Source organism: Myxocyprinus asiaticus, chromosome 26 (genome assembly GCF_019703515.2).
Source record: "Myxocyprinus asiaticus isolate MX2 ecotype Aquarium Trade chromosome 26, UBuf_Myxa_2, whole genome shotgun sequence".
Classification (NCBI taxonomy): Eukaryota; Metazoa; Chordata; class Actinopteri; order Cypriniformes; family Catostomidae; genus Myxocyprinus; species Myxocyprinus asiaticus.
Genome location: NC_059369.1, coordinates 19,073,107 through 19,190,330, shown reverse-complemented (window position 1 = coordinate 19,190,330; position 117,224 = coordinate 19,073,107). Strand labels below are relative to the sequence as shown.

The following is a 117,224-nucleotide window of genomic DNA, read 5'->3' as shown; positions in this document are numbered from 1 at the left end:
CTCATCATCTCCGCAGTACTATCCCAAGGGTGAAGCAAGGTGGTGGTAGCATCATGCTGTGGAGGTGTTTTTCAGTGGCAGGGACTTGAGGACTGGTTAGGGTTGATGGAAAGCTGAACGCAGCAAAATACAGAGATATCTTTAATGAAAACCTGGTCCAGAGCGCTCAGGACCTCAGACTGGGCTGAAGGTTCACTTTCCAACAGGACAATGACCCTAAGTACCCAGCCAAGACAACGCAAGAGTGGCTTAGGGACAACTCTTTGAATGTCCTTGAGTGGTCCAGCCAGAGCCCGAACTTGAACCCAATCGAACATCTCTGGAGAGATCTGAATCCCCAAATCCAGGTGTGCAAAGATTGTCGCATCATACCCAAAAAGACTTGAGGCTGTAATCGCTGCCAAAGGTGCTTCAACTAAGTACTGAGTTAATACTTATGTCGATGTGATATTTCAGTTCTTTATTTTTAATACATTTGCAAAGTTATCAAAAATCTGGTTTTTGTTTTGTCATTATGGGGTATGGAATGTAGATTGATGTGAAAAAAATATTTAATGCATTTTAGCATAAGGCTGTAACATAAAATGTGAAAAAAGAAGAGGTCTGAATACTTTCTGAATGCACTGTATGGATTAAACAACTGGAGTCCTATTGATTATTTTATGCTACCTTTATGTGCTTTTTGGAGCTTCAAAATTGTGGTAACCATTCACTTGGATTGTATGGACTTGCAGAGCTGAGATACCCTTAAAATCTTTGTTTGTGTTCTGCAGAAGAAAGAAAGTCATACACATCTGGGATTGCATGTGGGTGAGTAAATGAGGAGAGTGAACTATCCCTTTAAGCCATTCTTAAAGTGTATGAATGCCATTGCTTTAGAAACTAAATATGAAAGCAAATGACACAAAGGATGTAGACCTTTTTTCAGAACTAAAATCTTTTTTTTTTTTTTTTTTTTTCACCATTTATGCAATGACTTTTAACCAACTGGTCCTAAGATGATTTTTAGTAGATGTATGAAGTCAGTTCCTCTTAAGTTCACTCTGGTGTCCTTACAGAGTAGCCTCAGGTGTAGTTCATCACATAAATTATGGTCATGTTCCACTAACGTTTGTCAACCAGAAAGTATCTACATTTGTTTTGTCTTCATTTTAAACTTTATACAGTATTTAAAAATGAACTGACTTCTTTTTGTAAAATGTTTTGCTTGGAAAGTGTCCTTATGCTTTCTTTCAAATAAATGCCATTTGGTTTGATATTTTGTTATCTATTGCAAAGACATTTATACATTAAGTGTGGCTTAAGTGTCTAAATACTTTCTGTGTCCACTGAAGATAGTCTAAATCCCAAATGAAAATAAATAGTGCATTAATGTAGTCTGGAGGCCATCATTGCATCTCTACGTCTGCACAGTCTATAGGTGGAGGAGAGTCTTCCACCGCCATCAAAAAAGTGGGGAGCAGTTCTACCATAATCCCCCTTTCTCCTGCTCACTCTCCCTCTTTCCCCCGTGGTTCCATTCATATTCTAATCACAGCTTTCCCTTCTGCAGTTTGTAGGCACTCCATCAGAGCCCTCCCTGCCTCAGGCTCTACACTTTTACTTCCCCTTTTGTGGCTACGCTCTCCTCCCGGCACACTAAAATAAGATTGCTTCAAGGAGAGGGAAGGGAGGGGGTTCACTCTGGTTCTCTTTGAGTCGACCAAACTTTCCCTTTCCAGTTTAGTTTTGGTGATGTCGGATCAAGTTTTTTGACATTTGGTGTCAAAAACGGGATGAGGTCAGATAGTATCCGAGATGGCAATGAACATGCTGGCAGGGTTCGGTGCTATTTATGTCTTTGGTTTTATTTTATTTACTCAGATATTAATTAACGAAATGTTCACACTTTCTTTTCCAGACTTATTGGGGACGAAACAGACATCAAAAAAGTCCCGTAGTGGGCCAAAAAGTGGCACTTGGATGGAGAACTTTAAAACTAAAACAGTGGGGGCAGAGTGTGTATCTGTGTGAGGAGGGGGTATGAAAACGTATTAAATGCTATAATAGGAGACGGGGAGGCCACAGTACTGGGATTGCGTAGATCTAAGCCTCTTTTTTTTCTGGGAAGGGAGCTTTTCTTATTCAAAACAGCCCCACAAAAGACTTCCAGTGAGCCTTGCCACATCCCCATCTGACTCGAAGCCATTCATCAGCCTGCCGAGCCTATCAATGACATGTCCCCCATCAGGGCTCCTATAAAATCAGCCCCTTTCCCATGAAACATCAGCAAACATTTTGACGGCTCTGGCTTTTCCCCCACTGGATCTCTGGAGTCTTTGACCCCCCCCCCCCCCCCCAACCCCATCCATCCATCCACCCACCCACTCCAAAACCTGCACCCCACCACCACCACCCTCTCCACGGACCTAACATCTTATGCATCTCTGCAGCGGGCAGTTCTCTCGGAGAGACGGAGGGAGCTAAGGAGGGGGAGTCCTGCACGGAGCCATTTTCTCAGAGGAGCCCCTGGAACGTGCATGGGAAGAGGATGCATTGTGAGCTGCTGGAAGAGCCTGACATGGATTCCACAGGTTGGTTCCTGCTGCACCGCCGTGACATTGGGATGCTTGGGAACCGGGCTCTTTTGGAACGCAAAACCTGGGCCTTGGGAGTCTGTGACCTGAGATTGGCATCAGAAAAAGTTATTTCACTTTTGAAGTATTTTTTTTCCCCATCAGGATAACTCTGTGCCTTGAATCTAGTACATGGAGAGATAGGTTGGCATGTTTTGTTTTTGTTTTTTTTTTTGTTTTTTTATTGCCTCATTTTTATTGCTAAGGATGGGTGTTCTTCTGCACAGCATATATCTATATAAAGTGGGCGTTTTATTTTTTATGGAGTTGCAACCTGGCCTTATATTTAGACTAAATTCAAGTCAGGTCACAGTTCTAAGTTTGTCATCCAGTTTGAAAGTATTTCTGTTCAATTAAAAAGTTATGTCGTTTAGGGAGTTTGCGCGCGAGTAAGTGATGCACCTGCTGAAGCCAATTTTTTACTGAAGATATACGCTCAGTACGACTGGTAAATAAATAGTCTACTGTTGATGCGTTATTTTATAAATAAAATAAAGTAAAATTAGAATCCGTCCAAAAATAGTTATGTCACAGAGGATGTCTTGCCCTGATGTTTTAAACGAAAAAATACAAATACAAATACAAATAGAATCTAGCCTAAATTTTACGTTTACCTTACTAAAGATTTCGTTTCGAAAGCAAGACATTCCGCATGGCTATTAATGAACGCATAATTATATATATATATATATATATATATATATATATATATATATATATATATATATATATATATATAATTATGCGTTCATTAATAGCCATGCGGAATGTCTTGCTTTAACAGCCTAACATTAGTTAGGCTGTTATTATTTGCCATATTTGGGTGTCACTTTTCTCTCTGTCCGATATCTGTGCACGACGATAAATGATCTCAGATCCGTCTCGCCTTTAGATGGGACTTAATCCAATTATTTAGAGCACTACTTAAACTGTTCATGGAGCAAATGATTCAATTACAGACCTTGACTCTGATCTGAGCAGACTATAAGTCAACATTGATGGAGAAAACGTGGATTATGTAAATTTTGAAAAGGAATTCGATTTGTTGTGCGTCAAAATGACATAAAATTTTCAAGCAACAACAACAAAAAATTACAAAAAAAAAAAAAAAAAAAACAAAAAAAAAACAACCACCACAACTCTAATAGTAGGCCTTTCTTTTAGTTTATAATATTAAATTAAATTGCTAAAAATCAATCATTAAACTTCAAAACCACAGAAATAGCTAAGACAGTATGTTATCATTTTTATTTATTTATTTTTTTATCATTGAAGGGTTTATTTAAAAAAATAACCTTTATAAAATAAATCTTGTAATGCAAGAGAGATTATTTAGACATCTGTAAACATGACACGTGTTTCTAATTCGTCATATTTGCAATCGTCAGCGATTATATTTAGTAGATTAGTACTGAATGTAGATTTAAGCCTATTAACTATTCTTACCAAATGAAAATTTGCATTCATAAAAGAACGTTTCCATTCATTTGAATCCACTTCTCTACACTTGCTAAAATGAAAACGCATGGCTGTTTGATTGGTTAAATATCAGAATATAGGCCAACAACTTTTCATCCAGTAAAAGTTCATAACTTTCCCGATAACTTCAACCCCCATCTAATGCATCAGAACTGACTCGCAGCCTTGGCAACCGCTGCTAGGGTGATCGTTGTCATGGCCCGTACGGGGAAACAGGATAGACATTTCTTTGAATCGAATCATATTATTATAAGTGTTTCTGTCTTGTGATGTAAGGACACCAGTCGGGTTACTTACATAGCAGAAATGAGAACTGCGCTAAAAAGGTTCTATTATGACGACGCTGGGATGGAAGAGTGCGCGCGTAATCAACTGAGCGTGCGCGCGCCTGTAATTCGCCTGGGGAACAATGCGGGATTCCTGCAGTTCTGCTGAAAACATTTCAAATAGAATCCCAGCAGCCCAAAGATCCACACAATCGATTGTAATTGAATTGCCCGGTCATCATTACGTCCCTCAACTCTTTAGTCAGGGGTTGCAGCGACATGCAGCGGTTTTTTTTTTTTTTTGGTTTTTTTTAATGTTTATTGCACACAACCACAAAGTGGATGTTGACAGTTCATGTGAACCAGAATATATGTAAGCATAAACTAATTTACAGTTATTTTCAACACTTTGGCAAAATGTTTCAAGCTTTGAGAAAGTCAAAAAAGAATAGAAGAATAGTTATGTTTACAAACCACAGCGCAGTTCATGCACCTGTTGCGTTTGCTGAGGGCATACACACGTTCATTCATATAATGTTGTAATGCATGTTAAAATAGACTAAATAACGTTTAAGATGTGTACAACGTGACATGATGATTGGGAACATATTTTTCTACAATATAACAGCACACGACTGAAGTGGCTATAGATGACAAAAGTGTGTATAAAAGTGAGTTCTAAAAGAAATTACAATTTTTTATTTATTTTTTTTTTTCTCGTTTTTAAACTTTTGTGGAAATAGTTCAGAGAAAATAGCCCTACAAAATAATGTATTTTTCACTTTTGCAGAGAGCTGGATTGAGAGATGTCTGAACGAAAGCGAGAGCAAGCGCTTCTCCAGTCACACGTCTATTGGAAATATGTCCAACGACGAAAGTAAGTCTAATTCATCGAAATAAATTCCTTAAAATATAATTCAATTAATACAAAAATGTGTTATTTTCATCAAAGGAAATCTTATGTGACAATTATCAGTGTCTGAACATTCCTGAAAAAAAAAAAAAAAAATAAAAAAATATATATATATATATATATTATTATTATTATTATTATTATTTAATATACATTGCATTATATATCATCATTACTGAATCTTTACTGAACCTATTTATGTTTTTCTTACTAAATAAAGACGAGGAGAAGGAAAATAACCGAGCATCTAAACCACATTCAACTCCTGCCACATTGCAATGGTAAACCAAATTGTAGATATTTACACATCACTCGTTTTCATTCTCTTAACCTGAAATTGTTTTACAGGACTGTTTTTGATCCATAGTAAATTTATCAAAATAGTTTTGATGTTTATGTTGATATTTCAGTGACAATTTGGAGTGCTTTTTGAGTTTGAAAAATCTCTATGTATATCATTTCAGTGCTCATTTTTGTGAAAATATCATAAATGCTTTTTACTTGCACCATGCTTTTATAATAAATCATGCATTTTTCTATTCCAAACAGATGATAAACATGTATCATTTATCTAGGTCGTATAAGAAATTTATTCAGATGTGTTTGCACTATCAAATGCCAGGTTTCCTCATGGAAAAAAGATCTGCTACCTCACAGAGAGAAAATGTAATTTTCAAATCTCTTTTTAAAGTATCAGTGATTAATACTAAAACTGTATACATGTTACCAGACAACATAACTTGACGAGATAACTTGTCTTGGATAGCCTACTTCTTGTATACCAGCAAACAAAACTAAAAACTTGACTTAGTCCAGTTTTTCTCAGACATCGGATTTAGATTGTTATGAATTTCTATATATATATATTTTTCAAGACATTAGATGCTCTCATTTGGAATATCAACATTTTTGATTGGTACCGGAAGCCATCCGCACTTAACAACTCATATTGTATTGGCAGAAACTATGTAAAATTATTCCTAGAGAGAACAAGTATGTTGGGGTAGATATAGCACCCCCACCAAAAAACAAAAACAAATTCTGACTGATCTCCAAAAAATAAACAGTAAGTAGTACACACAGTAATACTGCACAATATAAGAAACTGAGCTGCAAAATTTGTTTTAGAACTCCAGTTATGCCTCCCTCCATGTTTGACACTGACATTTTTATGTCTAATACTGACACGATATGTATTGGAAAGTGTCTTTCTCAGGTCTAAATCCACTGACTGAATTGTTTTATCATCAGGTTGGAGGAGAACTATGAGATTGCAGAGGGTGTTTGCATTCCTCGAAGTGCACTGTACATGCACTACTTGGACTTTTGCGAGAAGCATGATTCTCAACCTGTCAACGCCGCTAGCTTCGGGAAGGTACTCGCATGCATTCAGTATTATGCCTCCGGTTTAAACCACTTGATAAACCATTGATATAATGAAATCATACACTCTTCATTTGGCTTACTTACAGTTTGATTGTTTTGATGTAATGATGTAATTAAGTGAAAATGACTTGATATCCTATCAAAAACCATATAAACATACATATCCAAGTAAAAGAGAACGGTGAGCATCTGTTGAATAAAAAGCATGACATAAAATCTTGGTTTTATGAAGAGCCTCCACCAGTGATCTTTTCTGACACATATTTTGCAAACTCATAGCTGGACAATATAAAAAATGAACATGTTCACCCTTGTTCCCACAACCCCTCAACCCACCTACTCACATAGCCACCCCCCGACACCCTTATCCCGCTCCACCAGCTCCTGTCGGAGGATATTGAAAAAGAGAGGGGGCCTGGATTAATGTGTAATTAAAGGAAATTTGGAAGGGTGAGATGTTGCGGAATGTTAGATCAGTGGCTGGAGCAGCGTGGGGTGTCCTTTAGGAAGGCTTCATTGATTCAGGACAAAACAGAGAGAGAGAGCTGGACCTGCCTCTCTGTCTGCTCATTTATCAAGCCAAGCCTGACAGAAACTTCACAGCTTGGCCTCTTTTTTTCATTCCTCACAATAGAGAGCTTCACTGTTTGCAAAGTTTTCTGCACCAGGAGCTGGACCAAGGAGCTTGTGGACAAAAAACAGAGAGAAAGAGAGAGAGCGAGAAAGATTGGCGAGAAAATAAATTGTCATTGGACATGTTATGAATCTGACTAGATGATTGGGAAGATATTGTTCCAGAATATAACAACACAGCTGAAGTGGCGAGGTGACAAAAGATGTGAACAAAGAGTTCTAACAGAAATGACAACTCTTTTTGTTTTTACCTGACCCAATCAGATAATACGACAACAGTTCCCTCAATTAACCACGCGAAGACTGGGAACCAGAGGCCAGTCAAAGTAAGTCATGATCCTTCTTTAGTATCCAAAAACCTTTCAATAGTTAAAAGTTATATTCCAGACTATTTTTTTTTTTCATGCTTTAAACGTTTTAAACACACATCTAGTCAAAACTTTAGACATACCTCCTCATTCTTTATTATTCCTACTTTGTACATTTTAAAATAATAGTAAAGTGCAAATGTGGGCATTATGAAGTGACTAAAATGATAATCAAATCACAACTATCCTGTATTTTAGCTTCTTCAAAGTATCTACACTTTGCTTATATTACAGCACTGAGCATTCTCTCAGCCAACTTCATCAGGTGCACATTTTTCTAGTTTCCATGAAAGCTGGGCACTTTTGGATGCTTTTCAGCTCATCCATTTCAGTGAAAAAAATAAATAAAATAAAAAAATAAATAAATAAATATATATATATATATATATATATATATATATATATATATATATATATATATATATATAATTTTATAAAGAAATTCATATTGCCACAATTAAGAGTATTAAACACAAGCGTTTAAATTTTTTTTTTTTAAAGAAATTGTTCACCCAAAAATCTCATCAACTCTCCCTCATGCCATCCCAGATGTGTATGACTTTCTTTCTTCTGCAAAAATCAAATGAAGATTTTAGAAGAATATCACAGATCTGTAGGTCTGTAAGTGAAGGATGGGCAGAATTTTTAAGATCCAAAAAGCACTTTAAAGCAGCATAAAAGCAATCCAAGCAACTACTGGTTAAATCCATGTCTTCAGAAGTGATATGATAGATGTGGGTGAGAAACAGATCAAAATAGTCCTTTTTTACCATAAATCTACACCTTTGACCAGCCACGACCAGTAGGTGTCAATACGCATGAAAAATGTGAATCGGCAAAAAACAAAAGAAGAAGAATGTGAAAGTGGAGATTTGTAGTAAAAAAAAGGACTTAAATGTTGATCTGTTTCTCACCCACATTTATCATATCACTTTTGAAGACATGGATTAAACCACTGGAGTCTTTATGGATTAATTTTATGCTGCCTTTGTGCGCTTTTTGGAGCACATAAAGGTTCTGGCCACCATTCACTTGCATTGTGAGGACAGTCAGAGCTGAGATATTCTTCTAAAAATCTTTGTTTGTGTTCTGCAGAAGAAAGAAAGTCATACACATCTGGGATGGCATGAGGGTGAGTAAATGATGAGAGCATTTTCCCTGTTGGGCAAACTATCCCTTTAAGATCATGAGAAGCATAAATTAGGTCTACAGTAAGATGTGCAAACTTTTAATTGGTTGTGCATTTTGTAAATTTTATGATCAATCATGATGGTATTTGAAAACAATAGAGATCCACATCACCAAATACTGCACACTGAACAGATGCGAATACAAACTTTTTATATACAAAAAGTGGCAGCGTAAATCTACCTGAAAGTACAAACACTTCCTAATACTCAGGTTTGGGAGGGTTACTTTTGAAATGTATTCCACTACAGATTACAGAAGAATACATGCTGTAAAATGTAATTTGTAATGTATTCCGTTAGATTACTCAAGGTCAGTAACGTATTCTAAATACTTTGGATTACTTCTTCAGCACTGGTAGATTTTTTCACTTGTTTTGATTATAAAAACTCTGCCAGTACAGTAAGACAAAATACACATGTTAAAAATACATTCTCTGAAAAACCTAAATATCTTATGCAGTGTTGTTTCTAAAGGATTTTTAGATATTTTTACAGGAAAACAATACAAAAATTATTATCAAGAATATGATTTTTGCCCTAATATCAAAGGTCTTACTAGAAAAAAAGAAATCATGATCCAACGTGAATTTTCTTGATAAAAACATATGATCGTGCCTGGTAACTTGTGCATGTAAAATGGCTAGAAATAGCATTTTAGCTTAGCGTAAAGCTGACAATTTACACAAGGTATATTTCTATTTCTTCTGCTCCAAACTTACTTCAAACTTACTTCTCTGTCTGCTCGTATGAATGTAACACATCATAAGACAGTGTTTCACTGCTGTTCAAATGCACTTTGGATCGCATCAATTAAAAGTTTAAATGTTTTCCATCTGAAAGGACTAAATATTAAATGAAACAAATGACAATACAATGTAAAGTAATCTCTTCAGTAATCAAAATACATTTTGAATGTAACTGTATTCTAATTACCAATGATTTAAATTGTAACTGTAGTTACAATTGTAGGTACAGTTACTTATATTTTGTATTTTAAATACATATTCCCGTTACTTGTATTTCGTTACTCCCCAACCCTGCTAATACTGACTATGCCATTTACATTTCCCTCTTAGGTATCACTACTATGGAATTGCTGTGAAGGAGAGCTCCCAGTACTACGATGTGATGTACTCCAAAAAGGGTGCTGCATGGGTGAACGAGACGGGCAAAAAAGAGGTCACCAAGCAGACAGTGGCGTATTCACCGCGCTCCAAGCTGGGCACTCTCCTGCCAGACTTTCCAAATGTCAAAGACTTAAATCTGCCCACCAGTCTGCCAGAGGAGAAGGTGAATAGATCACTAAAACCTTTAACTCTCCTTCATCCAACCCCATTATCCAACCCCAGTATTTGTATCTTCTTTCATAGTGTTAAAGTCTCTCAGCTTTTTTTCAATGCATAACCATGAGTGAGAAATGAATTTGGTATGATGTCATTATACTGTATGTAGAAGCACTATGTTTGGGAGTTTTTTGTGAATTATTCTCTGTTGGAAAGTGTTATAAATGTTTTCATGAGTTCTTTTCTCTACCAGGTCTCAACTTTTATCATGATGTACAGAACTCACTGCCAGAGGATACTGGATACAGTCATACGTGCCAACTTCGATGAGGTAATGCAATTTATTTTCCCATAAATTTTTTTTTTTTTAATGATTTCTTCTAGTATGTGTAATCAGAACAGTTATTTTGTTTGCATGAACAGGTCCAGAGTTTCCTGTTGCACTTTTGGCAGGGCATGCCACCCCACATGCTGCCTGTCTTGGGCTCTTCAACAGTGGTGAACATAGTGGGGGTGTGTGACTCCATATTGTACAAGGCCATCTCAGGAGTGCTCATGCCCACAGTCCTACAGGCTCTACCAGACAGGTGAGTCGCCACCATTTTTACCTATCACTCTAAAAGACTTGTCAAACTTGCTTGCATGATGATGTTAAAAAGAAGAATAGAATTGTGATGCTTGAACATTTTTCATTAGGTTTTCTGTCTAAAACAACGGTTGTTGTCATGCATCTCTCTCTGGAACATTTAGGAACCTGTTAAATCAACATGAACAAGTGTTGGCAACCTATTTATCTTCCATGATGTGATTTAATTCTGAGTGAAACAGGATACTCAGCAAGGACAAAAAATGTAGGGAGGGAATTGATTGGATAGTGAATTTGTTTGACATCAGAATACTGTGGGGCTGTGAAGACAAGCCTACTTTGTTCTTTGAAATAACATGAACATGTATTAAGAAAGTAAATGGAGTGAATTTTAATCTGATGTTGACTTATCACCTAACACCTATATCAGACACCTGTTGCCTGAGTGCAGAACTCCTAACCATTCAACTCAACAGCAATTTTCCCCTTTATTCAAATAGACATGCCAATCAAGAGTTAATTAACCACGGATATGTAATAATACCACACCATTAGAGAAATCAACCTTTTGTGTAAGTGTAATCAGCCTGCCAGAAGCTTTCTTGTCAATGATGCATGAATCAAATTTTAATTACACCAGACAAATAGTAACAAATTGTGTATCTTAGACATTTAGGTCAGAGTGTCCATTCAAACAATACTATAGTACTTCTGGAATGTTTCAAATGTTATATTTTTGTGTATTACAATAATGTAGCCTCACTCAGGTAATCAGGAAGTTTGCCAAGCAGCTGGATGAGTGGCTGAAGGTGGCACTACATGACCTACCCGAGAACTTGCGCAACATAAAGTTTGAATGTAGGTGCCAATATATTCAGGACTCAACAAACATTGAGAATTTGACTTTTTATGGTATTGCAAAGCTGTTAAAAAAAAAAAAAAAAAACACTGGTTGCACTTTATAATAAGGTTACATTTGTTAACATTAGTAAATGCATTAGGTATCATGAACTAACAATGTACAATATTTATTCATCTTTGTTAATGTTAGTTAATAAAAATACATTTGTTCATTGTTAGTTCATATTAGTTCATAGTGCATTAACTAATGTTAACCAGTACAACTTTTGATTTAAAAAATTGATTCAAAAAATGTATTTGTGTCAGTGGCGTAGCCAAAGGTGGGACGGGGTGGGGCTGGGCCCACCCAAATTAGACCCAGGCCCACCCAGAATATTAGAAATTATTCTTTGACTTCAATTATATATACTTATAAAATAGTATAAAAAACTGCATAAATTCTGATTTCTGAAAGTGTGAAAGAACTGTTTGAATGCACCGCTTCTCTGTTGTTAAGGAAAATTTTGGGGGGGGGGTGGGGGGGGGGGGGAATTTGGGCAAAAACTTGTCCCATCCATTTTTGTTGAGGCCCACCCAAGAGGAATTTCCTGGCTACGTCCTTGATTAGTATATGTTTAAATTAACAGTAACTTAATAAATGCTGTAAAAGTATTGTTCATTGTTAGTTCATGTTAACTAATGTTGTTAACTAATATTAATTAATGTAACCTTATTTTAAAGTGTTACCAAAATACTTTGTGTTTTCCCTAGTGTCAAGAAGATTTTCCCAGATACTGAAACGACAAACATCATTAAACCATCTCTGCCAGGTAAACAACACTTTTAATGTTTAATACTCTTTCACCTACTCTCCTGTTTGCACACAATGAAGGGTCCTCTTTATTTTCACAAATTTACATGATCAGGCATAGTGCAGGTCAGGATGCCCATTTAATTTAACACACTTGCTTTTGCAGGCTTCTCGAACAGTGATTCACAGTGCAGACATCACCTTTCAGATGTTGGAGGACTGGAGGAACGTAGACCTCAACAGCATCACTAAACAGACACTTTATACAATGGAAGACACCAGAGAAGACCAGAGAAGACTTATCATCCAATGTAAGGAGCGGACTGATATTCAGTATGGTCTTCCACTGATGCCTTTTGATTTCATTTTAAAAAGTATCAGATAAAACTTACTTGGAAGGCTTTTCTGGACATTTTACTAATCTAATGCCCATGCATTTAGCAGGAATTTGTGTAGTGTGTTTTTGGTTTGTTTATTGCTGCGACTTCACATGCAGCGATGTGGCAAAGGACCCGCTGGTTGATGTTTTGCACCAGTTAGATATCACACAGTAGCTGTCAACCAGCACTGAACTATTCCCACGATCGTGAGGGATGAGCTTTAACCACAGACACTGAGAGGTTAACCCTCACAGTCTGACACCCTAAGGAGCATTTCAAATTCATTTCAGCGTCAACCCCTCACATGACTGATCAGGTCAAAGTTCAAAGATTCAGTCATGTCATCCTCAAAAGAGATTTCGGAGTTCCTCTCTCTGCATTTCTTTTGTGTGGCATCTCTGATATGTGGTACAAGTTATGTTGTCAACAAACTTTTAACACTTTTGTTCTTTTGTGTTTTTTATTGTGTGTTGGCAACTTTTTTGAAAGCACTTTTTAAACTGCTGGTTTTGAGGAATAAATGCAGTAGCTAAATTGGCTTAAAAGCCTCACTAGCTATTTGTATTATAATCCTCTGTCTACCATTATTTTCACTTCTTGTCATTCCCTCCCCTAACTCAGAGAATATATTGCTGATCTGTCCATTTTCCTCTGTATTTCTCTTTAAGTGTATCAAGAATTTGACAGGCTGCTGGAGGATCAGTCGCCCATAGAAGCCTACATTGAGTGGCTGGACTCTATGGTGGATAGATGTGTCATAAGGGTCAGTGCACAATCCATAAAATGCATTTTCTGCTTAGTTTACTGTCTATGTTAAGAGGAATATCATAATAAGAGAACTAGATATCTCTAGAATATTTGAATATCACTAGATGTCTCATTGTCTAGAAAAGATGGTTAGATAAAACAACTCTTTGAAATGGCTGAAGATAAACTCATTTTAATTCTTTTTTTCCCATTCTTATAATTATTTGTTACTCAATCCGACCTGAGATAATGAATCTCATGAATTGACATACATTTCTACTCTAGCCCTTGTCAAGCACCGCTTGTGTGTCCTTCCAAACCAAACTAAGTCTGCAGGTGTCCAACCCTGTAAATCTAAAGGCCATCACAACATACTTAAGACTGTTCGTGATACAATACCCCAACTTAATGATGTCTTCATGGCCCCCTTTTGCGCCCATTAGAGTCCAGATATGGGCTTGTAAATCTAGTTGCCATGGGAACTTCTACTGCCTACCAGACAATTGTTTAATGGGTGGGTGTTTCCCTGGGGGCAAATCAAACAGATGACTTGTTGACATGTTTTTCGTTCTTGGGGGTTAGTCCCCAGTATGGACCCAAAGGTTAAGGCCCCTGTGCCTTCCCCCAGGCTTTTCTCATGGTAATATTCCTGTTAGGTGGCAGGGAAGAGACCCGGATGCCTGAAGAGGGTAGCTCAGCAGTTCCTGCTCATGTGGTCGTGTTTCGGGACCAGGGTTATCCGGGATATGACGCTGCATAGTGCACCCAGCTTTGGTGAGTCAGGCGAAGCGGCAACATTCTGTTTTACAATCATCCAGTCATGGAAAGTACATATTCATTAGATAGACCAAGTGATTGTCCAAGTATGGAATCTATTACTTAGTTTTACATACAGGTTGAATATTCTATTCTTATTTTTTTTTTCGATTTATTTGTTTGATATGATTTGAGTTTCTCAAGTTAAAGGGATAGCTCACCCAAAAAAAAAAAAAATAATAAATTCTGTTATTATTTAATAACCCTCATTTTTGTGATTGAAAACCACAAAGGTGTCAGAACTTTAATTTTTGGGTGAACTATTACTTAACTATCCCCTAATAGAAGTTACTCAATCCACAACATTCAACTCTGCTAAGATGACAGCTTGGCTAGCTCTTGGCTTACACTACCTAGCTGTCCATGGCAAAGTAACTGAAAGAAGGGCCATAAAAGAGGTAAAGGCCCCCTCCCTGTCAGCTCTGTCTGTGAATATCAAAGGCACAGCTGGTTGCAGTGTTTTGATAATGCAGCTCTCAGTAAAAAACAGCTAATTAACAAAGGCTAACCCCCACCAAGTCTTTCCCTTCTTCCCATTTTATGACCAGGCAGTTTTGCGCCCAGTCCACTGAATAGCCGCAATGTTTATTATGCACATAGTGGCTGGGTTACTAACACAATGCGTGGATTGTGCCATGCTCCTTATGAATTCTTTCCCCCTCTCATTCATAACATGGACTCAAAGCATCATATGCTCCAGTAACTCTATAGAGTTTATGGTTGGACTCAGTTGACTATAGTTCTGACTTGGTGCTGAGCTTTTTAATGTGCATCATCAAATCAGTTTGTTCACTTGAAGCTTTCAGAGGTTTGAATTCAAATTGCATTTAATGTCTCCATAATGCTTTACTGGACTAGTTTGTTGAAAACTCCATAAAAGTTAGACTTTTGAATTGGAAGGATATATTGTTACTTTTTTATGGTAAATGAGATTCTTTGCATTTATAGGCTCATTCCATCTGATCCATCTCATGTTTGATGACTATGTGCTGTATCTGCTTGAGTCTCTGCACTGCCAAGAGAGAGCCAATGAACTGATGAGGGCTATGAAAGGAGAGGGCACACCAGGTAAGATTTGAATAGATTTGATACTCTGCTGAAAGACTTAGACCTTCATTGATTTTTATGCTGGTCTATGCTGGTTTATGCTAATTAGGAATTGTCTGTCTGGTGCCAGTCGAGTAGCTGGAAGAGTCAACCAGCAAGATCTTTCAATAATTCTGTATTGTTTTTTCAAGTGAAAATATCAAAAAAATTATTAAAACAAGATCGAATTACTTGAGAAGCAAATTGACAGATATTTTGTCTTGTTTCAAGAGAAATCTAACAAAATATTGTATCATTTATGCTTATAAAAAAAATACAAAAAAAATTGCCAATGAGGAAAAAAAAAAAATCTTGATTCAAAGGGAAAGCAACTTTCAATTATTTTTTGCAGTGTGGAGAAGCTGGCTTGTCTGCCTTTTAAAAAAAATAGCCATTAGGTTTTAGTAACATCACAGCACTGATCCCTGGTCTGCTGTTGCTAGTCCGTTTCTGGTAGTGTTAGGGAGAAGGACATTTTAAAGAGCATTTGACTGAACAAATATTTGTGTAGTGCAGGCTGAGTCATACATTTTTTTCAGTCTGGACTCATAAACATTATGTGACCATGGCAAAATTTTGGAAAAAGCGAAATTAGGTGCTTCATTACACGTTTGGCTGCAATTTTCCAGTGAAATGTCCAGCAGGGGGTCCTAAAAGTGAGTGAAATGGTATCATAATCAGACAAGGTTTTTAAGGTGAATATTAGATGGAGGTTGTTAACATAAAAACATACTTCCCTAACCTAAAACTTTAACCTAAACCTAATCAATAGTGTCCTAAAATGAAATGAGAGGTAGACACAAAACAGACATCCTTACGCCTAGCCAACGGCTAAACCTAACCGATAGTGTCCAAAAACAAAATGAGAAATGAAAAACTCATTTGCTGAAGCAAACACATCATTTTGTGTCGCTTCTATGACACTATAGTCTCACGTGTCAGCTAGGTGCTTGACTGGTCTCAGCGTCCAAAGTCCAACACATTAACAGCTGAGCTACCACAGAAGCTAAACACATTGGAATACATGTGTAAATGTAGGTGGGTCTGTAATACAAACCTTATAGTTAAACTGTTTCGATATCATAACAGCAGTATGTGAGTAATAGTGCAAAAATATGAGTTTATAAAGTCATAATCAGCCATTGTTGCCCTAATTTGTGTGAAAGTGAATAAAACGCAGTTTTTGTAGTGCCTCTAGTGTTAATATCTCCAGGAAAATGCGACAAATCATAGAATTTGGCACGTATAAGTCAGTTTGCCAAAAATTTTTCGTAGTAACCTTCCCTGTATGAGACAAGGTTGATTTTTTTGGTTCTTTTTCTCAGAAGATACATTTTAAGTGCGTGTATCTGGTAAATGTTAATTTTGTCGCCGTTTAAGAGTACCTCATAGCTGACTTCATAGCTAACTCTTATGGACTTAAAGCCACAAAACCCTAGTTTTGATTTTAATGGGGTCTTTTAGAAGTCTGGTGGGGAAACTAGTGAACCAACATCCAAAACACAAAATATTCTAGTGACCAATCATGCTGGTCGTTTCAAGAGGGAAGATCTGAAACACTGACACAGAGGTTTGAAAACAAAATGATTGGTTGTGTGTTTTTTTGGTCTACTACAGCAGATACTGGGGAAGAGCTGATGCTAATGGGCTCCACCCCCACATCCGCGTCACCCGGACCATACTCGCCTGCCAAGTCAGTTCACTCAGTGGGAGTACCAGCAACATGTTCCCCCAGTTCAGCCCAGTCTCCAGAGAACACCGGCACATCTGCTACTACAGGTAAATGGAGCTGAGCTGTAAAATCTAAGGAATAGTTCACCCAAAAATGGAAATTCTGTCATCATTAACTCAAGCTTATGTTGTTACAAACCCAAATTACTTTCTTTCTTTCGTGGAACACTGAAGGAGATGTTAGAGAGTATGTTAGCCTCAGTCACCATTCACTTTCATTGAATCTTTTTCCCTGCAATAAAAGTAAATAGTGAGTGAGGCTAACATTTGGCTTATATTTCCTTTTTTATTTCACAGATGAAAAAAATCATTTAGGTTTGGAATATGTTGGTAAATGATAATATACATTTTCATGTTTGAGTGAACTCTTTTTGATCTCTTTTCTGTAACTTACTGTACAATAAAACTCAAATCACATTGCCATCACTGAAATATACTCAGTAGGAAGGCTCACATTCTGCACTAAAATTAACACTGCCCCAGCCCCATTCCATGCATCACTTAAACTTGAATCCCACAGAAAGATCATATAATTAACACGGCAAACACGTTTCTTTGTATATTTATGTCTGTGTATGTGCCAGGAGCTGTTCAGTCATATACCTGGTCCCTTACATACACAGTGACAACATCAGGTGGCAGTCCACCCGAGAGCGGACCCCAGCTTTCCTGCATGCGAGGCGGACCCCCTGTACATACCCCCTCCTCTGCACACAGGATGCCAGTTTACCCCCATCGAGATGAGCATGGGTGAGCTCTCGAAACAACCACGTCATGACAAGAAATGTATTTATCTATTGAAAACAACATGTGTGGACTCGTTGTTAGTTAGTAAATGTTTCTAAAGGTTTGTATTCTGACTGTACCTTTTCTCCAGGTATACTGGTAGCTATAATTACAGCAGCTACGCAAACCAGCACCATCATGCTATTCAGAGTCAGTACTCCAGTTTGACCCATGAACCAGGGCTGCACACCCCACTGCACTATTCTTCATACCACCGTACCTCTGCACAGGTCAGGCTTCTTTCACCCAACATACTAATAACATATCATTTTAATATTTTACTGTTTATTGTTTTTGATCAATATGGGTTTTACCTATGACCATTTCTTAAACCTTTACATTTGGTCTGCACCCAATCTTGAATATTTTTTATATCCTTGTTTATTCACATGAGCACATGAGTTTTATCATAAATTTAGCTCCCACCTTTAATGGGCAACATCTTAAATTTCATTCTTCTGGGTATGGAAAGAAGTTTGAGGAAGTCAAATGCTCTCATGAGTTTTTGTATGGAGAACAATGCTCGTATATCTTTTAAACTGCTTGTTTCACAATACACATTTTATTAAAAACTATACCGACCCAATAACAGATACAAAAAGGTGTGTATTCCCCAGCATTTAGGGTGAAAGTGTATTCCGTTCCTGTCTTTTTCAGGGTTTGTAACTGAAAGAAGAATACAAGTATGAATGTGAATGGTGGTTGATGCATTACAGTCATTAGCATCTGAAATGTTCTGGTAACTGTTATCCACAGAGGTCTATGGATAGTAAATTCCTCTTTACCTTAGGATACACTGGGTTAATAGGCTCAACTCCCCCTGACCAGAATTACTGGTAATTTAGCATATGGATTTAAAGTGTATTCAACTCTGAAGATATAAAAAGATGAAGGAAAGCTCAGTTAATTTTGTTAAACCTCTAGGCAACTCTTGGGTTAAACTTTAAACTCTGTTTAAAAGCTGAATCTCAAAATGCCAAAGCAGTCACCATCTTTTGAAAGAATTGGCCAAAACAAACTTTTCCATGCTGGTATCTTACTGTAGAATGAAACTAGAAAAGGAAAGTTTGTCAAAAAAGAAACATGTTTAAAAGTACAAAAAATGGGGGCCTGGGTAGCTCAGCGAGTAAAGACACTGACTACCACCCCTGGAGTCGCGAGTTCGAATCCAGGGCGTGCTGAGTGACTCCAGTCAAGTCTCCTAAGCAAACAAATTGGCCCGGTTACTAGGGAGGGTAGAGTCACATGGGGTAACCTCCTCGTCGTCACAATTAGTGGTTCTCGCTCTCAATGGGGCGCGTAGTAAGTTGTGCGTGGAACGCGGAGAATAACATGAACCTCCACATGCAGAGTCTCCGCGGTGTCATGCACAACAAGCCACGTGATAAGATGCGCGGATTGACGGTCTCAGAAGTGGAGGCAGCTGAGACTTGTCCTCCGCCACCCGGATTGAGGTGAGTAACCGTGCCACCACGAGGACCTAGTAAGTAGTGGGAATTGGGCATTCCAAATTGGGAGAAAAGGGGATTAAAAAAAATGCCCTTTCCCATTAGGTAGTTTGAATGCTTGGACAGATTAAATAGTTTTGAAGTTGAAAGCCTTAGTAGTTTGAAGATAGATTCAAATTTGTAAGATTATGCATCTTGTAGAGTTTAAAAAACTTGGGCAGTTTGAAGAGAGTTTTGAAATTTGAAAGCTGTCATTTTCAATAGAGATCTAGGGGATTTTTGATCATTTACGTGAAAACCTTATGTCTGATCACTTATAAAAGATAAAGTACACTAAGTTCAGTGCTGAGTTTGGTGGAAATATCTTGAAAGTTGTTTCAGGAGTTAGTTGAAAATGGTGTTGGTTTGTAACCCAAGTTTGTACAAAAACAGCATGTTGATTTTATCAAGCCAACTGAGGTATTTGCAAGCTATACCTGGCAGAAATTGCAGCTGAAACTTACTAAATGAATTGCAGGCTTCTGTGCTGAAATATGGACAAACATGTTTGTTTCATCCACATGAGAAATATGCATATTTGTACAACCCCAATTCCAAAAAAGTTGGGACAGTATGGAAAATGCTAATAAAAACAATTAATTTGTAAATTGATTTGTGAATTCTATTCACCCTGTGCTATATTGAAAGCACTACACACACATTGTTTGATGTTTTTTATCTTGTGAATAATATATATATATTTTTTAATACACTCATTTCAAATCAGATGGTTGCACGCTCCAAAAAAGTTGGGGCATTTGAGTGTTTACCACTGTTTAACAACACAATTTCTTCTAATAACACTTATTAAAGGAATAGTTCACCCAAAAATGAAAAAACAAATAAATAAATAAATAAAAATATTTTCACAAACATCTGTCTCTCATTATTCACTTACCCTGATGTCATCCCAGGTGTGTATGACTGTCTTTCTTCAGCAGAACACAAATTAACATTTTTAGAAGATCTGTCAGGTCCTAATAATGAAAGTACACGATTGCCAGCATTTGACAGTCCAAAAGTCACAATTAGGCAGCATAAAAGTAATCCACACGACTCCAGTTGATCAATGAATGTCTTCTGAAGCGAATCGATAGGTTTATGTAATAAACAGGTCGATAATTAAAATGTTTTTATACTTGGATTATAAGGACCTGACAGAGCTCTATCTTCTTCTAAAAATCTTTATTTGTGTTCTGCTGAAGAAAGACAGTCATACACATCTGGGAAGGCATCAGAGTAAGTGAATAATGAGAAAATTTTCATTTTTGGGTGAACTATTCTCTTAAGCATTTTTAAGTTTAGCAAGCAAAATTATCCCCCATTCATCCATTATGCAGGTCTTCAGCTGCGCAATTGTACGGGGCCTTCGTTGCCATATTTTGCGCTTCATAATGCACCACACATTCTCAATTGAAGACAGGTCAGGACTGCAGGCAGGCCAGTCTAGCACCCGCATCTCTGCTTACGCAGCCATGCACTTGTAATCTGGGCAGTATGTGGTTTTGCATTGTCCTGCTGAAAAACCCCTTCTGAATGTGCATGATTTTCAATCCCTTCGATGTCACTGTCTTAAAAACCGGCATTCGTGTATAATGGATATCATGACCTTCCACAGTCACCACCACTCGCCGCTGCATCCACAGATGCAAGTTAAGACTTTACTATGCAAAGCAGAAGCCCTACATCAACACTGTCCTGAAGCGCTGCTGACTTCTCTGGGCTCGGCCTCATCTGAGATGGAAAGTAGAACAGTGGAATCGTGTTTTGTGGTCTGATGAGTCCACATTTCATATAGTTTTTATTAAAAACAGCCGTCGTGTTCTCCAGGCCAAAAAAAAAAAAAAGGACCATCCAAGCTGTTCTCAATGTGAGGTCCAAAAGCCAGTGTCTGTCATGGTATGGGTGTGTGTCATTGCCCAGGGCATGGGTAATTGCGCAGCTGAACACCTGCATAATGGATGAATGGGGTAAAATTCTGCTGGCTAAACTTAACAAACTTGTGTCTTCAGTGACCAAACGCTTAATAAATGTTATTAGAAGAAATTGTGATGTTACACAGTGGTAAACACTCAACTGTCCCAACTTTTTTGGACCTTGCAATCATCTGATTTGAAATTTGAGTGTATATTTAAAAAAAAATCTATTAAATTCACAAAGTAAAACATCAATGTGTTGTTGTAGTGCTTTCAGTATAGCACAGGGTTAATAGAATTTACAGATCACTCCTTTTTTATTTATCAGTGTTTTCCAAACTGTCCCAACATTTTCCGAATTGGGGTTAGATACACATTTAGTTAATGTGTAATTTTGTATTTTATTTTATATATTTATTTATTTTTGTAGCCTGTTGCTGATTAAGAAACCAAGAAAACCTTTTTTATCTTTATATTGATGGTGACAGAGGGCGTATGGTTGAATTAAACTGTTTGACTGAGGTTGTGGATGGTGAGGAGGGAGTCTGCATCACATATATTGAAAGCCAAAGCGGGTGTGATAGTAATTTCCTGTCAAGACCTCTCTGGCCCAGCCTGCCTTTGTAACAGAAGGTCAGTGTTGCTGAATTCCCCTCTTCACAGCGGATACAGACCCTGAAAGGTGGATTGGCTTAAGCCCAGAGACCCTTCCTCCCCCAACTTGTTCTCCCCACTCAATGCCTCTCTACCCAGCACTCAATAACCGCCTCAGACTGTGCAACTTATGGCTGGAGATCCAGATGGAAAACGTGTTTATTAAAATATTGTTATTCAATGGTCTCTTTTCTCTGCATGAACAAGAGGTCACTAAGCAACACATCTCGGTCTGTGACCCCGCCTGACTTGCTTTTTCCCTGCTGAAACTCTTCATAAAAGCTCTGACTGTGAACCGTTTCTATTTTAAGAGCGGTTATAGATTTTTACTTCCACTAATTTTCTGTCAACTTAAAACGAATACAAAGTCTGTGCTTTGTTTGAGAGGGCTACTCCCTAGAAGGCAATAGAAAAGGGAAAAATGAAGCTTATGTTGACTTCCCCATTCATAGAGAACAGAACATTTTATATAGACACAGTTCTTGATCTGACATTTTGACACGCTCAATTTTGGTTTTGGCCTGTGACTAATTAATTATGAGATTGATGATTTATTAGGTCTTACATATCATAACCATTTTAACTAACAAAAAAAAAAAAAAAAAAAAAATTTGATTTCACAACACATTTGTAAAATGTATACTGTTTAGTAGAGGTCAGCCAATAGTGGATTTTGCCGATACCGATAATTAAGGTAGTGGAAAAGGCAGATAATCGATTACTCTGCCGATAGTTTTTAAAATTTCTTTATGGAATGTTCACAAATTTTCTTCGTCTTTTCTTACTATAACAGGCACAGAAACCGAGGCTACACAAATGAATATAATCCCAGATACAGTTTAAAAAAATACCAATAACAACAACAAAAAAGATTTGGTGCAGAATGTGAGACTTTTAACTGTAAACAAGCCCAAAACACAAAAGGACTCTTATTTTGAAAAGACAGAGACTTGGCTCCGTTACAATGCTCCATAAAAACAACAAAATATGCATTGAAGTAAGGATATACAGTAAATATGTATGAATATTGTCAATGATAAAAGATTTAGGTACAGAAAATCCCCACGTGATTGTTAATCACGAAATAAAATCAAAACTTTCACAACTATCTGCACAGATTTTTGCTGACAACTAATAGTTTCAAAAAGCAGCTATCGGCATTGATTAATCAGTAAAACTGATATATTGGTCTGCCTCTACTGTTTAGCCAGTTTCCATACATTGTACCAGAAAAATTTAAAGTGGAATGGCATTCATGACTATTCCGTATATATATACTTCCATAATGTGGCCTATTTTTGCATGGAACAGGATATTCAACTAAAAAAATGTATGAACAGATTTGTGACAGGTGCAGTGTTGGGGAGTAGCTTACTAAAAGTTGCGACACAACTAACTTAAAATTTTTCAGTTGCGTGACTTTAGCTCAGCCATTTCCACATTAGTGTAGCTTTTCCAGTAACAGGCTACATTTTCCAATGAGTAGCACTGTAGTGTCACAAAACACTACGTTTGTCATATTGTGTTACAAATGCAGCAATCGAGTCGAGAGAGTAAAAAAATTTGCTCACCTCAACCGTATTTCCCTCGCGCATATGTAGCGCTGGGAAAACCAAGTCATTTAAGAGAATCGATTCTTTCGAACAGTGGTTGGAGGGGAGGGCTTGAAAAATAAGAGGGCTTGGTGATGTCGTACGAAAAGGAAAATAGTTTCAAAGGCGGGGCAAGTTATTACATTTTCATGAAAGATTACAAAGACAAACGTTTCTCTTTAAAAAATAAAATGCAACAATGAATCATTCACAATAAGGCCAGGAATGTGTATTAATAAAGTAGATTTGGTCAGTTTTGATTTCATGTTGACTTTAACATAAAGAAAGAAGATTCAGTGAATCCTGATTTGCTATGAGATGGTCTTCATGTGTGTCTCTCTCTGATTTGCAGTACCCACTCAACAGCCAGATGTCACGAATGGAGTCTTGTTTGATGAGTGGCTCTCCACTATTACACTCATCCCCGGTGACCCCTCGCTGGCCGGATGTGCCCTCAGCCAACAGCTGTTACTCCAGCCCCCCTGTGCACACGGCCCGCTACGGCTCTACCGGAGACATGTACTCCCCTCTTGCCCCACGCAGGAACTCTGAATATGAGCATGCGCAACATTTTCCTGGATTTGCCTATATTAACGGGGAAGCCACGACAGGCTGGGCAAAATGATTTTACCCATCACAAGCTGGACCCAGCAGTTGGAACCCTTATTTAAAGGGAAAGTTCATCCAAAAATGAAACTTCTGTCATCATTTACTTACCCTCATTTTGTTACAAACCCATGTACCATCTTCTTTTGAGTTCCATGGAAAAGAGAAAATCATATGGGGTTTGGAACAACGTGAAGTGGTGGAGTAAATGATTACCTCATTTTCATTTTTGGGTGAAATATCCCTATGTATTTACATAATTACACAGAATGTATCTGAGTGGGAATGAGATTGTGTCAGAAATGTTTTTATTGGGAGTGTTTAGTGGACAGTGTTTACAGTGAAACCTGCCAATTCAACTTTCAATTGCAATCATTGTGAGAGTGCAAAAAAGACAGTGTCCCAGTTGTGCCTTTCCCCTCCTATTTCTCATTTATTTCCCTTACAAGCATTTATACCCACTCTCTCATTTTCTGTGCAAACATTTTGACCACTGACCTTGTTTTTCATAGTAAACTTATGCATCTCACCAGGTTCTTTCACCACAGACTGAGTGTTTGACATCAGAGTGATCTATTCATGACGCCACAGATTTTACTTTTACACCAACACCACTTCAAAGTGTGCTACTTCTCTGGCATAAACATAATACATTCTCAGTAGAGGAACATAGAAGAAATGTTTTTGTTTCACACCAGGACACTGTTTGGCCAGCTGCCAGAATACAGACGTCATCATAGCAGTTCAAACAAATAAGGGCCACTAATGTCAGTACAGTTGCGTACGTACACTACCGGTCAAACATTTTGAAACACTTGACCGAAATGTTTCTCATGATCTTAAAAATCTTTTGATCTGAAGGTGTATGCTTAAATGTTTGAAATTAGTTTTGTAGACAAAAATATAATTGTGCCACCATATTAATTTATTTCATTATAAATCTAAAGTGTAATAAAAAATAAAGTTTTTTAAATTGATGACTTGGACCAAATAATAAAGAAAACCAGCCAATAAGTGCCCAGCATAATAAAGAATGAGTAAGTGTTTCAAAACTTTTGACCGGTAGTGTATGTGAAATTGAGAATTCATTTTACACACTTGCAGAACTAGCCCAGTGCTGTACAACCCAGCAGGTTTGGCTTGCGCTCTTTGTTACAGGCTATATTAATTGTGGGAGAATTTTAGAGATCTTTTCTGTAGCTTTGTAACACTGTGTCCCTCTGCATTGTTTATCTGTGTATGAACTGTATATCCTGTTTTGTATGATTTAGAAACATGAAAAAAAAGTGTTAACCTAGGTTTGTGTGTTTTTTAAAGCACTCAAAGGTACTGTGGACCTATTACCCTATGGGTAGGAATAAAAAAAGGAAAGAATATGATTATGTAACATTTATTATCTTTAGTCACTTTTTCTTGTACAGTATATAAAAGCACCCAGTAACTTCTCTGGTGACTTATGTTACCATGTTGATATATGTGGAATTATTTGTTGCCACATAAAGATGTTTTAAAACCTAGTATGAAATATGTCTCTTTATTCTGTGTTTGATACACACTGTGTGGCTTTTAATACATTTGAAATATTTTCTCAACACTCAAAAATTCCTTTGTACATATCTTTTGTGCATACATGGTAATAAAGTTCTGACAGGATGTACATGGAAACATTTATTCACCTCAGGTATTATTGCATTTTTTTTTAAGTTCAAAATTGTTCCTAAAAAGCAGAGGCTGGGTAGATAAATCATTTAAATGATCATTACACTTTGATACAGTGACTCAACAGTTACATTTATTTGTGCATGTATGTGTCACTGTAAATCTTAGCATGCATGTGTGCATTTTTGTACATTGACCCTTTCCTTGTCTGCACTTTAAAAAGTAAATAAAAAATAATAAAAAAAAGTTTGATTCTGTATCTGGTAATGCATAATAAAAATAGTCTTGTACTTAGCACTAAGCACTAAATATGTCCCATTCTATGTTACTGAAAATATTGGTGAAGGTTCCTTTGAAATTTAAAGGAATAGCTCACCAAAAATGAAAATTCCTTAATTATTTACTCACCCTCATGCCATCCCATATGTGTATGACTTTCTTTCTTCTGCAGAAAGTAAACAAAGATTTTTAGAATATTTCAACTCTGTAGGTCCATATAATGCAAGTGAATGGTGACCAAAACATTTAATCTAAAAAAGAACATAAAAGCAGCATAAAAGTAATCCATAAAACAGTGTTTTAATATGTCTTCTAATGTGATCTAATTAGTTTTGGATGAGAACAGACCAAAATATAACTCTTATTTCACTGTACATCTTAAAATCAGCAGTCTCCTTGGCAATCATGATTTGAAGCTCGATTACACTTCCTAGTGCTATCTAGAACTCTTCGCATACTCAGAGACTATTTAGCAGAGACGGGCCACTTCTGTTAAAATGAATGGGGGAAATTGGAATGCCCAACCAAAAGGCTCTAGTGCCCAATGATCAACAGATGTAGAAAGGTAGTCCCACCTTACAGGTAAAAGAGCCAATCACCTTGTAGATACAGACATTGCATGTCAATCATTTCGAGAACGTGCATGCGCATTAGCTATACAAGCCAGGAAAATTTTGTTTTTTTAGCATAATCTGAGGTAAAGAAGCATAATTTATGATACCAGTGTTGTCAGGTTTTACTGCTGATTTGAAATATGTCCTCTGATCATAATCTTGACCGACCGTTTTTGAGATTTCGGTGTTCCCCCATTCAAGTAGATAGGAGCTGCACTAGTATGACTGGAAATAGCCTCCCGGGAGCGTTCCAAAAATGGCTGACAGTGGACTGACATGCTAGAAAGACTTTGGTATACTTCAAGCACTAGGATGTGTAATCGAGCTTGAAATCATGATCGTGCTTTGAGACTGCAATGGCAAGATGTACAGTGAAAATGAGTTATATTTTGGTCTGCTCTCACCCATAACCGATTGGATCACTTCAGAAGACATTGATTAAACTAGTGGAATCTCATGGATTATTTTTATGCTACCTTTAAGTCCTTTATGGAGCTTCAAATTTCTGGCCACCATTCACTTGCATTGTGTGGACCAACAGAGCTGAGATATTCTGCAACATATCTTTGTATTCTTTGTGTTCAGCAGAAGAAAGTAAATCAAACACATCTGGGATGGCATGAGGGTGAGTAAATGATGAGAGAATTTTCATTTTTGGGTGAACTATCTCTTTAAAGGTAAAGTAAGCAATAAACATCGTGCTATTCTTTATTTCTAATTACTGTATTAGTTTGTTTGAAACAGCAAATTGATTTGAATTAGGAGTCCACTTTGGTCTTGGGTGCATAATATTATGAGACAAATCTTGAATGCTGCCTCTGCCAATATAAAAGTTTCATCACATAGCCTAATAATAATTATTTTGAGCCCCAGTGCATTTGAACGCCATGCAGGTATCCTTGAAGAAATCCTTATATTTGCATTAAAGTGAAGCTTATGAAGTCTTTACGTATTTCTGCTGTTATATTTAAGGTGACATGTTGCTTACATGCACTCTTGTAAAAACGTGTGGTTATGAAACGTGACGTTTGACGGGTGAAAGTTGAACAGACGAGAGAAAGAGAAACAGAGGAGGTGTCTCATCCTGACTGTTGTGAAAAGAAGGGTTGCCCGTTTTTCTAAGCGAACGGCGGCAAAAGCAACTTTAGAGATGAGTTTGAGTGATATTCTATTAGAGATCGACGGTGGAGACGATGAGAGAGTTGAAAAGCTTTTGCAGAAGTATAACAAAGAGGTAAAGGCCATTTCCTGCTGTTAGCTTACTAGCTATCCAATGTTGTTTTCAATGCTGTGATGTTGCAACGAGTGGCTCCATTATAATCAATAAAGCCGTCTAGTACGCGCGAGCAGTAGCGAATTTGCGGCCTGGTAACATGAACAAAACCTGTTTTTGTTTCTTAAAAGGATTAATGGCATCCGAGAAAATGTGTTTTGTTTCTGAGCTCTTTAAACGAGTGTCAGAGTATGAGGCATTCCTCTATTTGTCCTGTGGCAACAAACTAGCATTATCCTCCAGCTGTTAGCTATTTTCCAACAACACATCCAACGTGATTATTTTAATGAAATATGACTTGTTTCCCATCATGAATGAACAGTATGTGAACTAAAAGCCGGCTTTTATTGCAGCTAAATATAGTGGAGATGAACTGCTGTTTGGAATGTTAATAGTTACAAACGGTGTTAGCTGAAGAAGCTAAGCTCGTCACAGTTGTCAGAACAGGGTGCCAGAGCAGTCACTACTACAGACATTATTGTGTTGCCAGTTTATCAGTAAAATGCATTTTAGCTGTGTGTTCACTCAATTTAAATTTTTTATTTGTATTCTTAATTTTATGTTGGAGAAACAGCTTTTAGTCAAGTTAAATGGGACTTTTGAGAAGTCTTGGTTATACTGTTAAAGTGCATCTAAATGTTTGGTGGTAAAATATGAGGTAGCCTAATGAGATCAAATGTATGACAGTGCATTTAGTGCACAGTTGTACTCAGGTTTGGCTACTGGTGGTTTGAGACAGATCAAAGGATTAGAATCTGTTTCTTCTTAGACTGACATTGTCTGAACAGCTTTCGTTTACATTTCATTGCAGAACTGCCGCACATTTGCCTTCGACCACAAAGAAGAGGATGGGAGAATTGTGAGTATCAGAACTGAATTATTACATACAGTGTTGGGTAAATTGCCTCTGAAATGTAATCTGGTATGGATTACAATTACACAAAAATTGTAATCAGTAATGTAATCTTTTAGATGATACTGTTTAGGTAATCTAAGCTGATTCTTTTTGGATTACTTATAGCTTGTTTTAATGAAAATCTCATTTTAAGCATACTAAGTAACAGTTTACACTCCCTTACTTGTGCACATTAAACATTAATAAACATGAAATCAAATAACAATTTATTTTATGTTTTAGCAATTTTTACTAGTCCATTAATACCCAACACTGATGACATATTTTTGTGCTGTGGTATGTTTCTTGTTTTTACTCCACATTTAATTATATTTTTTAACCTCAGTGCTTTGTGTTCCCTTCCGCAGAAGTTGTGTCAGGGCTTGCTCACAGTACTTAGACGGCCTGTTCGGCCCCTTTGCCAAAGCACCTGCCTGGAGACCCTGCGCATCCTGTCCAGAGACAAGCGTGTTCTGGGACCTGTAGACACTCGAGAGGGCATCCTCACCCTGGCAGGGCTGGCCCGGATCCGTGCAACAGGGGGTGTCAGAGAGCCATTAGAGGAGGTGCAGTCAGCCGAAGAGGAGAAAGTTGTAGTGGAGGCCCTCAAGTGCCTGTGTAATGTTGTGTTCAACAGTGTGGCAGCACAGCAGGTGTGCGCAGATGTGCAACTTGCAGAGGGCCTGTGCGCCCGCTTATATTCGGTCAGCTCCGCCCATCATGAGGTGGGCTTGTTCTCCCTCCGGCTGATCTTTCTGCTCTCCGCCCTGCGGACAGATGTACGTGGCACACTGCGGAAGGAGGCAGGTGCGGTGAGGCTGCTTACAGGTTTGCTAGAACGCACCCTGGACGTGCGCTGGGTGGGGCCATATGAAGCCGCGCCTCCTGACCCACAGACCCCGCCCCTATCTCCAGAGAACAATGAGCATGCCATTGAAGCGCTTAAAGCTCTGTTCAACATCACTTTGTCTGATTCCAGTGAAGAGGTGAGAGTAATCAACAGTGTTCGTAGAACTGCAAAAAACATGTGTATGTTAGGATGTAAATCACAACATTTTCACAGTCCACTTAGTACATACTGAGCATAGGTACAGTAATTCACCAAATGAAAGCTTCACTATTATTATTTATTAAGAAGATGTAATTTTAGCAGCCCTTTTTCTTGGCTTTGGAAAGAATCGTGTTCTTGTATCTGCATAATTTCGAGGTCCATCGAAATGTTGTCTGTCTGTGGGCCCTTGTTGTAATTTGTTGTTTGAAATGTCTTTAAAATGTACTGTAAATTTGATGAAATGAGCAAAAAAAATCTTACACTTAAACTTGCACTGAAGGGACCCAAACCACATCTAGTGACCAGAATATCATAGAGCCTTTAGAGTGAGCTCTTATGGCTTGGGCCACTAAGCATCACCAGAACACCCTGGCAACCACCCGTAAAGCCCTACTTCAGCATGTGGTGGTGACTTTTGTAAGGGATAGCACCACTCACATGTTCCTGAAAAAATTTAAAAATCTAGTTAAAAATGCTAAAAGATTCTCCTCCCTCCCTTTCACTAAGTGGGCACCAAGTAGTCTTGGTAACGATGTTGTTGTGCATTCCAGTATTCTCTGCCATTTGAATGGTCATTGAAGTAAGCTTAAAGGGTTGGGTCACCCAAAAATGTAAATTCTCTCATCATTTACTCACCATCATGCCATCCCAGAGGTGTATGACTTTCTTTCTTCTGCTGAACACAAACAAAGATTTTTAGTAGAATATCTCAGCTCTGTAGGTCCATACAATGCAAGTGTAAAATTGTAGTGGTGACAAAATTTTGAAGCTCCAAAATCTCTAGACAACTCTGGTGGTTAAATCCATATCTTCTGAAGCGATATGATAGGTGGGGGTGAGAAACAGTTCAATATTTAAGTCCTTTTTTCTTCACTTTCACTTTCTCCTTCTGTTTTTGGTGATTCACATTCATTGTGCATATCACCCCCTACTGGGCAGGGAGAAGAATTTATGATAAATAATGACTTAAATATTGAATTGTTTCTCATCCACACCAATCATATCATGTCTGAACATGTAGGTTTAACCTCTGGAGTCATATTGATTACTTTTATGTTGCCTTTATGTGGATTTTAGAGCTTCAAAATGTTGACACCCATGCACTTGCATTGTGAAGCCCAACAGAGCTGAAATATTCTTCTAAAAATCTTAATTTGTGTTCTGCAGAAGAAAGAAAGTCATACACATCTGGGATGCCAGGACGGTGAGTAAATCATGAGAATTTTCATTTTTGGTTGAACTTCAAATCAAATCAAATCACTTTATTGTCACACAGCCATATACACAAGTGCAATGGTGTGTGAAATTCTTGGGTGCAGTTCCGATCAACATAGCAGTCGTGACAGTGATGAGACATATACCAATTTACAATAACATCAAATTAACACAACACAATTTAAACATCTGTTATACACATAATTACACTCAACTTAAAACATCAAATTAACACAACACAATTTAAGCATCTGTTATACACATAATTACACTCAACTTAAAACATCAAATTAACACAACACAATTTAAACATCTGTTATACATAATTACACTCAACTTAAAACATCAAATTAACACAACACAATTTAAACATCTGTTATACATAATTACACTCAACTTAAAACATCAAATTAACACAACACAATTTAAACATCTGTTATACACATAATTACACTCAACAATATACAAATAATAACATACACTGTACAGTATACAATATGCTGTTTTTTTATTTTAATTTTTTTTTTTTTTTTTTTTAACTATATAGATACACATTATTCAATAAAAATTAAAATATATATAAAAAGTATATATATATATATATATATATATATATATATATATATATATATATATATATATATATATATATATAGAATGTACAGTATTGTACTGTATTGACATTCAGGCTGTCGGTTGATAGTCAGTTGTTAAGAGAGACATAATATAATAACAGTAATATAATTTATGACAGTCCGGTGTGAGATAAAAGAGTAATAAAGTGCAGGGCTGATGTATTTTGATCGTGGGAGATCAAGAGTTCAGAAGTCTGATTGCTTGGGGGAAGAAGCTATCATGGAGTCGGCTGGTGTGGGTCCTGATGCTGCGATACCGCCTACCTGATGGTAGCAGTGAGAACAGCCCATGGCTCGGGTGGCTGGAGTCTCTGATGATCCTCCGAGCTTTTTTCACACACCGCCTTGTATATATTTCCTGGAGGGAGGGAAGCTCACCTCCGATGATGTGTTTGGCAGTTCGCACCACCCTTTGCAGTGCTTTGCGGTTGTGGGCGGTGCTATTGCCGTACCAGGCGGAGATACAGCCAGTCAGGATGCTCTCCACAGTGCAGGTGTAGAACCGTGTGAGGATGTGGCGGTTCATTCCAAACTTCCTCAGCCGTCTCAGGAAGAAGAGGCGCTGATGAGCCTTCTTCACAACGACTTCAGTGTGGACGGACCATGTGAGTTCCTCAGTGATGTGGACACCCAGGAACTTGAAGCTGCTGACTCTCTCCACTGGTGCTCCATTGATGGTGATGGGACTGTGTTCTCTGTCTTTTCTTCTGAAGTCCACCACAAGCTCCTTTGTCTTACTGACGTTGAGGGAGAGGTTGTGCTCCTGACACCAGTGTGTCAGAGTGTGCACCTCCTCTCTGTAGGCTGTTTCATCATTGTCAGTGATCAGACCTACCACCGTCGTGTCATCAGCAAACTTAATGATGGCATTGGAGCAATGTGTTGCCACACAGTCATGTGTGTACAGGGAATACAGTAGTGGGCTGAGAACACAGCCCTGCGGGGCTCCAGTGTTGAGGGTCAGTGATGAGGAGATGTTGCTGCCTATTCTAACCACCTGGCATCTGCTTGACAGGAAGTCCAGTATCCAGCTGCACAGCGAGCTGTTTAAGCCCAGAGCCCGGAGTTTCTCATCTAGCTTGGAGGGCACTATGGTGTTGAATGCTGAGCTGTAGTCTACAAACAACATTCTCACATAAGTGTTCCTTTTTTCCAGGTGGGAGAGAGCAGTGTGTATTGTAGATGCAATAGCATCATCAGTGGAGCGGTTGTTGCGGTAAGCAAACTGCAGCGGGTCAAGATTGAGTGGCAAGACAGAGCAGATGTAATCTCTGATTAGTCTCTCAAAGCATTTGCTGATGATGGGGGTCAGAGCAACAGGACGCCAGTCATTTAAACAAGTTATATTTGATTGTTTTGGAACAGGCACAATGGTGGATGTTTTAAAGCATGTGGGGACTACAGACAAAGAGAGGGAAAGGTTGAAAATGTCTGTAAAAACACCAGCCAGCTGGTTCGCGCACGCTCTGATGACGCGGCCCGGAATGCCGTCTGGACCCGCGGCTTTGCGGATATTCACCCGTCGGAAGGATCGGGTTACATCCGCTACAGAGACGGAGAGTGAACTAACCTCTGTAGCTTCGGCCGTGAGAGCTCTCTCCGCGAGGGCGGTGTTATTTCCCTCGAAACGAGCATAAAAAGTATTTAGCTCATCCGGTAGAGAGGCAGCGGTGTTCATGGCGGAGTTTTTATTCCCTTTAAAGTCCGTGATGATGTTAATTCCCTGCCACATGCTTCTAGAGTTGGTGGTGTTAAACTGTCCTTCAGTCTTGCTCCTGTACTGGCGTTTTGCTGTTTTGATAGTTTTTCGGAGGGCATAACTGGCTTGTTTATGCTCCTCCGCGTTCCCGGAATTAAAAGCGGAGGTCCGCACATTAAGTGCCGTGCGAACATTGCTATTGATCCACGGCTTCTGATTCGGATAGATTCGTACAGTTCTGGTTGGAATCACTTCCTCTACGCACGTTCTGATGAAACACATTACGCTATCAGCGTAAAGCTCGATGTCGTCATCAGAGGCGGACCGGAACATCTCTCAGTCCGTGTGATCAAAACAGTCCTGTAGCGTAGAGTCTGATTGGTCCGACCAGCACTGGATCGTTCTGAGGGTGGGTGCTTCCTGTTTCAATTTCTGCCTGTAAGCGGGCAGAAGCAGAATGGAAGAGTGGTCCGATTTGCCAAATGGTGGGCGGGGGAGGGATTTGTAGCCATCCCGGAACGGAGAGTAGCAATGGTCCAAAACCCGGTCCCCTCGTGTGTTGAAACTAATGTGCTGGTGATATTTTGGTGCGACTGATTTTAAACTGGCTTTATTAAAGTCCCCGGTCACAATGAACGCGGCCTCAGGGTGCGCGGTTTCCTGCTCACTTATACTCCCATACAGTTCCTTGAGTGCCCGGTCTGTGTCGGCTTGTGGCGGGATGTACACATCAGTGATAATGACCGCTGTGAACTCCCTCGGTAGCCAGAATGGTCGACACAGAAGCATAAGAAATTCCAGATCAGGAGAACAGAAAGACTTGATGGAATGTACGTTCCTCTGATCACACCAGGATTTGTTGATCATAAAACATACACCACCACCTCTAGTTTTACCTGAGAGGTCTTTCGCTCTGTCCGCTCGGAGCATGGAGAACCCCGCGGGTTCAATGGCTGAGTCTGGAATCTCCGCAGACATCCAAGTTTCTGTTAGGCAGATAATGCAGCAGTCCCTCGTCTCTCGTTGGAAAGAGATCCGCGCTTTCAGCTCGCAGAGCTTGTTATCCAGAGACTGAACATTTGCCAGTAGAATAGTGAGTAGCGGGGGTCGATTTGCGCGGCGTCTTACTCTGATGAGAACGCCGGCTCTGTTTCCCCTTTTCCTCCTGCGTTTCCGCGGCCGTGCTGCCCAGACAAAGGGCTCCGCTTGCGTGTTTGTAAACAGCGGGTCGGCATTGAGGAATGTGAAGTCCGGTTTTCGGTGTGAGATCGCTGAACCAATGTCCAAAAGTGTTTGTCTGTCGTAGACAATAAGGCAGACAACATCCAAGACAAAAAACATAAGAATTGTAAACAAAACAAACAAACCATTGCTATGTTGTGTCGGAGCTCGCAACGCAGCAGCCATACTCGGCGCCATCTCGAGTCCAACTTTCCATTTAAGTGGTCTTGGTTCCCTGGCCTTTCTTGGTTTCAGGATGGTCAGGATCACCTTGACTATAGATGCACTTTCATGTCTCAAGCTAGTAGTTCTCTCTGCCCATAAGTCACTCCATTGGTTCCAAGGGTTCAGGATGTTTGGACACTCCTACTATTGTTGTGATTAAGCATAAGTCTTTAATACTCATCTGATGTTTCCTTTATTTTGATAGGACAATGACCACCAGCTTCGACTCATTGTAGGCATAATGCGACATCTCCTGATGCTGAAGACACAGAGTGAAGATAAAACGGAGGAAGCTCACAGGTACTGCTACACTATAAAGCACAGAGTATACTTAGGTTTCGACGCAAATGCTTAGCATCTGCATACAGTCGAACAGTCAGCCTTTCAAAGTATTTCATTTGACTGTGCACTCATACACAGGCGGTTGTCGCATGCGTGCTATGAGATACTGGACTATTTCTCTTCAGGAGATTAAACTTATAAATTGGTCTTTACATTCCTTCAGACTTAAATTATACAAATGCGAGCATATCCTGGACCTCCTCACACACGTTCTTGACGTACACTGTTGTTGTTTATACCTTTGTCTCCTGTTGATCTTTCTGAAAGCAACTGTGAGTGTTCCCACCTTGTGGACTCGCTAATTAGTGCAGATAATTCCAGGCATATGCACTACCTGTTCAGAGTACGTGCAGATAGATAAATCGGACTGCATGCATTCAGTGCTCGAGCACTTGATCTAACCGAAGTATAATTTGGGCTTTAGGCTTTATAGAGGCAGCCGAATTTAGTTTGGAATATGTTTGTAGCAATTTATTTAGTCAATGTTCTGTAATGTTTAAAGCTAAGGTATGTATTTTCTGCCCCACAAGCATCACCAAAGAGAATTGTGAAAAATAATGAATAAATAATGTTTTCAAACAAGTTTCTCCAACACTCCCCAATCTTCCATTGGTCGGGCAAAAAATAGCAACCCCCCATTGTTTACTCTTTTTAAAAAAAAATGTTAAAATATATTTATTTACCTATGTCAAATGCAAGTTGGTTTTGAACCACACAATTGACATAGGTAAATAAATATATTAAATTTTTTTTTTAAATATATTTATTTACCTATGTCAATTGTATGGTTCAAAACCAACTTGCATATGCTTTAAGAAAGTGTATACTTTACTATGTGGTGTATATAGTGCAGCTCCTAAAGCATATTTAGACTCAATGAAAGAGTCAGAAAGCAACAGAAATGCAAGTGTGGTGAATGGCAGTGATGAGATGTCCCCTACAGGTGATTAATGACACCCCTTTGCCCTGTTGAGACTGCTCAACACATTCTGAAACTCCCTCCTGTTTATGTGGGCTTGACTCATTGTGTCCACAGTAGCGCATTCACCGGCCCTTTCACACTTCTGGAATGCTATCCTCACTCAATGCATTCTACAGCGCTCCGAAATGACTATATGCTCCCCCGGTCTTGCTTGAAATCCATTGATCACAGAGCTTCAATTTGTAGGGCTTTACTGGTTGTTTAGATCAGTGTTACTATCAGAAATAATTAATAATTATTTCTGCAGTTATTAATTAATATTTAAATTAATCAATTGAATCTAACTCATTAAAACCTCATATGGGGCTCCAGTAAATGTAGTGTGCTATGTTTAGGAGCAAGTTTGGTTATTAGCAATAATTAATAATTATCAAAGATAATTATTAATTATTAAAATCAATAGAACATTGATGAGAATCAATGTTAGCTTTTTAAAATCCTTTAAATCAACAATTATCAAAGATAATCGTTAATTGTTAACATCGATGAAACATTAATTAAAATTAACACTAGCTTATTGATCATTCAAATTCAATCATCAAAGATAATTATCAATTATCAAAAATCAATAGAATATTGATAAGGATTAACATTGACGGGGCACCACCCTGGAATTAGGGACTAATAACCAAATAGTAAAACAGTCTCAATATTAGATTGTTTTCTTAGGAAAATCGACATCCGAAGAATATCGATTTTCGGGAAAAAAACAATGAATGAAGGTTTGAATCCAAGCACTGACATCCCGTCAGCACGACACAGGCGTATGCAAAACAAACCAAAACACTTCTCTTTGTAATATAAACAAAGTTTATTTATGCAGTAATATCAATTAATAATTAATACAATGCAGTCAATAAACTTCTGACTTATAACTACAAACTAAACAGTGATATGATTAGATATGGAATAAAATAATTCTATAACACATAAGGTGTGTGTGTGTCAGTGTGGTTAGTGAGAGAGAGAGAGAGAGAGAGAAGTGACAGCCCTAAAGCTGATTTCGCGATCGTGGGAGAGAAAGCAGCTGTTTAGTTCATCGCTCAGAGACGCGGTGGATGGCTTGTAAACAGTCCCGCGTTATTTGACTCTTTAATGGATGAACTCAGTTGCTGTCTCACCCGCGATGGCGAAATTGCACAACAATCCAATTTGGTTGGACCACAATACAGCAAAACAAAATCGTGATAATTAATACCCTGAGTATTAATAATGAGCGGACATGGCGATCTGTAAACTGTACAAGCAAAAACCTTGAAACACAAGAATAACACACTATAATATTCTATCTCTGCCCAGATGTAAACCTCTTACTTGAATCGCATGAGGACACAGGTAGAATGTGTTTTCCTCCATCCTTTAACTCTGACCCGGTTCCTTGAGGCTCGGGTGATGATGGAAGGTCGTTTCCTCGCTCTGTCAGGGGGCGGTATGGCTGTTGATTATTGGCGGGTTGGCGGAGAACTCAGAAATGTCGACTTGATTGAAGATGGAAGAGAAATCTTTAATCTCTTCACTTCTGTAGGCAAACGGATGAAGATGCGAATTGCTCGGCGGTCTCCTTCGGATCTGTTAGAGTGTTTGGTTGAACACAGAGTAATCTCAACTCGTCCAGCGAGATGGAGATTATATGGCTACAGTTTCAAGTCGGACATTACTTCCTTGTGCCACGAGGTTGCACCTGAGAGCAGCAAAAAAGAGCTACGTCTGTATTCGGTGAACAAAGTCGCTGGAAGTAAATTCTGGAAGCATTTCAGAGGTATTTCAACTCCTGATGATGTCATGTTTGAGGGACGTTCTGTTGTGTGCCTCATCCAATAGGAGTTGAGAGTTCGATCCTTTAGTGAGCAAGGCTTCATGGATTTGTAGTCTGTTTTGGACTCCCTTTGTTTGATTTTGGCGCGATTTTTATCAGGAAGATTTACGACTGGTGTGTGGGGGCTGAGTTAGGTTTTACGACTGTTAGGCCTGCCTTTGTCTTCTATCTGAATACATGAGGCCCAACAAATTTACACACTGAAGGCATCACATTTTTGCCAAAATGGCCTGATACCTGAAAGAATCCATGGCGTCAGTCACATAGTTGGATAGCCATTTCCTGCAGCCGCAAAACAACCCCATAATAGGACTGACCCACCTCCATGCTTGACTGTGGGGATGGTGTCGTTCTTGTCATCACCTTGTCTTTCTTACTTCAGACATACTGCTGACCCATGGGTCTAAAACTCATTTTCAGTTTAGTGTCATATGTCCATAAAACCTTCTTCCAGGACTCCACAGGTCTTTCCAAATTCCTTCTTGAATATTCAAGTCAACATTTCCCTTGGTGAAGTTTTGCTTTCTTCCACACCCCAAGAATGTTGCTGTTGTACAATATTTACAAAATGTATGAATGGTGCTGCCAACTTTGTCTATTGGAAATTGAAGTGCCTTGGAAATATACTTTTAGCCATGACCTTTCTTGTGTAATGAAATAATCTCCTCTATTAGTTTTTGAGACGGCTTATTTTTAATTGCATTTTTTGCATAGAAATACATTTTTGCTTATGACACTAAACTCAAATTGTAAAACTTAAGTGCCATTGTATAGTGATGGCTTAATTTTGTTTGAAAACATTTACTTGTGTAGCCTTAAATATTTAAGGAACAGCTACATGTAGTAAGGGTTGAATAATTATGACATGGCTATATAAAAAAAAAAATCCTGCTATTTAGAAATATTAGGTTATATATTCACACTATGACTTTGAATGTGTCACTCAACTGATATTGATGTAATGTTTAAAAATTCTGGGTCATTAGAAAAGCTTACCTTTGTAAATCCTTACTGTCTTTGGGGTGTTGAATAATTGTGATTGCAAATGTATGTGTGTGTGTGTATGTATATATATATATATATATATTGGCGCCCAAACGTTTGGAATAACGTACAGATTTGACTGTTTCGGAAGGAAATTGGTACTTGAATTCACCAAAGTGGCATTCAACTGATCACAAAGTATAGTCGGGACATTACTGATGTAAAAAACAGCACCATCACTATTTGAAAAAGTTATTTTTGATCAAATCTAGACAGACCCCATTTCCAGCAGCCATCACTCCAACATCTTATCCTTGAGTAATCATGCTAAATTGCCAATTTGGTACTAGAAAATCACTTGTCATTATATCAAACACAGTCGAAAGCTATTTGGTTTGTTAAATGAAGCTTAACATTGTCTTTGTGTTTGTTTTTGAGTCACCACAGTATGCAATAGACTGGCATGTCTTAAGGTCAATATTAGGTCAAAAATGTCAAAAAAGAAACATCTTTCTCTAGAAACTCATCAGTCAATCATTGTTTTGTGGAAAGAAGGCTACACAATGCTTGAAATTGCCAAAAAACTGAAGATTTCATACAAAGGTGTACACTACAGTCTTCAAAGACAAAGGACAACTGGATCTAACAAGGACAGAAAGAGATGTGGAAGGCCAGATGTACAACTAAACAAGAGGATAAGTACATCAGAGACTCTAGTTTGAGAAATAGACGCCTCACATGTCCTCAGCTGACAGCTTCATTGAATTCTACCCACTCAACACCAGTTTCATGTACAACAGTAAAGAGAAGACTCAGGGGTGCAGGCCTTATGGGAAGAATTGCAAAGAAAAAGCCACTTTAGAAACAGAAAAACAAAAAGAAAAGGTTAGAGTGGGCAAAGAAACAGAGACATTGGACAACAGATAATTGGAAGAGAGTGTTACAGATCTTAACTCCACTGAGCTTTTGTGGGATCAGCTAGACTGTAAGGTGCATGAGAAGTGCCCGACAAGACAGCCACATCTGTGACAAGTGCTACAGGAAGTGTGGGGTGAAATGTCACCTGAGTATCTGGACAAACTGACAGCTGGAATGCCAAGGATCTGCGAAGCTGTCATTGCTGCACATGGAGGATTTTTTTGATGAGAACTCTTTGAAGTAGTTTAAGTAAAAAAAAAAAAAAAAAAAAAATTCTAATTGTAATAGTACATTTTCACGTTATTAATGTCCTGACTATACATTGTGATCAGTTGAATGCCACTTTGATGAATAAAAGTACCAATTTCTTTCCATAAGAGCAAAATCTGTACAATATTCCAAACTTTTGGGCTGTGTGTGTGTGTGTGTGTGTGTGTGTGTGTGTGTAATTATATATGTGTGTGTGTGTGTGTGTGTGTGTGTATATATATATATATATATATATATATATATATATATATATATATATATATATATATATACACACACACACACACACACACATATATACACACAGGTATATCCCAAAGCCTTGTCTGCTTACTTGACCAATCACACCTATTGAAGCTCCGCTATAGGCTGCATGTTTTGTCATTTTTGTGCTAAAGATTTATCATTTCTCATCTCTTCCAGTCATGCCATAAACCTCCTGAGTATCCTCCCAGTACAGTGCCTGGATGTTCTGATAGATGTCCCTGTTCAAGGTGGGCTGGAAAAGTATGGTGGGAAAAACATGGACGTGGTGCAGTTGCTGCTAGATTTTATGGAGAAGAGGATAGACAAGGTATTACAGTTCAGATGAACGCTTACGAACTTCCTCAACGTTTTCCCTGTTGCATCCACTCATGCGTTTTTATTCACACAGGGTTCCAACTACAAAGAAGGGTTGACACCAGTGCTGAGCCTGATGACGGAGAGCTCTAGATACCACCGGGAAATCCGCAGATACCTCAAGGCCCAGGTGCAGGGTTGAGTCCATGCTTGGTGTAATTCACTGCTCTCTAAACTAAGATCAGGGTTCCCACAGTCATAGAAAAATATTTTATTGGCTAGATATTGTTCTTTTTGAGTGCAATCACTATTAAATTATTTAAAAAAATACTTGTCTAGTAATTACGAGCGACTGGAAAGGTCATGCAAAATCATGGAAATTCATTGATCAAAAGGTATGGGAAACCTGTAAAATCTAATGCAGGGATTTAGATTCTTTGTAAATGTTTTATTTATTCAACTGAGGCACACCTTTTAGTGCTGATTGAATGTGTATTCTTTGTTTGCTAATACGCAGGTGTTGCCTCCCCTGAAGGATGTAAAGGAGAGGCCAGAAATCGGTTGTACGGTTCGTAACAAACTGGTGCGAATCATGACTCATATAGATTTGGGAGTGAAACAGGGAGCTGCAGAATTTCTTTTTGTCCTCTGCAAAGAGAGCGGTGGGTGTTCTTCTCTTAATCTTAGTATTTCTGCAGTATATATTATGTATACTGTGTACAGTCTACACATTTTTGGTATGCTTAGAGTACCCAGATGACCCACTACATTTGCCAAAATGAGCAGTATGTAGCAGAGCACACTGCACAGAACACTGTATTCCTCAATGCAATACACCTGACCTGCCAATTCCAGTGTGATGATTTAACCAAAAGTAATTAACGCCACAACTTTTAAGCCTTTTAGCGTGGAATAATGCCCACTGTTTTACTACTACTTTTAAACAAAACTCCATACAGTGAGTGTATACTGTGTAGTGTTCAGTAAGTAGTGAGCTAGAATGGAAAGGGATAGCTTTGAAGAGAGTTGTGACTTTACACGGTTTAGAGTTAACAAAATGCAGGAATTAATCTTGAATGAGCTATGATATTGAGCCTGAATATGCTATATGATTAAATTAGAATGTTTTTTTTTTTTTTTTACATGTCTAATTTTGATGCGCATAATTTTGTTCTTTTTTATGTGGTGCAGTGGACAATCTGTTGAAATACACTGGCTATGGAAATGCCGCGGGGCTGTTGATGGCGCGAGGTTTACTGGCCGGAGGCAGAGGTGAGACACAGTACTCTTCTGATGAAGACTCTGACACTGAGGAGTATAAGTCAGTCAAACCATTGTAAGTGTATAACTGCTGTTATTATTTTCTTATTATTAATAAAGAAAATACTTTTTTTTTTTTTTTATATCTTGTATTATTCATCTTTTCTTTATGTATTCATAGATGACAAGTCATAGTCTTAAGTGTTTTTGCTCTTGTGTTTTGCAGCATTAACCCCATCACAGGTCACATAGAGCACCCAATGCCAAACCCCATGGAGGAGATGACAGAGGAGCAGAAGGAATATGAAGCCCAGAAACTTGTCAATATGATTGATGAATTATCTAGGTGGGTGTTTATTCAGTCCCTCCCAAGATTTTGTGCTCTTGCGATCGCAAGAATAAATGCAAATTCAACCACTCTCCATGTTATTTTCAGTAGCTTGCTATTTTATATGATTTTCGAACTGCACAGCCACTGTTCTATCATCTCAACATAGGGTTGCCAACTGTCCCATATTAGCCAGGACGTCCCGTATTTTGGCTGAAATGACGATGTCTCATTACGGGCTGCCTAGTGTCCCATATTGTAGAGCCTAGACACTCGAGGGGAATCCTATCAAAATATTTGTCTAAGCATTCACAGGTCTACAGATGGTGCAAATACATCACAGCTAGCATGTAATCTTCACAAGCTCTTCAAGAGCTGCTCTGAGTGCGGTGTGCAGTGCAGGTCAATGACGGTCAGAGTTGAAGTGCTCGTAATGCACCGTTGCTCCGAAAATTAGACACACAAACGTGTTGTGCTAATTTATGGCAATGTCTTATATATTTGCTTAAAATTAGTAAAATGTTATTACAATTTAAAGTGCTCAATAATTGCAGTTATCTCAAATAATCACAGTTGGATCACATGATCGCTATCAGGCGATGTAATCACAACAGGCCTAATTATTAATATATCTGTGTTTTTAGTTTACAGTTTTAGGTTGGTCTACTTTTTAAACCATACCAAAGTTTACATGCATTGTCTGAGGCAGAAAATGTTAATATATAAAAAAATGAAGAATTCAATGAATTTCATTGAATTCATATTAGCCATATCATGGGTTTCCCCTTTTAAATGTCTGGTGTTTTTATGTGCATTTATAATTTTTATACTTTTTTCTATTATGCACTAAAATATTTATAGTTAATTGCACTTACAGTTGAAGTCAGAAGTTTACATACACCTTAGCCAAATACATTTAAGGTCAGTTTTTCACAATTCATGACATTTAATCGTAGAAAGCATTCCCTGTCTTAGGTCAGTTAGGATCACTGCTTTATTTTAAGAATGTGAAATGTCAGAATAATAGAGAGAATGATTTATTCCAGCTTTTATTTCTTTCATCACATTCCTAGCGGGCCAAAAGTTTACATACACTTTGTTAGTATTTGGTTGCATCGGCTTTAAATTGTTTAAATTGGGTCAAATATTTTGGGTAGCCTTCCACAAGCTTCTCACAATAAGTTGCTGTAATTTTGACCCATTTGCGACCGAGCTTTAATTTGCTGGCTGATGTCTTGAGATGTTGCTTCAATATAAGCCACATTATTTTCCTTCCTTATGATGCCATCTATTTTTTTTTTTTAAGTGCACCTGTCCCTTCTGCAACAAAGCACCCCCACAACATGATGCTGCCACCCCCATGGTTCACGGTTGGGATGGTGTTCTTCGGCTTGCAAGCCTCACCCTTTTTCCTCCAGACATAACGGTGGTCATTATGACCAAACAGTTCAATTTTTGTTTCATCAGACCAGAGGATATTTCTTCAAAAAGTAAGATCTTTGTCCCCATATGCACTTGCAAGCTATAGTCTGGCTTTTTTATGGGGGATTTGGAGCAGTGGCTTCCTTGCTGAGCAAGGATATATATAGGACTCGTTTTACTGTGGATATAGATACTTGTCTACCTGTTTCCTCCAGCATCTTCACAAGGCCATTTGCTGTTGTTCTGGGAATGATTTGCACTTTTCACACCAAACTACGTTCATCTCTAGGAGACAGAATGTGTCTCCTTCCTGAGCGGTATGATGGTTGCGTGGTCCCATGGTGTTAACACTTGCGTACTATTGTTTGTACAGATGAATGTGGTACCTTCAGGCATTTGGAAATTGCTCCCAAGGATGAACCAGACTTGTGGAGGTCCACAATTCTTTTTCTGAGGTCTTGGCTGATTTCTTTTGATTTTCCCATGATGTGAGGCACTGAGTTTGAAGGTAGGCCTTAAAATACATCCACAGTTATACCTCCAATTCAGTACACCTCCTATCAGAAGCTAATTGTCTAAAGGCTTGACATCATTTTCTGGAATTTTCCAAGTTGCTTAAAGGTACAGTTAACTTAGTGTATGTAAACTTCTGACCCGCTGGAATTGTGATTATAGTTAATTAAAAGTGAAACAATCTGTCTGTAAACAATTGTTGAAAAATTACTTGTGTCATGCACAAAGTAGATGTCTTAAACGACTTGCCAAAATTATAGTTTGCTAATATGAAATCTGTGGAGTGGTTAAAAAATTAGTTTTAATGACTTCAAGTATACTATGATGTTTTGTGACTTTTCTCTGCAAAACAACACAAAAACGCAACAAATGGCCACAGCAAATTCAGTCATTTTGGCCTGCAATAATCAAGAAAAAGTGCCACGAAATCCTGGTGGGACTGTTTATGTCTTGTTTTATCAATTAAGCAATACAAATGTGTTCATTTTAAATGCTGAGAAAATGTGGAAATAGGATCATTTATTTTTTCACATTTGGTACCAAATTGTATTATTCTTCAGACAATCCAGTTGTATTTGGAAAATTTTGTACCTTTTGGTTACTGTTACTCACTCATGTAGTTGTACATAAAATAGATCTCGGGATGTGTTTCAGCTCAACTGTATAAACAGCACTGCTTTGGTCTCATCAACACAAACTTAATGGCAGGTTGAGAACCCTGTATTTGCTAAAGGCAGGACTTATACATGCACCACGAGGGAGATGTATTTCTGGGGTTAAAGTTGGTGTGCAGGCAGGATAGGATGTTGGATTTAGTGTCATGACTACATCATAACTGATTAACATTTAACATAAAATCCAAATAGGAAATTGAAAGAAATCTAAATGTTCAAGCTTAAGGTTTTTTTGTGTGTTTTTGCTGGTGCAGCTGCATTGCGCATTTAATACCATACTGTGTTACAGATGACAAGGATATGGCCAATGGAATTCCCTTGTTTTTCCTTATACAACCATAGTAAAATATTTATTTTTACATATTCGCAATTGCATGTCTAAATAGTTTTTATTCATCCTCTTATACATCCAAATTAGTATTTCTCACTAATTTCTCACAAATATCACTATCAATTGCTTTTTCTGTTTTTCATCATCTTGTATGAACCTGCGCACAATGCCATCACAGACAGTATCTGCTGCAGGCATTGCGGGGTTTTTTTCTCGTCACACTCCTTGGAGGTTCAACTTGTGCAGGGCTGCGTTCATGTTGACCTTTTCCCTAAACATCTGCCAGCGAGACACCGGTGAGAGGTGTTGCTCTGATCACGCACCTTACCAACCGCTTCATTAAAGCAAGAATCTTCAAACGTCATTGTCTGCCTCATTTACAGCTGGCCTTCCGCATTCAACAGGAGTCAATACACAACGACCAGCCACCACAGGCCCGCTGCTTTAATTACCAGCTAATTGCGGCACATGGTGGGATCGTGGGCTCGGGCTCTTTTGTACGGAGGTTTTTTAAAACATATACTCTTTCATACACTGCTTATTTTTTCAGCCAGACATCATCCTCCAACATGAAGTGATTTGAGACACAGGCTCAATTAGGGCTGTGTGTGTGTGTGTGTGTGTCTTGTGTATGTATGTTAACTGGTGTGATGTTAAATAAGTTTGCAAACACAAGAGGACTGACCATTGTCCATCCATAGGGAGACATAATGAGCAGCGTGTGCCCGAGAGAGGCAGATTCCTGTCTTTAGAATGGATCCTCGTTCCCTGTCTCTTCCCTCTATTCTTTTTACCAGGATGAAGGAGGTGTTGTGAGGAAAGGGAGGAGGGCAGAGGGACTGTCACTGCTGCTTCCTTCTATGGCTGCTAGGGAAACGCAACATGTCCACGGAGGAATGTCCCTTGACTTGCTGTCCAATTAGTACTGACTCTCCCACCCCACCAATATCCACACACAGACCCCTAAATAAAAACACACACATTACTTGTTGTGTTGCTTACACTGTGTAACTTTTTTTTATTTTTTGGTTTCTGGGTAGTAAGTGTTATTTCCTAATTGCTTATGCCTCAAAAGTATAGAAAATGGCTATTATTCCCCACAAACTTTGCTTTTGTGACCAGGAGAGTGATATATTGAAATGTACCTATTTCCAATGAGAAAACGGCGAATCTGTGTCTTTTCGTTCACATAAAGTCAGAAAAACAACAACATATGAACCCTAATTAACATGTATTTATAGTAAAGTAATACAAAAATGACTACAAAAGATTTAGAAGGGAGTAGTTTTTCGAGATTTACGATTATACTGTAAATCACTTTCACGAATCAGCCCCCAAATGTAGTCTCCCATCATGTTCTCGTTATACTGTCCTTTGTAGCGGCATTCAAAGTCCAGTATATCCTGATGGAAGTGCTCACCTTGCTTCTCCGAGTATGCTTCCATGTTCTCCTTGAATTTATCAAGATGAGCATCAAGGATATGGACTTCAGAGGTGGAGCTGAGGAGAGAAACCCATAATACCCCAACCAAAAAGACCTCAACGACTTGATTAGAGATCTTGGTCTCACCAAGTCCAGTGCCGAGCTTTTGACGTCTAAGCTCAAGCAGTGGAACTTGTTGGATGAAAGTGTGCAAGTCACAGATCAGAGGAAGCGTCACCAACCTTTTTCCAGGTTCTTCAACCGTCAAGATGGGCTCTGCTTCTGCCACAATGTGACCAGTCTGTTCGAGGCAATCGGAATCGCCTGTAACCAGAATGAGTGGCGCCTCTTCATTGACAGCTCATCCAGGAGCCTCAAAGCTGTGCTGCTCCATAATGGTAACAAGTACCCGTCTCTTCCCCTGGCTCACTCAGTGCACCTCAAAGAGGATTACAACAGCATCAAGACCTTGCTGGATGCCTTGAAGTATGATGAATACGGCTGGGAGGTCATGGGAGACTTCAAAATGGTGGCATTCCTGATGGGTCTCCAAGGCGGTTTTACCAAGTTTCCCTGCTATCTTTGCCTTTGGGACAGCAGGGACACCAAGGTGCACTACCACAGGCGGGACTGGCCACAGCAGACCGAGTTCTCTGTGGGGACGAACAGCGTCAAGTGGGAGCCACTGGTGGACCCCCAGAAGGTGCTGATGCCACCACTGCACATCAAATTGGGCCTTATGAAACAATTTGTCAGAGCTCTAGATAAGAAGTCGGCAGCCTTCCAAGTACCTTCAAGACTTTTTTTCTAAGCTGTCTGAGGCAAAGATCAAAGCCGGTGTCTTCGTCGGACCAGAGATAAAGATGATCCTGGAGTGCAGTGAATTCCCCAAGAAGCTCGCTAGTAAGGAGAAAGCAGCTTGGAACAGCTTTGTTGCAATGGTTCAGGGCTTCCTGGGCAATCACAAGGCCGAAAACTATGTGGAGCTGTTTCAGACTTTGGTGAAGAACTACGGCACAATGGGCTGTAGGATGTCCCTCAGAGTCCTTATCCTTAATGCTCATCTTGACAAATTCAAGGAGAACATGGGAGCATACTTGGAGGAGCAAAGCGAGCGCTTCCATCAGGATATACTGGACTTTGAACGCCGCTACCAAGGACAGTATAACGAGAACATAATGGGAGACTACATTAGGGGGCTGATTCGTGAAAGTGATTTACAGTATAATTGTAAATCTCGAAAAACTACTCCCTTCTAAATCTTTTGTAGTCATTTTTGTATTACTTTAGTATAAATACATTTTCATTTGGATTCATATGTTGTTGTTTTTTTTCTGAATTTCAAAGTATCACTGTCCTGGTTACAAAAGCAAAGTTTGTGGGGAATAATAGCCATTTTCTATACTTTTGAGGCATAAGCAATTAGGAAATAACACTTACTACCCAGGAACAAAAATTGTGTTACATAGTGTTATCTATGCAGCTGATGTAGTTGATTAGTTGAGGATTGTTGTTGAACTTAATTGTTTGTGTGTGTGTCTTTGAGGGGTGTGGAGGAAATGTCTGTTTCCATTTGTCAAGCAACTTAATATCTTGTTTACTCTGATATGCGTCATTATAACGTGCTTCTGACATCAAGAAGTTCTTCTGCAGCCAACAGTGAGGTACAGCCTTACAAATCAGGGTTATTAAAATTTGAAAAGTACAGCCCAAAAGTCCCCTTTTTATTCTGTGGTTTTTGCGTATTCTGTTAAATCTCCCAAGAGACTTTCCTCCCATTGTTCGCATCGAGATGTGAAAAAAAAAAAAAAAAAAAAAAAAACTTTTGATACACGTTTTTGTACCATTTACTGCAAAGTTTTGACTAACCTGGAATTACAAGTTTATCTGTGTCTGAATGACATAAATGAATGCAAGTTAGCTTTCCACCAGCTTTGATTGGATAATGCTCTTATAAATCATCTTTGACCGTGCTTTGATTGGATAATATGAATCATCTCAGGGCGCGCTGGTGACACACAGTGCAGATATAATTGGATTAGTGTGGATGAGCTGCAGAGGCTTTGAAGAGATTAGAATGAGCACTGATCCTGTAATTAAACTGGGGGGATTGGGGGTGGGGGGACTCTCTGGGATTGGGGAGCGTGTTTGAAGGGGTGTCTTTAGGGTTGTGATTCCAAGGGCTTTTATGTGGCCAGATGTAAAGGCAAAGAAAGATGTTCTACACATCAACAGGCCTCTTTAGAGGACAGAACTGCATGTAGATACAATGGTTTGTACAAAGGTTTTTTTTTCCTTTCAAAGAGCAGTTGGATTTTGGTGACAAATTAGTGGCCTGAAAAACTAAGTTGACAAGACGTGCGCACATTAAATCTGCAGGATAAATGACAGCCTCTGAAATCTGGAGTTCATTATTATTTTCAAATATTCTCTTTGTAGACCAAGTTTAAGCCTCCACAGTCTTGATTGTTTAATCAACAACCTCAGAATTCTGTTACAGTTAATACAGTCAAACTCTGCAATCTAATTACTGAAATAGAAACACTTAGGGGCCGTTTACACTGAACACACTTTTGGGTTTTCAGTTGTTGTTCAATGTAAACATGCTAGGCAGACCTCTTTGACCATTGCGTCGTATCTTATTATTATTATTTTTTTTTTTTTCCAGAGCCTTGTACAGGAGTGGCATGTTTTTAAGACGTCATTTTTAATGAATTACAACTTTTAAAAGCACACCTTGAGACACCTGCATTCTGTTCCAATTGTTGTGCTGCATCTAGCTGCTGCTGCTTTTTGTTTCCTTTTTTTTTTATTAACTCACATGTTTAGTCTGAACAGCCCCTTAAACTGCAGAATCAGCATTGTTGTTTTAAACGTAATAGTTAAGTCTCCTTAGAAGTGTACAAGTGTTCTATACTACAGCCTGCCAGTTGCAGGAATCACAATTTGATCTACTTTCATGTGTACTTTCCATTATTTAGGCACAAAGAAATTCTATACATTGAGAAATTATGAAATAGAAGACTCTAGAATAGTTTTTCAAAGTTGGTGGCTATTCCTCCCTGTCCTCTTTGCATGTGACATGTACATTCAAAGTACTTGTATGTGCACAAAGTGCTGCAGCATTGGTCACAGAAGGAAATGACTTGCACTAAAACTAATTTTGACTGGTCTCAACTAGCAAATGTCTGAGTTCTGTTCTACTATCTCAACAGGAAAGAACTGATCAGGCCAATGGGAGTGAGGAGGGATGGCACACTAGCGCCCCTTGGGGAGACTATCCATGGGTGCAGTCCACCACCCAGCAGCGACTCGGACTCAGACTAGCAGGAGCTCTACACTGAAACCCTTCTGGCCAAGCTGATGGAAGGCAACACGAACTGTCGCAGTCTTACATGCAGACTATCCCATGCATTGGGGATGGATTATATTTAACTGCATTTATTCCTTTGTTGCACAAGTATATGTTTTTCTAATCGGGACTTTAGAGAAAAAGGAATTTTGTTCCTGATTTAATATTAAAGAAAGCTGATTGTAAAGAGATCTTGATGTTATAAGACATCCAGATGAGCAAATGTATCGGTTTAGCTAGATTAACTTTTATTCAACAAAATGTGGCTCAGAGGACGCACATGTGTAACTGTTGCTGCTTCACAGGTATACCTAAGAAACCTGTTTCCAAATACATGTATTTAGAAATGTTGTATACCAAGACAAGCCATAAAATCATTCAAATTGAAACATTTAGTCTTTATAAACATTTTGCATACAGTAATGTCCAGAAAAACCTGTCAGCACTTTTACTCAACGGGTGATGCCTGGAGTTAAATATATATATATATATATTCCTCTGGCCTTTGTTTTATATTATTTTAGCTACCTAAATTTCTATAACCTTTTGTTTCAAGCTGTTTTGGGTGTAATTAGTATGCAGTATGAATAGTTTTTTCCCTTTTTTTTCTAAGGAATCTTCACAATTTTCTACACAAGACAGCATGTATAATAATGAATATAATTCTGTTTTTCTAAAAAATTGTTAGCTGTGCTTGATTTTATAGGCTTTGCAGATGCAAATAATGGAATACCTTTTTTGAAGAGCTCAAAACACGACTCATGTAATCACTGTAATGTCAACAGAATAAGGGGGCTTTATAAATCTTTGCTTATAGTCTTTACTTTACACTGAGTTTAGGTTCTCTTGATTTCTTTTGTCCTGCAGACAATCATTTGCAATAAAACAAAAAACTACATGAACTGTAAATTTGTATTTTTGTGTGCGAAAGTTTTAAAGTAATATTCTGGGTTCAATACAAGTTAAGCTCAATTGACATCATTTGTGGTAAAATATTGATTACTACAAAAATAATTTTGACTTCCCCCTCCTTTATAAAAAGCAAAAATCTGGATTACAGTGAGGCATGGAAGTGAATGGGGGCCAATTTTTGAATGTTAAAATAATATTTTTTTCCCCCCAAAAGGGTAGCCTCAAGACACGATATGTGTGTAAACATGATTTTAGTGTGATAAAATCACTTAATCTTTTCTATGTAAAGTTATAGCCAATTTTACAACTTCGTTGCCATGACGATGTAACATCAACAAACCCTAAAATGACAACTTTACAGCTCAAATAATACATGAGTTTTAACAGAAGAATTAATGTAAGTGCTTTTATGAAATTATAAGCTTCACATTTCTGCCTTTAAACCCTCCAAAAATTGGCCACATTCACTTCCATTGTTAGTGCCTCACTGTAACCTTGATTGTTGCTTTTTTTTAAAGGAGGGATGAGTCGAATACATTTTCGTGGTAATCAACAAAATGTCGACTGAACTTGTATTGAACCCAAAGAACAAATCACAAATGTAAATAGGATTGAAACTTGAATATTTTTTATTAAATACTATGTCACAATTGCTAAAAACAGCATGTGATAAGTAAAAGAACATGCAGTATAAAGCATTTTTCAATATTCAAAGAACAAAAGGTTAACAGTTAACAACACAAGCTTTAACTATAATCAAACATACATTGAGGCGCACTTGGTCCCATTTTAAAAAAAAAAAAGCTTAATAGGTCTATGATCTAAAACACATTCAGAAGACAACTGGTAAACACTCATTTCAGCTGACCAATACAAACTGCATACAGAATATAAATAAAACATGCTGATGGATTCAAATGTTTCAACAGGCATTCTGGATTTGTCAATATTTCACAAAACAATGTATACATCACACTCCTATCAAAATCCCTGATAGACAAACTTATCCGATCAGTGTTGTAATTACCAGCTACTTCACTGATGCAGTGCAAAATGAAATCATGTTCACAACTGTTCTAATACACACTATCTTAAACACACCAGCAGGATATTGGAGTTCTTTGTCGCTGAGCAAAGACATTTATCAGAGCTTTGGGGGGCTGGGAGCTTCCACTTGGAGGTGGCAGTGCCTGTGAAAACACACAGTGGGGGCACTGGACACTTGGGAGCTCATGCTTCCCATGCTAATTTAACACTGTCCACTCACTGGGGCCAAGCCAAGATTCACTGGCTCCCCAATGACCCAACTAACGAACACACGCATACATACCCAAACTACATAACTTGCCCCTAATCCAAACTATAGCACTTGCACTTTGCTTCCTTTCTTAAAGTATATACAATATCTTTCCAAATAACACATTAAAATTTAGAGTACAGTTTTTAGATTGGTAAATAAGCCATAACAGATAATTGAAGACACATTAAAGTAAATAGTGCTGACAGAGGTTTTTCTATACAGGATAAATATATTATTAGCTGTGATTAAAACAACAAAAGTGCCATGTCTCTAGTTTTTTTTTTTTTTTTACCTCGCTCAAGTCCTGATAAAATGTGACAAAACTTTAAATGATCTGCTAGTGTTTTGCCCCCCATTCCAAATAGGTCCAAGGTTCTAACCATCCAATCAGCATGAGCAGATAATCTTTAAGATCTCCATTCTCCAGATAAGTGGGTATTCAGTCAAAATGAGAAGCAGCCACAATGCACTTAATATAAACTATTGTTAACTGTATTGGAAATAAAGAGTCGCCAAAAATGAGTGCAAGTGTCTTGACCCCCAGACACCTAGCCATGCCTGTCGAAATCACTGTTAGATATGACTAACTATCTGGTCTGGAAAAGACACTGCAACCAATACAATCAAACTGACTATTAATAACACACACACATGCACAAACTGACATAGGACACACATTCACATGTAATGAGTTAATGAAAATCACTGTGAGACAGCCAGGTCCCCAAATGCCATGTGCATTTTAAACATATAGAAGGTCTTTGTGTTAGAATAGTTGATATTAGTGACTTGGTTCAGATGACTCTGAGCTCTTGCTGTCGGCCTCTGAGGAGTCACTGTTCTCACCACTGCTGCTGGGGTCTGTGTAAGAACTCATGAACCCATTCTCCTGACTGAACATCAGGTCTTGGATCTCTGTGTGCCACCCGAGGATCTCAGCAAGTTTTTGGACAGAATCAGTGAGATCCCCCAGTTCCATATAGTCCCCCCTCTTCAGGGGCCTCCGTTCAAAGGGCCCAACTGGGTCACGGTTCAGCAACAGACGAGGTACTGTGGACTTCACTGTGTTTATCAGGCTTGCAAAGGGCTCAATCTGCCACAAAACAGAAAAACTGGAAGATTAACTCTTATGACATAATTAATTTCCCTTGATAGTAGCACAGGTTTAAACACAAAATACCCCTTTAAATAGATCAGTTAATTTTTACAAAAGCAAGCAACACTATGTCTACAATTTCACACTGACTGGTAACAAAACAAACTAGCATAAAATTTGTCAACTGACTGATACAAAATGTTCCAGTATTGTTTCTATCACAGACAGTGTATTGCAAGATGTTGTAGCATGATAGGGAACAGGTGTTCAAATCAATTTAAATTCAGAAAGAAAATTAAGATCAGCTTTTATTTTAAAACGGTGATGCAGAGCAAATAAAATATAAAATATTAAGTTAATATTAAATAAATGTATATTAAATAAACATACATACTTTATATATTCACATGTACTGTACATACATATATACACAGTATATACACACACAGTGTATATATAGTGTATATATATATATATATATATATATACACACACACACACACACACATACACATACATACATATGTATACAGACATATACAGTATATATACTGTATTTTTTTGTTTTAAATTGTGATACATTTGTTCCATTGCAATATTAACATGTTCACAAATCAAAGTTTGTGATAGGCCTAACTTTACTTTGGACATGGTTTTAAGACCTTTTTTTCAACACTTTTTAAAACTGAAAACATCACAATAGAAATGTTTGCTTGTATCACCCATCCCTACTACCACATTCAACTACTACTGACAAAGACATTTTATAGCATTTCACCCCTCACCTTTAAAGAGGTTCCCATGATCATGAGAAGGTCTGCTTTTGGGAAATCCTCAGCATGCTGAAAGTACTTTTCAGGTAGATCTTCTCCAAAGAAGACAACGCTAGGTTTGACCGCCCCAGCACAAAATGTACAGATGGGTACATTGCCATTCATAATAGTTTGCTATTAGTAAAAGAGAAAGGAAGCTATGAAGTGTATAAATAATGCTAATTCAATACTGCAATTTGGATTACTCATTACCTTGGCCTCCTCTGCAGGATATGGTGTATAACAGAGGTGACAGGCAGCAGTGGCGAAACTTCCATGAGCCTCCACAAGCTTGTCATCTGGGATACCACACACTAAGACAGACAGGGGACAGCATTACTTAAAATACAAATCCCATAAATATGCAATATACAAATTCCAATATGCAAATTTCACTTTTAGTAATTAAACTGAGGTCCTCTCCAATTTTAATTCTGAATTTCTGTTACTTTTATAATTCTGAACTTAGTGGTTGCGTGCCCTTATCTAAAATGCTACTGATCTCACCCTTTTCAAGTCCATCAATGTTCTGAGTGTACATGCGGAGCAGCAGACCCTTCTGATGCAGCATACGGATGAAATAGTGGACATAGTTAGGACGGTGGCAACCGGGGTACAGCTCCTTGGCCAATGAGAAGAAAGGATGAGGGTTGTCGGAGAAGTAGTCAATGTTGAAGATGGCCTCTGGGTAAGGGATGTCATATTTCACAAGGTTGGCATAAAGACCTGTATCTGGTGTCCTGATACAAAGAGAATTAGTAAGAGTGAAATAGTTATTCAGATGTAAAAAGAACAGGGAAGTTAAAGGTTTGAGTGCAGTATCCACCTGAAGTCTGGTATACCACTAGCTGTGCTGATACCCGCTCCGGCCACTACCACAATGTTTCGCACCCGCCCAAGCTTCATCAGCCTGCCTATGGTTACTAAAGGCCCGGTGCTGGTTGGTGAACTTTGGTGGGCATTAGAGACCTTGGGTGACTTCCCTTTCCTGGACAGAGAAAATAATTAGGGTTCTGTAGAAACGGTTTCTAATTCAGAACTGGTTCCATTTTCAAAAAGACACTAGAACTGTATGCTTTTCATAACTTTTTGTTCTGTTAATGACTTTTGGACATGCATTGTTCCACCAGTGTGGACTGAACATCGTACTTAAATACTCTGCGCTTCTAGCGGTACTATTTAGCACCAGCACTGAATAGCGTTCAGTACCTGAACAAATTACTCTTACGAGCCGGTTCTTTTTAGTAAATTAAAAACACTTACACATCAGTCAAAGCTGAATTAAAGGAATAGTTACTGAATTAAAGGGATAGTTCACCCAAAAATGAAAATTCTCTCATCATTTACTCACCCTCATGCCATCCCAGATGAGTATGACTTACTTTCTTCATTAGAACACAAATAAAGATTTGTAGATGAATTTCTCAGCTCTTTGGGTCTAGAAAATGCAAGTGAATGTGTACCAAAATCTTTAAGCTCCAAAAGCACATAAAAGGTAGTATGAAAGTAATTCACACGACTCCAGTGGTTTAATCCAGGTCTTCTGAAGCAATATGTGCAGGTGAGAAACAGATCAATATTTAAGTCCCTACAATATTTTACTCTCAATCTCCAGTACTTTTGTTTTTTGCAATTTGCATTCTTCATTTACTAATTTTCTAGTAAAAAAAGGACTTAAACATTGATCTGTTTCTCACCCACATCTATCATATTGCTTCAGAAGACATGGATTTAACCACTGGAGTCTTATTGATTACTTTTATGCTGCCTTTAAGTGCTTTTGGAGCTTCAAAATTCTGTCCACAATTCACTTGCATCATGAGGACCTACAGAGCTGAAATATTCTTCTAAAAATCTTTGTGTATGTGTTTGGTATGGGACGTGGGTGAGTAAATAATTCGAGAATTTTAATTTTTGGGCGAGCTATGCCTTTAGTCTCACCTGGAATATGACTTTCCATTGTAATACAGTGTAGATGATTGTAAGAGTGCATGTTTTGTTTCCCTTATGTGTTTGTGTGAGCTGGGAGCACGGACATTTCAAAATAAGAGTCCCCAGTGTATTGCAGACTTGTTTATAGCTAAGGTCACATCACTAAATCAGATTTCTTTTTTTTCCTTCTTTTTTTGTAATATTGGGATTTTGGTTCCAAGAAAAACAGCATCTGGGATTTTATTAATTCTGGACACTTACTGCATTTATGTCTTATTGACTTTAAGATATAAACCATTTATTCATTGAATTTCCAGCAAAAATAACTGATACATACTGTAAATCATTATATATACTGTTACAGAAAATTCCTCAAACTATGCAAAGATTTGGGTCATACTGGCCACCCCTATAATATAGCATACTGTAGCATAGTATAGTATAATATAGTATGCGTTGGTGTGTAACATCTTACCGTGTTAATGAAGCCTTCTGTTCACTCACTCTCATGAGGCTGAGGTCATTGACCAACCCTGAATCAGATGCTTTACTGCGCTGGGAATCCTGGGGGCCAATGATGGAGCTGCGGGTAACTCTGGTAACACTGGTCTGAGTGGCCCTTCTGTCCCTACTCGACTTTGCCTTGCTCATGTTCCCACCTACAAAGAGATATTTCATTTCTAAATTTGAATGTTTATGTTGTAAATCCTTGATTAATAATAATGGGTGTAAAGGTAAAGTAGTGCCTACAAATTAAACTATATCTGCATTTTCAGAAGGAAAGAAATGCAAGAAAAAAAAAAATTCAGTATGTAAATATTACAATTATTGTCAAAGTCAGTCATTGGGGAGATTTTCAAACTCTTCTAAGTTTACAATGATGAAAAATGGCACACTTAAGACTGAAATTATTTACAATTGCAGAAAATAATTGAGAAACATAAATACTAAGAATAATTACTAGGGATGCACCGATCTGATACCTGGATCGGTATCGGCTCCGATACTGACATTTTTAAATGGATTGGGTATCGGTTCGACGAGCCCGATCCGAATCCGATACTGTGTGTTAGTCATGTTCGTTACTGTCAAGCTCAAAAAATGACATAAAGAACCATAAAAACACCATTAAAGTAGAAACACCATATGACTTGTGCAATTTATTCAAAGCCACTTGAAGATGTGCAATAGCTCTGTGAATCAAAAAAGGCTGTGTTTTATAAGTAAATATATAAAATGCATGCGCAGCTCCGGCGTGTTAGTAATTTTACAAACACTCGCGGCTATTTTTAGCCTTCACAGCAGTGCGCAATATTTGAGTGCTACTCACGAACAACATCTCAGATGCAGATGCTCAAAAGTTCAGTACATTTATAATATGCATTTAGAATGGCTCTGGAGGAATTTGAATAAGAAGTTAATTAAACTACTATTTACTTTCCTACAAACAGACACAAACAGGACTTCCTGGAGAGTTCAGAACGTCAAAATAAAAGCGTGAGGGTTTAAAAAGTTAAAGGTGTCACGGAGAGACTCACGGAGGCAGAGAAATGAACTCAGTAGCAGGGTTTATTGAACAGATGATTGAAACGGTGATGTAAACCCAGTTGAACAGAGTGGCAAACAGCAGGTGAGTAATATCCAGACAGGGTATAGACACGATGAACAGATAACTCATAACAGTCTTATGATAGTTGCAGGCAATAATGAAGACACAGGTATGTTTGACATATTAGAAAGGTCTGGAGTCTCAGAGATGCTATTGATGAGAACAGACAAAGAGTGTGTGTGAAAGCGGGGTATATATGCAGTCCTTGATTAGCCACTAATGATATGCAGGTGCGTGTAATCAGAACTCAGTAGAGAGAGTGAGCGCTGTGACTGCAGTGAAGAAGAGAGAGAGAGAGAGAACGGTGGATCCGTGACAAAAGGTGCACGATTGAGATATATTACTATTATAATATATTATTGTTATTATCATTTGTTTACAATTTATAATAAATAAGTTGAATGGGTTCCAAGAAATAACTGTGAATGAAAAGTGAACTGATAACTAAATTGAACAAAAGAGAGATCTGAATCCTTTGAAGTCCAGATACAAGATTAAAAAAAAAAAAAAAAAAAAAAAGGGCTTCTTTTCTACTGATGACTTACACTGGAATTACTGTTCATTTTGCTGCTACATTACCCAGTACACTAGTTAACAATAAAGTTTTTCTTAAAAAGCTATACATTTATATTGAAATAATGTGTAGTTAGAGGTTTGCGTTTCTTTACATATTAAAGAGCACACCCAATTAGTTCCACACAATAATGTAAAGATATTCTAAACTGATTATGCAAAAAAACAACACTGGTATCGGATTGGCCGATACTGAGATTTCCAATATCGGAATCTGAAGAGAAAAAGTGGTATCAGTGCATCCCTAATAATTTCAATATAGTACGTGCAAACATTGCAGTAGCCTCTCTCTCATTTGGTTAAATCTAGGGCTGAAATGATTAGTCGCCGTTATCGACAAGTCGACAATCGAAATTGGTCAACAAAACTTTCCACTGTCGAATAGTCGTTTGATCTCATTTAATGTAACATGAGATCACATTAAACTCTAATGATGGCACGAGAGCAGCACTGCAGCTCGCGCCTGACTGAGAGGAAGAAAACACAGCTCCCGGTCCAGATGCACTCTAAACTTTCACAGCTTCAGGTGATGTAGATCACAACATATGAGGGAATAATGCAAAAACACAAAATAAGTAAATACAGAAGCACTCTCATTGTGGAATAAGCAGAGCCGGAGCTCTTTAAAGGAAACACCCCGGCGTTACATCTTAAATGCAGTTATATTTAATGCATTAAAGCTTTATTAAAGTTCAAATAATACAGAAGCAGATCACGTAAATAACTACAAACTCCGAAACTTCTATGAGTCGCGTCACACTCTGTCACGGGGACACTCGTCCCTCGAGCGCATGCTTGCTTCAGCTAGATTATAATGTAATGGCTTGCGACTTATTGAATCATAATATATGACATTGTGCGTTTCTTATCGTGAAGAAAATTGTCAATACGCAGCTTTATTAATAAGAGAAAGTTGATGTATTGAAGTGAACAGAAAGGTGAGGAAGGGTAGTCTTCGCCCCATTATATATACACTGCAACAAAATACGTTTATTTGTTTTTGTTTTGGCTTGTTTTCCAATATATGTACGTACATTTACTTTAGCAGCTATACTGCAGAAGAAAATTGTTATCTGAGAATGTTGAATATAACATTAAAAATAGAAATATTTTAAAATCTAAAAATCCTTTAAAAAAAGATTGAGAAGCAGCATATAAGATATTTAGACTTGCTTTTAGAGAACAGATCTTGAATATAAGTATATTTTGTCTTTACTGCACTCATAGAAGTATAACCAAGTGAAAAAATACACATATACAAAATACCCTTATATTTAAGATACATTATCTTAAAACAAGTCTAAATATCTTATACGTTGCTTCTCAAGTAAAATGTATCTTGTTTTAAGGATTTTTAGACAAATTTTACATGGAAAACAAGACAAAAACTCTTGATAACAATAGGATTTTCTTGCAGTGGATTTCTTTACTGAATTAAATGTTATAAAAATTATTATTTCCCCCTTTAATAGAGTGAATGTCATTTAGAGGCATTTTTAAAACATGATTTTGTCCTCTTTATTGTTAGCAAGCACATTAAGTTAGCCGACTTTTTAAGTCAGGGCACAAGCTGAATAATCGGTTAAGAGCTAATGATTAATTGTTGCAATAATCGCTGAATAGTCGAATTATCAGTCTAATAATTGTTAGATTAATCGATTAACAAAATAATCGTTAGTTGCAGCCCTAGTTAAATCTATTCTATATAAAATATAAACTGGGAGAATACAATACCACAGTTCAGTTTTTTTTCATTTTAACAAAAACTTTCAATTTCATAACAAAACTCCAAATTGAATTAAGGAATCTTTAATAATTTTTCTGACTAATTTAACAAATGTTAAACATTACACAATTCAATTTGATTATGAATTTAATATGCGTAAATCTTACAAATAGCCTAAACTATTTTTGGAGTGTATATGATTCTATATTAAGAGGTCCATTGGTGCTTATTGCTACATTTAAAATGTAATTAAATAGTCAAGCCCATTTGTGTCCTCCCTTTGGTTGGTGTAAAGCGTCAATGTATTAAAACTGTCAGGCTCCAATAAAGCTAATGGTTGTAATATATTTAATGTCCCCCCTCAACTTTGGCTCAACAGCCCACAGCTGAGGCAGCTTTATGGCTCAGGGAACTAGTACGAGAGGGGCAGTTAAAATGTCCAGGATTGGCTGTGTATCAACAAACCCAGCTAGAAGAGAATGGAGGAGGCCATTTAGACCAAAAAGGGAGAGTGAACAGAGATGTATGATGCAGAGGTAGAATCCAATAAAGAGATTGGAGGAAGCAAGAGATGCATGAAGCCATAAGAGCATATTTCTCAACACACTGACATCTTCTAAGGATGAATGACAGAGAGAAAGATAAAAAGACACAGGGAGAGAGAACAGAGAGAAAGAGGAGTGGATACAAAGAGGTACATCCAATAAAATAAGGCCTGCATCGCGGAATACAAATGTGATAAGACGGCCCTTTCAACGATGCACCTTATCACCCACAGGAATAGGCACCATTATTGCATTCACAACAACAAAAGGACTGTGTTTACCAGAGTGAAAAACACATCTACCAGGGGCCGCAGGACACAGCTGAATGTGAGCAAAATCTGGCAACCTGCAAAGAGATTTAATCCTTTACACTGATAATAGATTGACACCCAGTATCACGGTAGCTGACACATAAAATGTCCATGAACATGTGTTTTAATCAACATCAAGATTTAAGGTTTTTTCATGATTTATTTTTACCATTTTTAATCACCTTTTTGCCTTCACTAACTCACTGCAATGTGACAAATGAATTTTTAAAAGTACAAATATATTCCATGTTTCCTCTCTGTGGTCATCATAACTGCATGCGTATAATTATAAAAATAGAAAAATTATGTTTAAAGTTTTAAATGGAGTATGGCAGGGGAGTATATAACAGATGCCAGCATGTCAACTCCCTAACTCATCAATGTATAGCTGCAGATAAAACGGAATTAGTCAACATTCATTTTTCGGCCATTTAATCTTTTAAGCACATCAAGAACAATCCTTATGAGATTCCCCTTTCCCACCTTCACTGGTGTAATGGCTATTCCAGTGGAACTATTAAAAACTACAGGGGGTGGGAGGTCACTGCCTTTGTCTCCACACTAACCACAGAGACACTGCTGCGCAGGTCCAATATTTCACAACCGAGCTTAATAAGACTCCACACAGATGGCACAGAGAAATCTACAATGCATTCTCTGTTTTCTCACAATCAGGGACTCAAACAGCAGGAAAAACTTGTCTTGAAGTTGGAATACGGAAAACAGGAGTGTAATGACAACATTGGAAATTGTAAATATTCTCTGTTCCACAGACAAATAGCCAAGTCCAGGCAGTGGTAAATTCTGAGAGGTACTAAAATAAATAATGAATTTCACAGGTATGACTTGATTAAAGGACATAAGTTACACAGGAACACTGTCTTATCCAATGTGAAAGTAAATTATCAGTTGGTTTTAAAGGAATATTCCGGGTTCAATCGACAGCATATATGGCATAATATTGATTACCACAAAAATCCATTTCAACTTGCCCCTTGCTTTATAAAAAGCAAAAATGTGGGTTACAATGAGGCACTTTACAATGGAAGTAAAATAAAGGAATATTCCTTTAATATTTTAGTTTTGTTTTATGTCTCAGGCAATAACAGTCACAATGGCTGATATAACTAGATAAAAAAAAAAGTCTATCAAGACAAACTTTGTTGGCTTGACAAAGCCTGGCCAGAATGTTTGAAGTATTTTTAAAAGCTTGAAGTTTGAAGGTTTTAAAGGCAATGCAGTCTGTCTTATAGACAGATAGCTAGCATGTTTTAGTACTTAACTAGTCTTTGCTAACATGTACCTAGCATGTTGCTAGCATATTTTGTTAGGGTAACCGCATCTGTTTGCTCGGCAGTTACCACGATGATACTCATAAGGCTCCTTGCTTGCTTGAGTCAAATGAATCAACCCGGAAGTCTCTACGATGTTCTGGTGCAGAGATATGCGTTTTGCTACTTGGTTGCTAGGGTGAGTTCATTTGGCTGCCAGGCAATTACCAGAGTGTTACTAACAGGCTCTTTGCCATTCTGAGTCAAATGAGCCAACCCGGAAATCTTTACGATGTTTTGTTGCAGAGATGTGTTTTGCTACTTGGTTGCTACGGTAACCCCATCTGGTTGCTAGGCAGTTATCAGGTTGATATTCAAAAGGCTCATTGCTGGGGGCCTGGGTAGCCAGTGGTAAAATACGTTGGCTACCACCCCTGGAGTTCACTAGCTCGCTAGTTCGAATCCCAGGGCGTGCTGAGTGACTCCAGCCAGGTCTCCTAAGCAACCAAATTGGCCCGGTTGCTAGGGAGGGTAGAGTCACATGTTTTGATACTTGGTTGCTATGGTGAGCTCATTTTGTTGCTAGGCAGTTGCCAGGGTGATACTAACAAGACTGCTTGCTATCCTGAATGAAACCAGCCAACACTGAAATCTGTATGACTCGAAGCCATTTTGAAATGGAAGTCAATGGGGTTTAGTTTCTAGAGTGCTCTAAATGGTTGCTAGGGCATGGGTAAATAGTTTCCAGGGTGATACTTGAAGACTGATTGCTCACCCAAGTAAAACAAGCCAACTCTCATGTCTCTAGGGCATTCTGATCCAAGATAACCCTCTCAGCCATTTTTAATGGAAGTCAATAGGGCTGGTTGCTAGGGTGCTCTAATAATTGTTTTCACGGTGAGACCCTTGCCATAGTATGCCTATGGGGCATTTTTGGGCCGGTTTTACCCCCCAGGGATACATCTTACCCCTAGTCTCATGTAATGCTCCAAAACGGCTTTCTAGGCCTAATGAAAGGAGTCCACCCACGTCTCTATGAAATACTAATCCGGAGATATGATCCGACAAAGTTCGGCACAATGCCAAATGATGTTGACTTGAACAAGCATTGTCTGAAAGTTAGCTTAAAAAGAAAAAGAAAACGTTTGAAGGTAGAGAGAGAGAGAGAGAGAGAGAGAGAGAGAGAGAGAGAGAGAGAGAGAGAGAGAGAGAGAGGTAAAACAGATTAAAAGACCATGTGTATGTTTATTTACGTTTGAATGTTTTCTGACAGTTGGACTTTGAATTCAAAAACATTCCGTTTCAGACACTTGGCTCATTTAAATATTCCTTCAATGAAAGTCTATGGGAAATTTAAAGTCAATAGAACACAGTAAGAAGTGTGTTGAAGGACAGTTTTGTCTTCATACTGTGCATCCGGAAAGTATTCACAGCGCTTCACTTTTTCCACATTTTGTTATGTTACAGCCTTATTCCAAAATGGATTAAAATTCATTATTTTCCTCAAAATTCTACAAACAATACCCCATAATGACAACGTGAATGAAGTTTGTTTGAAATCTTTGCAAATGTATTAAAAATAAAAAATAAAAAAAATCACATGTACATAAGTATTCACAGCCTTTGCCATGACACTCAAAATTGAGCTCAGGTGCATCCTGTTTCCACTGATCATCCTTGAGATGTTTCTACAACTTGGAGTCCACCTGTGATAAAGTCAGTTAATTGGACATGATTTGGAAAGGCACACACCTGTCTATATGAGGTCCCACAGTTAACAGTGCATGTCAGAGCACAAACCAAGTCATGATGTCCAAGGAATTGCCTGTAGACCTCCGAGACAGGATTGTATTGAGGCACAAATCTGGGGAAGGGTACAGAAAAATTTCTGCAGCATTGAAGGTCCCAATGAGCACAGTGGCCTCCATCATCCGTAAATGGAAGAAGTTTGGAACCACCAGGACTCTTCCTAGAGCTGGCCGCCTGGCCAAACTGAGCGACCGGGGAAGAAGGGCCTTAGTCAGGGAGGTGACCAAGAACCCAATGGTCACTCTGTCAGAGCTCCAGCATTTCTCTGTGGAGAGAGGAGAACCTTCCAGAAGAACAACCATCTCTGCAGCACTCCACCAATCAGGCCTGTATGGTAGAGTGGCCAGACGGAAGCCACTCCTCAGTAAAAGGCACATGACAGCCCGCCTGGAGTTTGCCAAAAGGCACCTGAAGGACTCTCAGACCATGAGAAACAAAGATTGAACTCTTTGGCCTGAATGGCAAGCGTCATGTCTGGAGGAAACCAGGCACCGTTCATCACCTTGCCAATACCATCCCTACAGTGAAGCATGGTGGTGGCAGCATCATGCTGTGGGGATGTTTTTCAGCGGCAGGAACTGGGAGACTAGTCAGGATCGAGGGAAAGATGAATCCAGCAATGTACAGAGACATCCTTGATGAAAACCTGCTCCAGAGTGCTCTGGACCTCAGACTGGGATGAAGGTTCATCTTCCAAATGGACAGCGACCCTAAGCACACAGCCAAGATAACAAAGGAGTGCCTCTGGGACAACTCTGTGAATGTCCTTGAGTGGCCCCGCCAGAGCCCAGACTTGAACCCGATTGAACATCTCTGGAGAGATCTGAAAATGGCTGTGAAACTGACGCTCCCCATCCAACCTGATGGAGCTTGAGAGGTCCTGCAAAGAATGATGGGAGAAACTGCCCAAAAATAGGTGTGCCAAGCTTGTAGCATCATACTCAAAAAGACTTGAGGCTGTAATTGGTGTCAAAGGTGCTTCGACAAAGTATTGAGCAAAGGCTGTGAATACTTATGTACAAGTGATTTTTTTTCATATTTTTTTTTTTATAAATTTGCAAAGATTTCAAATAAACTTCTTTCACGTTGTCATTATGGGGTATTGTTTGTAGAATTGAGGAAAACAATGAATTTAATCCATTTTGGAATAAGGCTGTAACATAACAAAATGTGGAAAAAGTGAAGCGCTGTGAATACTTTCCGGATGCACTGTACCTGTAAAATTGAGACGTAGAAATATCAAATTGCTATGTTATATTTTCAAATGATCTCAAAGCTCCGTTTTCATAAAGGTCACCAAGTGTAGCAACACCCCTCTCCAACCATTCTTTCCAGCAAGAGGGGTCTTGTTAATACACAATTTGGGGTTCAGCCATATGCTTAAGGAAACATTTGGTAAGTATTAAAATGTAACAAATGGGAAACCTTTGTCCATACTGAATGTTAATGTGAAATAATGGGATGCATTTTCACATCACTAGTCAATTTGATAGAGCAATGGTGAGATTGGGGCAAGGTCCACTTGTTCTGTGTTGTACCAGGGAGGGGCTCTCTCAGGTGGAAGAGACAAATGGGCCAGGTTTTTAAGACTAAAAGCATAGTAATGAAACAATTCTGGGGAGGCCTAAACCTCCTTTGTCAATTGGTCTATGTGACTTACTGAAATGCAACTGAGGTAGTTTACCATTCCAAATAAAAGACTTCAATATTCTATCAAATTGTTTAAAATAAAAGAGGAACCTCTAGAAGGAGAGACTGTAGCAGATAATTGAAATTGGGGATACAATTAATTTTTATAACATTGACCTTCCCCTGCCATAGACAAATTTAGTGAAGCCCACCTATCCACATCACATGAGAACCTTTTTATTAATGGGTCAAAGTTAACTAACTAAATCTCTCAATTTGCTGGAAATAAAATGCCTAAATACCTAATGCCTTTCTTGGGCCATTGAAAAGTGCCAGGTTGGAAAGCTGTGGCAGGGCAATATGCTGCAGAGCAAGAGCTGCCGATTTAGACCAATTCACCCTGTATCCTGAAAATTTGGAGAAGGAATTAATAATTTTATGAAGGCTAGGCATAGATCTACTAGGGTCAGAGACAAATGATAATATATCATCTGCGTAAAGAAGTTTATGCACCACACCTCCTGCAATACACAGAAAATCATCTTTTCTTATTGCTGCTGCAAATGGTTCCAGGGCAAGACAGAACAGCAAAGGGGAGAGAGGACAACCTTGCCAGTTTCCCCTACCAAGAGAAAAAATAAATAAATCTGAAATGAATCCTTTAGGTTGCACTGCTGCTCACAGTTGTTTATAAAGTAACTTAATCCACTCAATAAAAGTGTTCCCAAACCTGTAAATTTCCAAAATCTTAAAAAGATAGGGTAGAATGGGACTATCAAATGCCATCTTGGTGTCAAGTGAGATAGCAGCGATCGGGGTCTGATCATTCCCTACCGACCACATAATATTTATAAAATGTCTAATATTATCAGAAGAACTATGACCACAAATTAACCTTACTTGATCTATATGTATAACGGATGTAAATACTCTGCTTAATCGATTAACCAGAATTTGACAAATTTTTTTTTTTACATCTAACTGGATCAGGAAAATTGGACTACAATTTTAACATTAATTTGGGTTCTTTCTTTTTTTTTTTAAGAATGAGACTGATCAGGGCTTGCATCATGGTTGGTGGTAGTTCACCTTTCTTTATTGCCTCTGTGTAAACTTCTAACATAAGTGGAGCCAGTTCTGTGACATAAGATTGAAAAAAATTCTGCGGCAAAACCATCTGGCCACGGTGCCTTACCTGTTGGCAAGGCTTTAATTACCTCAACAAGCTCCTCCAAAGTAATATCCAAAAAAGTATTTTTGATCAATCGTCAATTTAGGAAGTTCTAATGGCTCTACGAAGCTGCTAATATCCTTATCAGTAGACAAAGACATAGAGCTATAAAGATCGAAATAGAATTATTTAAAAGGCCTTATTATTATCTGTGGCAGAAGTAAATATATTGCCTCCAGAAGACTTCACTGAAGGAATGGAGGAAAAAAAAAAAATTTTTTTTTTGTATCTGGCAAGTTGTTTCCCTGCTTTTTCCCCCGACTCAATATGTCTGTATTGCCCTCAATAACCAAAACTCTACCTTCTGTGACAAAATAGTATTGTACCTATACTTTAGCTGAGTCAACTCTCTAAGACCACTGGATGACATTCAGCGCTTCAGCTCTGTTTCAGCACTTTTAATATTCTTTTCCAATTCAATGAATTCCTGTGCTTTGATCTTTTTAATGAATGTGGCATATAGTCCGATCCACCCCCCTAAGAACTGCCTCAAGCGCCTCCCATGCCATGCCCACAGAGGTCCAATTGGTTTCTACATAAACATTAACTTCTGTCTTTAACATTTCTTGAAATGTTGAGTCCTGTAGAAGGGATGTATTAAAGCACCATCTATATGATTTTCTTATCTCTATATGCGGTAACATCTCTAAACACACCATAGCATGATCTGAAACTAAACGTTCCCAATTGAGCAGTCAGTGGCAGATGGAATAAGTGACACACACACACACACACACACATATATGTATATACGAGTAAATCTTATGAACTGAAGAAAAAAAAAAAAAAGGTGAAGTCCCTCCCAGATGGATTCAAAAGTCTCCAAATGTCTGTCAGACCAAGATTTTTACACATCCTCTGTAGAGTCAACATTACTCTAAAGGGTCTTCACAACTTTGCATCACTATCAAGGTTCCCACTGTTAATATAAGCCACAATTTTCCAGGACATTTTATGCGCCCAACAAGTGTAATATTTAAGCAAAACACGTATCCATTTAAATCAAGCTTTTCTTGTTTTTGACAGAAGTTTCTCACCTCCTGTTAAGCAGTATGCTCCATGGCATAGTGTGATTATTAATCGCCGTAAAACAGTAATTTAATTAAATAAATACATAATCTGTATGTGCTGTGCACTTCGGAGTGCTCCGTCTCTGTCATCTCACACACATAAGCGTACACATGATCATGAGGTGTTTTCAGTGTATGAGCAGCCGGCTCTACACATTCATTTTGAAGCGTGCATCACTTGCAGATTATTTATTCAATTAAATCAGACACTTTTTTAGTTTAATTATCACACTTTTAAATGTACATTCAAACATTCATTTTTGTCCAAATACAGTATGTCATATTCCATGACATTCTGCGGTTTATTGCTAATGCCATTTTTATGACTATATTCCATGTTTTCTGCATACTACATGTTGTAACCGCGGAATAAGCTGACTCTGATCGTTGAATTACTGAAAATTAATTCACATTCTGAGATGTTAAGGCCGAATCATCACGCTACGAACAGAGTGCGAATTAATTTTTTTAAATCAGTGGTCTGACTGTCATCATTGTCTAAAGTTTATAACTATGCAAACTCATGAGGGTCCAAAAAGTTGAGACAATCACTAATCCACGGACATGTTTTCCGGGGTTATTTTTTTTAAAGAATAAGCTAAAAGCACCAACTTAAGCTATTCTAATGATTCAAGTATAGAAAATTATTGGCACAATTGTGTAGAATTAGCTGCAAATATAAAGGGTATTTAGGTGTGGCTTGCTTCTGTTTCACAAATATGTTCAGATTCAATAATTGATTAGTTTAATGACCCCTTCTGGAGATGCCACTAGGTGACAACAAATGAAAATCTAATGTGCTATGAGCAAGTCATGAAATGTTCACCACTGAAATCTGCCAAGAGACTTTATAGTATTTAAGCACTATAAGAACAAAGATCTACAATTTCCACTCAGTTTGTGAACTGCTGAGCATGACTTTTCATCCAAAGACAACAATAAGTCCAATAATAATAATAATAATAATAATAATAATATCAATAATGTCCTTACCTTCTACATTATTAAAATTTGCATGTCAAACAGATGTCAAATCTACTGACTTCAGTAGAATATTTAAGCTTTATAAGAACAAAGCAGATGTACTGTATCATTTTCCTACAGTATTTAAACTGCTGAACATGATATTTATCAGAAAAAAAGACAACAATAATAGCATAATAACAATAATTTTGAGTTTCAATGTTGTCCCTTCGTCATTGTAAAGTGCATTTCACATGAGTTGAGTCGAAGCGTCAAAGCTCCGCTAAACACCAGCGTCAAGTGGTGCTTTGTCCTCCAACGTGAAGCATTTACATTTTTCCATTGATCATGGTATAAATATTGAGGGGGCTGTACTTGCTTGTTTTGATTATTGGGGGGTTACCTCCCCCCCATCCCCCCTGGAATCTACATCCCTGACCATGACGTTTGTGTCGTTTGTCAGGAGATTTTAGCTAATGACAGCATGCTGAGGTAGAGAGGACAACTTTTTCCAAAGAAAACTTTAAGCCTTTCAAGGTCAGAAAAAAGTTGTTGGAGAATTTGTCAAATTAAATGTAAAGGCCACTGATGCTTCATATCATGTTGCGCTGCGTTTTGCCAAGGCAGACAAAGCACATAACATCGGAGAGACATTGATTCTACCGGCAGCCAAAGATATGTGTTCCTTGATGGTAGGAGAGGCAGCGGCTTCTAAGCTTGATTCTGTTCCACTCTCTGACAACACAGTGGGTCGGTGCATCTCTGACATGGCACAGGATGTGAAGGAGCAAGTGTTAGACAGCATCAGGCAAAGCCCATTTTTTGCACTCCAGATCGACAAATCCACTGACGTGGCCAACCGCACACAGCTGTTAACATATGTGAGGTATGTGAAAAACATGGACATTCAAGAAGAGTTTCTATTCAGTAGGCAGTGCACACACACACACACACACACACGTTGGTGTGGCTATACTTTTGAGGACTCTCCATAGACATAATTATTTTTATACGGTACGAACTATATATTCTATCACCTAACTCTACCTCTAAACCTAACCCTCACAAAAAACATTCTGCATTGGGGCACCATCGTGTACGATGTGTCACAAGGAAGGCCCACTGTCCCCTGTCCTAGTAAGCATCTTTAAGGCCAATTTATACTTCTGCATCGAATTTACGGCGTAGGCTACGCGTAGCTACGGTGGTTACAGTGTAGCCTACGCCATAGCTGTGCACCTGCTCAAAAAATGTACTGTGCGTTGCATCGATTGCTGTGATTGGTCCACTTTAACCAGAGACCACCCCTAGGATGATAAGGATATCTGAGGTAGCGTCTCATTTTATCCAAGATTATTTCCAAATACATATCACATTGTATTTGGACTCAGGACCATTAAAGAAATTGTCTCAATCGGGAGTATCTACTGTTTTTTTTTGTTTTTTTTATTCCGTTTGTTTCATAACAATAATACGTTTATTTTATATAGCACCTTTCTTGAACCCAAGGTCACTTTACATGAGTAAATACATGAAATACAGCAAATGGATAACACATACCCTCCAAAAAAAAAAAAAAAAATCCCAAACAAGCAGCCAAGAGATAACACTGAGTGAAGAGATGAGTTTTAGATGTGATTTAAGAGGAGGAGAAAGTAGTGAGTTCCCAAATGGGGTTGTGGGAGAGCATTCCAATGTCGAGGAGCAACAGTCATAAATGACCTGCCTCCCATTGGAGACAACCTGAACTTCGGGTTAACTGGAAATTTTCACCAGTAGACCGTAGAGTGCGAGTGGGAATATAAGGGCAAAGCAACTCAGTGATGTACTGAGGAGCAAGTGTGTGAAGTGCCTTGACAGTTATCAACAATATCTTGTATTAAATGTGATAGGTAATTGGTAGCCAATGGAGCTGTTGCAGAATGGGGGTGATGTGTGCAGACTTTTTACTGGAAGTAAGAACTGTAGCTGCAGAATTTTGGATGTACTGTAGGTGAAGATGTATTTCATGAAGTTAGTAAAGTTTAGAAAAGTTAATGAAGAGATAAGTTTACTCCACTTTGTAGTAAGTGTTATGAAGGGGCGAATTTATGAGCTTGCCACGCAAGAAAACAGGAAGTGTGCACAATAAACATTGAAAAATGTAATTACTGTAGTTTAAGGACTGGGGTCTCTGGATACTCGGAAATTCTAAAGGTAAAAATGTATTAAAATAAATGAGACGTTCAACATCTCTTCATAAATTGAAATCATTTTAAAATATTTAATGTAGCTTTGTACTCTCAAAGACATTATTTGTGAGGCAAAACGTGTGTGAAAAACACTTTGGTGTGAAGTTGGAGCCGAGGTTGTGCTGACGCGTCACTTCATAGACTTCAATGTATTCGGCAGCACTGAGACAAGTCATGTGAAATCCCCTCAACGTGTAGAAACATCAGTTTTACACAGGAATAGCTCTTCCGCCCTTTTCTCTCCATGATGAGCAAGGTAGACTCACATACTGATGCTGAAGTAAACAAACAACATGCCCCTCTCATTCAGTCTGTTGGTACAAGTACCAGGTCATTCAGTTTGTTTATGAATGAGAAGTTTCACGAATGCCACTTCTTACTTTGCATTTGCCGCTGAAGCAAAGCGATTGGTCGTAGCTGTAACCAATCAAGAGATCTGCCTCGATTGGACCACGATTGCCAAACACACGATTGGCTGCTGCTGTAATCAATCATGAGGGTGTAACGCCCTTAACCGCTGATGTTGTTTAACAATGCGCAGCTGCCAGCAGTGAAAAAAACTATACAAATTTGTGTATTTGACTCCTATTCCGAGTCAGATCGTTACCATGTTTTTGTGCTTGTAACGGAAACCTTGCAAGAAACACAGTCAAATGGTTATATTAATATTTTCCAGGACAAATCATTATTTTTCCAGGACATTTAGGTATTTTTCTAATTTTCCATGACTTTTCCATGACTGGAAAACTGCATTGCAAAATTCCAGGTTTTCCAGGATGCGTGGGAACCCTGACTATGATCATGGACCGGATCCATAAACAGATTGAAGTCTTCACCCAAAACCATATCATGAAGGACCCCAGCTGCTTATAACTTTACCTCAAGATCTATACAAAAGTTCTGATCATCAGCGTTGGGTGCATGAATATAAGCCAAAATAAGAGTTTGCCCCTGTATTTCAGCAAAGACAATAATAACTCTTCCTAAATTATCTTTAATCTGCTTGAGATATTTAAATTGTAAATGCTTGCTTATCAATTTGTTGACTCCCCTGCTCTTACTCAAACCAGCACTGCAAAACACATGCCCACCCCATGCCCTACCAAGCTTTTTAGCTTCTGTGGAGAAAGGTGCGTTTCTTGAAGGAACACTATATCGTATATTTTACGCTTAAGGAAAGATACAATCTTCCTTCTTTTACTAGGTTGCCCCAGACCATTAACATTCCACGTAGAGAGAAATATTTTACCTAGATTAAAGTGACATATTGACACGTAAAGATACATTTTGTACCCAAGGCAATATTATATAGACCACTTTCCAACACTGATGTAACCATCAAATTCTGAACAACCCACAGAACAGAAAAAAATAAAATAAATAAAAATAATGTGCTTCAACCCTGCACACAACAGTCCCAACTGGCATTCATCTCATGGAAATCTGACGGTCCATGCACACTCACGATATTTTCCGCAACACTATTGCTACCGGATTGCTCAGTGATATATGGCGACAGTTTAACCCCACAAGAGATTACTCCTTTTACTAAAGTCTCCATAGCTCCCATACAAGAACTGACTATTTTCTGATGTCCCAACAATTAATACACAGAGTGCTGGACACAGAAATCCCATCAAGAACCATTTCAGACCACTCTCCCCTTATTTTATGTGTTAATGCCAGAGGGTGTAAAGAGTGCATATAGGTGGCGACTAAGGCTGTCAAATTAAAATTCAAATATTCGAATGCTATTGGATGTGTGCCAAGAACTGACGAAGACTTCAGATCAAATCGCATTCTTGTGCTAAAAAAGGCTAGACACAGTGCAACAAATACAGTTTAATAGAAAGCAGATGTCTCAAGATGCTTTTTAAAGTTTTTTTTTAAAATAGAAACAGCATCTAAAAAACAGCACCCCTGCACCAGACGCTGAATAAACAAAGTGAATCAAACACATTTGTCTAGCGCATGTTTACATAGAAAAAACATATGAATGGTTGCAAAAGCGTTTGGTGTGAACAACCCCTTACAGTAAGTGGAGGTACTTGGCCGTTGCGTCTTACTCTCTCATAAGCATTTCTCTGATTATGCAATTCATTTTTTAAAATGCTTTGTCAGGAAAAGTGTTCAACTTGGAAATGTGTCTCTCGAGATTATCATGTTCTACTCCATTCTGTTGTGTTCCATCTGATTGAACAGCCCCTGGCCTGTGCTCATAGTCTGTGCTCATGGCCGCTACATCACGAGTTCAGCCGAATACCACTGCTATCTGGGAATATTGCTACCCTACATGCAACTTTAATGAATAAAAACAATGTGCTATTTTGCTGTTATTATAGCTCCAGTCTGGGGTAGTATACTGTGGCATCAGTGCAAGTGTAACACCATGTGGACTGCCTATTGAAACATTTCCCCCACTCATTTTAATTTTGACATAACATTTGAGAATATGGACCAACTGAAACTTATTTTATGCACATTAGTTGAAAATGAAATGCTCTTTTTTAACAGCCAGGAATGTTCTTTGCAATAATATTATGGTGCTGTATGGTTTATGTATCTATTGCGCCCTCTTGTGGACTAAGGAAACAACGTCAATTTAAAAGCTGACTTTAAAATTCAAATATTATTTGAATTTTGAAAATATTTAAGGTAACAATTCGAATTTGGTTTCTCTGTTCAATTGGCGACTTAATCCCATGCTTCTTAAGAGGCCTGAATTCTGCCAATTCATTAGGAATCACATTGAGATATTTTATGAGACAAACTATGGCTCGTCTAATAGTTTTATAGTGTGGGACACATTAAGAGCATATACATGAGGAGATGGGTAGAAAGACACAGCTGAAATAAATGAACTGGAAAAAGAAATTGTACAACTAGAGACAGAACATCAGTGTTCAGGATCCAATGAAACGTATCACACATTAGTGAACAAAAAACTCAAATATAATAATTTGAACATTCAGAGCAGCAAAGAATATCCTTAGAACGTAGCAAAGATTCTAAGAATTGGGAGAAAAAGCAGATGAGGTTTTGGCTTGAGAGCTTAAGAAAAATAAGAGGAGGAGAACTAAAGAATTATACATTTTAAAGAAATGTATGATGGAAAGAGATTGTTTATGGATCTGCTTATCCCTCTATTAATGTATGTTTTGAACCTAGCAAGATGCAAAAACTACCCGATTCCTTTTCTATGGCCCTGACAACAGTTAGAGGTGCAGTATGTAACAATTTTCATATAACATTTGCTTTTTTTTTTTTGACAATGTGTGAACAGCTTGACTTAATCAACATAAAAAATGAGCCCTTCCCTGACTTCCTAGGTTGCCTATTAAAGCCTGTAGAAATAGTCCTTCATGCGAAGGGAGCGGGTCGGTTTTGCCAGGAAAACCCAAAGGATGTGATGTTTATGCGCGCTCCCGAGAGCCTTCTTCTGAATCCCGTTTGGCTAAGTGGAATTGGTGTTCTTCTTATTGGACAGGTAAGCTTACATAACTGCAATGCATGTGAAATATAGTGCCATAAGGATTGATGTGTGTAATTTTAGCTAACTTGATCTTGCCTGCTAATGCTGACGAATTGCAAGCTACCTTGCTTCGTAACTTTCAAATAATTTCAACGATCTTCTCTTTATACTAAAAGTCAGGTATACAGGATAAATTTAAGCAAATATGCTGGTTTCTTGATCATTGAACAACATATGATTTACAAAACATACAACAGTGCAACATAACAGTGCAGTGCAACAGTAAACTGTCTGGTATAGTTCGGTAGTATGTAGCTGTATGTGTGTATCAATATGCTATGTTAGCTGATAAGGATTATAACCAATGGCATACTGGCCAGTGCATTATATATAAATATATAGCAGCAGCAGACTGGGATGCCCACTATCCCCTGGGCTTTTTGCTTTGAAAATAGAACCTCTAGCACAAGCTGTGAGACAAGACCCTGAAATAAGAGGGTTTCAAATTGGACAGTTCAAACACAAAATTAGTCTATTTGCTTATGATATTATATTATTTTTAAAAGATCCAATTCGGTCCCTCTCTAAATAAAAAAAAAAAAACTGCTAGATATTTACGGCACAATCTCTGGATACAAGGTGAATTATGAAAAAAGCAAGCTTTTACCATTAGCTGACACTTATTATGAAGATTTAGTAGGAGTAAAGCCCTTTAAATTGTTATCTCAGTGATTTCAGTATCTAGGAATTATGGTTGATAAAGATTTGAAAAATTTGTTTAAACTCAATTATTTGCCTTTTATGGAAAAAAAAATAAGAGAGACCTAAACAGATGGTCAGATCTCCCATTAAGCTTACTCAGTAGAATTACAGTTGGAAGTCGGAAGTTTACATACACCTTAGCCAAATACATTTAAACTCAGTTTTTCACAATTCCTGACATTTAATCATAGAAAACATTACCTGTCTTAGGTCAGTTAGGATCACTATTTTATTTTAAGAATGTGAAATGTCAGAATAATAGTAGAGAGAATGATTTAGTTCAGCTTTTATTTCTTTCATTACATTCCCAGTGGGTCAGAAGTTTACATACACTTTGTTAGTATTTGGTAGCATTGCCTTTAAATTGCTTGTACTTGGGTCAAACATTTTGGGTAGCCTTCCACAAGCTTCTCACAATAAGTTGCTGGACTTTTGGCCCATTCCTCCAGACAGAACTGGTGTAACTGAGTCAGGTTTGTAGGCCTCCTTGCTCACACACGCTTTTTCAGGCTTTGTGATGGCCACTCCAATACCTTGACTTTGTTTTCCTTAAGCCATTTTGCCACAAATTTTAAGGTATGCTTGTGGCCATTGTCCAATTGGAAGACCCATTTGCGACCAAGCTTTAACTTCCTGGCTGATATCTTGAGATGTTGCTTCAATATATCCGCATAAATTCCCTTCCTCATAATGCCATCTATTTTGTGAAGTGCACCAGTACCTCCTGCAGCAAATCACCCCCACAACAAGATGCTGCCACCCCCATGCTTCACAGTTGGGATGGTGTTCTTCAGCTTGCAAGCCTCACCCTTTTTCCTCCAAACATAACAATGGTCATTATGGCCAAACAGTTCCATTTTGTTTCATCAGACCAGAGGACATTTCTCCAAAAAGTAAGATCTGTGTCCCCATGTGCACTTGCAAACTGTAGTCTGGCTTTTTTATGGCAGTTTTGGAGCAGTGGCTTCTTCCTTGCTGAGCAGCCTTTCAGGTTATTCTGATATAGGACTCGTTTTACTGTGGATATAGATACTTGTCTACCCGTTTCCTGCAGCATCTTCACAAGGTCCTTTGCTGTTGTTCTGGGATTGATTTGCATTTTTCTCACCAAACTAAGTTCTTCTCTAGGAGACAGAATGTGTCTCATGGTGTTCCCATGGTGTTTATACTTCTATACTATTGTTTGTACAGATGAATGTGGTACTTTCAGGCATTTGGAAATTGCTCCCAAGGTTGAACCAGACTTGTGGAGGTCCACAGTTTTTTTTTCTGAGGTCTTGGCTGATTTCTTTTGAATTTTCCATGATGTCAAGCAAAGAGGCACTGAGTTTGAAGGTAGGCCTTAAAATACATCCACAGGTACACCCCCAACTGGCTCCAATTAGCCTATCAGTAGCTAATAGCTTAAAGGCTTGACATCATTTTCTGGAATATTCCAAGTTGCTTAGAGGCACAGTTAGCTTAGTGTATATAAACTTCAGACCCACTGGAATTGTGATAGTCAATTAAAAGTGAAACAATCTGTCTGTAAACAATTGTTGGAAAAATTACTTGTGTCATGCACAAAGTAGATGTCCTCAAAGACTTGTCAAAACAATAGTTTGCTAATTTGAAATTTGTGGAGTGGTTAAAATGAGTTATGACTTCAACCTAAGTGCATGTAAACTTCTGACATCAACTGTAACTGCATCAAAATCAATGTGCTTCCCCGAATTATGTACTTATTTCAGTGTTTGCCAATTTTGTTAACAAATAAATTTGTTAAAACTCGAAATAAAAAGGTCCAGGAATTCATCTGGAAACAAAGTACCAAGAATTAGCCTCACAAAGTTGACACGGGACTGCAGACTTGGTGGCCTTCATTCGCCAAATTTCAAATTATACTATTGGGCAGCAAAAATTAGATAAGTCTCATTTGTTTAAGAACATCCCTTCAGAGACATCCCAGCCAGAGACATGATTTATAAACTGAACCCTAAAAATGTTTCAAACAATAACAAACCTGGTTACAATACACCTAATTAAAACATGGTCAGAGGCTCATAAAATTCTAGATATTAAAAATACCTTCTCACCAAAAACACCCCTCTGGAAAAATAAGCTTTTATCAATGGTAGAAGATAAAAAATTGTTTTAAAGTTTGGCATTAAAGTTTGGTATTAAGTATCTTGAGGATTTTTACAATGATTGAATATTTATGAAATTTGAACAGAATAATGAGAATTATAATTTTAAGTGAATTATGGTGTATCTAACAAAAAAAATTCTGTGACTTGCAACTGAGGAATTTGAGGTCATTCTTGAAAAAATATTCTGGGTGACCAACTGCCTTAGCAGTTATAGAAGAGGCCCTGTATGATAACCATGTCTCTGAGAAATGTATAAGTTAAATGTACTCCATATACTAATAGGACATTATCCAAAAAAAGAATGTTCAAAGATCAAAAGAAAGATGGGAATCTGACTTGAATATTGCCATGGATAACACTCTCTGTGCTGATCTATGTGAAGATGGTTTTCTAGCAACAATTAACTCCAGGCTGAAATTAGTCAACTACAATTTTCTTACAATTTACAAAACTACACCAGGATGGCCGATAGGTCGATATATCACACAATTTAATATAGTAAATAACAAAAACAAAATTGCTGGGGCCTGTGTAGCTTAGTGGTAAGAAGACGCTGGCTGCCACCTGGAGTTCGCTAGTTCGAATCCCAGGGCATGCTGAGTGACTCCAGCCAGGTCTCCTAAACAACCAAATTGGCCCGGTTGCTAGGGAGGGTAGAGTCACATGGGGTAACCTCCTCATGGTCGCTATAATGTGGTTCGTTCTCGGCGGGGCGCGTGGTGAGTTGAGCGCGGACACCGCGGTGGATGGCGTGAAGCCTCCACACGCGCTATGTCTCCGCGACAACGCGCTCAACAAGCCACGTGATAAGATGCACGGGTTGATGGTCTCAGACGCGGAGGCAACTGGGATTCATCCTCCGCCACCCGGATTGAGGCGAATCACTACGCCACCACGAGGACTTAAAAAGCGCACTGGGAATTGGGCATTCCAAATTGGGTAAAAAAAAAAATAATTTGCTAAAACTGTTATTTAGCACTATATTTACTCAAATTCACACAAAACTTTAACTTTGTAAAAAAGAATCTAAAAAAAATGATATTGTATTTTAAATAGTAGATAGCAATTTCTTCTGATTTCTGTTTAGGCATAAAATTTTAATCATTAATTTGCCCATGAAGAAACTGTTAATATATTAGGAAGAAGGAAATAACAATACACACTGTAGTCCAGCAACCATGGATGGCATGTGCGCATTAATCGCATTTTCTCAACAAATACAATCAAATCAATTGTACATAAAGTGCATAGTGAATAAGACATTCTTATAGCACACGTGAAGTGCTTTTACTTTGAAGTTGCACTCACGTGCTTGTGTGGATCCAGCGTGAGCAGCAATCTCCTGACAGTTTAAACGGCCTGGATCGCCTGCTTGGATTGTTACAGACTGACCGTCATGATTTGTGAATCAGAGGAACTTTTGATCCTGAAGTTTTGATTCTGTCTAATAGAATACGCGCTTCAGAGGAAGATATTAGATAAGTGCTCGATGGGAAGAAAATGCCATTTGCAGATGGTATATAACAGAAGTTTTATTGATATTTGCCTTTTATCATTGGAAAAGTTACAGAGATCTGTTGAGGAGAGACTGAATATGTGCTTCAGAAGAAGATTTGAGCGCTCTACAGTACGCTGGATCTGCTCAAGTTGCGTGAGGTTGGTTTATTACATCTGTTTACATGAGATATGCACATATTTGCAGAAGGTATTGATATTAGTTTTATTGATATTTGCCTTTTTATCATTAGACAAGACAGTTAAAAGTTACAGGGAACTGTTGAGGAGAGAGAGGGAGAATGAAACAGGTGAGCACTTAAACATTGAGCTCAAACGCATCTGCCGCAATTCTGATATGCAGACCGTTTAAACGAGACTGTTGCACACCAGTCTGTTATTGTATTAACATGATGGCATGTAACAACAAAACGAAACGTGACTGGCTGTTTACATGTCTCAGTCGCTTCACATGCAAGCAGGCGATTCTCAGCGCCCTCAAGTAGCAAATCAGCCAAAAGGGAAAATTTATCGACCACTATTATATATACACACACACCAGTACATATACACCGATCAGCCACAACATTAAAACCTGGCCATTCTCTGTTGACCTCTCTCATCAACAAGGCGTTTCCATCCGCAGAACTGCCCATCACTGGATGCTTTTTGTTTTTGGCACCATTCAGAGTAAATTCTAGAGACTTTTGTGTGTAAAAAACCCAAGAGATCAGCAGTTACAGAAATACTCAAACCAGCCCGTCAGGCACCGACAATCATGCCACAGTACAAATCATTGAGATCACATTTTTCCCCATTCTGATGGTTGATGTGAACATTAACTGAAGATCCTGACCCATATCTGCATGATTTTATGCATTGCCGCCACATGATTGGCTGACTAAATAATCATATGGATGACTGTTGGTGCCACATGGGCTGGTTTGAGTATTTCTGTAACTGCTGATCTCTTGGGTTTTTTTACACACCAAAGTCTCTAGAATTTACTCTGAATGGTGCCAAAAACAATAAACATCCAGTGAGCAGCCGTTCTGCAGATGGAAAGGTAACTCCTCAGATAACCGCTCTGTACAACTGTGGTGAGAATAGCATCTCAGAATGCTATTCTGAGATGAGAGTTGGCGCTATTTTGGCAGCACGAGGGGGACCTACACAATATTAGGCAGGTGGTTTTAATGTTGTGGCTGATCGGTGTATATAATGTATATTATATATACAGGTATCAGAAGGTACTTTTAAATATACAGTGGTAATGAAATATTTACATGTACCATAGCAATTATCTGGTTCCTAAAAGTACTTCAGAGAATACATGGTCCATAAACCATGGTATTACTATGTTTTTTGGTTGGTGTGATATGGTCAAGAATATGTTGCCATTGCCTAATACCTAACTTTGATTAGCACAAATTGTCAAGTTTTGAGGAACACAACATTCCATCCTAGATTAATTTTACAATTTATTATGTTGTAGCTGCTTCATAACTAACTACACTCAATTTGTCAGCAGTGAGTTATGCGAGATGTGTGCTAATAACAGCACAATGACTCAGTGCTGTCTTACTAACTTCGAGTCTGACAGCCAGCTCATTCCTGCCCTTACTGCCCGTTGCTAGCCTCTTCTCCATGGTTTCAGTCGCACCACTGGTCATGTTGGTTTTTGCTTCTTCTTTGGAGAGAAGCCCCTGTGCCCATGATTTGTAAAGTCTCTGTTAGGCAGCAGACAGCTCTTGTCTGCTGTTTGGCCTTGCCTATTTAGACCACCACAAATGATTGCTAGCATTTTGTTAAGTGGTTTATTAGTGTGTCACATTAACAAAAATACAAACCAACAGAAAAATCTGTTATGTTTCCATTTATCTTTAAAATTGGCAGAGAAGTCAATTTATGCACTTGTTCTATAAGGACACATTTTTGAGACATACTGACCAGATACAATGGCCATGTTCGCACAGCAGCAGAATACAGTTGTCAGACCTGTTTTGAGACACAAAAGCAGCGCTTTGCACGTGGTTAAAAAGCTTTCAAAGCCACTGTCGGTTAATTATGATCTGATGGATGAACTTGTACCTTGATTGGACTAATTTATTTAATAACGTGTCGGCATCTTTTAGTCACTGTCACTATGGCTACAGCTGTTAGAATACAGTTGTGACTTTGATCGTTCGTTCATACAGACAGCATTCGAACTGCTACTGTACACTGTTGTGTGAACGAGACATTTCAAGACTCACACCTGTAAATAAATACGGTTGTCAATCCCAAACACTGACTGTGTGAATGTAGCCACAATGTATGAACGGACCTTAATTCCATCTCTTGCCATCAAAGATGTTTTGACTCCTGTCAAAAGTGTACTTTAATTGGACAGGAAAAAAAAAATACTTCAAAGCATGTTATTCTGTCTAAATGATGTAGAAAAGACTTGTTTCTAGATCTCTTAGTATTGTCAGATATACTCTAAATGCCAAAAGCTGAATATACAAACAAAAATACAAATAAATAAAAGACAACATCTTAATTTAACATCTAATACTTCTTTTGAATAATGCAATTTAGTACCAACCATTTAAATCTACAATGTGTAATTTTTTTGCCTGAAAAGTGTAAACACTGTGGAGCTATCTAAACATTGTTCTGTTTGAGCATCCCAAACTGCCCAACACAGCAACACTGGCTCAACCAATGGTGTGTATTTGGGGTCTAACCATAGGACGAGGGGGGGAGAGTTCAGGAAATCCATCTGAAAACCTGCAATCTTTTTTTTTTTTTTTTTTTAACAAGTACCAATCTTTCACCTAAACAGTGGCAGTAATCTCACCACCAACTGGAATTTGCAACAGCACAAATACACAAGGAAGCGTAGATTTTCTTAATTGATGATTAATGGTGTGTTTCTATTTGGAAAAACTTCAGCTGCTACTGTGAACAAGGTCCATTGTTATTATGTTTAATGTATACATCTAAGCAGGTTGCTTTTGGTGTCTGCTGCCCCCTATGCATGTTTACACTCTCCATGGGACCATGTTACCTCATCAAGAGAAGCAGCAAGTCTCTTCTGTTTCACTTCCCCATGGATAATGGCCGGTCACTTGGTGCCCCCTTTTGATTCTTATATGACAATGCGACTAATTCAGATTGAAAGTGAATGTGTATGTGTGTGAGAAAGGGAGTAAAACAGTGCATTCCCCCCCAACATTGCTCTCTAAAATAATAGGCTAAATAAATCACCATACCAAAACTGGCAGTGAGTTCCCAAAAGGCCAACATGCGGTTACATGCTGCCACACAGTGGTCAAATTAAACAGAACAGCCAATGAGGGAACAGCTGAAATGTTGGGGGAAAAGTGTGGAAAAACCCATGTCATTAGAAGATATTTGTGATTTTAAACATTTGACAAACAGTTAAAGGGAAAGAAAGAATTCTAAGGGCTAATCAGAAATCACCAAAATAATCACTTATTGTTAATGTACAGCATGCGATAATCAACTGGTCCTTTAAATATAAAATAATATAGGGCAAACACATTCAAATGCGCATTAAATGATCTCATAACAATCCCCAATGTCACATTGTTACGCAATAATCTGTAACTTAGTTACACTGTGCGATGAAATAAGTAACAAGTGAATAATATTCTTTTGATACCCTCCCTGCGTTGAAAACACGGTTTTAAACATGTTGCATAACTCTTAATCAGAATTGACATCTCATGCTTCAAACAGACGGTTTATTTCGGCTACAAGTCGTGAGTAGGCGGATTTTGAAATGTGCACAAAATGAACCCATTTTTGAATATGATAATAACCTGCAATACACCTTTCGAAGGTTAAATGCATTTTATATGTGAAGTGTACAACTAATCAGTTATTATATTACTTGCCTGAATCAACTGCTTGAGGGAGAGAGAAAAACAGCCCAAAAAAGAAGAGACGAGAACCGATGATGTCCTTCGCGATAAAATAACAATTGGTGATTTGACGCCTGTTACATATCTAACTTATCACTACTGCATAGTTCATTTCATGTTTGAAACTTTGCAAGTCCAGAGTTCCCGCAAAAAACTGCAAGCGGCGTGACAAGGCAGGAAATACGTCACTTTCTGAGTAAGTGCGGGAAACCACTCAGCTCAGACCAACAGCCAGTGGAATTGCCAGTTTACTTTTAACGATAACAACACCTGTTTACATGCTAACATGTAATCCACAGATGTTCTTTTCATTCTGACTTGGGTCATCATTACAATTTGGTGCCTTTTTGGCTTTGAAACTTTTGAAAAATAAAATATACTTTTAAAAGTGTATTTAAATATGTTATAATTATGTTCCATCATTAAAGTGATATGTTAAAGACTTTATAAGTCATACAGGTAATGCAAAATTATTTTTTTATTTTTATTTTTTTTAAATCAGATAAATGGGCAGGCTCAGAGTGGACATTCAGGGGGTAAAATTAGCCACTACATGGTCTGTGAATAATATTTAGCTAACACATTTTTAAACTTATAGTGAATATTATATTTGTGATAACATAAATATATTGACATTTTACTTTAATTCTCCTTAATGTTATGCTTGATCACTATGACTAACATCACAAAATGAAGGAAGGATATGTATGCGTGTGTCCACATACATATTACATGCTGTTTTTTCCTCAACATGGTGATGATGTTTCAGTGAATGGCTTGATTTACATTTGAAATTGCTATTTGATGAAGAAACAACATGGAAGTAAACTATAGCAAGTACAACACATGAACAGTTTGAAAGGGGTGTTGACATTTGGGTGTATTACTGAAATTATGTAAGTTTCAACAATTGCCTGGGAAAATACATATGTGTAGCTTATGTACGTTGTGTGTAGCTCAATATGTTGACAGCCAGTTGCGTCTCATGAATATCAGCGTGAAAGTAATTAATCCTGTATGGTACTGAATTGTTACACCATCTCCTTGTGATATGAAAAATAAAACATCAAAATATACTAGAATATATTATATTCTGTTATTTTCTAATTGTCCTGAAAATGCTTTGAGATTTTACTCTATCTGGGCATTTTGTAGATCCATTTGTGATAGATATACATGGCAGGTCACTAAAGACCGGAGTATGTAATAATGTTTGGTAAAATACCCATGCATTTAAGGGTTAAAAGTGTTATGACTTAAATTTTTACTGCATGTTTTGCTTTCCATCCTCAGAGTTTTTGTCTCTAAGGTTAAGGTTATTGATCCACATCCATTATCATGTGTCAGTCAGTCAAAGAAAGACCAAAATCATTAAGAAAGACCAAAATCATTGACAAAGAGTCAGAATACTCAGGTAGACAGACAGAGTACAGATGCACCATTCATTTTAATCGTTCTCCTCACATATGAGCAGAGTATCCTGAAGTCATTTCACACTCCAAGAGGGGTAAGAACTATAAAACGTCACTTCCTCTCCAATGTGTCCACAGTGGTACGTGGTTAAAACCAGCAAACTCGGACGCCACGTATACATTATTCATTTTCTTTTTAAGAAAAGTCTCGTCAGATCGTGAATTCTTACGTGTGTCTTAGTTATTCAAGTTGACTAAGGAAACTGCATATTTAGCTTTGAAACAAACAAGGGGTGTGGACAGAAGTTTCCAATTTCATCTGCAGAAGTTGAGCGCAAAGTGAACTTCAACAGTAAGTATATATAATACAAAAAGCTGTTTTCCTGTTATGTTATTCGGAGGTTTCTTAATATTTTATATTAGTCGTATTGCGTGATGCATTAGAGCACACTCGACATGATTGTTGTCATAATGGTTGGCTTGTCCAATAATGCATCTCTTACCTAACGTAATGTTACTGTCGAATGATAAGAGCTGCCTCCCTGTTTTGAATTTTTTTCAAAACCAATCTGTTTAAAAAAAAAAAAAAAAAAAAAAAAAAATTATATAATTTTTTTTTTTCTTTTTCCGCAAGGTGAACATTTTCTTCGTATAGAGATTATTTGTTGTTTCTCTGTATTTCCTGCAAAGTGTCTATAGCCTATTGTTTTGTTTTCACCTAAAGCTTAATGTTAATGTTAATCAACTAAACAAACAACGTCCGTTTATTCACAGATTATTATTCACTCCAATGGGAATGGAAAGACTTTTAGCACCTCAAACGCCACGTCAGATTCTGCAAAGGCTTTTCAGTTGCTTTAGGCCAAACTTAATGTTAGAATGATACACTTTTGCGATTGTTACGTCATAAAGCTGTCTCAAGAACTTGAAGCTGGAACACTCATTTCCACGCGTTCAAAGATTGCGTACTGTACACGTATTAGGCCTATGCTGCTTCATCAGCAATATTTTATCTTTACTGTCCTCAGGTAATGTCCCTTTATATGTGACATCAGGACAGTAAACGAAGAATATTGCGCCACCCCAGTTGTAAATGTAATTTAATGTTAATAGTTTATATATATATATATATATATATATATATATATATATATATATATATATAATGGCACCAATGTTAAGATTGTGTACTAATTAATATTAGTCCTATTCTTATTTAAGCATGGTAATGATTTCAGACTAATAGTCATATTATTGCTTCAAATCATGTAGGAACCTGGTTTGGATGATTCCAAATGATATTTGTTTTATTATAGTCCAGTCTGCCTGTGTGTGTTTTCTGCAATGTTGACAGGGTGTTGCAGGTTATATTCTGTTTAAAGTGTTTAAACTGGTTTAAACTGGTCAGCCTTGTTCTGTGTAGACGCTGGTTGGTTTGAAGCCCACAGTTTTTAGTCCCAACCTCTCACCTTGTTCTCTGTGGCTGGTTCCACCCAGTCTCTTAATTCTTGGAATGAAATAAACATTTGCTTTGTGGAAAAAATTGAAGGTATACTAAATTATTATTATTATTATTATTATTTACAATAGAGTAAACATGAGTGAACCGGACCAGCAACAGGATGAGATGCCTGCATACCTGAAGGATGAGCCTCCAGCAGGTAGTGCAAACTATGGTGACATTTTAGTAACTGTGGCAAGAATGACTTGCCACAGTTATTCGTTCTTGCTACAGCCAAGCATATTAAGAACTTTCTAATCTTGAACTCAGTCATGCAAAACACATTTTATACAGCTGTCCTTTGTACATCTTCATGCTAGAGAATGATAACACTCTGTGCCACATTGTGGTGCTCTTGCCCAATCCAAGACAGTCACTTGGCCACTTCCCTACTGTTTTCCTGATGTATTTGTCATACTTCATAGATTGGGTTAATATAATTGTGTATTACAATGTATAGTGTAAAATTATTTGGACACTTAAGCCACACTTAAAATGTTTGAATGCCATTGCATTAGATGACAAAATATCAAACCAAGTGGCATTTATTTTAAAGAAAGATAGCACAAGCACACTTTCCAAGCAAAACATTTCACAAAACGTTTTTGAGGGTGTTTAAAATTAAGATAAAGAATTTAGACAGTTTCTGGTGGTAAAATTTAGCAGGACATGTCTATAGTTAACGTACCCTTGTGAATAACTGACTTGATTACTTTTGGTTAAAAGTTATTTTGAGAAGTGAAGGTAGTTCTGAGAAAATGTCACATTTTTTTTGTATGCAGATGCCACTTGATTTGATATTTGTTTTTATATTGAAATTAGTGATAGACTAATAAATCAGCCTGGGCGAATAATTGGCTGATTTTCAGCCTTTTCAAGATTAATGCTATCAGGCATTTAGCAGATTTGCCAAAATCTACAGACATTGGATTGTGCATATTTTCTATTTTCAAATATTTTAGAGAATTATGAGTGATAAATTGTAATATTGGTATTTATTTAATTTTAGGAATTTTGTTTATCTTGTTTTCTTAGTTGACACCATTCAATTGTGTTCCAGCTATTGGTCACCTTTTTCTATAGATATTGATATTGGCATTGTCAAGACCCATATCAGTTTACCACTAATTCAAATGCAGTGACCTTCAGACATTTTTAAGTGTGGCTTAAGTGTCAAAATAGTTTTTTGGGCTACTGTATTGTGTACATTGTACCCATAAATATAAAATACAGTGCATTCATAAAGTATTCAGACCCCCTCATTTTCTTCACTTTTTGTTATGTTGCTGCCTTATGCTAAAATGCTTTAAAAAAATTTTTTTCCACATCAATCTACACTCCATACCCCATAATGACAAAGCAAAAAACTTAAGTTTATTAAAAAGAAAAAACTGAAACATCACACTGACATTTATTCAAACCCTTAACTCAGTACTTAGTTGAAGCACCTTTGGCAGCGATTACAGCCTCAAGTCTTTTTGGGTATATTGGTTTTGTGACAAGCTTTGCACACCTGGATTTGGGGATTTTCTGCCATTCTTCTCTGCAGATCCTCTTAAGCTCTGTCAGGTTGGATGGGAATTTTCAGGTCTCTCTAGAAATGTTCGATTGTGTTCAAGTTCGGGCTCTGGCTGGACCACTCAAGGACATTCAAAGAGTTGTCCTTAAACCACTCTTGCATTGTCTTGGCTGTGTGCTTGGGGTCATTGTCCTGTTGGAAGGTGAACTTTCAGCCCAATCTGAGGTCCTGAGCGCTCTGGACCAGGTTTTCATGAAGGATATTGCTGTATTTTGCTGCGTTCAGCTGTCCTTCAACCCTGACCAGTCCCCCAGTATCTGCCACTGAAGAACACACAGACAGCATGATGCCACCACCACCATGCTTCACCGTTGGGATTGTATTGCGCAGGTGATGAGCGGTGGATTCCTCCAGACATGACGCTTGTAATTGAGGCCAAACAGTTCAATCTTCATTTCATCAGACCAGAGAATTGTGTTTCTTATAGTCTCAGAGTCCTTTAAGTGCTTTTTTGCAAATTCCAAGCAGACTATCATGTGTCTTGCACTGAGGAGAGGCTTCCGTCTGGCCACTCTGCCATAAAGCCCAGATCAGTGGAGTGTTGCACTGATTGTTTTTCCCATCTCCACACATGATCTCTGGAGCTCAGTCAGAGTGACCATTGGGTTCTTGGTCACCTCTCTTACCAAGGCCCTTCTCCCCCGATTGCTCAGTTTGGCCTGTCAACCAGCTCTAGGAAGAGTCCTGGTTGTTCCAACCTTTTTCCATTTCAGAATTATGGAGGCCACTGTGCTCTTGGGAACCTTCAATGCAGCCGAAATGTTTTTGTAGCCTTCCCCAGGTCTGTGCCTCGACACAATCCTGTCTCTGAGCTCTGCAGGCTGTTCCTTTGACCTCATGGCTTGGTTTTTGCTCTGATATGCATTTTCAGCTGTGAGACCTTATATAGACAGGTGTGTGCCTTTCCAAATCATGTCCAATAAATTGAATTTGCCACAAGTGGACTCCAATCAAAGTGTAGAAACATCTCAAAGATGATCCAGAGAAATGGGATGCACCTGAGATATATTTCAAGAGTCATAGCAAAGGGTCTGAATACTCATGTCAATATGATATTTCTTTTTTTTTCTTTTTAATAAATTTGCAAAGTTATAAAAAATCAGTTTTTTTTTTGGTTTGTCATTATGGGATATGGAGTGTAGATTGATGTAAAAATAAAAATAATTTAAAACATTTTAGCATAAGACTGTAACGTAACAAAATGTGAAAAGAATGAAGGGGTCTGAATACTTTATAAATACACTGTAATTAAAAAAATCATATATTTTTCGTCAGGCTTCTGTTACCACTCTTATTTTAGCTCCGCACTGGAACTGCTCAATTTAATTGAAGTATTTTACTGTAAATTATTAATAATTACTTCAATTACAATATGGCAAGTATTATTAAATGTTTGGATGTGTTAATGATTGCAACTTCTTAACAGTCACCCCATTTAATTATTATTATTATTTTTGGAGAGCTTTCAGAAAGCTGTGTCTTTATCTTATCTGATGATAATATCTCTTTCTTTTTCCTGTAGATACCAGTAAAGACCATCCCCAGCCCCAGCCTGGCATGTTCTCCAGAGTGGCTGGCGGTCTGTTCAGTGTCACAAAGGGGGCTGTTGGGGCCACGGTGGGTGGAGTTGCCTGGGTTGGAGGAAAGAGCTTCAATCTCACGAAAACCGCTGTTACTTCGGTTGTCTCTGTGCCAGCGATGGGGGTGGGGCTTGTGAAGGGCAGTGTGTCAGCTGTGGCGGGTGGCGTGACTGCCGTCGGCTCTGCCGTTGCCAGTAAAGTTCCCATTGGCAGAGGCAAGAAGAAGGACAAGTCAGATTGAATCATGTGGCTCGGAGGTACTTTCGTCAGAGGCTTCTGCATTGTGTCTTCTTCTTTGACTCCTAAGTGAGTCATATTGGAGTTCATGTTCCATGTTATGAGCATATTTGGACCATATCCATCTGTCTGACCAGACCAATGAGATGACATTCATGAGGTGGGGGTTCTTGCTCAACACAAGAACCTCTGTGTGTTCTTGTAGGAATAGGACATTAAGTGGGCATTGTATTCAGAGTTATGCCCAAACTGTTTATGTCTGAATTATTACATTTCTGACCAGATATGGGTGTGTGCACGAATTCTAGAGTAAATGTTCCGTTTCTTTTTTACTGAGCACACAAAGGCACACCATTTCAGGCTTTGTATCTATAACTGTAGACACAAATAATTCACATACAGTTTACACACACCTTACAGTTGAATTGCTGCAAGCCAATTGGTGGATTAAGATGATCAATCAAGTGTCCCTCAAGGTGCTGTGGGGGAAAATCACAGACTATGGGGTGCTGTTGGAGTGCTCTATCTATCTGATTGAAAGTTTGTGAGATTACTTACTTTGCCTCTGGGGTCCACACTGATCCACACTGCCCTCTCTCATCCAGTGAAAGCGCTGTGTCAACTGCAAAACACAGAGAACCCACAGGTCCATACCTGCATATTCTGGGTTTTTGTATCTGGGATTTTTTCTACTTTGATATAGAACAACCCTGCTGGAAAAGACACTTTGAACCTACCTAAGATGGTTTGCTGGTCTTAGCTGGTTTATGGTCTCCCAGCTTGGCTTGTTCAGCTGGGCTGTAAAGTTCCTAAAGCCCATCTAAGACCAGCAAACCAGTTTAGGCTGGTTTAAGATGTTTTTGTTGGCTGGTTTAGGATGTGCTCCACTATTAGAATTGTGGGCCATAAATCTGAATGCTGTTAGTACTAAGGCGTTTTAGGGAAAGGTGTGTGTGAATGTGATTGACAATCTTCATCAAAAAGTCTGTTTTGATGACTACAACTACAGCTGTATTCAATTATCCCATGACATTAACTGTAGTTTTCTCTCTTCTGTGTTATTCCATTGTGTTTTTTCACTTTCCTTCTTGTTTCTTGGTTTTGCTGTTTTATTTCTATAATGTGAATATTTTAAGGGCCAACAAGGAACCACATAAAGTGGCAAAGCACAACAGTGTTTGCTTCAAGTATTTGTCTTTTTCCATTACCAAAGAATACAGATTGAAAAAAAAAGTTCAGTGTATTTGATTTTTTTTTTTGTTGTTGTGTGTGTGTGTGTGTGGTTAATGGTATAATGTTGTGTTGATACACAATATACTTTATAGTATTCAGTGTACTCTCTCTTTTTAGTGTCAATTTATAGTTGTTTGTTTCTAGATTAATTTGAGGCAATTCATTTCAATGTATAATGTGAATTCAAGGGACTTATTAAATAAATAAATAAATAACATCAGAGGCAACAGTGATATTGATCTCTTTTAGAAGATGGAAACATTTTTATGAAATACAGTGGTCCCGAAAGGTATTTGAACATTTAAGCCACTTAAATATGTATGAACGTCATTGCATTATATAACAAAGCATTAAAGCAAGTGGCATCAGCAAAACAATGAATGATGCTAAATTTGGTTTGGTTGATATTTTGTTATCTATTGCAGTTACATTCATATTTAGCGTGGATTAATGTCTATATACTTTTTGGGTGCATTGCATCTCCATGAACAATGCACACAATGTATCCCTTGTCTAGAAATGCCCTGCATCTGAGTGCTTTTTCTATTATCTGTTGAGACTAAGTAAAACTTGAGCAATGCATCACATTAAGCACTTAATTAAGGAATATTGGTCAAAAGCACCATGTCCCTTTTTTGTTGGAAATTTCCCTTATTTGTTTTGTTGTTTTCCCTTATATGGGTGTCTGTACCTTCTAGAAAGAGACCGTAGTACAGCCTGTTAACGGTAAACACACACTTGCTGTCAAGTTCCAGTGCCAAGGTCATAACTTCTAATGCTTGGGGAATGAGGTGGCAGGGGTCTTTCCCACTCTGTCACCTCCTGGCACAAATTCATTCTTCACACTCCTGGAGCTTCTCTTTCAGTAAACACTTTCAATCAAAAGTAGACAGTGAGACTCGCACTGATGGGGCCAAAATCATTGACTACGGCCTTTCGATATTGGGGCTGTTCAGTTGAGCTATGAGTACCTCATGAAGGGCTGTAAAGTCTATGTTTTCAATTTCTTACAAAAGAAATATTATCTTTGTCTAAACAGATAGGGCCATTGCTAGTTGTTACATTTTTTACAGTGATTATTTCTCAGGATAGGTTTAGTCTTGAAAGTACATTTCTGTATCGGCACACACCTTAAAGTCTTGGCAACAAAGAAAGCTATTAATCATTTCCACTGATATTGTCCTGGAAAAAAAGATGCACACAGCAACCTTTTGTGAACTTTTGGGGAGTTTTGTAAAAGTATATTAGATAAGTTGTCATAATGAATCAGAAAAAAAAAAAAAAGGCTGGTAACATTCAAACATTTATTTGACCAATAAATACTGTACCATTATAAACAACTTACCCCAAGCTGACATTTATGAAAAATACCCTTATCCTGGGAACCAGAGTTAAACATTTTGGTTAAAATCTAACTTCATTATATACACTGAAAACCCTAATAAGTTGGCTCTGCTCAATTGATTGATTAAACTCATTCCCTCAATTGAAGTGAGTTATGGAGTCTCCAAAACTTGTATAATTAAGTTCACTTCACTTATATAATGAACTTAACTACAGAAATTAAGGTAACTAGATGCAAGTAGACTTGAATTAGATTTGCTATTTAAAAATTGTTGTTTCTACTTAATAATTTTAGTTGAATTGACTCAAATTTAGATCATACAATAACACAGCTCACCTGCCTATGCCTTGCCTTGCCTTTCCATAAATACTTAACAACTGTTTAACTATTTGACCCCATAAATTCCCTTTGACCAAAGAAACATCATAAAATAATTCAAGCATAAGGGATTATGGATATTCCCCATAGCCTTAATTTTGTAAAAATCTTCTATAGATTTTTAAGATAAATATGTGCAAGGAACATAAATATTTGAGTTATGAGCCCAAAACTTGATATTTGAAGTAATGTTTAATTAAGACAATTAGTTCCCCCCGCACCCCCCCCCCCCCCCCCAGTAATGACAACACTAGGGTTGACAGTGTAGTTGACCTTTACCAGAAGTTTTCAATTGTTTACACTGTAAATTATTTTTGTTGTTTTGACAGTATTATTACTGTATTTTCAACTGCAACTTACTGTAGATACTGTTTACAGTATGTTACTGTCAAACTGAGCTGTATTCTTTAGGAAGAAATTAGTGGGAAAATAATTACAGTCATTTACTGTTAAATTGCATGAGAACTGGCCCAATCTCAAACCTGTACATACACAATTTAGAGTGGAGATGTCTTCTCTGCATTGGATTTACAATCACATAAAAAGTAAAACTGTATGTGAATGCACCTGGCAACCTGAATGAGTTGCAGAAGCAAAGGGATCTCTTTTCAACTGAACCAGGTGAGTGGCAAAATCGCACAAAACATCTTTTAGCAGTTTATAATAATTTTTTCAAACATTCATCATTTGAAAATGAAGATCTGCATGTAATTTTTGACAATTGGCTTTATAATGATAAAGTTTACGTTCTCAAAAAGATACTAGCATTAGTTAATATGGCCATTCTGTTTAGTATTGAAGTAAGCACTTATAGGTTTTGAAGTACTATAAGTAACCAAATTACCTTGTCTGTGAACAAATGTTTTTACACTTGTCAAACGTACGCAACTTGTTGGACACCCCGTTTTGTATTTTTTATTTTGATGTGCTGCAGAGTTATACTGGCCACTTTATTTGACCCTTCCATCTAAAATAAAGTTATGTTATGTACAAATATAACATGTGTTAATGTTTTACTCTGAATTTTATTCGATATGTATACAAGTAACTTCTATCTCAGTCCTTTCTGAATGATGCACAACATGGTTGCTGAGATTGTATTCTCTTCGGTGTAGCTTAAATGTAATGTTGATCTAAAAACAAGACTGAAGTACATGATATGATTTGATTTTTGTATTTTCTTTTCTCTAGGTCTGGACAGGCAAAGAGTGAGAGCGTTCTTTCAGTCATTTGGACATCTAGTGAACTTAATATTGAAGTTTTTGAATGGACTTTTATGTGTGTAGTCATAATTTACCTTTATGAGCAACATTTGTGTAATATTTGAGCTGTCATTGTGTAATAAATGTTCTGTTTGCAAAAAGGCCTCATTTGTTTAATTTTTTTAATTTTTTCTTTTTACTTGTAATAGATAAGTTAGTTACTCTAACTTTGTAAGCTAAAACTGTGTTTACTGTGGTTAGTTCTACAGTATGGACACTGAAATGTAATATACAACATACAATCAATTACAGTAATTCATTTTACTATTCAGCTTATATACTGTATTTTAAAATACATCATACAAACAACTACCATAATTTTACAGTACAGCACATACTGTAAATCACTATGCAGTATGCTGTAAACTACTGTAGATAGTTTTACAGTAATTTTACTGAGGTATGGAATACTGCAGCTTGCTGGCTATTCATTGCCAGTAAGTTACTGCAGATTTTACATCAAATTTCTACAGTGTACGCAACAGCTATAGCAAAATATGGTGATATTGGAATTTTAGTTTGGAGGATAAAATTTGTGAAAATGATTTGTATTCAAGAGGGTTTTGAACTAGCTAACATACCAAGCAACTGCTAGAGAAAGCTTGTTTGTTTGACTCAAAACCTTGTAGTTACTGAAATATAGCCCTTTTGACAACTTCCCCTTTAGCCTTGTTCTCTATGCTTTTTACCATGTAAAGATTTTAGTGTTCATCTTACTGGGGCATTGATGGTTAAAAGGAAGCCCAGCATTGATGTGTTTATGAACATTTAATATGCAGCCTTTGGATCAGCTTACACCTTCGATTCCACAAAGACCTTGTGGCTATTTTCCGCCATACTCTTAAAAAATGACAGGCCATGTCCAAACCAAAAGAGCTGCAAGCTTGAGCCGCCAAGCATAAATCAGTGGTGACAGTGTGCAGAGGGAGGGAATTAAACATTCACCTCCCTATTATTCTCTTTCACTTTCCCCCACATATCCACTTACAAACGCCATGATTCAGGCAGCCTTTCAGCAATCAATAATGAGTCCTGTATGTAATTCACCATGGGCTGAGGGGGCTTTACACTTCACTACATACCAAATATATGTGGCTAAGTTGTTATAACAGATGATGTAAGTGCTTTCCTGGCCTGAAAATAAATAAATATATAAAACACTTGTGCTTTGGTTAAAAGAAAATGCACAATTCACACAGGTGTTTGCTATGAATGTGGTCACACACTCCATTTCTCAATATATGGTTAAAAATGTATGTGAGATGAGCCTGGATGCTGTATTTTCTTGTATCGGATCCATTAGACAAATGCATACTGTAACCCTTCTGTGGATGAATGATAATTGTTTTGTATATGCCTGTGAACTGGTGGCACCATCTGTGTAGGTGAGATGTTGTGAAAAATAAATTAGCACAGTGGAAAAATGGCTTTCCCTTTTTGTAATTAAAATGTTTTATTAAATCTTATAATAACAAGAAACACACACACACACACACACACACACACACACACACACACACACATATATGTATATATATATATATATATATATATATATATATATATATATATATATATATATATATATATATATATACACACACACTACCAGTCAAAAGTTTTGAAACACTTGACTGAAATGTTTCTCGTGATCTTAAAAATCTTTTGATCTGAAGGCGTATACTTAAATGTTTGAAATTAGTTTTGTAGACAAAAATATAATTGTGCCAACATATTAATTTATTTCATTATAAATCTAAAATTTAATTAAAAAAAAAAAGTTTTTGAAATTGATGACTTGGAACAAATAATAAAGAAAAGCAGCCAATAAGTGCCCAACATAGATGGGAACTCCTTCAATACTGTTTAAAAAGCATCCCAGGGTGATATCTCAAGAAGTTGGTTGAGAAAATGTCAAGAGTACATGTCTGCAAATTCTAGGCAAAGGGTGACTACTTTGAAGATGCTAAAATATAACACAGTTTTGATTTATTTTGGATTTTGTTTAGTCACAACATAATTCCCATAGTTCCATTTATGTTATTCCATAGTTTTGATGACTTTACTATTATTCTAAAATGTGAAGAAAAAAAAAGTATAATAAAGAATGAGTAAGTGTTTCACAACATTTACCCCCCCCCCCCCCCCAAAAAAAAACAATCCTGTGGTCACACATAAGTAAATATATACATACACATACACACACATACATATATATACACATACATACATATACATATACATATACATACATACATACACATACATATACATATACACACATAATAATCATACTCACTTAAAAACAATACTACAATACTCTCTCCACACCCCACCCGAGAGCCCCCCAAAAATTCCAAATACCTGTCCCATTTCTGGACAAACAAATCTAAATCACCCCATCTTCCCAATGACACCTCCTCATAAGCCACTACCCTTGCATCTCTAGATGCAGACTTAACGTTTTTAAGAATCTTAGCCCACACTCCTTCCTCCAATGCCAAGTTGAAATCTTTCTCCTATACTCTCTTGAGAGAAGTTAAGGCTCCGTCCCCCAGACTCTGAATTAACAGGGAGTAGTACACTGATGCCTCATGACCTTTTCCAAAAGCCACAATCACCTATCCCAAAGCATCTGCCTCCTTAGGGGGTTGTGTGCTACTCCCAAAAATAGTACAAAGCAGGTGGCGCAGTTGTAAATACCTATAAAACTGAGGTCTGGGGATCCCAAAATGTTGGACCAAGTTTTCAAACGATCTCAACACTCCACTTTCATATAGGTCACCGAGTGTAGCAACCCCCCTCACAATCCACTCTGGCCAGCAGAAAGGAGACTTATTAATACATAATTTTTGGTACTGCCATATGCTCAAGGCAACATTTAAATAAGTGTCCAATTTAAACAATCTGGACACTTTAGTCCATACCGAGTGTAAATGCGAAATAACGGGGTGTAGCTTAACTTTTCCTATTAATTTGATAGAGATGCTTTGTAATGGCGAAATAGGGGCAAGAACTGCCTGTTCAATAACAAACCAGGGAGGGGCTCTCACAGGTGGAAGTGACCAATGAGCCAAATGTCTGAAACTGAACGCATAGTAATTAAACAAAATCTTGGGTAGGCCTAGCCCACCATTGTCTATCAGCCTATGTAACTTATTAAAATGCAATCTGGGACGTTTACCATTCCAAATGAAGGACTTCGCTATACTATCAAATTGCTTGAAATAAGAGAGGGAGACATCTACATGGAGAGATTGTAGCAGGTAGATACATTTTGGAATACAATTCATTTTAATAACATTAACCTTCCCAATCATCGATAAATGTAATGAAGCCCACCTGCCCACATCGCTCGAAAACCTTTTTATTAAAGGGTCAAATTAACACTTACTAAATCAGACAAATTTGCTGGGAATAAAATCCCCAAATACTTAATGCCCTGTTTGGGCCACTGGAAGGTGCCCGGCTGGAAAGCCGTTACTGGACAGTATGCTGTCAGAGCCAAAGCTTCGGATTTAGACCAATTGACTTTGTATCCTGTGAACTTGGAAAAGGAATTAATAATTCTGTGGAGGCAAGGCATAGATCTAGTATGTTCAGAGACAAATAATAAAATATAATCTGAGTAAAGCAGAAGCTTATGCACCACACCTCCCGCAACCACCCCTGGAAAATCATCCTCCTTTCTTATCGCGTCTGCTAATGGTTCCAGGGCAAGATAGAACAATGATGGGGAAAGAGGGCAACCCTGCCGAGTGCCCTTATCCAGAGTAAAATAATCTGAAATTAATCCATTTGTTTGTACCGCTGCTACAGGGTGTTTATAAAGTAACTTAATCCAACCAATAAATGTACTCCCGAACCCATACATTTCCAAAATCTTAAAAAGATAATCCCATTCTACCATATCAAATGCCTTTACGGCGTCAAGTGAGATGGCAGCGACCGGAGACTGATCATTCGCTACTGAGACTGATCATTCGCTACTGACCACATGATATTGATGAGACGCCTGATGTTATCAGAAGAGCTGAGGCCCTGAATAAACCCCACCTGATCTATATGTATAAAAGATGTCATAACCTTATGTGGAACTATAAAGATCAAGATAGAACTCTTTAAAGGCATTATTAATGTCAATGGCTGAGGTAAAAATTTCACCACCAGCAGATTTCACTGAGGGAATGATAGAAAGAGACCCTCTCTTCTTTATATATCTAGCCAAAAGCTTCCCTGCTTTGTCCCCCAACTCAAAGTGTGACTGTCTTGCCCTGAATAACCAAAACACCACTTACTGTGACAAAATAGTATTATATCTGTATTTCAATCGTGTCAATTCTCTGAGGCCATCAGATGACATACGGCGCTTCAGCTCTGCCTCTGCACTTTTAATATTTCCTTCCAACTTCATGAGTTCTCGTGCTTTGGATTTTTTTGGTGAATGAGGCATACTGTATGATCCGACCCCTAAGAACCACCTTAAGTGCCTCCCAAGCCACACCCACAGAGGATACCGAGGACCAGTTGGTCTCCATATAAACACTGATTTCAGTCTTTAACATTTGTTGGAAATCAGGATTTTGCAAAAGGGACACATTAAGGCACCAACTATATGATTTATTTTTCTCTATATGTGGGATCACCTCTAAACTTACCAGGGCATGATCCGAGACTAAAATGTTTCCAATTGAGCAATCAACAACAGATGAAATTGGATTTGGATATAAAAAAAAATAAAAAAAAATCTATTCTAGAATAAATCTTATGGACTGATGAAAAAATTTATAGTCTCTACCAGATGGGTTCAAAAGTCTCCAAATATCTGTAAGACCAAGATTTTTACACATCCTGTGAAGCGTCAATGTTGCTCTAGGGGGCTTACACACTTTTGCTTCACTATGATCAGGACTGAGTCCATCAAAAGATTAAAGTCTCCTCCCAATATTATATCATGAGGGGTGCCAGCGGCTTGCAACATCCCTTCAAGATCTATAAAAAAAGCCCTGATCATCAGCGTTAGGTGCGTAAATATTAGCCAAAATCAGACTTTGCCCCTGAATTTCTGCTTAAACAATAATTAATAACTTATTGATGATAAATCTTCCTAATTTATCATTAAACTGTTTGAGACATTTGAACTGTAAATGTTTATTTACCAATATAATGACTCTCTTGCTTTTACTTAAGCAAACACTAAAGAAAACATGTCCACCCCATATCTTCCCAAATTTTTCAGCTTCCTGCGGGGAGAGATGTGTTTCTTGAAGAAACACTATATCATATTTCTTACATTTAAGAAAAGAAATAAGCTTCCTTCTTTTTATGGGGTGCCCCAACCCATTCACATTCCATGTGGAGAGAGATAGTACACTCATATTAACATTTGACATTTTGATATAATAGAAAAAATAAATTGTGTGCCAAAAACAAAATTATGAAGACCACATTTCAATATTAATGCAACAATAAAACCCTGAACTTCCCCCCGAACAAAACAAACAAAAATAAGAAAAACGCACGACAGCGCCAACCGTCGTCAATCTCTTTAAACTCAAAGAGTCCATGTATGAAGAATGTGTAGACTCATTCACAGAACTGTCTCGAAGGTGTGTTCCTTCACAAAACAAATTCCAGCCGATATGAAGCCGTTCATTTTCCTCGGACAGACAAACAAATCTTCAGTGAGCTAGCTGATGAGTGCAGCAGATGATGTAATCATTCCAGTGTCCCACGAAAATACTCCACAAATCATACTCCAGCCAACAGGAGGCATACAGTAAGCACAAGGAACTGACAGATTCATCCATAACTGTCCCAAAGAAGTGTTATTTAACAAAACAAGCTCCAAGCGCTGGGCTGAACCAGCACAAAAGGAAACGAAACACGCATCCCAGTTCCTCGGATGGTCAAGAGTCAATTCACTCGGAGGCCACATAAAAGTATATCCCATGATTTACACAGTCCACCAACTTTATAAAAGCCATCCTTTGTGTGGGCATGTAGATATTTTGCGGTCATCTGTAGAGTCTATTCTCAGTCTGCCCAGGAACTTCATTGTAAAAGTGATCTTCCGTCAATGCAAAAGTTTCTTTAAGGAAAAGTGTTAATCCACAAAACAAAACAAACTCCAGCCGCTCGGCGGAGCCAACACAAAAAGAAACAAAAATGGTGCCCAGCTTCCTCCGAAAGCCAGAACATGTAGTGAGTCAATCCACTCACAAGAAAAACACCCAATGGTTACTCACCCATTGTTTCAATAAAAGACATTGCCTGATTGGGACATGTAAATACTTTGCTGCCGTCCTTGGTGTTTATTCTCAGTCTGGCCGGAAACATCAGAGCAAAAGTGATCTTCCGCTGATGTAAGAGTTTCTTGCATTCCTTAAACCGATCGCGTTTCCCTCTTGTTGAGTTCTCAAAGTCCGGGAACAAGAATATATTTTAATTCTTCCAAGAAAGCTTTCCTTTGCTCCTCGCCTGGCGCAACACAAGATCTTTATCGGATGATATCAGAAATTTGGCCAGAATCGATTGGAGCCTTTCTCCCTCAGCAGATCTGTGAGCTGAGAATCTGTGAGCTCGCTCGATTTCCAACTTGTGGCCCGTTATGTCGAACAGACTCGGGAAAAGCTCGTCTAGGAATTTCACCATATCTCTGCCCTCCACATGCTCAGGAATTCCAACAATTGGAATGTTATTCCTGCGGCTTCTATTCTCAGGATCTTCAAGCTTTTCAAGAACATGTTCCAAATCAACTTTGGTCATGGGTGGATGAGCAGCTAATTCCCTCTCTGATGACTCCAAATAATCGATTCGTCTCTCAACATCAGTCACTCTTGAGACTAACTCAGATAATTTTTTTTCCATTGCCATAATCGATCGACGTATTACAGCGAGATCCTCCAAGTCCGCAAGTACCTTCGTCAACATCACCAACATGTTGGACAGTTGACGCTGGATTCCTTGGATTCCTTCTCCCGCCACGCCATCCAAATCGATTCCCCGGTCCACAGGCCTGTCTGGGCTTTCATCTTGAACGCGTAAGTGTCTTTTAATGTCTCCAGAGCCCGAGGATTTTGGCTTCTTTGCCATGTTTACCTCAAACAGTAAATGTGTAACTGGGTGTATCGAATTTCACTGGATTATATCATGAAAATAATTTAAAAAATTTGCAAAGTCCACAGAACTGTCTCTCACACGTCTGCCCTTCGCATGGCGTCACGTGGCTCCTCTTCCCTTTTTTCTTTATCTTACAGTACAAAATGTGACAATTGTTCCACACAGAGGGTGTTTGTGTTTTGAATTAGAATAGAACAGAAAAAAACATATTTTTACACCTTGAGGTAAAAATAAATCCTCAGTGAAATTTCAATGCACTTTGAAATTTAAACTCAGGAGTAATGTTCAAATATGTCAAGCTGGGAGGAAAAACAACAAATGTGAACACACAAGAGCTTGAATATTTATTAGGTGGAAAGTTTGAGGATACGCAACCCTTAAGGGGATAAAGAAGCATTACGAAAACGGCATGTACCTACTCATGTAGGTTACACTTGTTCTTTAGAACACAATCCCAAAAATTTTCTAAATGAATGCTTCATGTTGCTTGTGAAAAAAATAAAAATAAAAAAAAAACTTAAACATTTTTCATCTCTGCAGGTTAACTTTGTTTGTTTGCAGGTATAATACCTTAAAGCTAGGGTGTGCAATCTTTTCCAGAAACATTTTTGTTATACTGGTTGAAAGTCTCTTCACATCCTGATAGCAATCAATAATTTAATGTAAAAAAAAAATAAAAAATAAAAAATAAAATATATATATATATATATATATATATATAAAACTGATCTTCTGTGGAAGGGACAGGACTAAAAAATTATCGACCAATCACTGCATTCAGTCCGAATGTAATGATAGGATGTCCATACCGCCGCACAACTTGTTCGCGCAGACAATCACACGTCATCAGCGCGGGTTCCTTGACGCTGTGCATAGCGAGCGCGAGAATGGAAGCCGAACCGCAGCTACCTACTGTTCCTCCTAGATCACCAGTAAAAAGAAACAAGAAAAGAAAGACCTGTTAGAAACTTCTAAACGAAAAAAATTCTGGATCAAAAGCATGCTAAAAGCAGAATTAATTCTGCTCTGTGTGTGTGAGTTCATGTGTGATAGAGAAGGCGTGGCTTTGGAGAAACCTCTGAAGCGAGGGCGGGCTCTATGCTTTCAAAGCTAGCTTGCTAACTGCTAGCCTCTCTGGAATACACACCCTAGCTTTAATCTTAATGAAAACAATAGCCCTTTTTTCATCCCTTTAAATCCTTCTAGCTTATTTCTTGGTATTTCAAATCTTTTAAGATAAAAACTTTTTGATGGAAGATAATCCGTTTTGAGAAGTATAGGCAAAGCTACCCAGAATTTTACAATCCAAACTGTTTAAAAATGGTAACTGATCAAATGCATCAGAAGATACCTTATTTTCAATAATAAAATTACAAATAGATTCTTGATGCACCTTTCAGAAAATGACAATATTTCGATAAATTTAATAGAGAGTTGTCAGAATTCAGGATGATCATTTAAGCCTACTACACTCCAAAACTTGATTTAAAATGATACATGATATATATATATATATATATATATATATATATATATATATATATATATATATATATATATATATATATGTTCAAGTACATCAGATGAGCATATTATAAATTACAGCAAATGTAATCAATATCCACATTATATATGCATTAAATATATACACTTGTAAAGAATATATAACAAAATAGATTAAAAAAGTATGATGAAAGAGATGTTAAAATCTGCCATTATAATTTGAAAATCAGCATACAGCTGCCATCTGAGGTGAAATACTCTAACTTGTGAGACAAGTGATCTATTGGCAGCAATTCATGTCCAGTTCATAACATCCCATATTCCCATTTCATCAGACTCTGTTGGTATATGGACTATGGGACTAGGACTTCTTTGGTGCAATATACTGTACTTGGTCATGCAGTTCACTTTCTTTGCCAGCCAAAAAATCCATTCAGTAAGGCAGACAATGAATGTGAAACAGTTGCAACAGGATTAATCACATTGTGTGTCAACTCTCATATATTTCATGACTGAAAGCTATGTTTAGGATCAAATTCATAAGACATAAGTACTGTAAGCTCTGAGACTCTTTCCACAGAGATACATGACAGTCTTCAGGCTCAGCACAAGGAGTTCTGAAAGATAAATTACAGCAGTATAGAGCAAGACACTACACAGGAAATTGAAAAAAGGATAATTTATATACATGCCTGCTCTTTGATTAAAGGAGCCTAAAACAACAGGCAATAGGGAATTGATTTTTTTGTATGTTTTTAATCATTACTGTTTTCGACCCACAGAGCAAGAAACAATCAGAGTTTGCTTGGTTTTGATCTAAAAAAAATTATATTGTGTTTTTGTTTTTGTTTTTTTGTTTTTTAGCAGAGCATGACTGTTGTAGATTTATGTTTAATTGCTCTAAATAATAAGATTACACATTTTAAGTTGCAGCTCTGCTTTTCATGACTTCCATAGATTTAGAACTATGTTTAATGAGATGGCAGCTTTATTGTGTGGGTTCTATGCAAGCAAACAAATTACAGTTTAATCTGAGATGCCAAACTGCTGCACGTTATATATTTCTTATTCTCCTTCAGTAAAAAGTGTCACTGTGTGTCCTCAGCAGTGATTATATATGGGCACTGACCCTCAGGATGTCCTGTAAGACAAAACTCTGTTCGTCAATTTACTTACAGTGCATCCGGAAAGTATTCACAGCGCTTCACTTTTTCCACATTTTGTTATGTTACAGCCTTATTCCAAAATGGATTAAATTCATAATTTTCCTCAACATTCTAAAAACAATACCCCATAATGACAACATGAATGAAGTTTGTTTGAAATCTTTGCAAATTTATTAAAAATAAAAAACAAAAACAAAAAAATCACATGTACATAAGTATTCACAGCCTTTGCCATGACACTCAAAACTGAGCTCAGGTGCATCCTATTCCCACTGATCATCCTTGAGATGTTTCTACAACTGGAGTCCACCTGTGGTAAATTCAGTTGATTGGACATGATTTGGAAAAGCACACACCTGTCTATATATGGTCCCACAGTTAACAGTGCATGTCAGAGCACAAACCAAGCCATGAAGTCCGAGGAATTGTCTGTAGACCTCCGAGACAGGACTGTATCAAAGCACAGATCTGGGGAAGGGCACAGGAAAATTTCTGCAGCATTGAAGGTCCCAATGAGCACAGTGGCCTCCATTATCCATAAATGGAAGAAATTTGGAACCACCAGGACTCTTCCTAGAGCTGGCCGCCTGGCCAAACTGAGCGATCGGGGGAGAAGGGCCTTCGTCAGGGAGGTGACCAAGAACCCGATGGTCACTCTGACAGAGCTCCAGCATTTCTCTGTGGAGAGAGGAGAACCTTCCAGAAGAACAATCATCTCTGCAGCACTCCACCAATCAGGCCTGTATGATAGAGTGGCCAGACGGAAGCCACTCAGTAAAAGGCACATGACAGCCTGCCTGGAGTTTGCCAAAAGGCACCTGAAGGACTCTCAGACCATGAGAAACAAAATTTTCTGGTCTGATGAAACAAAGATTGAACTCTTTGGCCTGAATGGCAAGCGTCATGTCTGGAGGAAACCAGGCACCGCTCATCACCTGGCCAATACCATCCCTAAAGTGAAGCATGTTGGTAGCAGCATCATGCTGTGGGGATGTTTTTCAGCGCAGGAACTGGGAGACCAGTCAGGATCGAGGGAAAGATGAATCCAGCAATGTACAGAGACATCCTTGATGAAAACCTGCTCCAGAGCCCTCTGGACCTCAGACTGGGGCGAAGGTTCATCTTCCAACAGGACAATGACCCTAAGCACACAGCCAAGATAACAAAGGAGTGGCTACGGGACAACTCTGTGAATGTCCTTGAGTGGCCCAGCCAGAGCCCAGACTTGAACCCGATTGAACATCTATGGAGAGATCTGAAAATGGCTGTGCACCGACGCTCCCCATCCAACCTGATGGAGCTTGAGAGGTCCTGCAAAGAAGAATGGGAGAAACTGCCCAAAAACAGGTGTGCCAAGCTTGTAGCATCATACTCAAAAAGACTTGAGGCTGTGATTGGTCCCAAAGGTGCTTCAACAAAGTATTGAGAAAAGGCTGTGAATACTTATGTACATGTGTGGTTTTTATTTTTATTTTATTTTTTTTTTATAATTTTGCAAAGATTTCAAACAAACTTCTTTCACGTTGTCATTATGGGGTATTGTTTGTAGAATTGAGGAAAACAATGAATTTAATCCATTTTGGAATAAGGCTGTAACATAACAAAATGTGGAAAAAGTGAAACGCTGTGAATACTTTCCGGATGCACTGTATATCCATAGCATGCAGATTCCAAATAGTTTTTTAGAGTTTTCTGTTTGGTGTAATTCACTTAAGATTGGGTAAAAATCATTGCTTTTCTGTTCATTTAACTATTGATTAAAACAAATAATTAGTAATAACTCTGCAAATATATATATATATTTAATATTAGACCTTCTGTGCCTTTGTGAGGAAAAACTTAAAACATGGAAAACATAAAAATAATATACAATTTACAATGGTATACAAATCGCAACTTATGCCATGCTAAGTGATTTACAGGTGAAAGAATACAAAAATAAAATTAAAACTGCAGAAAAGATGTGTACTGTATTTGTAACAGTTACGATACAAAAAGGTCTATACTGAATACAGATATATTGACATATCATGAAATGATAAATAATAATCAATTCAACATTGCAAAAAGGTATAAAGCTGTGTCTTAATGCATTCTGATTTGATGTTTTCTCCAAGTGTCCATGCATGCTGAATTCATTATCAAAGCACTTCGATGCTAAATCGAGAAAACATGGCAAACAATTTACTATAATGGAGCTTACAATGATACTGCAAAATCACTGAACCGTTACTGTGGGCACACAACATTTGTGATGATGTGATGGTACATCGTTTACAGCTCTCTGCGCATGCATCAAGTGCAAGGAAGTGTTCTCTCTTCAACAAGCTTCTCTCATGAATGTGCCAAGGAGTCTGTGGACGTCTAGATTTACTGTATAGTGGACAAGGAATTAGTCGGTTTCTCACCCAAAGCCTTGCATTATATGGACAAAATCAGCTCATACATTCTTCAAAATATCTTCATTTGTGTTTCACAGAAGAAAGAAAGTCAAATGAGTTTGGGATGATATGAGGATGAATAAATGGTGAGAGAATTTCAATTTATGGGTGAACTATTCCCCTAATCTTAAGACAAAGCTCTACCCACTTGCCTTTGTCATACCATGTTATTGACCATAACAAATATTGAATTTTTATTTTCTAATAAGACTTTGAAAGAGACTTTTTGTAGCAGACTGAAGAAGAATATAAAAACTCCACAGAACCTAAAATCTAGATATACAGAATGCGAAGAAGCGTGTCCTTATTAAACTACTGTCATTTTTTCATATTCGTCCCTTTATGCCCCTCACAAGTTACAACAAAGGAGCATGTCATAAAGAAATGCCTGTGCTGTCTAGCCTTGGGTTTTTGTTACATTACACAGCTTTTGCCGAATGGGACTACTTCATTCTCCAAAAGACTTGATCACTGAGTTTTGTCCTAATATAGGATCAGTTTCTGTCTTGCTCCAAAGCAATAGATTCCTATTATTGCATTCAATTCAATGTGCACAATGTAACTTTTATAATTTTTCAAAGACTGATCTGAAATAAATACCAACAACATCTTTGAGTGTCCTTTTAATCTCTTTAAAGTTATTGAACATTGAAAATGTTACTGCCACCAAAAATATGAAAAAGACTGAAGGATACAACCGAGATCTACAGGTATAGTAATCTGTACAAACTGATTTGACTACATTTATTTATGGATATGAAATTTTTGGTATCTGCATAGAAACTGAGTTATGATGATGTAACCACCAATCTTCTGAATTGCAAGGTGCCTGTTATTTTATTTTTTGTTGATTCAATTTATCTAATACAATTTGGGATGACATCTGTGGTTCAGGTCACATGCTTTGATCTGTTCCTACACCATCCAATGAAACATCATTGTCATATGTAATGTCTGGAAAGTAATCTAGTATCTGACTTTTATTTAAAGCTGTCATGGTGTGGTCTTCTCTTACTCAATTATGTAATTTTCTCTCATTAAAAACATCCTAATTGTGTTGTGTGATGGAGGCAAGGTCAGGCCAGATGTCCTGAGGTTTATACATCTGATCACTCCCCAACATGTGCTCTGTAACTCAGAAAGCCTCTTAAAGTTTAAACTGGACCTTAGGCTGCGGACAAAGAGCTGTGTGCTAATGATCTGAAGAACAGGGTTAACCTGCTCACAGGAATACTTTATTAATGTACAGTGTGTTCACTTGATCAGGGTTTTGCTATGCCATGCATAGCGTGCACATGCCATTTCTAGTGTATACTGTATTTTAAACACATTCCAACTGCATGTTCTTATGAGTTTTAGATGCCATTGTGGCTTTTAGTGGTCTTACATTTTTTGTCATTTTACATTAACTCATAAGAGATGAAAGGTGCTTTGAAAAACATCACATCCTTGAGAACTGCAGATCCTGCTCATGAAACCCTATTTTTCTATGTAATCTTTAAAAGGAAATTCTCTTAGCGCTAATGGATTTATGTAGCACACAAAGCCCAGGAGCATAATATGATTTTGATCAGGTCATCACTAGTATGAAACAAAAAGTACTAATTCTTTAGCCAACATCTCTGCATGTACACAGAGATCCTTTTGAGGTCTTGAATGCTAAAATTTGTAAACATTATCCACATCTATAGGTTCATACGTGAACCTGAAATGAAATGAATCTCCAGCTGTCAGTGTGGCTCACCTCATCAAAAGTAACACAAACATTACTATACCAATATGTGTAGTCTATAGGATTCTGGACTATAAATCAGAAATGTATGCTATTTGCCATGAGGATTGCACCTAATATTTAATGTTTTTTCATGGACAGCACATCAAGAAATCTTTTTAATTCTTACAGGTACACTTGCTTACGGAGGGGTGACTTGCTTTAAAGCACTGCCAAAATTCTGGGTGACAACTGTGAGCAGCAGGTGACCATGCCGCTCAACTGTCTTAACTGGAAGGAACAACGTGGCCCTCCTAAAGCAATCACTACCGCAGATGTACATTAGGACAGACTTGTGAGCGCAGAGAGCCATTCATTAAACCTACCAATGGCTTGATGAAAATGGCTGTGCCAATTGCCACCTGTCGATGCCCTTAAGAGAAATCATTAATCACTAAAATTATAAAAAAGTGTATTTATTTATTTTTAGCCAGAGGATGATAAAATAGAGATGAAAATCTAGTTAACAGTACTTAGCACTCCCTTGACAAACAAAATGCGTTATGGTTACTAGGATGGAGGCATGGATCTTTAGGTGACTGGCTAAAATGCCTGACCCACATTTCCATCATGAACTGTAGCTGTACTCAGATGTGGAGAGTCAAATGGAGCAAAAGCTGGTTTGACAGTTACAGTGCATTGGTTGTCACGGTAGACACATTTCCACGTAGAATCAAAAGACATTATAGCCTATGAGCAATATATTTTTTTTTTATTCTCGCTGCTTTCTGTTGCCTTAAGATTATCCTGTCACTATGTTTTAATAAGCTGTGTATTGAACAAGCAAAGGTTGTGTTTTATTTATAGTAGCCCGTCACTCTTTTTTCCACCTTATCATTGATTCTTTTCAAGCAGAGGAAAATTCTTAAAGAGATTTCTCGTTAGCAATCACATAAAGTTACATCCTTTCCAAAAGCCTCAGAGCACAGAATTTCACCTCCATACATAAAGCTTTTCGCAGGAATGGAATGTTCTTTATTTTCAGGTCACTTGATTTGCCACACATCTTCAAATATTGACTAAGAGTACTGATTTGGAATATTGATGATTCCTACTTTGCATTAAATAAATATGCTGTTAAATAGCATATTTAACAAATACTGTACATTATTTGTTTCCCCGTTATTAAAAAATTAAACTGTGCATTCAGTATAATATGCAGTTGTCTGAAAGCAGTATCAAGGGCGAACAGATCAAGTTGTTAAACAGCTTTGATCAAATACATATGGGCTGAGGTATCAAAACCTTTCATTAGCATAGATTTTGTGACAAAAAGCATTCAGCACAACTAATTAATACATCACATTCTAAGTTTTTTTACATCATGAACACAATGCTTTCATACACAAATCTTCAGTCCCTTTTTGAGTGTATGGTAGACTAGTTAAGGAAGTGACATGAAAGACTTACAAATCTAGTGCCATACCTCCTGGGGAACCTGCAACAACAGATAATGACATATGTCCTGGATACAAGGAGGGTAAAGGGGTACAAAAGGCTTTTAACAGTGACAAAACTGAATATTGCACAAATTGATTACATAAAAGCTTCTGCAGGAAGTCTGCAGCTGTGTTTTGTTTCATATACCACATCTTTCCATTGATTTTGCAAGGTGCCTGTTCAGCATGTGTATAAGCCAACAAACTTCCCTTGATCTATTTAGTGTTCAAATCCATTAGGGAGTGTCACCCATGAGTGAGCTGCTGGAAAAAAGGTGCCCTATGAATAAAGCAGACAGCATAACCATCTAGAGACTGTTAAGTAATGTGTGTTTTTATGCATTTCAGCTTGAGATGAAAGTATGACAGTAAGCTCAGATTTAGAGTGTACTATGATCTCAACAATGTCTATATATATTCTGAGTCTATATCGCACATTAACTGAAATTCCCTTCTGAATGTGATTGTTTGAAAGACAATGAAGTGATATGGAAAATAAACCTGGACTCTCTGACAAACACTCTGAAGGTCAGTGATTAAAATAAAGAATATGTTATTTGACTTTTATACAATGAATACTGAGAATTTACATATACATGCAACTCATTTGACATACAGCTTTTGGCATTCTATATAGTAGGTAAGTATGCATATACAGATGGTGGTAGAGTCCATTTCATGGTTTCAAGAGCCCTCCCAAAGGAAACAGAGTACAGGTAAAACCTCTACTATAATGAAATATTTCCTTTTTATACAATTTAAAAATGATTTTGTCAGAATACACGGCTATTTTTAAATGGCCGTCAATGGAGAAAAATGCCTTTTGAGTTCAGATGGTGTAGTTACGTCATCTACCAACAGAAGCTAACTGGAAGGTCTGGACCATGCGAACCAGCCATACTTGACCCCTCACCCTGAGTCCCTAAGCAGACGACATACTGAGAAACAGGCATTTATGCAGATCTTTTGCAAATCAAAAAACGACAGCTGTTTTTTTCTGAAATAAACCATACTTGTGGGGTTAAAATTCCTCTGTGAAGCTAGCTCAGGTGGCTCCAAAGCACGCTCATTAAGGCAATATGGCAAGGACAAACAAGTTCACTAGTCTGGAAACCCCACCAAAGCCCACAGTTATTGGGCACTACATGAGACACAACAGGCTTGGTCTCATAGACCTATGTGTGTTAGTAAATTAAATGAGGTTGCACTAATTAAATGTGCCATATGCTGCCATGCTCCTAAAATGGCATATGCTCTTACAAACACTTGTTTGTAAGAATGGAACACATAACTGTGCCCACAAGTGAGGCACCTCACTGCTGACATATTGGGGGATTTAGTTCACACAATATGCATATGGTTTTAGCTGGGTTTGCAGGGTTCGGGAAAGAGTGAGGAGCTGTGATGTTGGATGAGCCCTAAGCAAATGTAGCTCTATAGGGAACTGATCACATGTTGTGTGTATGTGGTTTACCATTGAGATCTGAAAGCTACTGGTTGTATTAATCTGCTATGATGGCCAAAGTAAAAAATAAATCCAGATCAGTAGTTCTCTGAACTGGTGGGTTGCAAACCCAAAAAGGGGGAGGGGAAAAAAAAGCTAAATGCAATAAATAAAATGCAGTTAAATATAATTGTGCATAGGATAGAAAAAAATAGATATGCTTATCTTTTAAAAAGTAGGAGAAAGCACATCAAATATCTTTTTTTGTTGACATCAAAAACATGTGCATGCAATTCATCAGCAAATTAATCTGTCACTTGTTAGAAGCTAGCATGGGTTGTGTTGGGTGTCATCTAATTACTTAGTTATTTATTACTGTAATCTTATCACTCTTTTACTATAAAAAAATTGTGTACCACATTACATTTCAAATTCTTGTAATGAGATTACAGATACTGACTTTCAATTAAATTAAGTACATTGCTTGAGTTACACATTTCCAAAATAATATTCTTAATAATTCTTAATAAACATGAATAACATTAACATGGACATGTTTCTGTTTCTGTGACAGCTCAAGGATGTGTGCCCCCTAGTGAATAAATGAACGAGGAAATACAGTATTAACATTATTTTAAATTCGTTGAACGGAAAAACACAAGCTTTTCTGTGAAAAGTGTTTTAGAAAGTAACCTAAAAGAAATTAATAATGTGACTACTCGGGAGCCTGGGTAGCTCAGCGAGTATTGACACTGAGTACCACCCCTGGAGTCGTGAGTTCGAATCCAGGGTGTGCTGAGTGACTCCAGCCAGGTCTCCTAAGCAACCAAATTGGCCCAGTTGCTAGGGAGGGTAGAGTCACATGGGGTAAACTCCTCGTGGTCACGATTAGGGGTTCTCGCTCTCAGTGGGGCGTGTGGTAAGTTGTGTGTGGATCGTGGAGAGTAGCAAGAGCCTCCCATGCTGTGAGTCTCCGCGGTGTCATGCACAACAAGCCACGTGATAAGATGCGTTTTATTTGTTTCTATTTATTTAGAAGCAGAGGCAACTGAGACTTGTCCTCTGCCACCCAGATTGAGGTGAGTAACCGCACCACCACAAGGACCTACTAAGTAGTGGGAATTGGGCATGCCAAATTGGGAGAAAAAGGGGATAAAAATTAAAGGAAACATTTTTTGGACTACTTTTTTAATGAAGTAGTCAGTAAATTCAGTAATCTAATTACAATTTTAGAGAAGTAACTAGTAATTTGTAGTGAAGTACTTTGAGTAACTTGCCCAACACTGGTTGTGTAATATGCCCTTATTGTCAAAAACAATGATAACTAAACTAGATAAAAGAAAATAGGACCTAGACTACTGTACATTAAATGGGGGTTCACTTGCAACAAGGATAAATGTGTGGTAAATTATCAGCTTTCAATATTAATATTTCTTTAATTGTTTATTATTATTGTTTTATTAAAATAACATTATTGATATTAATAAATGCAAATGTTTGATTTAAGGACATTTCTGTTTACTGTATGATCAACAATTCTAGAACTGTATTGGGTTGCTTGATGTCCAATATAAAATCTGGGTCCTTCTGAAGAAAAACCAATTGAGAACCACTGATCTAGATCCTATAAGACTTTGTGAAAATCTTACTTATCTTTCAATGAAGCTTAATTAAACCTTAGTGCCTTGACGCTGCTCAGAACGTCAATTGTGCTTTTGGTGTGATCTGTCCTCACCCCTAACCGCAGTTCTTCTTTCAATGAAGCTGTGATAGCCAGGTTGATTGTGTTCCCATGTACCATAGCTGGGCTTCTCAATCAGTTCAGTTAGCTAGCTCAGATGCCTCAGCTTGGATTATCTAGGTTGGGGCTTGCTTTGAGCCTGCCCAGAGTAAACCCTAATTAATGGCTGCTTTTTAAACAAAGTTCTTTTGAAGGATGATCAGATACAAAGGGCATTAGGAACAAAAGTATGATGGCCTGGAGATATAATCCAATTGCTAACTGATGCAGTGTGTGACTAATACAATTTATAATCTCCCACTAACTCTAGTTAAGGTCACACTCTATTAAGTCAAATTTTTCATGATATGATTCTATATAATTTTACAATAACCATATTATAATGCATAGTTAGATACTATGCTAGTATGGATGCTAGTATGGACAGGCTGGTTGACAGGCTCGAAAACCATGAACAAAATGATGTAAGGTAAAAACAAACAAAAAACATAAAAACCCCTAAAGTTAAACATGGATAAACATGGTCTGTGCCAACCACAGTTTGTTTTGTGCAGTAAATGATTACCTAAGAGTAGTGAGTCAGACTACTGTCTCGTAGTATTCCCTTGGTTTTGTCATTTCTTTTATATTGTGTATAATGGTGACTTTCCCTTTATGCATAATATATTTTAACTCTAATGCTACCTGCTTTATACCACGTGGAGAAGACACAGCGCGTCTGACTGTATTATTGACTGTATCACGCCCCTTGGAATTAGTTGGGGTTTGGTATCCTATCACTGTGCATTCGTGGGGTATATTAGGTCGGCTACGTGTCAACTAGACACACGATGGTCTAAACATGGCGTACAGAATCAGAGCTTACAGAGCGTTTTTTTTTAGCGAGATCTGAGGTAAAGAAGCACAATTGCTGGTTGGGAATCGGAAACGTGCTTCAGAGGTCTTGAACGCAAACCCGTGTGTCGAACTTCTGGACTTTGGACTTGGCGGTTGGCATAAACTGGTGTGTGACTGGATCAGAATAGCGACTGAGGTAGGGGATGAAGATGATGATATGGATTTTGATAACTGGACTCCAGTGTCTAGTGGAAAAGGATGAAGAAAGGGAAAAAAACAGGTGAGATGAAGGAAATTTGTTCACAAATCAAAGCAGTAAAAGGAACTTAAAAGGAGAAGAGAACAGTTCAGATGAAGGCAGTAGAGTTATCCGGAAAAAGGTTGTGAAAGAGAATTTAAATTAATCCTTAAATTTAGAAAGGAAGATGAACATGTTAATCCAAGTCCGAGAGCATTGTCTAGGGAATTAAAAAAGAAGCTAGGAGATGGAAACTTGTTGGTAACATGTAAAACGGAAGAACTGAAAAATAAAGCTTTGCATACTGAAAATATTTGCAAGAAAATAGTGAGTGAAAGAAGGATTCTGGGTGACAGTAGAGGGTACAAGGACAAAAGAGAAGATATGGAAAGGATGCAAGCAAATGGAAAGAGAATCATAAAAAATGCAAAGGACTTCTGGAAGAAATTCTGTGACTCAGTGGGAAGGGAGACAGGAATTGATAAAATTTGGAGAATGATAAAAAGAATGAATGGGATTAAAGGAGAGTATGGATAGCCAGTCCTAAACGATGGTGAAACAATAGCAGTGAAAGAAGAGGAGAAAGCAGAGATGCTGGCAAAAACTTTTGTCAAAATTCAGACAAAATTAGTGAAGAGGGGAAAAGAGGAAGGGAAACTATGATAGCAGAGAACGAAGAGTTATTACAGCATGAAGAAAATACCAATGACTTTTCTAAACATGCCATTTACAAAGACAGAATTGAACCACTCTCTAAAGAAAACAAAGATGTCAGCACCAGGCAAGGATCAGATTTGTTACATAATAATAAACCATTTCAGTGAATCATCCAAAAATATTTTACTTGAACTATATAATAAAGTTTGGGAGGAAGGGAAATTACCACAAAGCTGGAAGGAGGCTGTTGTAATTTCAATACGCAAACCAGGAATAGATTGCATATACCCAGGGAATTATTGACCAATTGCTTTAACATCCAACATCTGCAAAATAATGGAGAAAATTATAAATCAAAGGTTAACATATTATATAGAAAATAAAGGAAATATTTCCAAATACCAGAGTGGCTTTAGGAGAGGAAGAAATACCATGGATCCAGAAAAGCACAAATAAACAGAGAAAGTGTAGTGGCTGTCTTCTTTGATATAGAGAAGGCATACGATATAATGTGGAAAGAAGGATTATTAATCAGAATTTGTAAATTAGGTATCAAAGGTCAGATATATAGATGGATCAAGGACTTTTTACTAAGAAGAAAAATTCAAGTCAGAATAGGAAAGAGCTATTCAGGAAAATTTGTTGTTGAAAATGGAACACCTCAAGGAAGCATAGTAAGCCCTTTATTATTCTCCATGATGATAAATGATGTATTTATGGTAATAGAGAATGGGATGGGGTTTTTGCTTTTTGTGGATGATGGGGCAATTTGGAAGAGGGGAAGAAATATGGAATACATTGTAAAGAAACTGCAGGGGGCTATCACGTAAATAGAAAAATGGTCATGTAAATGGGGTTTTAAATTTTCAGTTGACAAGACAAAGACAATGTTCTTCACAAGGAAAAGAATTGGTAGTGAGGTAAAACTAAAATTATATAAACAAGAATTGGAAAGAGTGAAGCACTTTAAGTTTTTAGGGTTATGGTTTGATGAAAGAATTACATGGGTAGTACATATTCAGCAAATATTGGACAACTGTAAGAAAGTATTAATGTAATGAGGTGTTTAGTTGGAAGCAAATGGGGGGCAGACAGGACTGCTTTGAGGGCCATATACAGTGGATTAATTAGCTCAGTATTAGATTATGTTTGTATGGTGTATGGATCAGCAGCAGACACATCTCTCAAAAAGTTAGATCATATACAATTTCAGGTTTTGAGATCATGTACAGGTGCATTTAAAACAACCACAACAGCAGCATTATAGGTAGAAATAGGAGAAATGCCACCAGAAATGAGAAGAATACAGCTTTCACTGAATTACTGGGTTAGGTTAATTTACAGGGTCATAGTCAAGATCATCCAACACAAGATACTTTAATATCTTTTTGGGAAAAGGAGAGGAGGGAAGCAAAAAACCTTGGATGGACAGTGACACAGAAAGCAACAGAACTTAAAGTAGATCAGTTAAACGTTAGTCTAACAGTGCCATTGCCAACAATACAAACTTGGATACTTCCTGATGCCACAGATTTTACAATATTAGAAAAAAAGAACAAGGATAGGGAGTTTAATACACATACCATACAGACACAAATTGATAATTACCACAGTTACGTCCAGATCTACACAAATGCATCAAAGAGTGTAGTTAATAATATAGGAGTAGCATTTATTGTTCTAGAGTTTCACATCTCAGTAGGGAAAAGGATCAGTGAAGGTTTTTTAGTTTATACAGGAGAAATGCTTGCAATATTGTTAGCAGTATAGTGGATAGAGGATGAAAGACCGTTGAGAGCAATCATTTTTAGCCAGTTTACAGTACAGTCATTCAGACAGCAGACCATATATTTTGATAGAAATACAACAAACATTATACAGAATTCAAATGATGGGACTTACAGTAATATTTGTATGGGTACCGGCACATATTGGTATCAAAGGAAATGAAATGGCTGATAAGGTGGCAAAGGAAGCCACAAAAAATGAGCATATTGATTTGATAGTTAGCCTCAGCAGGACAGAAATCAAGAGCACTATTAAGAAAATATTGAAGGAAAGGTAGCAAAAGCAATGGGAGGAAGAAAGGAAAGGTTCTATAGATTTTAAAGGAAAATGGGAGAGATGAGGTGTGCAGGAAAGAACAGGAGAGAGGGGATATTAATATTAAGACTTAGATTTGGACACGCTGGACTAAACAGTACACTATTCAAAATGAGTAAACATAATACAGGCAGATGCGACTACTGTGGGCAAGAAGAAACAATAGAGTATGCTATGATCCATTGTCAGAAATATGAAACAGAAAGAAGGAATCTGATTCAAAACCTTAGAAAGATAAAAGTACACTTTGATATAATAGATATTCTACAAAAGAGCCTGGAATATGAGTGGTATCAAATCCTATTTCAATATCTTAGAATACATAGTTTGATTGAGAGGATATAATTAAGGAAAAGAAAAGGAAAAGAAAAGGAGGAAAAGGGAAAGGAAAGGAGGAAGGAAAAAGGGAAGAGGGAAGAGGGAAAAGAAGGAAGAAGAGGAATCTCTTTCTTTTTTAAATTTTTTTTATGGATATTGAAATACAAGACATTCTGATACACACTCCATACCATTTGGTGACGGTAATGCACCAATTCGTTGTTTGCCAACCGCCAATAAACCTCAAAATAATAATAAGAACTAGACATGCGTCACAGGCTGTGTTCCATTTCAAATTTGTATCTCCTGTGTGATAAACAGTTTAAGGTAGCTACAAGTGTTATGCTGTTAAATCTCAATATAACTTTTCTAAACTGCTTAACTGACCAAACTTCACTTCCATCATATATTAGAGTTGTGTGGGGGTGGGGTTAAAGAAGCGTGATATGCTGTCACATCACAATTGAGTTGCATTGTGGGATATGGATCTGCCTGAAGCGTACATCAGAGTAGGCTTGCTCCTTCTGTCAGAATCGAGGGGTTGAGGGTCTGTCAACAGAAACTTCCCTTGCTCACTGAACGAAGTGGAACGGACATCCAAAATGGTGGCGTGGATTCCCTCGAAGGCAAGTGCTTTGGGGAGTTAGCGAGTGGATGTTAAAAATGAAGTGGAATGGTCTAATGACTGCCCCCTTTCCGGTGCGGACGCTTCCACACCAAAGCGATTGTTTGTGCGGGGCTTGTATCGAGCTCTGCTGACCGACTGCTGCCTTCCTCCAGTCTGCCTGTTCCATATACCGCCCATGTGTTCGCAGCTGTAATTATGACTGTAGCTTTTGGTGAAATAACTATTCACCAGAATGCGTCTGTCTGCATTGAAGCTGCAGGGCTGAACTCTGACACTGCTGTTTTGTTATGCTGTTTTGTTTTACTATTTTGTTTTGTTTTTTGTTTTTGTTTTGTTTGTTTATGCCCCATTTTGTTTTTTGGTATGT

The 117,224-nt window shown here is 37.8% G+C and overlaps 4 protein-coding genes across 9 annotated transcripts; 3 read left to right on the top strand and 1 right to left on the bottom strand.

Moving 5' to 3' along the window:
- Positions 1-2,356: 2,356 nt before the first annotated feature.
- LOC127417371 (transcription factor RFX4) lies at positions 2,357-25,689 on the top strand. Of its 2 annotated transcripts, none has more exons than XM_051657369.1 (18): positions 2,357-2,573; positions 5,151-5,237; positions 5,494-5,554; positions 6,525-6,648; positions 7,557-7,618; positions 9,927-10,140; positions 10,387-10,464; positions 10,557-10,720; positions 11,477-11,577; positions 12,331-12,389; positions 12,537-12,681; positions 13,419-13,513; positions 14,154-14,271; positions 15,262-15,381; positions 17,017-17,178; positions 17,754-17,880; positions 18,008-18,146; positions 23,918-25,689. In XM_051657369.1, the coding sequence occupies exons 1-18, from the start codon at positions 2,531-2,533 to the stop codon at positions 24,188-24,190; spliced, it is 2,172 nt and encodes a 723-aa protein (XP_051513329.1). In that variant the 5' UTR covers positions 2,357-2,530; the 3' UTR covers positions 24,191-25,689. The 2 variants fall into 2 exon arrangements, with proteins under 2 accessions (XP_051513329.1, XP_051513328.1); XM_051657368.1 differs by having other exon boundaries at positions 17,715-17,880.
- Positions 25,690-27,753: 2,064 nt separating this feature from the next.
- On the top strand, positions 27,754-51,011 carry LOC127417375 (synembryn-B-like). Of its 4 annotated transcripts, XR_007893267.1 has the most exons (12): positions 27,754-27,957; positions 28,808-28,855; positions 29,260-29,877; positions 35,143-35,237; positions 40,673-40,823; positions 40,905-41,000; positions 41,328-41,472; positions 42,002-42,146; positions 42,297-42,416; positions 43,705-43,888; positions 44,194-44,328; positions 49,977-51,011. XR_007893267.1 is itself a non-coding variant. In XM_051657375.1 (10 exons), exons 1-10 carry the CDS (start codon positions 27,874-27,876, stop codon positions 50,086-50,088), a joined length of 1,614 nt encoding a protein of 537 aa, XP_051513335.1. In that variant the 5' UTR covers positions 27,755-27,873; the 3' UTR covers positions 50,089-51,011. The 4 variants fall into 4 exon arrangements, 1 of the variants encoding a protein (XP_051513335.1); XR_007893269.1 differs by lacking the exon at positions 43,705-43,888; XR_007893268.1 differs by lacking the exon at positions 44,194-44,328 and having other exon boundaries at positions 49,977-50,113.
- A 625-nt stretch (positions 51,012-51,636) lies between these two features.
- Positions 51,637-83,111, bottom strand: LOC127417378 (NAD-dependent protein deacetylase sirtuin-3-like). 2 transcript variants are annotated; one of them, XM_051657384.1, is made up of 7 exons: positions 82,896-83,111; positions 56,641-56,824; positions 55,060-55,221; positions 54,741-54,973; positions 54,447-54,547; positions 54,207-54,368; positions 51,637-53,418 (listed from the first exon to the last, which is right to left on the bottom strand). In XM_051657384.1, the coding sequence occupies exons 2-7, from the start codon at positions 56,814-56,816 to the stop codon at positions 53,107-53,109; spliced, it is 1,146 nt and encodes a 381-aa protein (XP_051513344.1). In that variant the 5' UTR covers positions 56,817-56,824; positions 82,896-83,111; the 3' UTR covers positions 51,637-53,106. The 2 variants fall into 2 exon arrangements, with proteins under 2 accessions (XP_051513344.1, XP_051513343.1); XM_051657383.1 differs by lacking the exon at positions 82,896-83,111 and adding an exon at positions 80,941-80,957.
- Positions 83,112-84,444: 1,333 nt separating this feature from the next.
- On the top strand, positions 84,445-90,684 carry LOC127417384 (transmembrane protein 263-like). Its single transcript, XM_051657393.1, has 3 exons — positions 84,445-84,686; positions 85,925-85,995; positions 88,937-90,684. The coding sequence occupies exons 2-3, from the start codon at positions 85,932-85,934 to the stop codon at positions 89,233-89,235; spliced, it is 363 nt and encodes a 120-aa protein (XP_051513353.1). The 5' UTR covers positions 84,445-84,686; positions 85,925-85,931; the 3' UTR covers positions 89,236-90,684.
- The last annotated feature ends 26,540 nt before the right edge of the window (positions 90,685-117,224 follow it).

Excerpts from the sequence above, each read along its gene's own strand:
- LOC127417371 (XM_051657368.1), top strand. The coding sequence starts at position 2,531 with ATGCATTGTGAGCTGCTGGAAGAGCCTGACATGGATTCCACAG. Across the intron at positions 12,390-12,536 it reads CATTAAACCATCTCTGCCAG|GCTTCTCGAACAGTGATTCA; the intron begins GTAAACAACACT and ends TTGCTTTTGCAG. Across the intron at positions 18,147-23,917 it reads ACCACCGTACCTCTGCACAG|TACCCACTCAACAGCCAGAT; the intron begins GTCAGGCTTCTT and ends TCTGATTTGCAG.
- LOC127417375 (XM_051657375.1), top strand. The coding sequence starts at position 27,874 with ATGAGTTTGAGTGATATTCTATTAGAGATCGACGGTGGAGACGATGAG. Across the intron at positions 40,824-40,904 it reads TGGAGAAGAGGATAGACAAG|GGTTCCAACTACAAAGAAGG; the intron begins GTATTACAGTTC and ends TTATTCACACAG. Across the intron at positions 41,473-42,001 it reads TGTCCTCTGCAAAGAGAGCG|TGGACAATCTGTTGAAATAC; the intron begins GTGGGTGTTCTT and ends TATGTGGTGCAG.
- LOC127417378 (XM_051657383.1), bottom strand. Across the intron at positions 54,369-54,446 it reads ATCCTGCAGAGGAGGCCAAG|CAAACTATTATGAATGGCAA; the intron begins GTAATGAGTAAT and ends TTTTACTAATAG. Across the intron at positions 53,419-54,206 it reads TCATGGGAACCTCTTTAAAG|ATTGAGCCCTTTGCAAGCCT; the intron begins GTGAGGGGTGAA and ends GTTTTGTGGCAG.
- LOC127417384 (XM_051657393.1), top strand. The coding sequence starts at position 85,932 with ATGAGTGAACCGGACCAGCAACAGGATGAGATGCCTGCATACCTGAAG. Across the intron at positions 85,996-88,936 it reads GAAGGATGAGCCTCCAGCAG|ATACCAGTAAAGACCATCCC; the intron begins GTAGTGCAAACT and ends TTTTTCCTGTAG.